This window comes from Balaenoptera acutorostrata, chromosome 17 (genome assembly GCF_949987535.1).
Source record: "Balaenoptera acutorostrata chromosome 17, mBalAcu1.1, whole genome shotgun sequence".
NCBI lineage: Eukaryota > Metazoa > Chordata > Mammalia > Artiodactyla > Balaenopteridae > Balaenoptera > Balaenoptera acutorostrata.
In genome coordinates, this window is record NC_080080.1 from 39973851 (window position 1) to 40118029 (window position 144179).

The window sequence follows — 144179 nt, forward strand, 5'->3', positions numbered from 1 at the left end:
CCCAAAGCAGGGAGAGGGGAAAGAACGCTGGCTTTTCCATTCCTCCTGACCTTCAGTGTTCTGCCAGTACCTTCCATTGGCCAGATTTTCCCAGGAGCCAGTTGGCAGGGAAGCTTGGGAAATGTAGTTTGCATGGGTCACCCCCACCCGAACTTCAATCCAGAGCAGAGCAGGGAAGAGAGGGAAACGAATCAGAGTGCCAACAGGCAATGATGGACACTATTCCCAAATTAACATCTCCAGCTCAGACCTCTTCTCTGAGCTGCAGATTCTTACATTCAGTTGTTCACCTGACACCTCCACTTGGGTGTCTAATAGTTCTAACTTAACAAGCTTCAAAAGGAACTTGTTTTACCAGCCAACTCCCCCCGATATTCTCCTTCTCAGAATGAGGATCACCCAGCTCAGCCAGAAATATGGGTGATCTTTGATTCCTTTCTTTCCTTACTCCCTATTCCTTCCAACTTTTTAGCAAGACCCACTGATTCCATCTCCCAAACAGTACCTCTCCAGTCTTCTGTGCCTTCACTATTACCACCTTAGGCCAAGCCACCATCATTTCTCTGACAGGGAACAATAATGACATCCTAACTGGCCATGGTACTCCACTCCCCACCCCGTCTCCTTACAACGCATTGTCCAGGGGTCAGTTCCTGAAGGCCTGGGGGGCAAGTGTAAGGAGTCAGGACTTTATTCTAAGTGCTTTAGGAGCCACTGAAGGGAATGACATAAATAATTTTTATCATAAAGAGATCAGCTTAGCTTCTTTGTGGGAAATAAAATGTAAGGGCCAAAAAGTGGAAGAAGGAAGACTAATTAGGAGGCAGTTACACTTCTCAGCCCTCTTACCCCAGCTCTTCCACACCTATTCACTTGCCCGGCAGCCACTCCCCTTCTCCCTGTGCCTGCAACATGCCAAGCCCCTTCCCTCCTGAAGGCTGTCCACAGCCTGGAACGCTTGTCCTGATGTTAGCACAGCTGGCTCCACATCATTCAGTCCCTACCCTCTCAGAGAACTTTCCTGACCAGGCGGTAATAATCACAGCTGTTCGCAAACGTCCCATCTCTCTCCATAGGGGCACAAAGTAGGACTGCACTTCTCTGCGCCTGGGCAGTTAGTTGTAGCCACGTGACTTGCTTTGGCCAATGAAATGTGGGTGGAAGTGATATACGTCACCACTGGGTGGACGCCTATGAGCCACTGTGTGTTTCACCACGATTTTTCTTCAGCCACAGACTGGCAGCGTACCAGATAATGGCTCCTCCACTGGCCTGAGACCCAGACTTAGGATGACGATCGTTCAGGGCAGAACTCTCTGCCAACCTACGGACACGTGGCATGAGCAAGAAATCAATCTTCCCTGTTTTAAGTTGCTGAGGCTTTGAGATGGTGACCGCAGCATACCTAGCCCATCTGGGCTGAAAGAGTCCCTCAGTCCCTTACATCAGCCTGCTTCAGGGCCATCGTGGAAATACCACCAAGTGATCATTTCTACTTGCTGGTTTTATTCATTAATTTTGTTTCCCCTCTGCACCCCTCTCCAAACCCCACGAGAGCAGGGTCTCTGTTTACCTAGCTTCTGGAAGAGAGCCCAGTGCAAGTCACTAGGCAAGTATCTGTTGATTAAACCTCCAGTGCCTTGCACCTAGCATTTGTGGCTTATGTGCTAGTTTGCCAAGGCAACTGGAATGAATGGGTCTTGCACTCAGCACATCTGAAGCATCAAGGCCTAAAGCTTCACTCTGCTATTCACCGGTTAGGACAGTTGCTTGTGTTACACCTTTCCCAATTCACAGGAAACCAAGTTTCCCAAAGTCACCATGATTCCTTAGTCAGAAAAAGCTCTGCTAAAGACCACATGCAGCAGATAAACAAAAAGGAATGAAATCTTGGAACCATAAAATCATGAGAGTGAAGCCGCCCAGAGTTAGGAGACAGAGTGGAACAAAATTCATTTTGATACTATTTTACCAATGCTACTTGGCAGACAGTTGTTCTATCTTTTTTAAAGTTCGCTATGCCAGCTAAATCTAATTCCCCAGAAATGACCAAACCTCCAATTTCATCCTGGTCATAAAATACCGGCATGGAAAAAAACCTTAGTGATTTCTTAATTCAGACAGCTCCATTTATCAGCTGGCTTGATCCCCTTTATTTGGAAACCTCTTAGGGTCTCACTGTTGTCTGCCAGAGGCTCAGAACGTAAAAACTCAAGTTAGAGATTGTTTTGTTTAACGTCATTGCCTTTTTAAACCAAAGATATTTTAAAACATTTTTTCCTAGCATTCCATTATATAATTATAATAGAGCTGTAAAGATCCTGATTATAAAATTAACCCTGCAATATTTTTAGGTTTTATATTTTTTGCTCCTCACTTAAAATTTTTCCTTAAGATTTCAAAATGTCTGAGATATTGAAGAGATAAACTCTTAAACACTACAAAGTTATTACTGCATCTGTTCTTTCAGGAACTAGCACCCTTTGGTTCTTTAGGGCAGCCAGAAATTAATTATGTTCTACTTATTTAGCTTAGTCTCTTAGACCCTAGACAAACAGGCTGTATCCTCAGTAAGCAAGTGCATTTTGTTTAACTTGCCAAAAAAAAGAGCAAATATCAATTCAGTAAACATTTGATCTCAAACTATCAACTTTTAATGTTAATAGATGGCAATTTCTGCAATCTTTTCCAAACGAAATTCAATGTTATTAACCATGTCCTAATCCTGAAGTTCAGGTACTAGGCACTTGCAGGTGAAACTTTTAAAAAATGAGCTCATACCATTTCCCCCACATGCTGAAAATGGGATAGTTTGAATATTGCAAGTCTCTCAAACAAAGCCATATTCACATGCAGGAAATCATTTAGATGTGGTTAAGGAAACAGGAAATTTTCGCATTGGCTTTAATATTTATATTTTACCAAAATTTTCCTGAACTTGGTAATCATTACTAACACTTCTTATAGTACTATTTACTGCCTCTTAAAAATAAAATAACTAAGCAGAAAATGTACAGTTGAAGAAAACTGGATGTCAGTCTATACAGTGATTTTTTACTTTCAGCATGACAGACTTTATTTTGGCACTTTAACAAATATTTTGCTTTACAGCAGTGACAAAATATTTGCCAGAAATCTCCTTTTCCTGGCATGGATATTCCAAGCAGTTGTTATTCTACGAACTGAATTTCGCTATGCTTTGCACAGTTAGAGGTATACCCACTACATTCTTAACCTCCGTAACCGAGGGACATTGTGCAGCTTTAAGAAGGTGCTATCACTTCCTTTTAATCACTCCAAAGTGGACTGATTGTGCAAGTGACTGGACAGGAATTTGAGAACTAAGGCCATTAAGAATTGACGTAAACACTGTTCCAAGTGCTGCATTAAAAGTTTTTTTTTAAAATGAGTTCTGTGGCAATTCCGGGGAATGTTCTCTAAATGAAGGATTCATACTTCATTAAAGGTAAATTACATGTTGGAAAGGTTGCTGTTTTTGCTGTCTTCCTACTTTGGCCGCTCACAGTTTAAAACAAAATTGGTGGTAAAATAGAAAAAGGAAATGTTCAGTTAGAAGGCAGTCCCCAGACAGGGTACTCTCATATTTCCAGCTATTCCTCAGGCATCGCTGCTTTCCGGCAATTGCATTCCTAAGCAGTGAGGCCCTCCTTTTAATGCACAGAGCCTCCCTGCCCGACTCTTCTTCCCTACAGTGTGAACTATGGTATTCCATCTATGACCTCTTCGGTTAAGCTTCAGGAGAGATTTGGAGCACAGTTTCGAAGGTAAAACAATCTACAGGACTAAACCATAGATACCGATGTCAGGAAAGCCCCCTTTAGTCCTTGGGAATTTATAGTCCTAAAAGTTATTTGCAAGAGCAGGCATTCCTCTCAATATTGCCATCAGCTATCTCCATAAAGGTTGCAAAAGTCACAATTCCCTCTCTGGAGGCCTTTCGATATCTACATTCAAACAGACACAGGATGATACATTCAGATTTCCTCTGGCCAATTCAGAAGTGAATCTGGTAATAAACAGCCTTATCAATGAGCTCTTTGGTTTCTGATTTACAGACACTGTGGAACACTCAGAAATCAAACTCACAACATCCTTGAGAGCAGACGGTCGTTAGCAAAGGGGAGGTGTACATTTGATCGAAAATGTACAAAATTTATAACAGTGACATTTTCAATATTAGGCCACATGATTTATTCAGTAGTTTTTATGTTCCCAAATTACAATTTACGTCTATTCGTAAGACTACAAAAGTTACCATTAGAATCGTCTGTGCTTATAAAATACCAACTTTTTTTTTTAACTGTTATATATACTCATTAACACCAGTCTGCGACGAGTTACATAGAATCATAGGCACTTCAAAGGCTTAAAAAGATGTTTACAACTTAAATGCATTTTTAAGAACAAAAACTGATTTTTTTCCTTAAGTCCCTACTCGTACCTTCAAATTGCAAGAAATTAACAAATACAGTGGCCAAAGGAATCTGCAGCAACTTCTCAAAATACTGTTATCATCTTTGGGTTTGCTGAGGCTTGTCAGTAACTCAAATCCTCCCAAAAGAAGATCTGATTGATAGACATGACTAAACAGTTTTGTGGTGATAATCCAATTTTACACATTAATTTGCTGTTGCAAATCTGCCTGAAGCTACAGGTAATGAAAAACAAAGCAAGTGTAAAACGGATAGTCTGACACTTAAAAATTTATACAAAGTGGAGGTTAAAGTTTATATATTTGAAAATCACATATACACTAAATAACCATTATCTGAAATATCCAAAGACAAACTGCACCATAACAGCTACAAAAGGCATAGAGTTTTGTTTTGTTTTCAAGGGGACAAGAGGGGCGAGCAGAGGAGAGGGGGAACAACAGATAAATTAACGAAGTAAGACGAACTTGGTAAGGTCAATCTGAGACATGCAGACTCAAACGAAACAGCTTTCATCTTCAAACCGTAGGATAAAAACAATCTTTTCATATTTGCACATAAAAGTTTAAACCGATTCCATGAACATTGAGGGTTTTTATAACATAATATTTTGCCACTGCTATTCACAGAACACTGCAGATGTTAAATTTGAATTTTATGTTGTTCTAAAGAAATACATGAAAAGTTTTAAATACAATGGGATTTTATCATTAAAGTGCCAGAATGGCTCTTTAATGAAAAAAAACAAAAAAACAAAGATCTTCATTATTCTATGCCAAAGCTTTATTTTTAAAAGTTCAGTGATCTCATAAATAGAGACACTAAATGGGAGTTTTCACGCATAAAACTCCTTAGTAGGTGCCTTCTGATAAGCAGTACTGGATGGCTTGCGTTCTCCAAGGTCATAACTTCCTTCATCCTTCTTTCTCATGCGATACACCAACAGCAGGATAAGGAAAATTGCAAAGAGAAAGCCGATCACTCCGCCAGCAATGACAGCTGAAACACACCAGAAGGAAGATTACTCTTAGAAGAGTTTCAAGGGTGGCAGAAATTAGCTCTGTCAAGCCCAATCTATCTACACTTTCATAAAAAGCTTAATTTAAAAACCTCCAAACTGGATTCAATGAAGCAACCAGGTAATGATGCAAATCTGACATTCCTCAGGAGATATAATACTTTCTTTGATTGATATTAATAATATCCCCCAAAAGCCTCAATAAGAAAAATCTGGCTGTGACCTCAACTAAGTCCATACTTTAAAACTCTTGAGTCTTTTCGGTATTCACATTTTGTACTCTAATCTTCTAACTGCTTTTTTCAATGAAAACACAAAACATGATATAATCGACTTAAATTCTGTAAAGGAAAATAAATATGAAAAAAGCATGCAAATTTCCTTTCTAGTCTTGGATTTGGGACTATCCTCTTTCAGGGATCAAGTGTTGTACAGACATAGAGAACAGATTTGTGGTTGCCAAGGGGGGTGGGGAGTGGGGGAGGGATGGAGTGGGAGTTTGGGATTAGCAGGTGCCAACTATTATATATATGTATAACTGAATGACCTTGCTGTACATCAGAAACTAACACAACATTGTAAATCAAATATACTTCAATAAAATAAACTTTTTAAAAAATGATTAAGTGTTCTAAAATCTTGCAAATCTTCCCCTTTAAAATCATATGTTAATACTTTCATCAGTAAGTTACGATTAGAGACAACATCCTTTAATACCTTGGGCACTATATCAATGGCCCTCCCCATAAAGAACCTTTCCTTCTCTTAAATTTGTTTTGAAATCAGGATGAATGACTTGGATCAAGACTGATTGATTTTCATATTCTGCCACCCCCCGCCCCCCCCCCGACGCCCCATTGTTCTGGACCAACTCAGGCCTTAACTTTCTTCTTCTTGCCTCTCCCCACCCCGCCCAAAAGGCTGGCCAAGGGGTAGGCTGAGGGAGCTGACAGAAAATAAAGACAATATTTGCCTAACTCTTGCCTCTCACTCTGGAATGAGACAGGTGCTCAACATGGTCTTCAGTACTAAGGTAACATCCAGCAAGCTTTGCCAATACCTCTGAATATCACTTAGGCAAACACAGGCCTATTTAAGGACCTGCCACCTGAGCCCCACTGGGCTACTCACCTGCCAGGACTTCTGTTCGTTTAAACAGATTGTCTGAGTGCTTCTCAGTATACACATTTGTAGCCTCTTCAGCTGGGTCCATTTTCCTTTCTGAGTCAGAGAGGTGAACTTTTTCCTTATCAATTTCTTCAGGTGACTGGGGAAAAAAAAAAAAAGATTATGAAGATTTTCTTTTAATGTGCTGGAAAGAAGAAATAGTAGATAAACACATTCCCAAGTTCGTTCTTTTCAAACACTGAGTTTAGGAAAGACCTGCAATAATCGCTTTGTGTGATGTGCATACCAGTGGGTGAGTCCTATGGTGGACCCACGTTGTTCATGGTTTTATATAACACCCATCACATGTATAGGCAAAATGGATAGTTAGTGAGTTCATAATAATCCTAATGACAAGGGTAGGTTGTTTTAGTTGACATTTTGTAAGATCTCACCACCCTTCTGACTTTAGGCCACCATCCCCCTCTGGCTGCTCCAACCCAATAGCACTGCCCCAGTTCTCCTCACTCCTTTATCATCTTTTTGCTACACAGGGCACTGTGATGACAGCTTCCTTGTTGGCATTCTCTCCAAGTGTTCTCCCAGGGCTCTGCCTGCTACCACTCTGTGGGGAGCAGCCCCCAGGCTTCATCTGTAATGCTCCCCTCTATTTATTCACTCTTACAACGCCTTCACCAGACCCTGGATTACAAAGAACTTCAGGGGGCCTGGGTTCTGCAAGTAGCTCCTGTGTGGTCCTGATCAAGTCATACCACTTTTCTGGACTTCAATTTCTATATCTGTCCAATGAATGGCACGCTCAGGTTCCTGGGTATTCTGCAAGTCTAAAGTACACCCTTCTCATAGAAAGCCCATCGCTATTTGGATACCTGGTAGAAGGACAGACAACTTGACAGATGAGAGAATGAATTATCTGGGTTCTAATCTAGGAGCCTTTTCACTACGCATTAGCAGTCAGGGAAGGGTTAGGAAAGGGAAGAGAAAAATAGGTTAATACTCAGGTTTGTGACTAGGGAAAGAGGAAAGCAAGTTCTGGTGACGAATGAGGTGAGAATAAGTAGCTATTGTGACATTAGAGACTGAATTTAACTCATCCGTATCATCTCTGTCCCATTATTATGACAGATCACATGAGTCCCCTCAGGTGTTTTCAGTCCCTAAAATCATTTGAGAGCGTTGACATTCCCTCTGACTCGGCTTCTGATCTAGCAGCCAGGAAGGAGCTTGCGTTTCAGGGGGTCTGCGGGTGTGGGAACAGGAGGTCTCCACAGAACTGGGGCCACCACGTACTCACAGGAATGGTCCACCAGTGTACAAACTTCCAGGTGCTCTGGATGGAACAGTCACTCTTTAAATTTAAAAGTCTTATTGTATGAAAGTAAGAGTTCGACTAATAAGAATTCTTTCAATAGTATAGAACTAACCTGAAACACCTTAACTCCTGTATAGATGTACAAAGTGAAAGGACGAAAAGCCAGCAGAGATAATTAAATTAAGCCAATTAAAGATCCGTCACATCCATGTCTGCTTGTTTGGATGCCATGGAAATGTGATGGAAGTAAAAGATGACGAGCAATGCTCTGCTTGAACAAACAACCGTGTTCTTTTTATTCTGTCACATAAATTTATAACAAACTAGACAGAATATCTATAACAGTGACATTAATGCCACAGTGACGCCCATTCAAAAGCAAAGTCTACTTTAGTGGTATCCTAGAGGCAATGTTTAATTTAGCTATGCCATGTAACGACAAAATAGAAAATTTAATCACCAGTATTAATATTATTCATTATCAGTATTATCATGATAAGTACCTTGAAAAGTGTTTGACACAATGAGTAGCACTCAGTAAATCTCCCACAAATGGATGAATTTTTATTATTACTACATCGAACACAAATGATACCAGCAATACATTAAAAGATTTGGGGGTCCTTAATTTCTGAGCTCCTCTGTCAAACATCTATCTTCTTTATTTTAATCTGACACAATTACTTCCTTAAAACCAATTCTTAAAAACTTAAACCAATTTTCAATTCATTGTTGTCCACTGACCAGAGAGCTCTACGTCAAACTAGGTTTGGCTTAGGATAAACTCCACCATGAAAAGCCAAAACTGAATTTCTTGTCTCACGCTCGTGAGTCCTAATGGCTCCTAACGGTTCCTTGACTTCAAGGGATTCCGTTACGACAAGTGGTCAAATAAACAAAGCCAGATGCATCTTTCAGCAGCCACACTGGATGACCTACCCTCAGCTGCACCTGTTACTTTTCATCGCTCCTCTTCTCCCTTCTTCCTGTCACTCACTGAACTGAATCCACTTCTGGAGCAGCTACCGTGCACGGAGCCAGCTGTGTCTGCCTCGGTGCTCAGAACGTCTCCTTCCTTTCCTGTTGCCTGGCCCGTGAAGTCAGTCTACTGCCAACGGTAACGAACCCTTCTCCATCCGACAAACAGCACTCCAGTCCGGAGAGGGCTTTCCCGGCTGCCCCGCATCTGCAGAAACCCATCCAGCCCTGTCCCTCACCACCCCGTGCACACGCACTGGGAGGACAGCGGGCGAGGGGAAGAGCAACTGCACTCTGGGAAGGGGAGGAGAATCAATGGGCGGGAAGCCTGCGTGCGTTCCGGCCTGCAGAGGGGCTCTCCTTACTCGGGAGAAGGCCTGTCCCTACCTTCGTGACACAGCCTTCCACAGCCTGTCTGCTGCTAAAGCTTAGCAGCACCTCATTTCTAACCAGCAGACGGGTGAGCTCCAAAAGGGGGCACTTGTGTTTCCAAGTTCTCAGAAGCAGCATGCTACCCCCAGGCCGTCTGCAAAGTCTCCTGCTGCTGTCGCTTCACACGCTCACTTGGTGAACTGCCTCGGTCTCTCCTGCTCTAACCAAATTCAATGAAGGCTTACAAAATGCTTACTGGCTCTCAGGTGCCACGCTGCATGCCCTCACATTTAATCTTCTCAAGAACCCCATCAGGAATGGGCTCAGAGAAGCTAAGAAACTTGACCAGATCTAGGATTTGAAACCTAGGCCTTCTTCAGACTTTGATATGCATTTTCCAACTTAAATAGCTTACCTAGTAGTGGGTAGTCAGCTAGTTGCAGCAGCATGCTAATAAGGCCAAAATCACCGGTCTCATAGTTTCCATTAACTAATAGCTTTGCTCTGTTCTAAGGCCAAAGACCTTATTTCTTAGTAAGTCAGCTCTCAAAATGAATATAGGGATGTACCCGCATTCATCGTTATCATTGGAAGAGGTCAGAATTTACATACCACTGAAGGTGGGCCTGAAAAAACTCTGGGAAAACACTTATTGAGACTAGTACCTAGAATCTCCTTAGTCCATAACCTGTTTCAGCAGATGTAAAAGTTCACAATGGTTTTAACTCACAACAAATTCTTTACGAAATAAAAACAAATTTTCTTAGCATAAGCCAATAAACTGAAAAGGTTTTGCTTCTTAACTGGGCTATGAGTTCCTTAAGAAGGAGTACCCTGTAAAAAAGATTTGTTTATAAGCTACGCCTGGGTGATAAAAGCACTAGGTGGAATTAGCTACCAAGCCACGAACAGACGTGGAAGAACCGTAAATGCATGTTACTAAGTGAGAGAAGCCCATCTGAAAAGGCTACATACTGCATGATTCTAACTATGCAACATTTTGGAAAGGCATAACTATGAAGGCAGTAAAAAGGTGAGTGGTTTCTAGGGGCTGGGGCAGGAGGGATGAATATGTAGGGTATAGAGCATTGTAGGACAGTGAAACTATTCTGTAGGCTACAATAATGGTGGGTACGTGCCCATTATACATTTGTCAGAACTGACAGGATGTACATCACCGTGAGGGAACCCTAAGGTAAAACTCTGGACTCTGGGAGACTATGACCTGCCAGTGTAGGTGCATCAGTTGTAAGAAGCGAACCCCTCTGGCACAGGATGTTGATGGGAGGAGGCTTTGCCTGTGTGGGAGTCTGTGGGAACTCTCCGTACTTCCCGCTCAATTTCCTGTGAACCTAAACCTGCTCTGAAAAACAAAGTCTATCTAACAGCAACAACAAAAAAGCAAGTAGGTGGGTAAATGTCAAAATGATCATAAAGAGTAAGGAGGAGCCATTTACGATACAATGAAAAGACCATTTGTCCTTACACAGTTTTAAAGGGCACCGCTTAAAAGGCACAGTCTGTACAATTTTTTAAAAAGGCACATTTACAATAACCTGAGAACGCAATGGAAAACAAAACACACCTTTGTCTGAGCGGGGATCTTATTCTGTATCTTGTTCAGAGTCGTGGTTTCCACTCTCGGAGCAGCGCTAGTGAACGGAAGCTTTGGAAGGGGTCGAGACGTGGTCAGCTCTGGACTCTCTCCGTCCTCATCAGCTCCTGGCAAAATAAGCAAAGATGACCTAAGCACACGAATCAGGACACAGATTTCTACAGTATCAGACAACATTGTCTACGGCTGACGATGACAGAGCCATGTTCTTTCAAAATACCTGCTCCTCAAGAACTTAGCACAAACCTTCCTGCAGTCTTCATAGCAATGAAGAGTGATTTCAAGGTGGATCTGTGGAGAGCCCAGCATTTTTTTCTATATTATTATTATCCTGAATGCTCTCAAGAAGCCCCTCTTTTAACTTCCATGTTCAGTCTGTCCCACTCAAGAGATTTCTTCCCTTCTATGCTGAAAGGTGCTACATTTTCCATTTTAAAACATAACAACAACAAAAATGGAACACTGATCCTTTATCTGTGTGAGCTGCTGCCCTCTCTCCCCTTTTTACCACCAGATGTTTCTAATGGTGGTGTGCAGACTCACCGGCCTCTTCCCTCACCATCTACTCCGCTCTGTGCTCTACTCCCCCTAGTCAGGTATTCCCTGTCGCCACACTACTGGTACTGTTTTGTTAAGGTCACCATTCCCCTCCACGTTCCATATCCAGTGGCATTTTCCAGAGTCCTCATCTAATTGAACCTCCTAGCGCCATTGGACGCTTGTCAACTCTCACCTCCTTCTTGATATACTACCTTTGGGTTTCTATGGCTTTGACTTCCTGGCTTTCTCCCCTCACCTCTCTGGCTATTTCTAAGTCTCCTTTGCAGGCTCACTCTCTTCTACCTGGACACAAAATATGAAGAGCTCCTTAAGGTTGAGCCCTAGGCTGCTTCTTACTCCACACTTTCTCCATGGCTTCAATCACCATCTAAAGACAAATGAAACCTAAGTTGACATCATTAGCTTCTACCACTCCTCTGAAATGTAGACCTACATATCCACTGGCCTACTTGGCATTTTCACTTGAATGACTCAAAGGTGCTATATACATCTCTATCATGTTCAAAATACAACTCACGGAACAGACTTGTGGTTGCCAAGGGACGGGGGGGATGGGGAGGGAAGGATTGGGAGTTTGGGATTAGCAGATGCAAACTATTATATAGAGAATGGATAAACAACAAGGTCCTACTGTATAGCACACAGAACTATATTCAATATCTTGTGATAAACTATAATGGAAAAGAATATTGAAAAAGCATGTATGTGTGTGTGTGTATATCTAATTATATACTGAATCACTTTGCTGTACAGCAGAAATTAACACCACATTGTAAATCAACTATACTTCAATAAAGTTAAAAAAAAAAATAGAACTCATGATCTCCTTGCCTCTCCCCTCTACAAACCTGGTCTTCTCCCCATATTATCTTGCAGTGAATGGAACCCTCCATTCCTATAAATCACAGCTCTGGCCCCCTCCCCTCTTCCTTATCACCACATTGAATCCATCACCCAGTTCCGTGGATTTTACCTTTTTATCATGTCTCCACTCTTACACCTTTCTATCGTTCCAGGGCCACCGCCCTCATCCAAACCACTGTAATCTTCCTATCAATCACTGTACCTACCTTCTTCCTAACAGCTCCCTTTCAGTCCTCTGTCCACAAACTGGCTGTGACCCCACCATCCTCCTGTTTAAAGCTATTACAATGGCATTCCACAGATTTCAAGATGAATATAAAATGCCTCAACCTAGCCTTGTGTGGTCCAGCCCTGGCCTACCTTTCCAGCTTCCTACAGCATCATTTTCCCTGCTGTCCCCTGTGCTCCAGCTGTGGTCCCCGATCTTCAGCCAGAAGCCTTTGCTTAGTTAATTCCTCTCTCACCTCCAGACCTCAGCACAAATGTCATTCCTTGGAGAAGGCCTCCCTTCCATATTAGATTAGAGTCTTCGTTAAATGGTTTTTTAACACCACCTTTCTTACCCTAAGGTTGCATATATCAAAAGTTTGTAATGATGCATTTGTTTGTGTAATGATTGACTGAAGTTTCCCCTACAAGACTGAAGCTCCATATGGCCAAGGGATTGTTCGCCAAGTGCCTAACAGAGTCCCAACACCTCCAGACTCTGACCCAGTATTTCTGCAGTAAGGACTGACCACTGACTGCCAGCTGGGCACTATGTTTTTTTGTTTGTTTGTTTTGCTTTTTTATCAGAAGAATCTGAGTATTTCTCACATTCAAATATAACATTCTTTTTTTTTTAACATCTTTATTGGAGTATAATTGCTTTACAATGGTGTGTTAGTTTCTGCTGTATAACAAGGTGAATCAGCTATACATATACATATATCCCCATATCCCCTCCCTCCTGCGTCTCCCTCCCACCCTCCCTATCCCACCCCTCTAGGTGGTCACAAAGCACCGAGCTGATCTCCCTGTGCTATGCGGCTGCTTCCCACTAGCTATCTATTTTACATTTGGTAGTGTATATATGTCCATGCCACTCTCTCACTTCATCCCAGCTTCCCCTTCCCCCTCCCTGTGTCCTCAAGTCCATCCCCTACGTCTGCATCTTTATTCCTGTCCTGCCCCTAGGCAATCTTGAGAAAGAAACACAGAGCTGGAGGAATCAGCCTCCTGGACTTCAGACTATAACATTCTTTTTAAGCTGACCATTCGTCAAATTTGTAACAACTGAAAAAAAACTCCAAGTCTGTAACTCAAACTAACCTGCTTCCTCGGACAGGAACAAATGATGAATAGCCCCAAATTCCTCACAGAAGCATGTTACAATAACAAGCGGTTCAAAAAGCAAGAGGTAAGATACCGGGAGTAGTGCAAAGCTATGAATAAGGCTCATTTAAAAAATATTTTAATATATCGACTGCCTCTGGCACGTACACTCATTATACAGAGAAGAAATGGTGAGGGTCTATTGGAATAAATATTGGATTTGGCATTAAACAAACTTAGTACTGATTCTGGCATTTATTATCTCTGTGACCTTGGGCAAATAACGCTTGAGTCAGTTTCTTCACCTGTAAAATGGGGATAACAACAACTAAGTCTCAGAGGTGCAAACATAATATGTATATTTGAAAGCATTCTGTATACATAAAATGTTACATAAATGTAAGTCATTAATAATGATGGCTCCAAATACACTGCTCTTTCATATCAGTCTCCCCGATTTTCCATCAAAGTTTTATACATAATATGATTGATTTGCTTCTTACAGAAAAAATTCAATGAGAAATGAAAAATTTTCAATTAAGGGCTTTCAAGACTCCCTTGGTTCACAAGAGTTACAAATACGAACTGCCAAATTAGGAGTGTGGAGAATTTGTTGTGAGGGAAGAGATTTTGTAAAGTAGAAAATTCCCTCAAGTTGGCACTTCTTAATTAGAGACAGGTGAGTGACCCACCTCAGGGGCTCTTCCACTGCATTTATTATCTTTATTAAAAAGATTGACCCTCTTGCCCAAACCAGAAATCTGGGGACCCCCTTTCAGCCCACTTTGGCTGAGACATCCTAGCCCAGAGCCCAAAGCTCGTTTCCACCTGGGAAACTCCTGCTTACACTTTTACGCCCAGAATCAGTGTCATCCTCTTTCCATCCATCGTGGAACTGTTTCTTTCTCTACGTTTCCACTGTTCACTCAGTCTCTTCTTTTTTGAAAAATAACATTTTCTTCTACTTATAAAAAGAATACATGTTTTTAAAAATACATTTTTCATGGATGATATTGGGAAACAGAAATACAGGAAGGAATAAATAAAATTACTCCACCACCAGAGAAAGCATCATTAGATTTTATTTACTGAAGTGTTCCTAGCACCTAGAATGGTGTCTGTTCCCCTGTGTTATGGGACATTATTAAATAGTTGTGGAATGAATTGAATAAATATCTGCATATCATCTCATCTCCTAATGAGTTTTTCATCTCTTAGATGACAGTTCCACCCTCCAAGGACTCTTCCACTCTCAGAATGGTCCTTTTTCAAAGTATCCTCTTCTTGTTTCAACATTAAAGACTCTTATCTCTCCAACTGTAATACGTTTTTCTGTAAGTTCTCTTCTCACTGTGAGTTTCTGTTCTCTTACCATTCGGGGGTGTGGGAAGGTCTCTATCTTTCAGAAGTTACAAGTTCTCCTGTAAATGTCTGGGGAGCCTTGGTTGTCTTCTTGTATTTAAGAAGGAAAGGCTGAGAAGCTGACTAGAAGCTCTGAGCACACAGGAGAGGTCTGTCAAATGTGAGCATCATCAGTTAGATAGACTTGTGTGTTTTGCTGGAGAAATTGCCAATGCCAGTATCTTGCAGTTGTCTCCTTTGAGTTGGTCCAATTTCCTAGAGAGGGTAAAGGCCAGCCCGTCAGTGTTCCAGGAACTGACTGGGAGAAGACAACTGGGAATATCTCCACATTAAATAACTCTTCATCTAAGAACTTGTATTTCCTGTTTTCAGTGTGGGGTCCCTTGCCCCATCTGTGCCTGGTACACTCCCAGTCCAAAGACCCTCTGTTTTATCTTCCCCAGATAATAAACCTCCAGTTTTCTCCTGAGGTTGGGAGCATCAGTCCCTTGGCTGCGTTATGGTGGGAAGGAATTAGGGAATCTGCCTGCATCTTGAACAGACTTTCAACCAATCATCCTGAGTTTAGTACCATTTTCACGCTCCATCTAGTGCCATGAATTCTGGGGCCCTACGGGGATTCTACTGTGTAAAGTGGTTGCCTCTTGGCTCTCCCCACCCCCACTACTGGCTAACTCAGCTTTCTCACGTCTGCCAAGTTTGTTACTACTAGCCCATCTGCTTCCCAGCTTTCAAAACATTGTGGCCTTTGTCTCCTGTACTGTTTTGTTTGTCCTTGTGAGTTTAGGCCCAATTCCTTTATTGTTGGTTTAGTTGCATATTGAAAGGTATGTGTGTTCAATCTGCCATCTTTAACCAGAACTCTGCATTTAACTCTTACATTTTTGTTGTACAGCACCTTCTTATGTTATATCACCCATGACATGGCATAACAATTATTTTTTTCTCATTTCTACATTTTTCTCATCAGACTCTTGGTTCCTTGAGGACAAGGACCTAGTTTTTCATCTGTGTCCCAAGAACATGGCCTAGTGTCTGGTCCACAGTGAATGCCCATGAATCATTTAAGTGAATGGTTGAAGTTTTCATGTCTGCCAATGCCCACCCCTGAGTGCACATATATGGTCTGGTACCATCTTCTCAGCTGGGAAGCACCCTCTAGGCCTTTGGCCATTTTCCTCCAGTCCCTTTGCTCTTCCACTGGATAGCATGACGGGAGTGAGGACAGAGGGAACAAAACCCTCTGGCCAAAACCCAGGGGATCCCAGTCTCCAGCTGGGACTGGGCATCAGCTAGGCAGGGTCTCCTCATTCTGGAGTAGAGTCTTAAGACACAAGGAGGCAGTAGAGCAAAGGAGTGAAAGAGAACACACTCTCAAGCCCAACTCCCTGGCCCCTATCCCAGCTCCACTTCTTTCCAACAGTGTGATCTGAGGCAAGTTATTCAATCCCCCTGAGCCTCAGGTTTTTTCATGTGAAAAACAGAGATAATACAATCTGTCTTTACAGAGCTGTTATAAGACTAGGAACAGTGCCTGACATGCAGTAAGGGCTTTACAAATTTTAGTTACAGCTTTTATTACCTTTAAGCTGAAAATCACCATCCCCAGTGCAATGCAAGGAGGTTTCCAAAATCCAGAATGATACGCTTCTTTTTTTTTTAAAATTAATTAATTTATTTTTTAAATTTATTTTATTTTTGGCTGCATTGGGTTTTCGTTGCTGCGCATGGGCTTTCTCTAGTTGCGGTGAGCGGGGGCTACTCTTCGTTGCGGTACGCGGGCTTCCCATTGCGATGGCTTCTGTTGCTGTGGAGCACAGGCTCTAGGCGCACGGGCTTCAGTAGTTGCAGCACACGGGCTTGGTAGTTGTGGCTCATGGGCTCTAGAACGCAGGCTCAGTAGTTGTGGCCCACGGGCTTAGTTGTTCCGCGGCATGTGGGATCTTCCCGGACCAGGGCTCGAACCCGTATCCCCTGCATTGGCAGGCGGATTCTTTTTTTTTTTTTTTTTTTTTAGCAATGGGTTTATAGCTACTTTATTTATTTTGGCTGTGTTGGGTCTTCGTTTCGTGCGAGGGCTTTCTCTAGTTGCGGCAAGCGGGGGCCACTCTTCATCGTGGTGCGGGGGGTCACTCTTCATCGCGGTGCGCGGGCCTTTCACTATCGCGGCCCCTCCCGTTGCGGGGCACAGGCTCCAGACGCGCAGGCTCAGTAGTTGTGGCTCACGGGCCCAGTTGCTCCACTGGCATGTGGGATCTTCCCAGACCAGGGCTCGAACCCATGTCCCCTGCATTAGCAGGCAGATTCTCAACCACTGCGCCACCAGAGAAGCCCGGCAGGCGGATTCTTAATCACTGTGCCAGCAGGGAAGCCCCAGAATGATACACTTCTTTGTAGCAATGATCTGCCTAAGGCTGGAGCCAAGGCAGAAGCAATGGGGGCCCACATTTAAGCCTCAGCTCAATCCGTCTGGTCAGTGGTTCAGCATTTCAAATGACCCACTCCAATCCCCTTTCACCTGGATGGGGGGAGTGGGGGAGGGGAGGTGCTGCCAGAGGAGCAGGACTGAACCTGTGTCCTTTATATTAAACTTAGGGACAATCTTGGCAGAAATCAGCAGAATGACTTGGACAACCTCCACAAATCTCTAACAACTCTTAGATTCTAAGATCTGTGAAATGGGGACCAAATTGTACCCATATTTATTATTTCCTGGGACATCTTGAAGAAGACAGTTACAAAGCACTGTTGAGGTGCTAACGAAAAAGAAGAGGTGCCATGAGTGAACGGTATTAATGGAGTTGTGGGCTATGGAGGACAACTTTTCACACTCATCCTGCGTGTGCGTTATATACCACTCTCCCCAGAATAACTAGGGCTATTTTTACACGAGGACGGCATTGTAAGCTCATTGTTACTAGGTCAGACACCACCTCTCTTGTCTTTCTCAGACTTGCTGTTTTCCAACCTAAAACGCTCACTCTTATGTAGCTAGAGCTCGCCCAAAGACACAACTGATTTTAATTTCCTCTGGGTCATTCTGAAGCCCAGGCCGATCTGATTGTGAGACATGTACAGTCAGTGTAACTTTTACCAAATGTTGAACATAAAATGAAAACTCAAATCAAGGAAGATCCTGGATAAGACTTGCCTAGCATGCTGCTGACCTCGAGCTCCTGACTGGATCATTAACATATGCACAAGCTCTTCTTCTTTCTCTGCTACCTGGGGACCAATCCGGGCACAGGTGAAACACTTCTCAGGTATGGTAGACTGCAAAATTGGCCAAATCCTTTATTCCCCCTTGTATCCACATCCTCTGCAATGTGGCCCTGCAGCTCTTTTCATTAAGAGGCAGACTCTGGCCTGGCCTTATAACTGGCTCTGACCCATCAAATATGGTAGTGAAATTGGGCCAGTTCTAAGCCTTGGCTTCAAAAGATTTTGCTCACTCCTGCTTGCTGTCTTGGGATCTCTGCCTCCTCCCTGTGGACAAATGGCTGGCCTTCTGGAGGATGAGAGACCGCATGACCAGAGCCAAGTCTGCCCCATTGCCCCAGAGATATGACACAACTCAGAAAGATCAGCAAAGCTGCAAACCCAACCTGCAACTGACCATTGACATGTGAGGGAGCCCAGCCAGGCCAGCCTAAATTGCCACCCTGCAGAGTAATGAGCTAAATAAAATGACTGTTGTTTTTAGCCACTACACTTCGGGGTGGTTTGTTACGAGTCACTACTGCGGTGATAGATAACTGATACACCACTGGAGTTGAGGATATCACTGTACAATCATTTTACCTGGCTACTACGTTCTCCCTCCTACGTTTGAGCAATACACTAGGAGTAAGAAAGTATAACTCTTCTTGGTATCACCTATAATCTTTAAGGTAGGGTTGGCAGCTGTATGAAACCAGTGTCTCAGGGATCTCTTTAAGGGTGGTTTCCATGACATCGCTCTGAAAGCCTTAATAATAAAATTAAAAGCTGATGTTGACAGAACACTGACTACATGCCAAGCAGCATACTCTAAGAGCTACAGATGTGTCAACCCCTTAAGCCTCACGACAAACCTATGTGGGAGGGACTATTATTACCTTCCAGTCTATAAATGAGGAAACTGAGGTTCAGCCAAGTTAAATACATTCCCAAGATCTCACAGCTCAAGTGGCGGGGAGCTAGAATTCACACCCAGATGCTGTGACCCCACAGAGCATACTCTTAACCATCGTGCATAACTGCCTGTCTCCTCGAAGTAAGTTCCAGTAGTGTGTGTGTGTGTGTGTGTGTGTGTGTGCACGCGCGCGCACGCGCACGTGCTTGCACAAGCACAGAACACAGAGGTGAGCGTGGACGTAGCCTGCCTTACCCGAGCCTGATGCAGAAGCATAATCATCGTCATCAATAGGATACACTCCTGAAGCTTCTTCAATGGAGCTGTTGTCAAGGTACATGTCTTTATCAGACGTCAGCTCTGCCCGCTGAGAAAGGAGAGAGAAGGGATTCAGGATGGTGAGAAATTAGGAAGTGAGCTTATTCAACTCACTGTGCAGGTTTACACCTCGGCGACTACCCGTCCCTCTCCCCTGTTCCTTGGAACCCACATTTCTGGCCCTACCCCTCCTTAGGACACCCTGACAACTCATATTACGTCAAGGGCTGACCACAGACAAATGCCCCCGAGGGAAGCCTACAGAACCTAACTCAGTAACATGAAGATGGCTCAGAGGCCGAAGCACCTATCACGGGCTTATCTCCTTACATCCCACTAAACCTGTCTGAGTTCCAGGGCCCCAGTGCTAGTTGGAACCATCTCAGGCATTCCTGTTGTCACAAAGTCACCGTGAGGCTCCTTTACTGGAAAAGCTACAAGACATTCAAATCATTTAAGACTTTCTTGGGGATGTATTAGGGTGCTTGGGCAAAATCACCACCCAGGGATCCGTCAAGGCCCCTTGGATGTTTGCAGGCCTGGCCACACTCAGAAGCTCGTGGTGGCGGGCAGGCTGTCACAGGGCTTCCTGCCGCAGCCCAGACGCATGCAGATGCCAGCACCACACCCCTCGAGGAGCAGGGCCTGCGAGGCTCATGGACCAGGGCGACAGCCCACCGTGAGCCGCGTCTGGGGCTCTCGGGCTTAGCAGAGCCTTAATGACAAATGCAGAGAAACCCACAGGAGCACATTCTTTTTATATTCCTGGCACTTGGTAACAGCAAATCACACACCGAATATGGAGAGGATCATTCACTAAGTCGACCAGTTCCACAGCTTCTTAGCTCTTCGGTAAGAATTTTAGTATTACAATTCAACCTAATCCTACCAAGAGAGCACCTCGCATGAATTGGAGGCCGAGTAGATGTATAATTTTTTCTTAAATGGTTTCAGTAAATTGATATTTTACCACCAGTATCTCATGAAAGCCCAGAAACAAATACAGCAATCTGTCAGCTTCTAAACAACATCTGTGTTTGGAAAAAGGCAACGCTCATTATTGTCCTATTTTTAAAAATCAAATGGAATGTCTCTTCCTAATAGGAATGACAAAAAAATGTTTCCCTCACTACAGAGGCTTTCATTAGATTTCCTTTAAAGCCTTCTGTTCCAGCTGTCACTGCGACTGGAACCTTCCTAGGAGGATGCTGGCCCCGCCCCCCCATCACAGCAACACCGTCTTCCCTGGCTGGAGAGGCTGAAGTGTCCTAAACCTGAGTCCGCGCTCTCCAGGCGTCAGGGACAACTGACGGGAAGGTGTGGGCGCCCACCCTGTGTGAGCGGTCACGTCGGCACATTCTGAGAACTGAGACTTCAATCAGGGACTGGTTTCCCAGTGGCCTGGCCTGCGGCGCTGAGTGATCACCCTGAGCCAAGAGTGTGCTGGAGCTTTCCTACTAGAACAGTCAGAGCTTAACTCCGCCCTCTGAGGCCATTCTGCGTGACACGGGTCTCCAAGGCTCTCCCCAGTCCAGGCCTCGGGTGTTTTCCCAAGCTTGTGAACCGACCGTATCAGGAGCCCTGGTTCCCACAGCCCTGCCATCAGCGTCACTGAGCCACAGTATGCAGTCAGCTCCTTTGAGGGCGAGGACAGCACCTCATACATCTTCAGTCCACCCCAACTCCCCACAATCATGTATCTGGCGTATAGTACATGCTCAGTAAACACTGCTTGGGCTGTTTCGTTTGTTGTCCTGCTTGTATTAAACTTTGTCCTGTGAACTTCATCTGCAGGACCCTGTCGTTCTTTCTCTCAAATCCTGTCTACAAAACAGGCTCTGACTTCCCCAGTCCTTCCATGGCCCCTCGTTCCAAACTACTATTTTGGATTTTGTAGCCTATGAACAGTTTAAGACAAACTCTCAGTGCTATTTATTTTTTTTATATATACATTTTTTAATTTTATTTATTTTATTTTTTGGGCTGCGTTGGGTGTTCGTTGCTGTGCGTGGGCTTTCTCTAGTTGTGGCGAGCGGGGGCTACTCTTCGTTGCGGTGCGCGGGCTTCTCATTGCGGTGGCTTCTCTTGTTGGGAGCAGGGGCTCTAGGCACGCGGGCTTCAGTAGTTGTGGCACGCGGGCTCAGTAGTTGTGGCGCACAGGCTCTAGAGGACAGGCTCAGTAGTTGCGGCTCACAGGTTTGGTTGCTCTGCGGCACGTGGGATCTTCCCGGACCAGGGCTTGAACCCATGTCCCCTGCATTGGCAGGCGGATTCTCAACCACTGCGCCACCAGGGAAGCCCTCAGTGTTATTTTAAATTGTTGCCCCTCAGCAGAGCACACTTGGAGAAGGCAGGGCCTCAATGCCCTGTGTGTGCTCCCCGGGCCTGTAAGACTGCATGGGGACTCAATAAATATTTGCCAATTGAAATTACCTAAAACAAATTGGCCTTTGACTCAGGCTTCAGAGATAACACATGTCACAAGACCCCTAAAGCTGAAATCTTTCCATCTGAAGCCTGGGAGATCACTGGCCCCAAACCTCCCACACACATGGCATGGCACCTGGCTTAAGTGACCTTGAGTCTTAACAGCAGAAACCCGTTTGCCTTTTCTTAACACTGAATGCCTTTTCCCTCCTGGCTCTGTCAAAGAAGTTTGAGGCGGCACCGGCCACACGAAGATATTTAATTCCTCCTTGTAAACTGAATTTCTATTCATTAGGTGACCCAGTTGTCGGACGGACATGTCTGTCACACTCACAGGCAGATGGGCCAATAACGACTCCCAGAGGATTCTGGCCACCGCACAGTTCAACCACACGGGGTGGCTTGACAAGCAACTCACTTCTCCAGGACAACTGGCTCCTTAGGAAGAAGCTGTCAGACCTGAATTACTATAAGACTTGGGGTCAGGATGCATGTACAGAAGCTGGCTTGCAGGGCTCCAGGGTGGTCCTGAGGCTGACGGGATGTTTAATGTGCTCAAAGGCAGCTAAAAGTATTTGTTCCTCCAGCATCCGGTGTGGTGCAAATAATGATGACCTCACACTAAAAGTCAACTCCTGCTCTGACATCAGGGGCACCAAGCACCTAAGAGGAATTACCAATATCCATCCTTCTATAGAGTCCAATTTAAGCAGATTCCTTTTCACTCGGTAGCAGATAATGCTCAAAGAAACACCTCCACTGTCTTTCCTTTTAAACAAAAAACACCTTTGCAAACATGACAATTCCTTTGGTGAAGCCTCCACAGTCTGTGGAAAGGATTGCTGCAGTTAACATGCCCGGAGAGGGAAATGAATTCTGCATTGACATTCCCTGGGGGCAAGATGTGCGTCTCTAGAAAGCCAAGAGAAGGGGTGACTCAAGACTACTGCTTCTACACCAGCCAACTGCGACGTGCCTCACTAAGCAGAAAACCCCAAGACACACTGAACGCTCTCGTGTTCGATGAGACAGAGCCACTGGATGAAAGGAACCAGGAGGAAATGGGCAGAGGCACAGCCCAGGGTGTGGAGATGCAGCCTGACGGTAGGATTTCCTAATGAATTTGTTTCATTTGGGACCAGCCATCTCCACGAGGCAGCGCCAATACTGTTGGCTAACAGGGCTCAGAGTACAAGTTGGAAGAAAAACAAAGCTGGTCTTTCAGACCCTTCCCCCCCTTGGCTGATGCAAGACATGCATGCAGGAGAGCAAAGGGAAGTTGTAGAGAGCAACTGGGTACAACGAGGAGGAAAACTGACTGCAGGACAAAATGGAGGTTCAACCATGGACACTGAGCAGTAAGTTGCCTTCATAGAGGAAGCAGCTCCCCCCGGAGGAGAAGGCCCACTGCCTGAGTGCTGGATCCCCACATGCCTGGAAGGCAGGCAAGATACACGTTTGTCTCCCAACTCCATCCCTTCTTTTCTAGCCTTCGAACTGCAGTAACCTCATCATGCTGGGTCCAGACCATTACAGAGGCCACCCCTCAAGACGTGGAACTTAGCCACCGCTCAAGACGTTGTCTTTGAATCCGCTGTCTGCTGAGGGACCATTCTTAAATATGACCACATTGCTCCCCTGCTGAAAAAAACCCTTTAGTGGTTCCCTATCACCTATAGGATGAAAGAAAAATGCCTTTTCCTTGAAAGATACCAAATGACCTCACCTGCATTTCCAGTGTCAGCTGCTGCCACTTCCTCCACCCAAACCCTGGGCTCCATGACAAAAAAACTCCACTCAGAGACCTGATGACACCAATTTCCTTTATACAAAACCCCTAAGAGGAAATAAACTCCTCTAAGCACAGAAAATTGAGGAAAACAGTGGTGATCTAGGCCTCACATACTTGAGAATGGTGAAAACTAATATTCTGACAAAACGGTTCGGCCCAAACATACGTGGTGTTTGTAATAAAAATGAACAGAGAAAATGCTGATCCAGTGCCTGGAAGACCACAAGTGCACTAATCTCGATTTTAGTAAGCAATAGCACAAACCTGCCCACGTTCTCAGCAAAGAAAATCGTGGGATGGCAACTGAACAAATGTACTTGCCGGTTTTTTCTTGTGAGGTAAAGCTGACATGGAACAAATATCATGTTTCAAACTGCCAGGGTGGAAATCTGTGATTTAGAAATTAGAGGTCTTCCTTGAAAGATACACTGCCTTATCTACTAGATGAATGTCCTCTAAATGCCTTAAACTAGTGCAACTGATAAACAGTGGTCAAGATAATTAAAGCTCAAAGCAGTCGGTGTTAAATTCACCTTATGGTGGAAACTTAGGTTGATAACAGAGTCAGAAGGTAGAAAACCTAACTATTTATGGATACCACTCCCAGACCCAAGCTTCAGAAAATTATCCTTCGGACATAAAAATTAAATATTCAGGTGGCCTGTTATGACATTCTAAATCACATCTTAGATAACAAACACCTGGATGGTGTCTCTTAGTTTTAGGATAAAGGCACATCCAGTCCTGACTTAGACTCAAATGTATATTAACTTTTATGGTGATTACAAAGCACCAAACTAGCTGTAACTTTAGCTTATTTTTCCAGAGGTGACTTAATAAACTATTTTATTACTAGCTAACACACACTGTAAAAGAAATAATAGTTAAAATTTTCTCCCACATAGTCCCACAGAGATGATACACTTGCCCTTAAGATGAACTTGCCAATTCTGGCTTAGGTAGAGCCCAAAGGAACATATAATCTTAGAGCTTGACTGGACACTACAGGTATCCAGATGACCTATTTATTTCAAAAGTGAAGACACAGAACACCACAGTGGCAAAGTCACTTAAAATCACCCAGTCTAGTTGGTGGCCAAACTAGAGCCCAAAATTTTGCCACCTAATTCTTACTATTGCACTGTAATGTCCTACAACATGAAGCTATCAGAGCCAGTCAGCCTGGGGTTCAAAAGGATTAGCTGTAGCTAATGGTTAAGTGTTTATTATGCGCCAGGCATTCTGTGCTAAGTGTTTTATAAGCACTGGCACATTTAATCATCTCAACAATCTCCACTGCCGACCAAGGAACTGAGGCTTGTCCAAAGACAGACAGCTCAGAAGTGGGGAGCAGGGGTTCACGTCCAAATCTGGGCTTCAAAGTGTGTGGTCATTGAGAGTGTTGGCCATGCTGTGCCTCCCCTCAGCCCCCCTTGTGATTCACACACAACAAAGGTCCTGAGAAGAATTGTAATAAAGAGTCCTGTTGAACTCTGCTTGATCCAGGACTTCCAAACTTTGGCCATGGAAATTCTCCAACCCCCCCCCCTCCCCGAAAATCTATTTAACATCTTTTAGAACTAGTATTCTTGGCATCATAGATGGGGAAAAAATCTGTGTGAAGAGTTAGAATTCTAGCTTAACAATTTCTTCTCTGCCTACTTTCTTGCAAACTGCCCATGTGAAGGATGCCAAATGCCATTCATTCATTTTTAGTAATACCTTCATCTCTATCAGATGTCCCATCCAAACCAAAGATGTAATGGAAGGAAAGAAACCTATGTTTATTGTTGGGAAAAGATACTGCTGTCCTTGAATATGTGAGATATGACTGCATTATATATTTCCAGGCAAATGCTATTGTGTTTACCAAGCACTTGTTTACAGAAAACTACCTGGTACCTAACAATGTCCTAGGCATATTCTACTATCCTGTATATAATTCCCACAAAAGCTGAGGTCAAAGGTGAGGTCACACATGAAAGCAAATTCTTAAATCATCACTTAAGAAATCCTTAAGAAAGATCTTTAGCTCAGACCTGTTTCAAACACCTCGTCTAGTCCTTAATTACTAGTCCTTTTAGCTTTTTGCTGAAGTCTCTAACTTTAAGAAACACTTGAGCATACCTTCCATAAAGTGGGGATTTAGTTTAAATTATTTACTGGTGCACATTAGGAAAATAAATCTAATTCTGAAAAGAAAAAAATCAGGTTTATGAAGGTAGAATCACATTTGGGTGTTAATGAGGCAAAAAGATGATCGGGCTGCTCATAAAAATGTCGCATCAAAAAATGAATTCTAGGGCTTCCCTGGTGGCGCAGTGGTTGAGAGTCTGCCTGCCAATGCAGGGGACACGGGTTCGAGCCCTGGTCCGGGAGGATCCCACATGCAGCGGAGCAACTAGGCCCGTGAGCCATAATTACTGAGCCTGCGCGTCTGGAGCCTGTGCTCCGCAACAAGAGAGGCCGCGACAGTGAGAGGCCCGCGCACCGCGATGAAGAGTGGCCCCCGCTTGCCGCAATTGGAGAAAGCCCTCGCGCAGAAACGAAGACGCAACGCAGCCATAAATAAATAAACAAATACTTAAAAAATAAATACATAAATAAATAAATAAATTCTAAAAAAGTCAAATCATCGGCAACCATGGAAAATTTCAACTAGTTCCATGAACCTTTTGAAACAAACCAAAGCACGACAGATGACAGAATTCCTACCGTATCTATTTACAATCCTTCAGGTCTGAACCACTCATTTGGAATTGACCAGTCATGGCGGATTTTCCTGCTGCACACTGCATACAGAGTGGGAATCTTATCTCACCACTTAGAATGTACGTTCCTTGAAAGAGGTCCAGGAACCAGGAGCAGGTCTGATGTTTTCTGTATCCCCTACTGCTTTAGAGCTAGCATACGGTAAAGGTTCAACAAAGAGTAGGAGAGGGCACATTCTTCTGAAAGGCTAAATCCAAGCTTTAAGCCATTTGGTGAAGGAAATAACCATGTATTTTAAATAAGTTAGCTGGTTACCTCACATCAAGGAAAACTCAACCGATGTACTCTTACTAGGTCTCTTTTTAAAAAGGGAGATCTGGAATTCAGCCTTTTACTGTGAGGAGGACTAACAGAAAGATAAGTATGACCTTAGAAGAATCCGCCAACTCATTAAGAATGCCTCCAATGAGCCGGGTACAACACTGGTCTCTGGAGAACATTTAAATGGCTGAAAAGTGTTTTAAAAAGTAACACTGAGTTAGTGTACTTCACAGTAGAAATTTTCCTGTTTGTTTAAAAAAAAGAACTGAATGTGGTTCAAAGCACTTAGATTTTCTAGCCAACAAAGCTCAAATAAAATCTTTCTCTAATAAAACGCTCAGTCCAATAATCAGCATGTTAAAAAAAACAACAGCAAAATAATCTTGCCAAAGGATTACTTGACTCATCTCAATTTATATTTATGATTCAATAGAATCCATATCATTTTCGCCAAACATGCCTCACTGTAGGTATATTGGTGTAGCTGGAGCTTCAAAATTATTTTTCTCCCTACAACCTTTGTCTGTTGAGTCTACAATACGGTACCTGGCTCAGTAAGTGGTTTGTTGGGTAAATTTCAACCAGCCTCTCAGATAGGAGGACCCAGAAAATCCCGTATGCTTATTTAGCTGAATGATGCAACCCTCCTCTGTCCCCAAGCATTACGACACACAGAACAGGTAGGATGCAGGTCCCCAGTCCCATTTCTCTTTAATCTAGACCTTGGTAACAATGAACAACCCTGATTACACAGACTCGTTGAGAATATGCTCATCTACCAATAGTCATACCACTGGCATATCACTCTACAAACCCCCATGTTCCAAAGCCCTCAGTTTCTATAAGCCACCATTTCATGAAGAAAAACCCTCAACTAAATAAACCAAGCAGAAAGAAATCTAAACCTTGCACCCAAATTCTTGACATACTTTATGCTTTGTCACCTAGAGAAACTACAGGGACAACTAATTAAATGCAAAATCTCTCACCTGGAGAGAGTTTTCACTTTACGTCCATTCATAACTTTTGAATTTCGAAACATCTATACTACAAAATTCAATCAATATGTTGTTTTTTTTTTTTAAATCCTCTTCCTGAGATTGGTTTACTGCTAACAGTAAACAAAAACCAGTCTTCCTCTTCGGGAGCAAGGAAGTCAACCGGGAGGTAGGGGGTTAGGGGTAGGTAGTGGGGGACAAAAGCAGAACACACCAAAACTTCTTACTTCTGTTTATGGTAAGGCATTCGGATTCTTGATCCAGAGAGAGAAGGGAAGCCACCTTTGTCTTGAGTTAAATTTGTCGGCTACAAAAATAGGGCTCTATGAAGCAATGTATATTAAAGCAACGCCTGGGATGCAGAGTGGGATTATGTTGAATATGCATGACACACAAAAGGAAAATGTTCATGACTTACAGATGTGTTCCAAGTTGTGCTTTCTTCCTTTTTTGGAATATCAAACAGAGGGAAGCAAGAGGTTTGCAGCCATGTTATTATAAGCACTGCTGCCTCTCCCCCTCCCAAACTAGAATATTCCAGTATTTATTTTGCCATCCATATGACCACAGTTTAGACTAGGGTAAAAATAGAAGCCGTGTGGGCCTAACCTGAAAACTCCCAAGTGCTGGAGAGGGTCAGTATTAATATATTCAAACTGAAATAACGAGATTCTGTTTTCTGGTGGCGTTTGGCAGGAGAGGGGGGAAAAAGAGATTTGGAATTTATTTCTCATTCAGAAGTGTTTTGTAAAAACTACCATAATGGAACAGATTCCAAATCAAGCACAGGAAGCCAACAGGCTCTGGTTTAGATTTAATAATTCACTCTAAAGGCTTTTCATCTGCTACAATTTTAGGCCCCAAGGCACAACCACATATATTCTCCACCCTATACGGGAGCCGACAGACTGCCACAGGACACCTACGGGACAGGAAAATGGGAAAGACCGGTCCAAAGGGCATACCACGCCCTTCCAGGCTCCAACTGATGCTGGAGAATGAACCTGCGCTTGGCAGAGAGCAGCAGCTGGTGGATGGAATTTCCAACTGAGCCTGTGTTTCAGGTCTAAGCTAGCACTGAGTTTGAACGTTGATAGGAATATGGGAGGCTTTACTGCGGGCCTGTCAAGAGAAGCTCTATTTAAAATATGCCAACTAACAGAAATGGGCACAAGCCCTTCGGGAAGCACACTGGCAATGTGTTTTAAGAAGATATGAAATCTTTCTTAGCATCTGACCAGATGTTTCTACTCTCAGGAATTATCCTAAGGAAATATTCTAAAAAGAAGGAGAGGTGGGGTGTTTACTACTGCATTAAAGCAAACTCACTGAGACGACCTAAATGCAACCCTAGAGGGGTAGCTATGTCAATTGTGTATGATACGTTAATTTCTCAACACAGCCGTTAAAAATCATATACCACAGAACAATGAGGAAAAAGTTTAGACAACACACTCTATTTAAAAAGCATATATTGCTTTAATATATTCTAATATTACAACTCTTAAAATTTCATATCATTTGGTTAAGCACTGAAAGGGGAGTGGAAAAATGAAGAGAGTTAATTGGTGAGGGTGGTGGCTTGTGAATGATTTCACTCCTAATTGATATTTTTGTTATATTTTCCAACATATATATGCTGCTAAAGGCACAGAAAGCACAAGATCAATGGAAAGGGCCAGGGACCAGCTTCCAAACATCAACAGTAACTTTTAACAGTTAATGCATTCAAACAGACAGGTACATACACATATAAAGAACCTAAAGAAAGCATCATGGAAGTATATGGGTGTATAAGTGACCAACAACAACAAAAAAAGTGCACACTTCAGAAAAGTGCCACAGAATCATACCACAGTGCTTGGGCCACTTCCGACCCAGTTTAACTGAAGCCATAAAGGCAAAAGGTATAGTAAAATGGATTTTTAACTACAAGATTCTAGGTTCTAAAATGTCCGGGGTCTAATTACCCATCTCATTAGCTACTCTTTGCTCTTGAGTTATTTAAAGCAAGGAAGACACTCCACATCAAGGTGAGGCTGCCGGTGCCCCAGTCAACAAGCTCCCTTCCAGCTTAGTCCCCACCTGCAGGGGCCACTACCTGACCTGGGAGCACGGTGCCCCCGACACACCTCCAGGGCCGATGTCCCAGTGAGCCCCCGAGATGTTTCGCGTTGTTCCTGGTTTTCAGGGTCCATCCTATTACACTGATCTCGTCTGTCTGCAAGGGGAGCCTCTTGTTCTAGCTCTCCTTCTGCTGATTCCAGACAGCCTTGGATTCGGCACAGTGACTACCTGATCTAGGAGACTTTTTCAATGAAGAAAATGACATGCGGCTACTTCCTTACACTGGAAGATTGAGAATGTGTCAGCACTTATCTAAATAAAAGGAACAAAGCTACGCAGAAAGGGATACATCCAAAGGGGATGAGAACACGGATTTCAAAAGTGGAGTCAAGCTGTTCTGAATGCGGGCTTTTTCTAAATTTTTTATTTTATATTGGAGTAGAGTTGATTAACAATGTTGTGTTAGCTTCAGGTGTACAGCAAAGTGATTCAGCTATACATATACATGTATCTATTCTTTTGCAAATTCTTTTCCCATGTAGGTTATTAAAGAACATTGAGCAGAGTTCCCTGTGCTATACAGTAGGTCCTTGTTGTCTATTTTAAATATAGCAAGGTGTACATGAACAGTGGGCTTTTAATACCTAGTGCCAAGTCACAGCGGCGGCTGCACCGTGTGCCGAAGGATTATTCACATTCTTGATTATCTACTGAAAAAACACTCTGATTCTGCCCAAGGCACATAGCCCCTGGCCCTGTATTTCTTCTTGTTATATAAAGGAACTGTTCTTGACCGAACTTTCCAACCAGTAAACAATGAAGGCCAAGCAGCTTTTAAAGAAATGATTTCCTTGATAGAGGAAGCGGGGGAAAAAGTTTAAAGGTATTAGAGTCCCATCATGAAATCCACTGTGGACCCTGCATGGAATTTCCCAAGAAATGAAGCCTGAGCTCCCAGACAAAAGAACCTGTTTCACAAGGACTGTTTACAGTCACGTGACCTGTGCCATCTCTCAAGCGAACGCATTTTAGAAAGCGCACCTGTTGGTGTTCTCAAGTGTTGTTTATGAGTTATTTATCTGAAGATAACATTTACAGTCTTGCCATAGAAAGAGGAAAGGAGATGTGTGGATAGTCATATTTTTTTCCAAAAACCATAAACACTTTATTGGCTGTTCAAACTAACATGTGGGCAAAGCCTTCAAAAATCCAAAAGGTAACCTAATCCACCCCAGAGTTGCCTGTCTTTCTGATCTACCTCCATCAGAATCTACTATGAAGACATTCTGACATTCTGCTGATGGAATCCTAACTCTTATTCTTAAAATACGAGAATGTCAAAGATGAAGGGAAAAACAGAGCCTGCAAGATGGTAAAATTACATACTCAGTTAAAAAATAATATTTAAGAAGCTCTTTAGAGAATATATTGAAAAGAGTGTGTCATTATTTTTTGCACCCAAATGAGGCCAATTCATGGTAATTTGCTAGTGATAATTAAAAGTCTCAGCTGGAACACACATTCGTAAGTACCATTTCATAGGAGACATAGCACTTAGTTTTCTAAAAATATGGGAGATAAGGAAAAGCAAGTAGTTAGGAGTCAAAAACATATCAGGGGCTTCCCTGGTGGCGCAGTGGTTGAGAATCTGCCTGCCGATGCAGGGGACACGGGTTCGAGCCCTGGTCCGGGAAGATCCCACATGCCATGGAGCAACTGGGCCCGTGAGCCACAACTACTGAGCCTGCGCATCTGGAGCCTGTGCTCCGCAACAAGAGAGGCCGCGATAGTGAGAGGCCCGCGCACCGCGATGAAGAGCGGCCCCCACTTGCCACAACTAGAGAAAGCCCTCGCACAGAAACGAAGACCCAACACAGCCAAAAATAAATAAATAAATAAATTAATTAAAAAAAAACATCAGATCATCGCAAGGAATTTTTTTTTTCTCCAGGTGAATCCAGTAATAAAAGCAGCTTACTAGCTGATTCCATCAGTTCTGAAGCAAGCCATACCAAAAGCCTCTGGGGAGATTTAGCACCCAAGTGTGCTAAATTATTTTCTAAAAATTCCCATATTCCCCAGGATCTTTCCTTCTTCCCAAATTAATGGGCCACCCCGTGCCTGCAAATGCCTTCTGCAAAGCAACCAATAGCAAGATCTATGTAAAAAGCCCCGCCTTTTAGGATGACAGCCGCCTGGAGCTACTTGTTACGTCTTCATTTCCTAGAGAGCACAGGGTCTTACTGAGAATTAAAGCCCGGGGAGCCCAGCCCACATTCATGGTCTCTCACTTGGGTCCTGTCACAGCCTTTTGAGATGGGACCGGTTTCGAATAGATGTAACTGCTCCGGGCACCCCGCTGCCACACAGCGCCTCTGCCCACAGAGTAGAGTTTATTATTTAATTGGTACAAGATCAGCAGGCAGCCAGAGAAGAACTCTCTCCTGGGGCTCAAGAGTAAGAGACCCAAGGAAGATGCGTCCACTCCTCACCGGCCTCCAGGCCACAGCTGAGGATGTGGAAGCTCGGGGGCTATCAGTTTCTATCCTTCCTAACTTGGACTGGACCTGCCTGCCTTTGGCCAATGCTCTGGAACAGAGATATATGGATACTTCCATCTCTCTCTTCCAGCCGCTTACACACCGCTGGTAGAAAAACCACTTGCTTCTTGCCCCTCCTGCTTTGGGAGGTTGAGGAATTTGGCTGACTGATGGCAGCTGCCAGGGTAACCTCTTTGGCATGCAGGCCAACAACCCCTCACCTAATAGCCTTTCCCCGTCTGGCTGCCCTGGCGCGCTGGTGCGGCCACAAGCCCCTTCATTCAAGTGGTCACACGGCAGCGCAGCCCCCGTGGAAACCCGCTTGGAACTGTTCCAGCTCATACCAAAGAAGGAGGCTTTTAATACAGATTGTTCTTTTAAAATCCTTTACAAAAACAGCTGTAATCTATCGTGCTGGGGGGCTCTGTAAAAAGCTGCCGCTCGGAAAGCCCTAATATTGATTCTTTCCCCTTGCATGGCTTTTAAGAAAACAATCCCATGCGAAGAAACCATAATCAATTTCTTGAGACTTTGCTAACACAAAACAGTGTCTAAATTAAAATATACTTTTTAAAATTAAAGGAAAACCATAGTAAATATAAGAAATCCATCCGTTATCCTGCCTTTTATTCAAGGGCCAACGTGTTTGTTTTCAAAGAAAAGTCAGTTGAACAAATGCAATAATTATTAAATACTGATTAAATCTCAGCAACTCTTCTAAGAGTTGTTTAGCAGGTAACCCTAGCCGAAAGATTAAAGGGAAATCTGTCTTCATTTGAGGTCTGGAATTTCCAATTCTTCATTTGCAAGATAATATACTATTTTCTCTGTGCCTATTCTTAGAGAAAACTATCAATTCTAAGCCTGTGTTTACAGACAGTCATGATTCCAAGTGGTAACATCCTGAATGGACGTCCAAATACCAGAATATTTTAAGTCTTTTCATAGGAATTCTGGTAGATATATTATCCTGTCAAATTTGCCTTTCCACATGCGGCCCTCTTAGAAACCCAAGCATGTCAAAAGATGAAAAGTCAATATTTAAAGCTACAATGTGCAAACAGAGCAATTTGGTGTTTTCAGTTGAAAATTATATTAAAAACCCTCACCAACATCAACAGCCAATTTCCAGATTAAGCATTAAGGAAAAGCGCAATTTCATATAATGTCTGTTATCTGTACTTCTATTTAGAAGAAAAAAACCTGAAGACTTTATTAAAATGCCATACATAAAATGCATACAGAATTGAAATCTAAGTAGACTGAAAAAACCCATAACACTTTGTGTCAGCATGGCACTTACCACGTGAATGAAATTAGATCTGACCACATCCAAAGAGCTGGCAAAAAAGAAAAAAACCAAGGAAACAACTGTCATTTGCTTTGCTCCCAAATAAGAGTAATCTCAATTTCAAGGGAATGAGCAACAATTTCTGTGGCAAATATCTGATATTTGTTCAGGTTTCACATTCCTGGCATCCAAGGACCATAGGCGTTTACTCAGGGGTGGGTGTACAATTTGCAGATTTATTAGTTGAGAAGTTTAACTCCCTCTCCACACCCACCCCAACCCCTCAAATTAGAGAAGGCTCCTGCTTTTTCACCGAACTAAATAAGTAAGAACTCAGAGTTCTGTAAAACTCCGCAACACTAGCTGATCAAGGGACTAAACCTTTGGCAAGCTAGGCCTCCTGGGGTTGTCACACAAGGAGGATTTCACAGCTTCACTGGGCTGGGCAGCCTTTTTATCCCAAGTTATTTTAAGCAACTTTTCTCCAGCAAACAAATCTCTGGACTTCCTCTCTTCCATTGTAAAACTGTTACAGCTCAGAAACAGCTAAGCATTAAGGAGAAAGCAGAATTGGCCTGGTCAACTCATTTCAATCCCCTCCTTCTATTTGAATGCTCTAGATCAGGGCTGTCCGATACAATTGTCTGTGATGATTACGATGTTCTAGGCATGCCTTGTCCAAAATGGGAGCCACTAGTCACATATAGCTATCCAGCAATTGAAATGTGGCTGGTGCAACAGAGGCACTGAATTTTTTATTGTATTTACTTTTAATCAATTGAAATTGAAATAGCCACACGTGGCTAGTGGCTAGTGGCTACTATATTGGACAGCGCAGTGCTAGGGAGAATGTTTAAACTGTTGTTGGAAGCCTGGGCATATCAAAGCTGTCTGCAGCTGCTGGGCTAAGCCGCTGTGGGGTTAAATGCTCTCTCCTTAAACAATAACTGCATATTAGCAGAAATCAATGCCTAACACAGAATTGCCTTTTCCATCACAACACTCCCTTTGTACTACACACCTGTCAGAAAAAGTAAGGATTCAATCTAACTAAGTCATTTAATAACTATTGATTTACCAAACACCTACTATGTGCCGAAATGTTCTATCATCTATTTAAAAATAACGACGACCTAGAGGGGTGGGATAGGGAGGGTGGGAGGGAGGCTTAAGAGGGAGGGGATATGGGGATATATGTATGCATATGGCTGATTCACTTTGCTGTACAACACAAACTAACACAGCATTGTGAAGCAATTATACTCCAATAAAGATGTATTTTAAAAAATAAATAAATAAAACGGTAAGCTTTGTGGATAAGCAAAGTGTGGTAGAGCCAAACAGTGGAATAGTATTCAGCAATAAGATAAAATGAGCTATCAAGCCAGTAAAAGACAAGGAGGAAACTTACATGCATATTACTAAGTGAAAGAAGCCAGTCTGAAAAGGCTACACACTGTACGATTTCAACTATATGACATTCTGGAAGAGGCAAAACTATGGAGACAGTAAAACATCAGCTGTTCGGGGGAAGGAGGGACAGATGAACAGATGGAAAGTGAGATTTTTTTAGGGCAGTGAAACTATCCTGTGTGAAACTGTAATGGTAGATACATGACATTAAGCATTTGTCAAAACCAACAGAATGTACAACACGAAGTGTGAACCTTAATGTACACCGTGGACTATAGCTAATGATAATGTACCAATATTGGTGCATTAATTGTAACCAATGTATGCAATAATAAGGGAAATGGGTAGGGGCCTGGGGGATATATAAAACTATATACTATCTGTTCAATTATTCTGTAAATCTTAACAGGTACTCCCCCAAAATAAAGTCTATTAACTATCATGATGTCCAAATCTCTGGTGAATTCCTAAGGCCTGCCCATGTACCTGTACTGAGCTATGCTCCTTTCTAGAATAAAAACACACGTTTTTTGGCAAACCAGCACACACGAGGTGGTTCCTGGGTACTAACAACGTGTGTATGTGGCTGCCGCACACCGATGACAATTAGGTTCATGAAAGAAATGAGACCTTCCAGACTTCTAGGAGTGACAAGTGGCCCATTCACAGTGGTGATGGGTGCCTGCATTCATGCTTATTCATTCACTTTTGCCTACACTTGCTGCATCAAGCAAGTAAGGAAACTGCCAACGACAGACAGGCAAATGCAGTCTTCTCCTGGGGAACTGTCTACACGATTAACAATGTCTGCACCACTGTTCTATCCACTGAGCCATCACAATCATCCAGATAGTCTCTGATGCATTAATAAACTACCAGGAATAAAAACTCTAGTATACTCTGTTGTTTTTTTTTTTAAGTGTAAAAGGCATTCTTAGGACAACTGGGGAAAACTGAATGTGGGGCTTCCCTGGTGGCGTAGTGGTTGAGAATCCGCCTGCCAATGCAGGGGACACGGGTTCGAGCCCTGGTCTGGGAAGATCCCACATGCCGCGGAGCGACTAGGCCCGTGAGCCACAATCGCTGAGCCTGCGCGTCTGGAGCCTGTGCTCCGCAACAAGAGAGGCCGCGACAGTGAAAGGCCCGCGCACCGCGATGAAGAGTGGCCCCCGCTCGCCACAACTAGAGAAAGCCCTCGCACAGAAACGAAGACCCAACACAGCCAAAAATAAATAAATAAATAAATAAATTTAAAAAAAAAAAACTGAATGTGGACTGGATATTAGAAAATATTATGGAGTATTAGTTCATCAATAACGGGCCAAGAAAGTGCTGTTTTCCTAACAAGTGGGAAGAGTGAACTGCACTTGACTGAAAATAACACCAGCCTGTGTTAGGTTGGCTTCAACTAAGTGGACCCACAGAAGATGGCATGGGAGGAGGGGAGGTGATCAGACAAATCTTCTAGAAGAAAAGAAGGCCATGAACTTGAGAGATAAACTACAGCCCTAAAGACAGAAAAGGGGAAGACATAGGGGTAAGAGAGGCATCGTCATAAGGGGGGGAAATCCAATCTAGGTAAGGAACTCCCTTATCAGAACCACGTGTGCAGATAAACTCTTTGGGGTCCTTTCTTCGGACAAACAAGTAGGATGGGAGCAGGCCACCTTTATATATGGGGGCTTCACTGGAATTCATCTGTGTATTCAAAAGACTAAAGCAACAGAACTGGAGACAAAAGTTACAGGCTGCGAGCACCAGGAAACAAAACTTGGCCTTCTTGAGCATGTGAGTAACGGGGAGGTTATTAAACAGCTGTGTCAAGAGAATGGAATTCAGAGCTTCATTCCCATCTCCATCCTCACCGACCCCTTCATTTAATTCAATGAGAAATTGGTGGTGGCACCAAATCCTATTAATCATTATATATTAATATATGAAAAGGGCAACTTGCAAATTCAAGCTGTGCACTTCTGATTTGTGTCCTTTTCTGATGACGTTATACTTCAGTAAAAAGTTGACTGAAACACACCAGCATAAAGAGAGCAACCTATGTCTTAGAGAATAAATCCTTTTCCCTGGTCACAGCCTTCTCTTTCAGACAAGTCTGCATTTCCAAGATCCATAGCAGGTGGATCGTGGGGTCCTTTTTCAGGCACTTCTGTATATCTGAGCACAAAACTCAGAGATGTCAACACTTGCTTGGGAACATATTTAGCATGTTTTGCATCTTTTTTTGGGGGGGAGGACAAAGCAAATCCCCATAGTTCTCATGAAGGAGAGAGGCTTGGATTTCTAGTGGTTTCAAACATACATGTAATGCAATAAGTTTTCCACGCTTCTTGAGTTTTCCAGAGCATAACATACGGAGGGAAGCATTAAATGTCCTTCTCACAAAACAATAAGACTAGACTAACGCCTCACAACCTTCTGTGGAAAGCTGTCAGATGACTCTGGACAAGTGTGATTCCAGCCACAACAGGGTAAGCGCCTATGGCCTTCAGGGCCAGCAGGCCTGGCTTTGTCACTTTTCGGCTGATGGAGATGGTAGGCCTGGTAACCATGGATAATCACCCTCAGCTGGTTGTTGAAGGGGTGGGGGTGGGGGAAGGATGGCTGCTTCTGAAGGGAATATTTAGGGACAATTATGATGTAAATTCTGAACAGTCAAATGGCAACTCTGGATAAATTCCTGGTGGGACAGCCGCTGCTGTATATACTTGAACCTCAGGTAGGCTTTCTTGCTGTGATGAAGTGGATGAATTGTGGTGACAGTGACCCCATTTCTCTTCATCCCAAGTTCCCTGGGGCAGACTCCAGGCCTCCTGGTGGCTCAGCTACCAACCCAGGGTCTTCCCCTGAAGATCCAGTCTGCGTCCAGCCTTGCCAGCCCCCGAGAGACGCTGGAGACGTGAGAGGACTCTGGGCTAAACATGCTGGCCACGCAGTATCCACTGAAGCCAAGAGTTAATTCGTTCACTTCTTGAGCACCTACTGTGTGCAGGATTCTATGTGAGGTGCTGAGACCACGAAGCTGAAGGTGGGTTGACACCAGCTAGGCATGGCAGCAGGGGGGGTCTGAGGGGCAGGAGGGAAGAGGGGAAACTGGGGACAGAGAACCAAGACATTTAGGGGACCCAGACAGGATGGGGAATTACTCAGAGGAGCCCCAGTTCTACACGGTGGAGGGTAGCGTGTGTGTCCAGGAACAGGAATGACAGTGAGATGAGGCTATGAAAAGGGTCAGGTCATGAAGGGCCTTTGGGGAGAAACTAAAGAATTTATATTTATTCTGTAAGCAAATGAAGGACTGCAAGGAGAAGTTCAAATTTGTGCTTTTGGAAATATGAGGCTGGATATAGTGCAGATGATGGATTAGAGGGGCTGGACTGGAGACATGGTTGATGAGTCAAATTATGGCAGCAATTATGTAAGAAGTCTAAGGCAGAGAGATTGGAAAGGACGGAGTCGATGGTATTAATGTGGGTAGAATCTGCAGGACCTGCCAATTGACTGAATGAGGGGAAAGAGGCTATAATGATATTTTTTAAATGACAACAGTAGCTGCTATCCTTGTTGAGCATTTGTGTGCCAAATGTAAATGACCCCAAATACTCCCAACACCCAATAAGACAGGTATTAGCCCCATTTTACAGCTGTGGAACCCTGAGCCCTAGCGATCACATGGTGTGTCCACCATTACCCATCATAGAATCCTAACACCCAGGTTTCGTCACATGAGGGGTAGAATCCTTCACTGACTCAGAAATACAGGAAGAAGCAGGCATGTGGTTCACACAGCAAGGTGGTTTGAGACATGATGAGTTTGGTGACCAAGCAAGCGGGACGCGCCAGTGGGAGTTACTAGACAGAGAATCAGAAATACTTGATGGATGATGGGTTCCTCCCCTTATGTTGAATGACCAGATTCTTATAGACCACTGGGCCACGTGCCAGAAAGTTAGGCAACATGTGACTTAGAAGGGGCTGAAGAGAATCCAACCTGAAGTCAGCGCACCTGGACAGAAACTTGGAGTCTGAGCCTCCTTACCTGTAAGATGAGAAAATAACAATGCCCGCCTCCCAGGTTTCATGGGAAGATTAAAGAGAGGCAATGTATGAAACAGCTACTGTAAACTGTAAAGTAAAAACCCAATGCATGATTATTTATAATTGTGTAGACACATTTGCTCTTTTAGGCAGATCCGGTACCCTGGTAAAAAAAAGTGACTGTTCTTCAAACTCAAGCCACTCTGGGGAATGATACAGCTTTCTTAGTCTGTGTCATAATGAAGCCTGGGGGTCACAATGATCTGGCTAACTTTGACATAAAACAAACCAAATGAAGCTGATCAGGACTGAAGAATAAAGGCTCTGTTACTACCCTAAACCCAACTCCACCTTCATATAAACTATCCACATAAGGAGTTCCTCACGTGGTTACAAAGTGGTCAATGAATGTAGTTCATGACTTCTATTAGTTGGCCATTTGATGGTAAACAAAGATGACACCACAGTGACCCCACAGAAACAGATCACAATATGCAGAGCTGAGAGATCTTCTAGGAATTATGGGACAGATTTTTGCTTTGTGGCTCAGATATCAATAATTACATAACATGCCTCTACTGTGTTTAGAAAATTAGCTTGCACAGCACCTAGGCTACCAGGAAAAGATGTCTAGTCATCCCAGAGGAGCACAACGCATCCAGTCAACTTTTAAAACTCCACATAGCCTGAGGAATCCGCGCTCACCTCTTCCCCTCACACCACCTGAGATGCCCAGAGCCACTTAGAAGCGTTTGGTTGGGGAGTTCAAACAGCACCCAGACCACTTCCACAAAAGACCAGAGCCCAAGGCGGTAATCATTATTGCTGGCTGGACCCACTGGTCCCCAGCAGGTGGCCAGAGAGGTTTCAAAGCCCAGAGAATGTTTTCACCAAATGAAAGATTTTAGGTATTAACCACCTCCCCCTCTAATATGAGCAAACATTTTCCACCAGGGGCTCTGGTATCAAAGACTATTAAGAAAAAGATTTGTCCCGCAGCACCTCCCATGAGGTCTCCTCTCATTGTCCCAGGCCCCCTGCTCCGGGAAAGGTGATAATAACATATAACGAGGCCACCAAGGTGGGTGCGGGATGCAGAGCACGGCCGCGAGATGACCTGAGCCAGCACCGACGGCCTTAATACATGGATAAACCACCCCAACTTGCCTTCCTAACAACCCTCCCCTACGGGGAAGGCCAACCCTTCAATTTTCTTATCCTGAGTCAAGACCTTTCCAGAAGGAAAAGTCTCCCTGTGCAATAATAATAAACGCCCCCAATGACTTGATAGAGACAAGAGATCCAAAGGTGCTAATGATACTATTATCTTTCCCTCCAGGTTCCAAAAGCCACAAAGGTGACAAAGACAAAGGTTTATAAAACGGGAAACATTCAAGAGACTGCCTTCAGAATTTTTTATGATTTGTGACAGTGTCAGTTTGTGGCCAGCTAGGTTTTCTTCCATTTCAACACAGATTTGCTATCAGGCATAGTGCTCTGCAAGCTCTCAGAGGACAGGGTGCTGTCCTCTGAGGCGCCCATCAAAGAACAAGCAATTAGAAACAATGAAGTGCGTTCTTTGCTCGCAGAAAGGGCATAACAAATCCCAATATTAGGTTCAATCAGATGAAACTGCCATTTTGTAGGTCAGAAGTATTAGCAATTTTGTATGGCTTCCTCTATACACACTTTGCATTTTTTTATTGCTTTGTTTCTCATCTCAAGTTGAGCAGAAGTAGTATCTGAACTCTTCACTATGGCTCATAAGACTCTGCATGACTTGGGACCCCCACTTCCATCCTCATCTCACCCGCCTCCCCAAGCATTCAAACTTGTTCCCACCCCAGGACCTTGGCACCAGCTCTTCCTCTGACTGAAGCTCTTCCCTCATGCTTCTGTGTGGTCAATTCCTTCTCATTTCAGAGGACTCATCTTTTTTTTTTTGAAGATCTCCTCAAAAAAGCCTTTCCTGATCATCTTACCCACCACTCTCTATCCCAACATAGTCCAATAAGAATACAATGTGAACCACACATGTAATTTTAAATTTTTAGTAGTCAGTGGCATTAAGTACATTCATATTGTCAAGTAACTATCACTACCATCCATCTCCAGACTTTTTTCATCATCCCAAACTGAAACTCTGTACCCATCAAACAATAATTCCTCATTTCTTGCCCCTCCAGCCCCTGGCAACCATCATTCTACTTTCTATCTCTAGGAATCCAATTATTCCTCATATAAGTGGAATATACAATATTTGTCCTTTGGGGCCTATTGTATTTCACCTGTCATTTATTTAGTATATTTTATTTAATCTAATACATAAACAATTTATTTTAAGATGTAGTCAATGTAAAAATTGAGATATTGATAATTTTATTTTCATATTAAGTCTCTAAACTGCAGTGTGTATCTTACACAGCCCTTCACAGTGTGGACTGGCCACCTTTCTAGTGCTCAATGGGCACGTGGCGAGCGGCTGCCGTAGTGGATAGTATAGGTCTATCACATCACCTTTTTAACTTTTTTCACTTACTTTTCTCTAGCCAAAATTATTTTTTTCTTTATATGTCTATGTGCTTTTTTTGTCTCCCCTCAGCATAATGTAAGTTCCTCAAGGCAGGGCCTGTGTCTTCTGTTTTTTGTTTTGTTTTGTTTTCTGCTCTAAGCCAAGCATATATTAAATAGAACAGAATCATTTAAATATTTCTAGACTAATGTCTTCAGAGCAGATGCTTTTACAAATGGAAGAATCCATCTCCAAAATATCACCGAGATCCTCTACTATCTGGAATAGGAGCAGCCCTGGAGACCACCAGTAATCAAACGTTCCCTTTTACAGGAAGACTCAGGGCAGCACGGGTAGTGGTTAAGAGCCTGGACTCAGCCTTGTCTGGCCCTGCCACTTACCATCTATGGGTCCTCCCTGAAGCACAGGTTCCTCATCTATAAAGTGGGGATGATCGTAACAGTGCCGACCCCGTAGGGTTGCTATGAACATGAAATCAGTTGATATTTGTAAAGCACTTTGAACAGTGCCTGGCACATAGGAAGCGCTCCGCCTGTTTGTTAAGTCAATAAATCACGCTGATATGTCTTGCCAGTGCCGTGTCAGGGATGACTGCCTTGCTCCAGGCATCTCCCTCCTTTGCACACTCCATCTACACAACAGTGCCAGGATCACTTTACACGGGCACACACTCTCCTGCTTAGAGCACTAAGAGCCTCCACTGGCTCCGGGAGCTCGTCTAAACTCCGAAGCAGGGCAAGCAGGGAGCAAAGTGGGTGAGGGCAAGACTCTGGATCCAAAAGACTAGGGTTGCGCCAGGCTCTGCACTTATAAGCAACCTGTGAGGACCGATTCAACTTCTGTGCCTCAGGTTCTCCATCTGTAAAACAAATAGTACCTACTTTCTGGGTTGTTGAACAATTAGAGGCATTAATACATACCAAGTCCTTTTATAGTGCCTGGCACATAATAAGCATTCAGTAAATATCTATTATTATTACAGGACCCTCCCCAGCTGAAGTCCAACCTTTATAGCTTCATTTAGCAAATATTTAAGCACCTACGAGGTGCGGGGCCCTGTGTCTACATGGCCCTTTCTCTCACGGGAGCTTACAGTCAGGTAAGAGTCACTTATAATCCAGGGGGTAGATGTCTGCTATGGGTGGTAAACTGTACTCTAGGACCCCACAACAAGGGAATCTAACCCAGTCCTGGGATGGGGGGGTCAGGGAAAGGCCTTCATGGAGGAAAGGATGCTAGGCTGAGAAAATGAGAAGGAAAAAGGGGGATTGAGAATGAAAGAACATTCTACCTAAGCACCAGCCACATGTAAGTCCTCATCTTTCCCTGGTCACATAATGACTTTTCATTACTCCTTATGACTTTTACTTATATTACACTCTGATTTATGTCTGCCTACCTCAACAGATGAAGAGTTCCCCTCGTCACCTGCTTCCCTACTAAGCACAGAAAACATTCAGTAAATGTTTATTGAATGAATTCACTTCTCCCCTATTTTTCCTTATGAGTAAAGACCCACTTTTCCAAAATGGCAGCCTGAGCTATGGTCCCAGGGCTACACCAACCAGCTCCTGGCTTCAGCAGACCCGTGCTCAGTTTACAGTATCAAACCAGTTCACATTCTACAAACCTGCAGATACAAGAAAAGATGGCTCTAACTCAATGCCGGTGGTATTTATTTCTCACCTACGAATCAAGAACACCAAGTGAGAGTTCCACCTCCAGGTTTTCCCTCAGGCAAGTCATTGAACCTCTCTGACCCAGATCCATCACCCCCTCCAGCCATGTTGCTTGTCTAGCTAATATAGACAGAGCTTCAGGGCTCTATCACTGTGTACTAATCCAACCGTTTTAGCAACTGGACGATTGTTTAGTATCTTCAACAAGTTTTGATTACGTTTTAAAGGTATATTATGAAAAACAAATTCGTTCGAGGTGCTTCCCCCCCTTTGGTTTAAACCAACTTGTTGGACTGGCGAACAATTTTATTCATTATAGTTACCATTTCATTTTTCACCCCCGCAAGACGTATTCTTTCACTATAAGATGTGCCAAATGTAATTAAGAACTTCTGAGGAAGAGAGGAAAAACCCACAGGCTTCGTTGCAGACAGAGGGTTTACCTGACCCCTAACTCATATGACTTTTAAGACAAAGCAAAGAAAACTGAGACGATTCTCCTTTAAGTGTAGAATAAGCTTTACTGGCATATTAGATAAAGAGTTGGCAATTTATGTCTCTACAAGGAAACAGTGGGAAAAATACGGACATTCAGTGTGCAGGAGACCTACGTTTGAATGACAGCAAGAGTTCACAGGAGTTTCCCCCGCTAAAAAGTGAAGATTATACCCCTACAATGGTAAAATGACACCTGCACATAAAGTGTCTAACAGTGCCTGGCACATAGTAGGTACTCATGAGATGTTACTCCCGCTCCACTTCTCAGAATACAGTTGGGAAATGAGGCTTTTATGGCAAAAAATAAGTTTAGGAAAAAATATCTATGACAACTAAATTATCCTTGTGAACACTCAATCAGATTAAAGATGGCAGAACGTGCCAAAACTTAAGACTTTCATAACAGGACACCATTTTCTCTTCAAACTGCAATTGAGAAATGAGAATTCTTCCCTATCTTTTTGCTACTAGAATTCTTGAAGTCAGCCTTTGATGACATTTGTGTCATCAAATGTGTGTGTGAACATACACACACAAACACATATACAGACTCCCTCCCTAAATATAAATGCTTACAAAGGGATTAAAGTATGAGAATAATGCCCATGCTTCTCAAATTGCAAGGTCAGAATGACTTTAAAACAAAAATAAAACAAACCTCTAACATCTTAGGGAAAGTAAGATCAGCAAAAATATTTTCTGGTATGTTATATATGCTTATTAATTGTCTTTCACATAAAACTAATAAGTACAATAGTTATTATAAAGGCTTCTTTAGACATGTAAAATATGCCCAGATAAACTCTATTATGGTTCACGTTTCATTATTTTCCCAGAAATGTTGTGAGTAGAATGATTGAAAACCCTGTCACAATATTCCTTATCATTCTAATGAATTAGCTGTAGCCTTTGCTTTCAGAGCCATAATAATATTAATGGTTTTATAACTCCAAAGCATTAGGATGAATTAAATGCTCTTAAATAATCAAGAAATAATTAAAGGCCAGGAAAGAGTTTAAGTGTTTAAGTTCATGAATTTGCCAAAGTCAACTCCGATGCTCTTACATGAAATGTGCTTTTAAATTAAAATCCCATATTTCTTTAAGAGAAAGCATCTAAGAAACCCACAATAAAGTCAGCCAACATAATAAACATATAATATAACCGTGATAATTATCATGATAAACACCAGACATTTCATTTGGCTGCTTTACATCTATGCCACACTTTCACGTCATCCAGGGAGCTGCTCCCCACACCCAGGTGAGGTGGTCAATGCTCCCAGCACCCAGATGAGGCAGGCCAGGCAGTGGGCGTCATCGACATCAAAAAGGATGCTCTCTCTTTTTCTCCACCATCCTGGTGTGTGCAGTAGAATCTGTTCCTCACCAGGTCTACTTACAAGATTTTCAGGATCAAGCGATTCCTAGCCAAGAAACAAAACAGAATTGTCCCAATTCCCCAATGGATTTGGATGAAAACTCGTAATAAAATCAAGTACAACTCCAAGAGGAGACACTGGAGAAGAACCAAGCTGGGTCTATAAGGAGTTGCACATAAGCTGGCACACATATTTACACTGTTACCAAGGTCACTTGTATCTTAACGTATCACTCTGAAAACATTGCTACTATCTGGACAGCCGATGTGCTTTATTGGGAAAATGATTTTTCTCTTTGTTTCAATGTTTCTGCACTAGTGGGCTGGCTTGGTAATAAATACGTAAGACCTTTTGTTTGGGAAAAAAAAAAAAAGAATATGAGTCTACAGAGTCCTACTCAAGATCGCACAGCTACTAAGTGACATAAGGGGTGGGAAAGAAGGCAAACTCAAGCCCAGGTCTTCAGGGCACCATGCCCATGGTATTCTTCACTCACAGTATGAGTCTTCTGGGGGTAACAACTCAGATATTTCAACTGGCTGCAGAACTTCAACTCCACAACTTCTAGGTCATTGATTCCTCAATCTTCCACCCCTGGACCCTTCACCTCCCACCCCCAGGGGAAACATCATTACATTCTAAATGTCTCCAATTTCTTCACGGCAGTTATCTATGAGGCCTTTTTGATCAGACACACTTAGGGTTTGTGGAAGGAAATGCAGTTTTCCCCAGTCTTTGTGTGATGTGGGTGTGATGGATGTCAGGGAAAACTGAGACACAGCCACAAGGTGACACTCTCAACACTACAGTCATAGGAGCAGCTCCTGCTGGTGTCACAGATGTTCACTTCTGACTCCCCTTCTCCCACCGCCGCCCACCCTGTCCTCACCCTAATGGACAAGACCACATAAGAACACAGTGTTAGGGGCTTCCCTGGTGCGGCAGTGGTTGAGAATCCACCTGCCAATGCAGGGGACACGAGTTCGATCCCTGGTCTGGGAAGATCCCACATGCCGTGAAGCAACTGAGCCCATGCGCCACAACTACTGAGCCTGTGCTCTAGAGCCCGTGAGCCACAACTACTGAGCCCGTGTGCCGCAACTACTGAAGCGTGCGCCTAGAGCCTGTGCTCCGCAACAAGAGAAGCGACCGCAATGAGAAGCCCGCGCACCACAATGAAGAGTAGCCCCCACTCACCGCAACTAGAGAAAGCCTGTGCACAGCAACGAACACCCAACACAGCCAAAAATAAATAAATTTATTTAAAAAAAAAAAAAGAACAGTGTTAGGATTTACGTATGTTACACTCTATTTATCCAAAACCCTACTAAACTAAGACTCAACCTAAGTTCATTTCTTCTGCATAGAGAAACAAGGAAGATTTTTTTCAGTATGATGATCCCATAGGACCTGAGATATCTTCTGAATAAAAGATCAAGTCAGATTCAGGGTGGTTTCAGCAATCAGTGTGATTTATCAGGACCTCACTGCACTTAACTATAAAATGAGAGACTGAGCATCTCTAATAAAACTTTCACCTCTAGAAAAAAATTCTGACAATTTAAAAAAATTGATAACTTACAAAGAGCAAATGTACCCACTTAGCCAGACTATTACTGAACAAAAATCTCATTTCTAAAACAAACTTCAGAAATAAGATCTTAGTGTATTAATGCATACTATTCTTTCATATAATAATTCATTCATATAATATTCATTCATAAAAAACTGTAACTAAAATACTTGATACGTTTTATGCCTTCACTGTAATGCTTAATGCACTGTAATTTTCCTAAAAACTACTTTCCTTTCCTTAATGTACAATTTTTAAAAAATAAATAAATACACCTGGGCAGAAAAAGATACCTACCTACCCGTTGATAAGCTTGCTAACTTATCAAAGTTTATGAAGTAGAGTGAAGAATGGACAGAGAAAGACTAAAATGCAACAGAAGACAAGTCAGTTTTCCAAAGGATCACAAAGTTCAACTCCCAAAGCAATGGGCAAGGCGCTTTCCCAAAGCACTGGCAGGGCTGACCTCGTCACTTACGGGAAACAATAAAACTTGTAAGATGAACCACAGAAAAAAATCTAGAATCTGATGGCATTTCCTTGGGATGTTTTATTTTGGGTTAGATATCAAAAGTCCAGAGGTGTGTAAGGGAAGCATCTCAGGTACGTTCATCCAACAGCAAGCACTCTTCAGGCTTTCCCTTTAGAATCCTTCACAAATGAAGCCCCATTAAATGAGAGGTCCTTTACCTCTCTGTGTGAAGCCAGGCCACAGGCAAGCAACGTTTACGGGACTGCAGGCTAGACCTGCATAATGTAACTGCAATGAGAAGAGGAGTGAAATCTATGAGGTATTGATGACCTTTTCAGGAGTTCCAAACACCCTCCTCAAACTGCATTCACCCTTGGACCTGCCCTTGCAAAGTTAAAAGCATGAAAGTGCCTGTTAACAGGTTGCAGGCCACACTGCTTTCCCACCCCTCTCTTTTCCCACCCCCACTGATGGTACAGGCGGCTTACACAACCATTTTAAATGGGACAAGGACAGATCCCTACATTTAAAAACAAGACTAAAATGTAAAACCTTCCTACTAGGACAGATGAGGACACCTGAGTCTTTAACAGGGTGTAATTACCAAGCCACCAAGCTACAAGATTATGCCTAGACCTGGTAACAGAAAGAACAACCAAGATGCTGGCAAAGCTTTCAATATACAGGCCTGTAGTTTGGTAATTGGCAGTTGACTGGCTGTAGAGCCTGTTGGTCTGTAATGACAGAGCGAGGTCATCGGTGGCCTGAGAGTAAAGATGACAAGTGTCCTCATCCAGTATGTAGAGAGGAAACAGAAGTATAACCCTCAATTCAACAGTGCTTTTACAGGCAAAGGGCCTGTCAGATGGCACAGAGTAAGAGCTTAAATTATACATTTTTTAAAGTTCAAAACTCAATCTTAGCACTGTTGTAAACAAACTCCAGTGCACAGATCTGAATAACTGACAACCTTCTTAACAGTTAAATTTACCTTTTAACCCAAATGTATTAAACATGGACTGTAATACTTCCACATCAGCTTTGAAAATTGCTTAGAAGAGCGGTTCTCAAGGTATAAGGTGGAGTTCTGTACCACCAGCATTGGCATCACCTGGATACTTGTTAGAACTATAAATTCTCAGACCCCACCCCAGACCTACTGAAACAGAAACTCCAGGGTGGGACGCAGTGATCTGTGCTGTAACCAGCCTATCAGGTGGGTCTGATGCCCACTGAAGTTTGAGGACCACTAGCTTAAAAGAGAATGAAGACACAAAAGTGAAAAAGTATAAGATATTTATAGGAAACAGGGGTACGGAAAGAACACTCAGCTTAGTTAGGTAGCAAACAGCATGAGGGAATGTACTAGAAATAAAACTGAAAGTTAGGTAGAAAAGCCAGGAAATTCAAGTTGGTTGAGTGCCAGCCTAGGAAGCCCAAACTCTAGCTGGGAATTGTGAGCTCTTGAAGGTTTGGGGGCAGGAAGTGAGATCATGAGAAGGGTGGGTTAGAAAGAGCTAGGAAGACTGATTCTAGAGCAAGGTAATGAAATATGGACAAGGGAGGGATTAATAAGGCGTCAGGACTGGAAGTTTCAGTAAGACTTGGCAATAGAGACATCTCACTGACACCATTTATAGAAAAAGCAATGAAAAAGATAAGTTTGGGAGAAGACCAGCCAATGTCGCTTTTGGTGTTTGAGGTACCAACAGAGTGTCCGAGGAAAATGTCTATCAGGTGATTAGAACAGTGAAAGAGAAAAGAGCATAGAGCCAGAAAAACAAATTAGGGATGAGGCATGCATGTGAAAATGATGATGTGAAGCCACAGAGTTAAGTGATATTGGAGGGGGAAATGTAAAGAGAAAAAAAAAAGAATGGAACTCTACAGTGAACTGGCCCCTCTCTTACATTAACTAACCTATCACCAAATTAACCTTGACCTCCGTGGGAGAACCTTCCAAGTCCCCAAATAGGAAATCTGGAATTTAGATCAGCCTGCAGATACAGAGAGAGAAGTGGGGTAATTTAAGCACAAAAGCTCTGCTTGAAAACAAGCCTAATTTTATTTTAGGTTTCACTAGAATGAAGAATTGAAGGTGAGGACTACCAATTATATCTGTATCAATGGAATCCCTGGTTCTAGTAGTTACTCATTCTCACTGAGAATTATCTTACCAGTGAGGATGAGTGTGCTTTGAACGGGGAGCCTGCAGAAGAGAAGGAAATGAGGCTTGGACTCATTGTTATTCTACTGACGCAGAGCCTCTGGTAACAATCAGTCCTTTCCTCAGAAACTCCCAGAGCTCCCAAGACCCACAGGGAGTGTCCTCCGTGCCAGCCCCCTGCCATCCCGACTCCCCCATGAACCACTGCCTTCAGAAGGCCTGCCAAGAACAAGCAAGGGAGGCAAGGCAGCTCCGGCAAACATACCACCTCTGTCACTTACCTTTAAGTCACTGAAAGGTTGTGGCCCAGAAACAGACTGGCAGAAACACAGCTGACCCTTGAACAACGCAGGGGTTAGGGGCGACAACCCTCCTCACAGTTGAAAAATCCACCTGTAACTTGCAGTTGGCCCTCTGTATCCCTGGCCCCCCATATCCATGGTTGACAGTATCCTCTGCATCTGCCTGTCACGCCAACGATTCAACCTACCACGGATCATGCAGTAGTGTAGTATTATATTTTACTACTGAAAAAAATCCATGTAGAAGTGAACCCGCACAATTCAAACCCAAGTTGTTTAAGGGTCAACTGTATAGTCAGTTGATTTTTAACAAAGAGGCAAAGGCAGTACAATGGAGAAAAAAACATCTTTTTGACAAATGGTGCTAGAACAGCTGGACATCCATCTGCCCCCCAAAAAAAAAAAAAAGTCTAGACACAGACCTTACATCCTTCACAAAAATTAACTCAAAATGGATTATAGACCTAAATGTAAAACACAAAACTATAAAACTCCTAGAAGATAACATAGGAGAAAATCTAAACGACTTTGTGTATGAGAATGACTTTTTAGAGACAACACCAAAAGCACAGTCCATGGAGGAAATAATTGATAATAATTCATTAAAATTTAAAACTTCCGCCCTGTAAAAGACACTGCCAAGAAAATGAGAAGACTAGCCACAGACTGGGAGAAAATATTTACAGAAGATATATCTGATAAAGGACTATGATCCAAAGTTTGTGCAGCAAGTGGTCTTCTTATTTGACAGGGGCCACCTGGCCATTCTATGTTTACTAGTATTGATTCGCTTTCTGCTCATTTTTTTCTCCCCATCGCGACCCTCTGGGCTTTGTTCTCAGTCAGATCCTTTTACTGCCGGTACCCAAATATTTTCCCACAATAATAAACATTTCCAACTAAGGGAAGGAACTGGGAAAATAGATATGATAAGGAAAAAATTTGCTTTTTTGATATGGTAAGAACTTTGTTCAATCTACTAAGGGATGCCACACCATGGGGCCATGGAACCAAGATGAAATAAACAACAGTGGAGCAATATCAAGCAGCTCGTGAGTAGCAGCTACCTGGAGAATAAACTCAATCAAGGCCATCCCACTCACCTTGCACAGTAAGGCTGTTGTGAATTCCCACTTCCCCACAGTCCTTTGGGAATCCAGTGCTTGTTTATACAAGGGTTCTAAAATGGGCAGGACCGGGGTGGGTGGTGCTTACAATATGACAGATGCTCTGGTTGTTTTTTCTTTTTCTCACCAGCTCTCTCTTTCAAGGACACTACCCTTCATTTCTTCTCTGTGTGAAATGTGTGTACATTTCTATACCTAGAAGAAAATCTACGTTGCTTGGTCAAACACATACTGGGCACACTTTGACACGGATACTAAAACTTGGAGGGTAAATAAACACACTTCAAACTGATGGCTGTGTTTTCCTGCCAATGTGTGGGACTGTTCACTCCAGCTTTGAAGAGCTATTTTATCTGTCTTTTAAAAGACTAAGGGCTCTTAATCTAGTACGCAGGGAGTATATGGATGGTTTTAAGGGATCCATCAGCCTCCTGATTTTTAAAAAAATAAAATCAAGTGTATGTGTACAGCTTTCATCAAATTCTCAAAGGCGTTTGTGATCCAAAAATAGCCCAAGTACCACTACACTAGGTTCTGCAGGGAAATCCAGAAACACTTCTTCCATCTTAAAAGTCAAACCCTAAAGTCACATAAATAATAAAACTATAGCCTTAAAAACATAAACTCTGTCCTTTTATATGCAAACATTTGTTATGCATCTATTATGTTCCACCAGCTATTTTAAAGGATCAATATTTGAGACCCTTTAGTAATTCAGTTACACACCTCCTGTGGAACAATGAACACATAAATCACTTAACACTTTTATATAAACATCCTTTAATCTTCACAAAAAGCTGTGAAGTAGATATTATTCATGTTTCAAAAGTATGAAAACAGACTTACAAAGTTAAAGTTTTTTCTCAAGGTCATAGTACTAGTAAGCTGGGGTTTGAACCTAGGTCTTCTGATGCCAAAATCTGTGGTAACATTCTGTAAAATACTAGTTTAAAAAATATCAATTGGACTATAGAGACTGAAATTTGATTAGTGGTTGCCTAGAGTTGAGGAAGGGGGAGATGGAGAGAAGAGGTGAGAACTGCTGGGAGGTGAGGGGAGTGACTGCTAATGAATACAGGTTTTTTTTCAGGGGCCTGATGAAAAAGTTCTCAAATTAGAGTGTGGTGATGGTTGTACCCGAGCTGTGTACTTTTTAAATGGATGAACTATACGGCATGTGAATTACATCTCAGTAAAGTTGTTAAAAAATCAATTGAAAACTAAGGGAAGGAATCAATTTTCAATATTTTGTCAGCTTTAAGATCAAAGTAAATACAACTCAAAAACTCACGGAGGTACTTTGTTTCCCCAAGTATTTACAATTCATTTCACATTAGGAAGTTCAGTAGTAACTGGAAGAGAAAAGATGGCTTACTATTCCTGGATTAATTCCAGCTTGGTTAGAATTCAGCTGCAGAACTCCTGAGTTTCCTTTACCTCCCCTCCTGTAGAGTGGGGACTGAACTACTTATTCACACTCTAACTTAGAGAGGCATAAAAATGGAGACAAAAGCCTAATACTCAGAAAGCTTTAATCCCTAAATCATTACTGTTCATTAGGGGTATAGAAACAGCAAGTTATACTAATGTCATGAGAAGTACTCATGAACATAGCAAATCAAGCTTATCTTTAAACCACAGTTTCATTCTTCCACTTCTCTTTTCAGAATTGTTCAATGGTCTCTTATTATTTATCTTATTAAATCCCATATCCTCTGCCTGGTCTCACACCCCACCTCATTTCCCACCTATTACAATAGACTCAAGGTCGGTCATCCTCCTCAGTCTCACACTCAACTCCATCTCCAAATTAGTGTAGATTCCCTAGCAATCCCTTTCTTTCTCTCCTCTAGCCTTCAAACTCCTAAATCTTTTAAGCCCCACCTCAAATCTCACCTCCTTCTTGCCTATTCAGCCTTGACTCTCCTCTCTCACATCATTACATCCTATCTAGTCACCACCAGACCTTGTACCAAATACGGCAACCTTGTTTCCACCATCATTCTTTGGGGAGGAGATCCCACATGACAACCACCTAGACCAGAACTGAGTATAAGGTAGAAAACTTAGTCATTAAATTACCATGAGTAGACTTATTCCCCAACTCCAGTAAGTCATGCAAAACAGTCTAAAATATTTTAGACCAGTTCCTCTACTAGCAATCCATGAAATAATCTGGAAATTATAAGTGACATTTAAGATAATGTGTGATTTAAGAGTTTTCTATTGAGGTGCTTTACTCATATATATCACTTAGTTTATTACAAAGTAATAAAAAAATTCATATGATTTATGGAAATGCTTCAAAAACGGATATTTGATTTATATGGACTTATCCCATTTAAAAATCACATCCGTTCTTCCATTCAATAAATATTTCAGAGCACCCACTAGGTGTCAGGAACTTAATCATCAGAATTCAAGCCAATTTCAAGAGGTAAAATTCAGAAATGCAGCATTGTTACATTCACTTTGAAAAGATTTCCCCCATACACATCAAGGATGCAGTTGAAGACAACAACCAACACAGGCGCCGACACAGGCAACATCCCTACCAATGAAGGCCCATCAGCTTCCTGCCACAATGCCACCATCCGCCATCTCTTTTGCTTGAGCATTGTTCCTGGTTACCCAAACCTTGAGCCTGAATCACAAATCCTCTTCTCTCCCAAGAACCAGGGCAAATCCAGTTACTTTCCTCTCACCCCATCTCCACCCACCAGAAAAGCAGCATGTCTGAACCCTAGCAAACCATTTCTAAATGACACACATCTCTACCCTACACTTATAATCTCCTCAACTGCCAAGAACAGAATGGATCCTTCTCAGACGGGTTTCATGCAATTAGAACTGCTAACTACTCATGCATATGGGCTTTATTTACAAAGTACACTGAGTGTAGACACGGTTTAGACATGCCCTGGCATCTATCCTCAGTATCGGCTTAATGTACTTATGTTCCTCTTGTACTTGTGTATCTTCTTTAAAAAAAATCCCAACCTGGCATTCTAGCACCTTTCCACTATACAACACAGCTGTTTTGTTTTTGGGCTTGGGGCAAGTATCAAAGAGACAAAAATATTGTTTAGCAAGAAACAACACATATCTTTACATATGGAGAAACAACACTCCATATATAAAGATATGGAGGGATCACACATATGACAAAATATTCAGTTGATCCAATCTTAAAATTGGTTAAAAGTTAAAAATCCATGGCGTGAGAGCAGTATTGTGGCTAAAGAGGAGGAATAATTTCCATGTTTAGTTTCTTTTTCTTTTAAACATAATAAAATTTCTTAAAGCTGGCTTACATGTAGTTAACCTCTCAAATGATCAGCCCCAGAGAGGGAAACATAATGGTGAAAAATCTGAACTAACATTACAAAAATAATCCAAATCATAAATTTTCTAATTCAAGTTGGACTTCCAAGTATGTCACTCAATCACATTCGAATATATGTGTATGTGTGATATTCTGAGAATTCACTCCAAACAAACTATGTTTTAACAACCAAGCTCAAGAGGAAGTTGAGAGGTCCAGCTTTCACTAAGTTTAACAATTTATTACGGCTCAAGCTGGATATATACTATTCTTAGACCATGAGAAAATTTATACTATCTCAAACCTCTGCAACAGGCAAATAAGTTAAGCATGTGGATTTGTATGGATGCCTCAATTTGCAGGGTCAGTAAAGGGAGTTTGAGAGATGAACAAAGGAAGCACATTGGTGCAGAAAATGCTATTAAATTGGAAGAGTAAGTGTTGTCAGGAGTAACTGAGAAGTGGCCTCATTTTCTGAAAACTTCCAAGACCATGAAGAATTATACACCAAAGAGAAAAATTTTTAATCTAGCCCACTTTATCAAATTCCACATTTGCGTTTAAATGTTTACACAGCTCCCTTAAATAAATACTAGTATTTATTAGCTGCACAGTTTTACCTGGTGGCTTCCATCAGCTACTTGAATCATTCTCATTGCTCTATAAACGTGAGTAAATGCTAAGATGGAGACATCAAAAAGACAACAGAGCTACAACACTTCACACCCTGTCTCATACTCAATAGATATTGGTTAACTGATTGGAGTTGGAACTAAACAAAACATTTCTAATTTGTTCAAATCTGGCCAAGTGCCATACCAGTTAGTTACTCTTTTTTTGGGGGGGGGGCACGGGGGGCTCGCTGCATGGCTTTCAGATCAGGGACTGAACCCGGCCCACCGCAGTGAAATAGCCTTGTCCTAACTACTGGACGCCAGGGAATTCCCATACCAGATACTCTTAATGGATGCTTACTGAATCCCATGAGCTCCCCATGATTCTAATGGCCTAAGAAAGGAGACAAAACAAGTCTGCGTCATCCATCCATCCATCTACCCATCCAGGTATGTGAAACCTCTTATGTGCTGGGCACCAAGATAATGGCTGAGAATATAATGTGTGTATAGTAAATTTTTCCAACTTCTTATTTTTCTTATGCCTCAGCATCCCCCAAATAGGCTGCCAACACCTTGTCCAGGCGACCAGTTGGACCACTACAATATAGCTGGTCTTACCACAAGTTCCCCTTCCTGCCCTTCCCTGACTGCGAGCTAGTGACATTCAGACATACCAAGGAACTCACCTCACGTCCTATACTTGTGTACTCCATCTGAGCCCAATAAAGGCACCTGCCCGTGGGTCCTCTCTCTCCCTGGGCCCCCCACCTGCCTGGCTGAGTGTGTTCCCAGGAGCTCCTCTCACACGGTCCCCTGAGTGGCACGCGGGGCCTCCCTCTTCTGGGACCTGTGAGTGTAGTAACTCCTTTAATTTCATATGCCTCTCCAGGGGTAACTTCTGTGGCCATTTGTGATGATCCTTAAAGACCCCACAAGGAGGCCATACTCCCCCGTTGATAACACAGGGTGCAAAATTGGACAAAATCCCCATCCTCTGGAGCTTGGTCTAATGAGAGACAATCAAGCACCATGAAAATAAATTGTAGAAAAAAGTGCTTCCAAGGAGAGGTGAGCAGAGCTGTGAAAGTGTGTACGGTTTGGCTTTTTGGGGGGGGGGGGGTCAAAGAAGACTTGCCCTGAGGCCTGAAGGATGCTAGGTCTTTACTAAGGCAAGAAGGAAGAAAAGGAAGAGGAAACAGGGAAGAAGGTTTCAAGCAGAAATAGCAGTTAATGCGAAAGTCCCTGGAGGAAGGAAGCAGCCCACAGGAGAAGCTGAAAGCTGCCCACACCGCTGACTGACAGGAAGGCAGGCAATACGGGTCGAGAGGGCAGAGAAGTAGGCAGAGGCCAGACCTGCAGCATCTAGTTAAGGACGTATCTTTATCTTAACATAAAAAAAGAGGAAAGACAAAACCCCCCAAAAGTTTCATGTAGCACAGGAGAAAGTGTACTGGATCCCAAATCAGACAAGTGATCCCCAGTCCCAAGTTCCAGATCAAAATCAGGTGGGCACCGACCTCTGCCCGACTCAGTGCGTCAAACGAAGATATCAAAACCTATCTCAGAGCACCTTGTGAGGAATGAATTAGGTGAAGGATGTGAAATTGCTTTGTAAAGTGTTTGGCAAATTAATAGCATTATAAGAGTATAGATTATTTTTAATTAAATGCTGGAAAAGAAACCAGGATTTGCATAAAATCTACTTTCTCCTTTTAAAATCACAAATTAGGAAAATGTGCCCAAAGATACAATCATTTTAAGAGTAATACTCTCATACTTGTGCTTCACTGAAGGAAATGATATTTACAAAACTCAAGACCTTATTAAATTTCGGATGTTAACCTGTTCTATGACCCCTTACAGATGGATGGCCGGCTGTCCGGATATTCATTTATTATCTTTCAATGCACCAGAATCTTATATCTTAAATAATCACCATGTAAACCTCTCTAGAAAAAATATCCCTGGTATAAATCCAGAATTGTATGTCATCAATCAATTATCTTATTACACAGAGAGCTTGGAGCCAAACTAGACAGAGAGCTTACCTATTCCTGTATACAATTAAACATAAATAAGTTGAAGTACAAGTGGCTCTCATGGTCTGAAGGCAATATCCTGAAGTAGAGCAATAAAGCAGAAAGAAAAGAATACATCTGTGGTTCTTTACAATGGATAAATAGCTGTATCATCTACTCTTTTTGGTGGGTGAAGTTCTTGCTGCCAAAAGAGAGCAAGCAAGACAAAAAAAGCAAGGTGCTCTAAACTGATGTTGGTATAAGGTTAGCTTATCTCTACAGCTTCCCATTACCCTTATCTCTTCCTAAAAGGAAAACATTAAAGCAATCAAACTTTAGCAAGAGGAATGACTCAGTAGACACACACACACACACACACACACACACACACACACACACACACACAGCCCTCAACTGTTTAGGCTACTTGCATATTAAACAGTGTAAACTTCTAGGTCCTTTACAGTTACAACTGCTGTAGGTAACTTCAAAAAATTATTTTAAAAAATCAAAATAATAAAACAGTATAAAATTTTATAAAAGTGCATTCTCATACAACTCATGTGTACAGTATTCTTATAGATTTGTTACCAAAATTGAATGCCTGTAATTACTATTTTCTGAAATTAATACTGGTTTACAGGGGTTAAGTCTATTTAAAAAGTGTGCCTCATAAAACACATTTTTCTTACAAATATTTATCAAATGAAACTTATTTTATGCCTTTTAGCAATTTCTCCCTCAGTGTAGAAGAGCATTTTGTAAAATAAGCGTGTCAGATTTTTGCATCATTTTAAAAATATCAACATTGCATTACATATTAACTCCAAGCCTAAAACTGCTTTTTTTTCTTTCATCAGTCTGATTATAAAATAGCTATTCTGGAATTCCTGAAATACCTACAAGACTTTTTCATTCAATACCAGAAAACTCTTATAAGCTTAATGAATTGGAGAAGCATTACCCGCTAACAAAGGCAAGAAGCTTCAAGACTCCACAGGAATTCCATCATTCAGTTTTCCAACGTGGGATGGGGGAGGGGAGACCACACTCTAGGAAAAGTTAACTAAATACACTGAAGGATTGTAAAGTATCCCTTCTACAGAAAAACAGAACCACAAAACAAAATAGAGAGGCTTCAAAACAGTATAAAAATACTTTTAATTATACGTTAAAAGTTAGTGACAAAAGCCTAAAAACTCCTTTGTCCCTTTTAGCCTTGAAAGCAGAGGAAGACTGCCTATAGGTAGGACTATTAGAAAATTGTGTCCTAAGTAAAATTTAGGACTTTACAATGACATTGAATCAGAATAAACTCTTAGATACGGCAAACACCAAATGGATTGAGTGAATCAATCCAAATTGCAAACTGATTTTATGTCAAAAGACAGTGGCTGGATAGACTTCCTTCCTTTTAGATGTTGGATAGAATTGAAACAAATGCATGGTAACGACACGGAACCATTTACCTCTCTCAATTTTGAAACCTCCATTTGCCAGGATCAATAACATGGAATATAATTCAAGAACTTTAATATATCAAAACAAAAGAGGGAAAGAAGGTCCTCGGGGCCTCTGGATAGAACAGAGTCCCAAGATGGAGCTCAGAGTAAAAACGAGTTAGAGTTTTATATTAGATATTAGAATCTGTATTTCATTCCTCATTTCACCTGGAAGCTGAGACATTCACTGGAACAAGGTCTGGGTGAAGCAGGGGTTTTGGCCAAGCCTCGCTGGAGAAGAGCGCCATCAAATCAGAGGCAAGCCAAATACATACCAATGTGTCGCAGCTTCTGTTGAAGAATGTTGAAGTTGGTTACTTTCCCCAAATCAGGACACATCAAGCCCTCCAAGGAGGCAGCAAGAACTGGCCCCTCGCACTGCCAATCAAGTCCCTGACTCATGGGGCACATACCCTGCCCCCCCAGAGTGAACACAGGCTGATCTTGTTCAAGAAAAAGGAAGGAGGAAGAGAAGAAAAGATCTGAAGGAAATGGAGATATCCAAGAAAACCTATTCCAAGAAAAAGGAAATGGGCACAAGAGGAACAGGCACCCGAGTTCACAGGGGTTGGAATCAGAGCGGAAGGAGAGAAGTCTCAGAGCACGGGGCCTGCCAAACTCGCTGAGCTGGTCAAGAACTCTTTCTGTTACTGGCTTCTTTCTTGATATCTCTCCTCCGTAGATTCTCAAAACGACCTGCCTACTCTCAGAAATAATCAAACTCAATCACCTGAAAAGTCCATTAGAATCCAAAATTAACCACCCTAAAACTAGCTTGCACTTGATGACGAGCAGTGCAAGAGCTTAAGAGCCTTGGAGCTAGATAGGCTGGGTTAATTCCTGGTTCTACCAGCCCAGTGACTTTGGGCAAGTGACTTACCTGCCCCGGGTCTCTCTGGTTAACTCACCTGTAACCTGGGGTGGATAACAGTATACCTGCCTCACACAATGGCAGTGAGGATTCCAGACACAGACTGCTTAGGAGAGCTGCTTGGCACCTAAGTAAGCAGTGCATAGCATTAGTTACTAGTAATTATTTACTGACGAAGTCGTCAGTTTTCTACTGTCCTATGAAGAACAGATGGGTTTGATAAGGAAAATTTTAACCACAGGCAGATTTTCTCTCTTAATCCCATTTGGTGGGTGAGAGGTGAATTTCTTGGGGCTTGTAGGAGGAATATGATTACAACCCACAACAAGCACGTGACAGGTGTCTTCTCTGCACCTACACCACCTGCCTGGGCTAGGTGTGGGCCAAAGAAAGCCTCCCCCGGGGAATGGGCTAACGCGCTCAATGGCTAGAACCAAGCGGGAGCTTCCCAGGGACAGTCACCTACTTTTCCAGTAGCCCTGCTTGCGGGTGGAACTTGGGTGAGCGAGCTGATCACCGGTTGGGCAGGAGGCAAGTTCCGAGTCCTCCTCAGCAGTAACCTGCGAGCTGTGTGCAACCCAGGGACCTCGTCAGACCGATGATCACGGAGACCGTGGGTAGCAACCAAGAGCTGATGATATTATTACTAGAAAAATGATCAGGGCACCCATCAACAGGAAGTAATTTGACTCCTGTAACTCCAGAAGCGAGACCCGCCCGGGGGGCTGCTGGGGGCTCCTGGGGGCTCCAGACACCAATGAGGAATAATCACAGAAGGGCAGTGGACTGTTACGATTGGCCAGTTTAAATAAGAATCACTGTAATATACTTCAATGGAACACTTTATTCTTTAATAAAACGTGCCTAGAGAAGGGAGGTCAGGGGACTTGATTTGGGCTGTCTAAGTTATTTCCCCAGGGTTCTAGGGCTCTGTGTGTTGGGTGGGAATCAGGCCAAGTCAATGCACTTGTTACACACGCACAGTGGGGAGTATCAAAACTCCTTCCTCACCAGCACCACTGACACAAGTGCGGTGCCAATAATGACAGTATTATTGGCCATTAAGCCTTCTTTTTCAGTAGAATTTGTCTCTCTCTGGGAATGACTGTTAGCATTCTCCATCAACTGCTTGAATTATCACTAGATTCTATCAAAAATCCTACAGTGAGACTGGGGCAACCATCCCGTCCTCCATTTTGATTTCAATTTTTATATTTTACATTATACACACTTGTAAACATGAGGTCGTTGACAAGCTTTTAAGGTTCAAATGTTCATGTGAGCAGAGAGGTCCCAGCCTATCTAAGCTGCCCATATTTGGAGGGACTATACACTACTAGGGAAACCCCAAAAGCCCAAGTGTAAAATTTCAAACCGAAAAGACAGAGAGCAGTCTCAAAAGTGAGCTGGATTTCAAAACTGATGAATCAGAAAAGTTCTTCTAACTCTATTATTTTAGCTAAAGGACTACTAATCACTACAACAGTTTCTAGGCTCTGGTTCAACCTAAGGAAATAGATGTTATTTGTTTTAAACACTGCTCATTAAATTTAAAAAAATCAAATTCAGTAATATTTGAGTAATTATTTGAGTAATATTCAGTACTTATTGAGCCCCTATACAAAGGCATTTCCGGGTATGCAAACATATGGGAGTTATTACTATAGCCCTCAGAAGAGAAACTGATATTAGGGCTTTTAAAACCATATTGTGCCTGATAGGAGGCACCAAGATAACAGCCTGATGAAGATACTCCAGACAAGGAGAAACAAAGGGCCAATTAATAAACATTCCCCAAATTACTGGCTCCAAAGGGCCTACTCGTGAAGGACAACTGGGTCTATCTACGAGCTGTGTTAAAGCTTCCTAGTGTTGCTGTCAGGTTTGAACTTCCCCTTTCCCAACAACTCGTAAGCCACTCATTTCTAAAAAGGCTGCTCAGTTCACAGCAGGTGCTGGACAGCTCTGAGAGATAAAGACTTCAGTCCCATTTTCAGGGTTACCTACAGATAAGCGTTTTGTTATTCACTTATACCACACCCTTCAGGAGAGCCTCAAGCCACCCAGCTGTTCAGGGGGATTGTGGTTCAAGAGCAGGAAACATCCAGAAAACATTGGGAAAAACATTTTCGTTTGTTTTTTCCCCATGTCAAGGCCATTGCTTGGGAGGAAAATGAATGCAAAGGAGAAAAAGAGGGGGAAAGTTTAGAAATGCATCAAATTGGTTTCAAATAACGCTCTTCCCTAAGTTTTCTGGAAGAACTAAGGATCTCAATTTCAGTATAAAGTGTTCTGTTAAACACTCCATTTTTAGATTCCTATACTATGACTACCCAAGAAATGTTTGAGTAGAATCTCATAGAATTTGAGATCCAAGAGATAAAAGGTACACAGGCACATGTGAGTTCAATTTGCTAGAACAGTGATAAGAAGGAATTTTACACAACACACAATATGCTGCAGAAACCCATTAAATGATGTCTACTCGGTGTGCGCACCGATGTCTAGGACGCTCTAAAGTTGGGAATCAGAGCTTTTTTGTTGCTGTGGTCCTACTTACCACCAAAACCGACATCAAGACAGTAAACTGCATGCCCTCAAAGCTGCAAATTCCCTGTTTTGTGTTCATTGCAAAGCAGATTCTCACCGTTAAAACTGGCAGTTTAAACAGAAGGTTCAGACCAGGAATTTCATTGGTCCATTTCTGGTCATAGCTACTTCCAGTAGCTCCTCACCTTTCATGAATATTCCTGTCACTTCAAAAAGAAAAAAAAGGAAGCACTGAAATGATGGGGTAAAATATAGGTTAAAAAACAGTGAAAGGATGGCAGCTCGCTCCCTGCAGGGAAGATTGCCTGAAGGTGAGAAGAATCCCTCTATCAAGATGGATCACGTTGTACGTCTGTCTGCAGCAAAAAGCATCTGTGGGGCTTCCCTGGTGGCGCAGTGGTTGGGAATCTGCCTGCTAATGCAGGAGACACGGGTTCGAGCCCTGGTCTGGGAGGATCCCACATGCCGCGGAGCAGCTGGGCCCGTGAGCCACAGCTGCTGAGCCTGCGCGTCTGGAGCCTGTGCCCCGCAACGGGAGGGGCCGCGATAGTGAGAGGCCCGCGCACCGCGATGAAGAGCGGTCCCCGCACCGCGATGAAGAGTGGCCCCCACTTGCCGCAGCTGGAGAAAGCCCTCGCACGAACCGAAGACCCAGCACAGCCAAAAATAAATAAATAAATAAATAAATAAAATAAAAAAAAAAAAAAAAAAAAAAAAAAAAAGCATCTGTGATTCTTAGAACTTTCTTCCTCCTTGACCTTTCATGTTTGAGGAAAGACAAATAGTGGATATCTCAACTGCCTCTATTATTGTTGTTGCTGCTATTGTTAGTAATAAACATCCATGAAAGCTGCAGTGTAATTTGCATAAAAAGTCAAACCAGGACCCGCTCAAGTCAGGCCAGATATCAAGACAGACAAAGCATCCTTTAAATCCAGACCCCACAGTTTTGTGTAAGAGCCACTTTGATATCCTCGGTCAGCAGGCAAAAAAAAATAATAATAATACAAAAATAACTTTACCCAGGTACACCCTGACACCACGTATTACCATGTGCAAACCTTATGAAGAGCCCAGACTGGCCTCAAGATTGAATACTGGGATGCGGCGAATGAATATAGACCCTGACAATCGCCGGTGGCTTCTTCTCTAAATAGTGGGTGGAGAGCGCTGGTGGGGAGGTGGTCTCCAAGTTTACGGGTGAGCTTGAGTCATAATTAGACCTTCTAGATCCATATTTACCAACTGTGTCTCACACTGTAAGTGGGGCTGCAAGAGTCTTTTATAGGATAAGCTACTGAACCAGATTTTTACATGTACATCCAAGGCATCTGATGGTAGTAGACCTTTCAACAGCAGGGGAACATCACTGCCTAAATGTCATCAACTCAAACCTTTGAGACACAGTAATAAATTGAAAATAGCCTGCGTTTTCCCCTCAACTCAGATATGAGACCATTCAATCTGACACCAAAAGGTTTTGCAAATCAATAGGCCATTTAGAAATGGCCCGTTTTCATTCTAGCACGGTGGCTTTTTAAAACTGGTCACACCCAATAGAGCAGGCTACAGGCTGCATGGAAAATGCCAGTTCAGAAAAGCTTTGCTCTTTGTGAAGGTCCCCATCAGCAGAGGGAATTCACAGCAGGATGCTCTGCTGGGCCCATTAATCAATATATGGAAATTCAAACAAAAGGCTTGTGGAAGCCCTCTTCCCAAAAACATTTTTTAATTCCACAAAGGAATCAGAGGCGAGACTCTAACTGGTTAGAGGGCTAACGTTCTGACAAATCTTTAATGAAACACTTGAGAAATCCATTCACACATAGTCCTGTTTCACACACCAGCTTTTTCCCTCAGTTCCAGACTTGATAGCAATAACTAGTAATTCACCTCCCTGTCGTTAAAATAGCCCTTTCTTTGTACTTCAGCTGAGGCCACTGAAATTGCTCCACGAGGAACAGAAAAATTCATCACACGTTCTACAAAAAGCTCCCCATTCCCCTTTTCCTCCAGTTTACTATGATGATGGCATTCCCATCACACAAAAGCAAAGGGATGGTCTTCTTTACGGAAGTCCACGGCTCCTCCATCACTCCATACTATGGACTGGAGTCTTCTGTGTTCTCTTGGCTAATTTTTTCACTAATAGGAACTTTGTTTCATATTTTAAGAGAGAAGACACAGAAAGCAAGCCAGCCAATCGGCCAAGTACTAAGTTATCTTACCCCAAATCCTAGTAAGGGCTCCTCTGAGAACATGAGGGAGACTACGGACCCTCTCCCCCCAAATTGTGTGTCCACACAAAATTCTACAGTTTTTGGCAGTTGATTCATGAAATCCTTAGGTCCGTCCAGGATTCATGGGTTCCTAGTCAAACCCCAAGACTGGACCACTCTCTGATCTTAGTCTATTTTGGATGTCTGTGAGGGACCACTGACAGACCCTTGGAGGGATGGATGAAAAGGTTTACCTTTCTAAAAAATTGCAACAGATTATGAAATGGAAAATTTCTCTGCAATTTCTGAGCAGTTTACAGCAGAGTAAACTCCTTTTTCAGCTAATATCTTCTTCCGAGTTAAACTTCTGCCCTTTAATTCCTGATTCTCCCCTCTCCCTGTCCCCTGCCTGCTTGTAACTCCTCACCAGGATTACTCAGCAGCCCTGGAACCGATCCCGCAGCCAGAGCTCTGGTCTCTCCACCTTAAACCCCAAAACCTCTTCCAAAAATGGAAGGGCTGCCAAAACGTAGTCCCTGCTATCCCGTCAGCTTATCCTCTTTACTCCACAGAGCAGGGGTTCCATCCACGGCAGGGAGTTCATGCTCATTTGGATGTTTGTCAGAAATGCAGATGCCCAGGCCACACCCTAAATCTCAGAACACCCCAAACTGACAGAATTTCAGAGTGGGGTGCAGGAATGTGCATGTTTACAGAGCTCGTAGACATTTCTCATGCACCCACAGTTTGTGGACCGTTGCTCACAAATCATCCACCATTGAAGCCTGGGTAAGATCCTCCTTGCCTGCCTCCCTCCTAATATTATGTACTCATTCTCACCTTAGACTTTTATTCTATTTCTTACCTCTACATGGAAATATTCTCCACCTACCTAAATCTTACGCATTTCAAAAGGTCTATCTCAAAGCCCCTCCTTCCCCCATACTGATCTATTCTGATCTCTCTCGAGGTGAATTTTTCTCTGACATCACACATCAGAATTACCTAGTCCTTAAAATACTCGTTATTAGTCCAGTCCTGGTGCTACAGAATTGGTGGAACATGGAGTGAAATGTAAATATGTAAACGTTAAAAAAAATGAAATAATAGATGAAAAACTGAAAAGAACTCTCAAAACCACCACAATCTTGTCTGTTAAATTTCTACTTTCCAAAAGTCCTCTAAAATACTTCTGAAACCAAGGCCAGGCAGAGAAGAGTTAAAGTCTTTAAACCTGCTCTCTCAGCTAATGCAGTAGATGCCAGCTACCAGAGAAAAGCTAGTCAGGTGGGGACAGCTGTGCCAGGGCTTAGCCTAACAGGATATACTGACAGCACAAAGAGCCAGCTCACTGAGCTTCTGGAAAAGACCTCAACTCTGCCCCTCCCCCCTCCTCACAGCAGTGTCTCAAAAACGCCTATGACATTTAATTAAACCACAGGCCCATAAAAAGTAGTGCAGACTTAAAACTGCACATGATGACCTGCTGCATAAAAATATACAATTATTTTTTTAAATGATGCACAAACCAGGTGATAATTATAGCGATAATAAGGTTCCCTAGAATATGCATGTGTTATAAAAAGCTTCAGTCCTCAAATCTTATGAGTGGGCATAACCATCGCTAAACCCATCCATTTATTAAAAAAAAATTAACAGCAAAGCTTCCTAAGGAATAAAGAAAAACAGTGCAAAGCAGTGTGTGATAAGTGCTATGAGAGAAAGTCAAGGTACTAGAGGAGAGAGGGAGTGATTATTAGAATAAATAGAGAAAACAGCACTGAGGCAGCAGCAGTTCACCTGGTTCTTGAGGTTAGAATTGAGAGGACAGTCAGCATGCAAGAAGGGCAAGAGCTTAAGAACACAGATGGGAGAATCCTTCTGCTAGGAACAGAATGGGATGGCAATTGAGGCAGAGTTGTCGACAGGATAATTGGACGGACGCTCCTTGGCCTCTCTTGGGTATACCCGTAGGATGGGGATGATTTTACAGCGGTCAAGTCACTTTGCTGATGGGTAAACCATGTCCAGTTAGCCTAAAGGCACCCAGGTTATTTCTTTCCTAACAATACCACAGCCCAACCTCAAATTAAGCCTCCATGGAAAGGAAACTGGGGAAAAAACGATATTCTGCAATAAACTAGGCGAGAAAAAAGTACCAGGGAGCATCATGGCTAGACCAATGGATGTAAAGTCAGAAGACTTGGGTTTGAGTTCAAGTTCATTTTGTCAGCTGTAACACTTGGAGGAGTAAGTCACTCACACTCTGTTTCTTTGCATGCAAAATACAAATGATAATTTCTCCACCCAGTAAGAGCGCTGTTCCAACAACATGGATGTGAATGAAGGTCCTCTGTAAAATTACAAAACTCTTTCAAAATGTAAGGCACTATTACTGGATAAGTTTTGAAAAGTTTTAAATTTTATTTTTAAGTACACATTGTCGTGATTAAAAAAAATAAAAATAAAGACCCTCAAATAACATGATGACTGTCCACAGCAAGGCGAGTGCTAGGCTCAGGCAGAAGCAGATACCAGAGGTGCCAGAGCAGAAAAATGGAAATAAACAGGATGGTGCTGAAATTGTTGGGCTGCTAGAAAACCAACCCTGAAAGCACCCTACAGCTAGTCTTTCCATTTACTTAGACAGAGACACCTCCTTAACAGAAAATTAGCTCAAACTTGTTTAAATTGAAACCTGTGACATAAAAAAATCCTAAATGATACTGGATTTAAAAAGAAAACACTTATTCTGTTCAGATTACATGATGTTCCCTCAATAACTAAAAAGATATTACTATGGTCCTACCTAATTTCCTTCATTATCATCTTCGCTTTTTTTAAAAGCTAGGGTCAATCAATAATGAATACCCAATATACAATTATCTAAGTTAAATACATACACATATAAAACAGAACTTTAAAAGATTGAAATTCATTTTCATAGTTAAAGAAACAGATGCAAGATATACACACCCACTCGTACATTACAGTGAACTCTTTTGCCATTAGCCATAAAAATGTTTGAAGCTCTAAGGAAATATATTAACCTGTTAACCTGCACTAAAGGACTCTATAGTGTGACTAATTAAAATAAATCTTCATTTGATGCCATGCAGCCCTCAAGACTTTCAAATTCTAACATATTAGACTAGCATGCTTATAATTTAAGAGCCAAATAATTTTTTCCATCCAAAGACTATCTAACGTGCCAGACTACACAGCTATTTCTCAAATTCCTCACCTCCTGAATCTCTAGCAGCCTAAATTTCCCTTCCTCGTTCTCCCCACCTTCCCTTAATAACTGATTTTCTTTACATGTTCCTCCTTTTACCACAGTAGCAACAAAATTTATCATCAACCAGGGCACTCTGGAGAGTGAAAGAGGGGAGCTATTAATAATTAAGCCAGAAAAACAGGTATGAAAAACAGGGACATACAGTAACCCTACCTACAGCTATTATTCTAGGTAGAGGGAAAAGTCTACTCAGGAAGAGGGAGAGAAGGAAATCTCTTATTTAATAGGCTGAACTAGCATGTAAATATTTGGACCCGGGAGTTTCCTGGTGGTCTACTGGTTAGGATTCAGTGCTGTCACTGCTGTGGCCCGGGTTCGATCCCTGGTCAGGGAACTGAGATCCCGCAAGCTGCACAGTGTGGCCAAAATAAATAAATAAATAAATAAATAAAAATTAAAAAAATAAAAAATAAAAGACTATCTTAAAAAAAAAATATTCGGATCCATCCCAGCCCTGATTTTCATCTTTGAACCACGCACAAGAAAGAAAGTTGCCCTGCTGCCCCATCTCTCCTCCTTTCTGGGATGCAAAGTCCAGGTCAGAATGTACCTGACTGCAAATTTTTTGGGACCACTGGCAAAAGCCTGAGGCCTTGTTTGTCCTCTGGTTTAAACAGAGGACTATCCTTCACTGTTAAAGAGGCATTAATAACCTTCAATTAAATAGGCATTAGCAGTGTTGTCTTCCAACTTCTGAGGCTCACCCTTATCCAAAACATTCATTAAGTGTAGTTTACTGTGCTGGATGCTGCACAGGTCAAAGGGCATAGCCCTCGTCCTCCCTGAATTTACAGTCCAAGAAGGAAAATGACATGGGCTATAAAATAAGAGATCCTCACACATCAAATAGGGGATACAAAAATGCAGGCCAAGGAGGAAGAGCAGAGCTGGATTTGGGAACAGAGCAGAAAGCAAACCAGTTTAAGGAGAAACTGGTTCAAATGATCCCCAGGGGGCTTCCCTGGTGGCGCAGTGGTTAAGAATCCGCCAGGGGACACAGGTTCGAGCCCTGGTCCGGGAAGATCCCTCATGCCACGGAGCATCTAAGCCCATGCGCCACAACTACTGAGCCTGCGCTCTAGAGCCCGCACGCCACAACTGCTGAAGCCCGCACGCCTAGAGCCTGTGCTCCGCAACAAGAGAAGCCACTGCAATGAGAAGCCTGCGCGCCACAACGAAGAGTAGCCCCTGCTCGCCACAACTAGAGAAACCCCACGTGCAGCAATGGAGACCCAACACAGCCAAAAAAAAAAAAAAAAAAAAGATCCCAAGGCACTGGCTTTGGAGATGCAGCAACAAGGCAGCACTACGTGTTGTTAGGGGAAGCTGGGCGGAAGTAGGAATCAGAGAACCACGTCTGGTCCTTTTTCATGGCTCGGTTCAGGTTCACCTGAGTTTAGAACCAAATCATCCTTAACCATGACGTGACTGTGCTCCTCATCCCAGCAGCATCTCACCCTCACCTCTCCCGTGAGCACCCTCAGACCTGGGGGCTTTTGTGTCAGTCACTGGAGCGTAATTGGCACCCAAAAAACAGATGTTCAATAAATACCTTTTTTTAAAAAAAAAACATAGTAAAATATGCAGAACATAAAGTGTATCACCTTAGCCATTTTCAAGTGTACAGTTCAGTAGTGTTTACATTCATTATGTTCTACAGCCATCACCGCCATCCACCTCCACAACTCTCTTCATCTTACAAAACTGAAACTCTGTACCCATTAAACAACTCCCCATTCCTCCTTCCCTCAGTCCTTGGCAACCACCCTTCTACTTTCTGTCTCTATAAATCTGACTGCCCTAGGTGCCTCATATGAAAGTGGAATCATACAATACTTATACTTGCCTTTTGTGACTGGCTTATTTCACTTAGCATAATCTCCTCAAGTTTCATCCATGCAGCGCGTGTCAGAATTTCCTCCCTTTTTAAGGCTGAATAATAACCCATTGTATGTATAGAGCGTGGACAGTTTTTCTATAAAAAATACTTTTTGAATCGAAGTAGGTGTACCTCAGAGACTAGAACACAGTCTCGCCACATGTGAGAGAGTTTTAAGTCTATTTCTTCTTTCTTTTTTTAAACTTTATTTTTGGCTGCGTTGGGTCTTCATTGCTGCGCGCGGGCTTTCTCTAGTTGCGGCGAGCGGGGCCTACTCTTTGTTGCGGTGCGTGGGCTTCTCATTGCGGTGGCTTCTCTTGTTGCAGAGCACGGGCTCTAGGTGTGCGGGCTTCAGCAGTTGTGGCACGCGGGCTCAGCAGTTGTGGCTCGCGGGCTCTAGAGCGCAGGCTCGGTAGTTGTGGCGCACGGGCTTAGTTGCTCCGCGGCACGTGGGATCTTCCCGGACCAGGGCTCGAACCTGTGTCCCCTGCACTGGCAGGCGGATTCTTAACCACTGCACCACCAGGGAAGCTCTAAGTCTCTTTCTTAGACCGGACTATTTGAAATTTCTTAGAGAAACAGAGATGAACTGGCAATTAAAAAAAAAAATCAGGTAAGAAAATGCTTCCCGGGCTTCCCTGGTGGCGCAGTGGATGAGAATCTGCCTGCCAATGCAGGGGACACGGGTTCGAGCCCTGGTCTGGGAAGATCCCACATGCCGCAGAGCAGCTGGGCCCGTGAGCCACAATTACTGAGCCTGCGCGTCTGGAGCCTGCGCTCCGCAACAAGAGAGGCCGTGATAGTGAGAGGCCCGCGCACCGCGATGAAGAGTGGCCCCCGCTTGCCACAACTAGAGAAAGCCCGCGCACAGAAACGAAGACTAAACACAGCCATAAAAATAAATAAATAAATTAAAAAAAAAAAAAAGAAATGCAGGATGTAGTGGGGTAAGCAGACTCTGGGGTGGGGGATGGGTAGGCTCGAGGGGAACAGAAAGAAGGGAGACTTGGAAGTTCCCAACGGGAAATAAAATTGGGAAAATAAAGAGTCGTTTAAATAAGATTTAAAAAAAAAAAAAAAAAAAAAAAAAAGAAAATGCTTCCCTTCCCGAGGCTCTCTTCTATTACCTACCACTCAAGGAGAAGGCGGGACTTAATAGCTCACTTGGCCTGTGTGAACTGAGATTTTTCTGGTAGACTGCCTTGCTTTTATCAGCTTATATTTTAATGCTTCTGTTTCATGGCAGGAGTAAAACCTATTTTCACGAAGGCCAAGAGGGTAGCCTCTTCATCTGGAAAGAGAAAGCCGCTACAGAATGAATAAACAATTGCTAAATCTTTTCAAATCCTGACTTCCACAAACCACAGAAGTTTTAAAAAAAAAGCTGTGTGTGGGGAGGGGCCTCTGGGCAGCCACTGTCTCCACAAGGGTGACCTCCCAAGGTGGGCAGGTGAGCACAGGGGGGCCTGCTGAAAGCTACTGTGTACAATTCTGAGTCATCAAGGCGTTTACTGCCGCCCCTGTAAGGGCTTCCCTCTTCCTTCCTCCCTCCATCTTGAGATTCTAAACAGACATCCGAAATGCGTAATCACAGATGCTGTTCATAATGAACCCGACACTTTTTCTTCCTACTCCTTGGAACTTCTTGGAAGCTTGATCTAATTATCTCAATGAAGCTAAATATAATGACTTGTTTTAGAAACATTTCTTCTGTCAAATCTTCCTGTCAATATGGCCTCATTTTCCCAACCATGTTAACTGGTCAGAACTGCTACTGTTCATTCCTCTAATATGATGTCCCAAAGGGTAGGAACGGGTTGAATTATACCTTGATCCAGAAAGGACACCTTAGAAAACTGTAAAACCTGAATAGGGGAGTGACCTATAAGACTAAGAATACCAGAAATGTTATCTAACACAAGCAAACTGAATGAATGAAAAAAATGGACGTAGAATGCACTGGTAGTGAAAACCTCATTAAACTCATGTCATATTGCTTTTTAATCTCTAATACGTGGTCAGGCGACTTCAAGGGAGTAGAGACCATTCCTCACGTCTCCTTTGGATCCCTGTGGTATAGTGCTAGGCAAATAACTACTGTTGATTAACACATGTTTATTTATAGATTGATGTTTACTTGACTATGAGCAATAATGCAAGATTGTTGGTTCTCTTCCTTTCTTAACATAATTCAGTTATTTTTTAAAAATAAAAATTCTACCAGAAAGTGAGAGTCAACATATCCATAAATTCTTAAGTAATTTACCATGTATACAACTCTACAAAGCACAAAATCTAGATGAGATGATCAGTAAGAAAAAATAAGTACCCCAAGATGTTTGAAGAAAATACTTTTATATCATCTCGTTCACACTTAGATGTGTTTCATCTTTGACAACATGGGAGATAAAAGATCTTCCTTTAATGTCATTTCTGCAGGAACTCCTACATGAAATTCTATGGTCAGTGCTGGTTATTACAAGTAGTGCCAGGCCCTGCTTTGTTTTCTTATTTAAAAGGAAAACCAACAAATGATTACAGCATAAATTTGTTCTCTTAGCCAAAATTTATGTTTTGCTTACTTTCTTGAGACACAAACACACACAGATTAAAGGAGAACATCCTAATGATGTTTGGGCAGCAAACCCCAAAGACAGCTCAACTTGCAACTGCCTCTCCTCTTAAAAGATCCTTACAGGGATAACAAAACTGAGGGCAATCAGACCCACAAAAGTCAATGCCTTGGTCAGTGAACTGGCCTGGCTGACACAGCTGGGGACAGCACACATCCAGCTAACTGCTCTAACTGTACTTAGGGCAAATGAATTTCTTTAGCAATTGCTCATCCTGAAAACTTGAATGAATTCTTAGTATTTCATTCACAGCTCAGCAAAGAAGATCCTTCTGAAATATCAGAGCATGGGTGGCTGCAGAAGTTGCCATGGCAACTGCCCCTCTTTCAACTTTCAGCAATTAAGAAACTTAGTGGCATTTCTAACAATGTTCATGTGCAACAGAATCTGAGGCAGACAACCCTATTATATAATACAATTTTAAGGTCCTTGAAGCAATGGAAAAAATACCTATATTTGCTTAAGGGAAATTCAAATAACAAGCTTCAATGAATCCAACCTAAGCAGAAAAATTCCCCAAAAGTAACATTTATTTACAGCAAAGCTTTTTTTTTTTAAACTATCTTTAGTATCTTTCATTTAAAATATTTAATGTTTGTTTTTTAAAAAGTGCATTTGTATTTTTGATATATTTTCATATCCATTTTGTTATTTTTAGTATTATAAAACCGACTGCCAGGAATGGAAGCCCAATACATCACATAAGCTTTACATTTAACACAGCCTACAGGAAATAAGAGTTTGTGTTATGGCCATGCCTCAAGACTAAACGTTCGGGAACCAATTAGGTCTAAAGTCAGGGGTCACTTGTAAATAAAAAGATTTTAAAGACATATTTTTAAGTGTATTAGCCCTTAAGGAATAGGAGAATGAACTTTTTCCCCCCTAAATTATCCTTAAAATTCATGGCTAGGTTATAGGCCCACTACAAAATACTAGGCTCATTAAAATAGCATTTGAAACCAGTACAAAATAAACAAAATATCCCAAAGCAAAAATCTTTCAGAAGAAAAGTTATTAGTTTCTTTTAACTTCCCTGAACACCTAAAACCAATGATTTCTATGCAGTCTTTTTGACATGATAACTACCAGATTTGCCTGATTTGCTATTTCCCCCCCGCAGAGAACCCTGCTAGCCCCAAAGAGTACTCCACTGCGTGCATCTATTCCTTAAGTATATTGTTTTCAGAATTTTTGGAGAACTTTGTGACATCTCTGAGGTACCTGGACACTGTGAGAACCTGTGAACTTCAGGCTGGGGATCTCAAGCAGCCCAAGAGGCTTCTAGAATACAGGCAAGAGTTCAAACTCCAAGGGGTTTAAAATAAGGCTTATTTTTTTCTCTTATCTTAAAAAAAATTTAGAAACTCCAGAACCACGAGCTTTCTCTGTTACTCTGTACCATTTATAAATTCTCTTGGTAAGGAAGAAAAACCTGTCACAGTACAATCTTTTTAGCCCCCTCAAATTTATCAAAATGTCATCAGAATTAATCAAGTTCCACCATTTTTCATAACAGTAGACCCCTACAAAAGTACTGCTAACGTACCAGTATTAGGAGGCATGCTATCTGACAAAAGATGGAGGGTTCCTTCATTAGTTTATGAAGATAGACGGACTGGCTGGTTGACTAGCTATTTTATTACAGCCTGCCACTGTCAGCTTGGACTGGCTACTGAAGATTCTGGTATAAAATTTCTCAACGAGGGACCTGAGGTTTGATGAGCTTCCCAAACAACAAACGCACAGACAGATTTCCAGTGCTCTGGCCAACAGCAGACTCTCTAATTGAACAGAGGGAAAGCACATAGGAACCAATCCTAATTAGGCTCCTGGAGACCAGGATTCCCTCCCAACCTCGTACATCTGTATTTCTCAAAGCGCCCACATTGATGGAGCACAAGGTCCATGTAGCTGGGACTGTGCCCATGTCACTCGCTGCTGCAACCCCAGCACCCACAGCCCTGCCAGACACACACAAGGCACTCAATAAATACGATGACCACCCACATCCAGCAGGTACTCAGGAAATATCACGGAGCCATCAGTGTAACCCCTATGTGGGAGCATTCTGGCCATAACCAACCTTCACATAATTATTCCTATCCATAGCTGTGGCAGCCCCTAGTTCTGTCTTTTGGGAGGGAAATGAAAGGAACAAACAAAAAGAAGAAAAAGAAGTTGGCATAAGCCATTCTATTTTCAAATTTCTCACCCATAAATCAGATTCCTTGCGGGGCAAGTCCATGTCATCTGATTACTTCTGTACTCCCCATGGACATTTCCATAAGTGTTCATAGTCGATGAACACAAAACATTCCTGTTTGGGTTTTCCCCTTCGACATCATGCCTTTGAGGTGCATGAAAAAGCCTTTTCTACGTTTCATAAAACTGCCTGATGTAACACTTAACTGCTGAACGACCATCTTTTTATAGTGTCAATCTCCCAAATCAAAGTAATAGATATGTATCTCATGCCCTGACATCACAGAGCCCCCTAACAACTGTCAGACTCTCCTCTTAACCTGTGGCCATTTTCCTTTCAAGGCAGTCAAACCAAGGCCTTGGGAGGTGCCTAGGAAGCCTCTCTTATTCCTGCTGATGCTCCTAAAGCCAAACGATGCCCCAGCAGGAGTAAGTTACAACAGTGTCACTGGTACAGGTATGCACAGGGTTGTCAGCCCTAAGAATAAGGGATGCTCAGTTAAATCTGAATTTCAAATAATGAATACTTTTTAGTATAAGTATGTCCCACTTAGTGCATAGGATGTACTCATGTTAAAAAAATTTGGTGTTTATCTGTAATTACATTTTAACTGAGAGTCCTGTATTTTATCCATCAACCCTATGGGTGAGGGGGTAGAACGGTTAGACAGCAAGAAGTGCAGTGAGGCTAGACACTGTGATGAAGGGACTAAGAACTTGGGTGACAAAACTAAAGGGGCTGAAATAACTTAGAAAGATGCTCAAAAAGTTTGTGGGGGAAGAGGACAGAGGACGAGGAGCCTGAGAACCATTCATTGAAAGCCACCATGGAAAGGCCACTGGAGTGAAACAGCCTCCCATGGGCCACCACACAAGACTGCCCAAAGGCAAAGGTAAAAAATGCATTCTGAGTTCATTGTTGCACTCTGGCAACAATGAACTCAGAAAAGAGAAGTCACATTCATGGCGTGCAGTCTACATTCCAGGCACCTGGCTAGTCTCTTACGCCATATCCCTGATGGCTCGCAACACCTGTAGCAGTTGGCTCCCACCTGGAGGACTGTCAGAGAAGGTAAAGGCACAGCCCAGGATGTACTCAGTCATATGTGGGCCAGAAGCCAAAGCCAGCTTGTCTGAATTCAACGCTCCAGCTCTTCCCCTCACACCCTCTGGGGGAGTGCATGACTCAAAAAGTACCAGCCGTCTAGATTATTGGTACTTGCAGTCTTCGGAAAGCCAAAAGTTGGGATCTTTATCCCTCCTTCTTTTTTTTGTTTGTTTTTTTTTGTTTTTTATAAATTTATTTACTTTATTTATATTTATTTTTGGCTGCATTGGGTCTTCGCTGCTGCATGCGGGCCCTCTCCAGTTGCAGCGAGCGGGGGCCACTCCTCATTGAGGTGCACGGGCTTTAGGCTTCTCTTGTCGCAGAGCACGGGCTTTAGGCGCGGGGGCTTCAGTAGTTGCAGCATGCAGGCTCAGTAGTTGTGGCACACGGGCCCAGCCGCTCCACGGCATGTGGGATTCTCCCCAGACCAGGGCTCAAACCCGTGTCCCCTGCACCGGCAGGTGGATTCCCAACCACTGCGCCACCAGGGAAGTCCTATCCCTCCTTCTTATTCCACGATATTCTGTAAAATAATGACTAGAATTTCATGTTAACTATGGGGAAAAATATATTTACCCATGTCCCGGGAGGTAGGCTTTCTTTTTTTCCCCCCAAAGAAGAAAGCCCAACAAAAAGGCCCCTCAAAAGGCAGCCAGTTGGTGCCTGGCAAGAGTCACACTCCTTGGGGTCCCAAGCACTCAGTCAGGTGACTACTATTTATATAAAAGGTGTAAGTCTGAGACTAACAAATTACAGTAGTTCTTAGCTTACACCTGAAGACCCCAACTGCTGCCTTCTCAATGACAATCGTGGCAAATAATAACAACAACTAACATTTATTGTGGGTTTACTATGTGCCAGATGTTATTCTTAAGTCTTTGCATTTATAAAAAGTATTTAATCTGTGCAACAAGCCCAGCAGACAGGTACTATTATCCCCCCACTGTATAGATGAGAAAAAGGAGTCAGAGAGAGATTAAGGAACTTCAAGGTCACATAGCTGTTAATGGTAGGTGATGCTAGTCCAAAGCTACACATCTACAGGTAATGATGGAACAACTCGATCTGATGTCACAACTCTAGCATGCCATAAACTGTCCTAAATTGGCACACAGACTTTGTAGTTCAGTCAAGGAACTGAAAATGAGATGCCGTGTTCCAGTGCCCATCTTGACTGGCACATACGTGGACGTACATAAGGCTGAACCAAGCCACGAATATACTAGAATCATTGAGTCATATTAAATAGTCGGTCAGTAAATATAAGGATGGAGGTGATGGCGGTTCATTATGATATTAACATTTTTCATCTCCTTTTCCATCTTACTTTTATCTCTTGAATTTCAAGAGCAAGATAACTCCCAAACTTACAGGTTTTAAATGTTGAGTACATTTTTGATTTGTGTAAATAAAATATTTTTAAATGGTTTGGTGGTTTTTACGTATACTGGACTGTTTTTAGTTTCATAACCTTCATTTTGCTGTTTTTTTAAACAACCTTTTATTCTTTGGATTGTTGAAAAGAAATATTCGTATAATTTCCTACTCTTAAGCATGTACTTATCTTTTATAATAGGGCAAAGAGATAATAAACCTTTTGGGAAAACATGCCCTATAAAAGGTCTTCATGGTCCTTAATGATCTTGAAAAAGACCATTCTATGTAAAAAAGAAGTCATTTCAGACTCCGAAATGCTCCAAATTCTATCTACTATAACAAACACATCACTAATTCATTGTATGACCTTGAACAACTATTTTACCTCTCTGGGTCTCAGTGTAAACACAGATGTCCCATTTGTAAAATGGGAGGGTTGGTTTAGATCACAGTTCCCCAACTGGGATGCACTGGCACAGCTGTGTCAGGATTCTGATGCCCCTGGGCCCTCAGGGCAGCTGGACGGAGCCCACACTGGAGGCCCCAGAACCATTACCTCCAGCCAAAAGCGGCCATTTGTTTCCCGGCAGTGGGCAGTGCAAACCTTTTCAACGTGTGTCATGATGTGAAAATGGCTGGGAAGCACTGGATAAGATGACCTCAAGGTCCATACTACCTCTGACATTTTGTAACTCTAAATTTTAAGTCTGAGCTACTGCCCGTGGCCAGCTACTAAGTGATTCTATCACCTGCAATGCAGAGCATGGTGCTGTATAATCAGGAAGCACTCAACAAATTCGTTACAATGGCTCAAACTGCAGTGGCATCGCTTAAGAAAACGACATTACTTTAAAAATTAAATATATAATTACAATGTTCTTTACTAGGGTTCTACCGACTGGAAATTTCTATTACTTAATACCTTAGTTCGCTATCTCTGCTCAGAATGTCAAAGCACCCTGTAAGACCCTAAAGTGTTATATAACAGAAAGTAATCTATATTTAGTATAGTTTTAATATAAACAATATGATAGTATTTTTTAACCTTTATAAGTAATTACTATATGCCACAGTAGCCTCACTATTAATCAATCTAAAATTTTGCTTAAGAATTATAATGGGGCTTCCCTGGTGGCGCAGTGGTTGAGAGTCTGCCTGCCAATGCAGGGGACACGGGTTCGAGCCCTGGTCTGGGAGGATCCCACATGCCGCGGAGCAGCTGGGCCCGTAAGCCACAGTTGCTGAGCCTGCGCGTCTGGAGCCTGTGCTCCGCAACAAGTGAGGCTGCGGTGGTGAGAGGCCCGCGCACCGCGATGAAGAGTGGCCCCCACTTGCCACAACTGGAGGAGGCCCTCGCGCAGAGACGAAGACCCAACACAGCTATAAATAAATAAATAAAATTAAAAAAAAAAAAAAAGAATTATAATGGCGCTTCTCATTTCCCATGGGTCCGCCACTCCCATCACTTAGACAAAGCAATTACATTTTTCAGAAAATTAAAATGTTTGGAGTCAATCAAAAGTACCCGTTTAAGAAGCCAGAGAAAATAGGGTTTAAACAGATTTAATGTCTATAATGTTTATCCTCAAAGTCAAGCAAAGCCAACAAAGGGTGAAAAAAAGCCCACGTTCCCCAATCTGATTTAAACTAATAGGTTGGAAAGTTCCAGGCAACTCACTACCAGAAAGACGTAAATAAGCAGGAGGGGGCTGGGAGAGGAAAAACAATAATGACTAAGGTACGAGAAGGGCTGCCATATAAAGGACAAGTTAACAGAATCTCCCATCACTTAGCTGAGCAGGCACAAGGGACATCTAACTATATCCACACCGGGAATCAAGAGGAACAAAGAAAGAAGGAATATTCAGTAATTCCAGGGAAGGAAAAAGAGAGAGAAGAGAGCATCTGGGGAGGAATATGGGGAAGAAGACTTTTCTGGTGAGCTACCCTTGAGTAAGGAGAAGGCTTCTAACTCCCTTAACAGACAGGTCTCCTGCTCAAAGATTACTTCTCACACCTTAAACCAGCCCGAGCAAGAAACCCTGGGATGAAAATGCCCAGGGATATTTACATAAAGAGAAATGGGTCCAGGTTTGGTGTTTTACTCTTGTTAGAATCTTAACACTGACAGCCACAAGCGGCCATCTGTACTTATGGAGTTTTGGAATATAAGGACGGCTACAGGGAGAATTTTTTTTTAAAGACTATTCTTATTTTAAACTTAACCCATTCCTAACACAGCAAGTTTAAAAGATATAGAACATTATAAATAAGAGAATAAAATTACCCACCACCAGAAACAATTCCTGATAACATTCTGATGTATTTTCCGCCATTCATTTTCTAACACGCTACTGAATATTGAGTGGAAAGGATGAGTGGTTTATTATGATATTTGAAATTATCTCCTTCTCCACCTAGCTTTCACCTCTTGAATTTAAGAATAGAACAACTTGCTTCACACAGGTTTGATGCATTAAGTGTGATTTGTGGTAGTATTTGCACGACCCACTGGGGGAAAGAAATGGCTGCTCTTGGCTGGAGGTGACGGACCTGTGGCCTCCACCACAGGCTCTGTCCAGCTGCCCTGAGGGCTCAGGGGCATCAGAATCTCAGCACAGCTGTGGCACGGCATCCCAGTTGGGAAACTGTGAGCTAATCCAACTCTCGCATTTTTACAGATGAGGATACTGAGACCCAGAGAGGTAAAGCAGCTTGTTCAAAGTCACCCCGTGGGGTTTCCCTGGTGGCGCAGCAGTTAAGACTCCGCCTGCCAATGCAGGGGACACGGGTTCGAGCTCTGGTCTGGGAAGATCCCACATGCCGCGGAGCAACTAAGTCCGTGAGCCACAACTACTGAGCCCATGTGCCACAACTACTGAAGCCCGTGCGCCTAGAGCCCATGCTCCGCAACAAGAGAAGCCACCGCAATAAGAAGCCTGCACACCGCAACGAAGAGTAGCCCCCACTCGCCGCAACTAGAGAAAGCCTGCGCACAGCAACAGAGACCCGACGCAGCCAAAAATAAATTAATTAAAGAAAGAAAGAAAGAAAGAAAGAAAAACAGGAAAAAGAAATGAAGAGTCATTTCACAGAAGAGGTAACATATATGGCCAATGCAAATCAAGACTGTGAGATGCCATTTTATACCCATTTAATTGGAAAAAATTAAGAAATCTGACAATACCAAATATTGGAAAGGATATGAATGAACAGGCTCACTTGTACATTGCAAGTAGGAGTGTAAATTGCTACATTCATTTTGGAAAACAGTTTGGCATCATCCTGTAAAGTCATGCCTCATGATCCAGCAATTCTACTCCTAGGCATATACTTGTGCATTACACAAACACTCATATTTTGGGGGATAGAAAAAAATGGATGTTCACACTAGCAGAATAGATAAATTATTCCGTGACATGTTCACTCAATAGAATGAGTGAACTACAACTACCCACAACTACATGGATGAATTTTAGTAACATAACATTGTATGAGAAAAGCAAGTCTGAGATATAAAATAAGCAAAACTGGGACTTCTCTGGTGGCACAGTGGTTAAGAATCCGCCTGCCAATGCAGGGTTCAAGCCCTGGTCCAGGAAGATCCCACATGCCGCGGAGCAACAAAGCGTGTGTGCCACAGCTACTGAGGCTGCGCTCTAGAGCCCGCGAGCCACAACTACTGAAGCCCACGCGCCCAGAGCCTGTGCTCCGCAATGAAGAGTAGCCCCCGCTCGCTGCAACTAGAGAAAACCCGCGCACAGCAACGAAGACCCAATGCAGCCAAATATAAATAAATTTAAAAAAAAAAACAAAAAACAAAGCCACCCTGCGACTAACAATGTGAACATTTCAGAAACTGGAGTCTAGTATGACTTGTTTTTTACATAGGATGCCTCATTATGGTCTTCTAGAATATTAAGGATCATAAATCCCCTTCATAAGGCATGTTTTCCCCGATGGTTTATCTCTTTGCCATATTTTATATGGAGAAGTAAATGATTAATAGAAGTAAATTATAGATATCTCTCTTTTGGACAATCCAAAGGCCAAAAGGCCTTTGTTATTTTAAAAAACAACAACAAAACTAAGATGAAAAACCAAGGTTATAAAACTAAAATTAGAGATTTTCATTTTTAAATAATTTACACTAGTTTTTAAATAGTAACATTCCCCCAGTATATGTAAAATCCAAACCACTTAAAAATATCTAGAATTTATTTTAAATTACATTTCTTTCTAGAAAGGATGTATCCTAATGAGTACTGGGTATTTGTATTTTCTAAAGCTTGTCTAATATATGATAGAACAATGAACACTTGTTTGGGTTTGTATTTTTTGGTACTAGTGAACATTATTGTCATTTGTAATTCCTCGGTAAAAGGAATAATTTTCTGTATTCAAGTTGAGCAATCACTAAGTTTCTTGCTTTCAGGCTTTAAAAGATATCCTTGTTCAGAGATCAAATATCCTTTTTTTTTTCTGTTTTATATAAAAATATATAACCCAAACCACATGAATATATTTTGGTGATAACCTGAGGCAAGGATCTAAATAGGTTGTGTGTGTTTTTTTTTAAACTATCCAATTTCACGACCTCCTTTACCACATAATCTGTACCTTCCCCCAAGGACTTATCGTGGAATTGCTATTCCACACTGAAAATTTCTGAGAGGTGCTATTCTGTTTGATTGTTTGTATATTTTTACTCCCACATCATCCTCTTTTATTATAGCTTTACAGTAAGTTTTACTCTCCAGTAGTACAAGTCTCCGTCTCATTCCTTTTCCAAAGTAAAATATATATATATGTGTGTGTATATATGCGTGTACCTATACAAACATATATATTCTTCCAGATAAACTATAGGATCAGTTGAAAAACACTTTTTATTGAATAGAGTTTTGAAGACTATATGCAAAGAACTCTTAACATCTCAATTTTCTCTGGTCACTTAACATGAATTATTGCACTCTTATTGCACTCCTGTTCCAAACATTCAATGACTTTTTTTTTTTAGTGTACTTTGCTGACTTGTCCCAAATATATTGATTCTCAGCTCATTTGGAGATCCAGCACATAGCAGGTTTTAAAACTCCCTGGTTTTAAACCCAGCAGATCTAATTCCACCTGTTTAGACCCAGCAGATCTAATTCGAGCCCCTCCCCCTCCTCCACCCACCAAATAGCCTGCAGGGCTGCCCAAGGAGGCCCTGGGGTATCACACAGCGGAGGCACCAAGGCCAGGTCAGAGGGCCCTGTGTCACGGCAGCAAGGAGTGCGGACTTCACTGGGGGAGATAGGAAGACGCTGAGGGCACTTAAGTAGTAAGGAAAGTGCCATGATCAGATTTCTCTTTTAGAAGGATAAAGATAGCCGTGAGAGTGGACAGCTAGCTTAGTGTAAAAGCATTCAACAGAGGCACAAGAACAGCTGGGAATCTCCCGCAGTACCTGTTCTAGACAAGCAGTGACCAGGACAATGGCAACGGAAAACAAAGAATGATTTTGGTGATATTTATGGCACTGCAGCATCGCCTCTATTGCTACGTAGGGTACATCTGAACACTCCAGAAGCAGAAATAATGAAGCTCGAAACTTGTCCCCAGGCATGGTCTCTCCCCACATGTCAGTAAGCACACTGTCCCTCTTCCCACTGGGGTACATTCGCTCAACCGGTATTCACTGAGCACCTACTATGGGTCAGGCGCCATGCTAGCTGTTGAAATAAATCCTGGATGGGTCAGTGCCAAAAATCAGCAGGAGTCACAAGAGAACGAAGAATATGACTCTGACATCCAAACACCAAGTGTTAGGAACTGGCGTCACCCAGGCATCAGGAAGACTGCTGCACGGAGACACCACCTTCCAGAGGACACCTGCCTCTCCCCTCCAGGCCCCCACCTCCCCCTGCAGATCCGGGAGCCCTGTGAGTGCCTTTCAAGCCTTCCTGGATGCGGTATCACCATCCCGGTTTTACGGATGGATCAACAGAGACAAGTGAAATCAGGCGCCCCGACCATGGCTACTTGCAGGGGGATCAAAACAGAACCCAGTTTTGGATTCCCCGGCTTGACCGTTTTGTCTTTGTGATGTATCCCAAGTACTTACGAAGGCCCTTAATTCTCATGAAGAAAAAGGAAGGGCTTTTCCCCACTTTTTGCTCACTGTTTAATCTCCTCCCCTTGATGGGGGTGTGGTTTCCACAGCTCTCTGGGCACAATCCACTCACTGTTAACAGGAGACCACCCTCTTGGCACTCCTGTCATCTAGAAAGAAGTTTCTCTATTTCCCCCATAGCACTGAAAACAGACTAGAGACATCTGCTCCACCTTTTTAACGTCAAGGAAGGGAGTGAAGAAATTTCTGCATTTACTGGTCATGTAAGGCATAACAAGAATCACATATTGTTATATAATAACAGGGTGGTTTTAGCAACTGCTTTAAGGAGATCAGCTCTGTACATCAAGCATGTAAACTTGTAACTTTTTTCTCTGGCTTATGTAAAATGATTTTTGATACTTCATTTTCTATAAGACTTAAAAGTCTGCATTCCCCTTAAAGATTCCTATGTTTAAAATCAGGAATCACAAATAATCAGTATGTATTCACTGAATTCTAACCTCCTTAGACCTAAAACAAAAATAGGTACAAAGCCACTTTGGGGAGGCTGCCAGGCCCAAAACATCAAGAAAGGCAAAACATGCCTCCCACTACCCATCATGTCCAAGAGCCAAGGCCATCTCTACCATTTGATGCTTCACAAACTTCAGACCCAATGCTCAGTTTTGCTAAGCCTGTCCTTCAACCTCGCGAGGAGACTGCTTTCCTCACCTGTGAAACAAGGTCAGTGACGCCCACCCCACAGGGTTACTCTGAGGAATGACCTTGGTAAGTGTGAGAAAAGCTCTGTAAATTATGAACAGCCATGAAAACATCCTAGATCCTTCCCTCTGGAGACACTGTGACTGCCCCCCTTTCAGTTACATGAGTTAGTTGTCTTATTCTGATTTTACTTATGGAGAAACTAAGGCCAGACAATGCTTTTTCCAGGGCAGGTGGGAATCTAACACATCAAGAGAAAGCCCCCAGAAATCAATGAAGACCGGGGAATCCAGTTTGTAGTAAGGTATGATCTTAGAAGAGTCTAACCCTTCCAAGTACCACGGTTTCATCTGTCTGAGTTCAACGAACCTGCCTGGAGGGTAGACCAGCAGAGGAAGATTTTATCACAAGAAAGCTTTAAGGAGAAGACAAAGACTCGAGGAATTGGGCCTGACTTCTAGCTCCCAGGGGAAGAACCTTGTCCCTGCTCCCTAAGCGGCCCACAGATAATGCAGTCCAACCAGGACAGCAGGGGCAGGAGGCGGTGCAGCCTCACTGTAACAGGAAGGGGGCTCTGTCGAGGAACCTGTCCAGTGACCTAAGTGGACCGCCCAGTGCTACAGGGAACGAGGCCGACCAGTATTAACCAAGCCCAGGTGGGAGGCTGAACATGGAGCTGCTGTGGAAAGAAGGCCGCGTCAACCCCAAGGAGGGCATCTTCCAAGGTGAGAGGCAGAAGCTTCTCTAGGATGACCAAGCTCAAGACGAGACCATCTCCTGCCTTAAGTGGCATCACACCCGAACCATAAGCCTCACCACCGCTTGCCTCCAGGTTGGCCAAAGATGAGACTGAGGATGCCGTGGGGAGAAGGAACGGGCAGCCAGGAACGCTTAGGAGCGCTTGGGCAGAGGGAAAAGCCATGTCTGGGATTTGCCTGAAGAAGGGAGAGCAGGCGTTCCAGCCACTTCTCTGGAGTAAGCTGAAGGACAAAGTCCAATTTTATATTATTGTGACCTAATTCCTCCGATATCCCCAAAGCGCGTATGGAAATTCGGATGACTTGTTAAATAATGGCCCAAGTCTTGTCTCCCGCAGATTCTGATCCCATAAAAGACTGTAATTATTGGAAAGTCCTCAGACCTCACAGCTTTTCAAGAGTGAGCAGTAAACCACACGAAAATAAGAACCACCCGCCACCCACTGAAGTGCACATGACACTCCATTAGGTCCCATTAAACAGCCCAGTGAAGTCGGAGGGATTTATTAGGTGTAACCACAGCCATGCTCTGACTCCTATTGGAAAGGAGGAGAGGGAGGAGGGATGGTTTCTAAATATTTCTCGAGCACGTTGATAACAAGCCTTGCAGCGCTGGCTCATTATTCCCAGCTGCGCTGCAATCATTAACCTGGGCAGCGGGTGGGGGGAGTGGGTCGGGGGGCGGGGGGAGAGAGGGAGCAACGGGGGCGGTGGGGGGAGGGGGAAGGGGGAGGGGGTCGGGAGGGGCGAAGAGGCGGGCGGTCAGACAAAGGCACCCAGTCCCCCCACCCAAGAAGCCTTCCTGATGCTGCCTCCAGCTGTGACTTGCAGAAAGCCCTGACGTCTACATCTGAAACGAGGAGAGCTGAGACCCTACACTGGAACAGCTAACTGAAATTAGTTCTGACTGGTTTTCATTAAATCTTTTTAGCCAATTGTCAGTGTGCTTCAGAGGGGAAAAAAAAAAAAAAAATATATATATATATATATATATATATATATATATATATACCCCACATGTTCAACAGATGTGGGCCGAATCAAAGCCGAGCTGAGCAGAGCAGCAGTGAGTTGCAACTCCCCCAAACAAAAGGTCAGCCACAGATAATGACATCCCCCGAGTGATATATGTGCACATTAGAAAGTTAAATTTCATGAAAAGAATGTCCAATAAAGCCATCCATTTTATTTTTGGTTCATCTGGCTTCAGTTTCTGCCTCCGGTCATTGGGCTCCAGGAAAACAGCCCCGGGCAGGCACCTGGATTCACTTGGGGCGGGGGCCCTGGTCCGTGAACTACGACATTCCACACATACTTTCCCAAAGCGAGCACTGAAAGGCCTGCTCCCTACTTCTTAGCTCACTGTCTGTACAACATTCCCTGCCCTTTGATGTGAAAGAAAAATACTCTGCTTTACAACATTCCCTTCGACTGGGCTTTTTCTGAAAGAAGCCAAAACATCTCCACCCTTGTGGCCACCCTGTCGGTGCCGACACCTTGGGAATGAATGGCTATCTGAATGTTACAAACACTTGGAACGAGTTTACATCCACTCCATCCTGTTACCCTGGTAATATTTAAGGGGAGAGAGATCATTAGCAGAATTCCCCACAATTTTCCTTGAAAAAAGCCCACCTCTTTTGGGGGGCGTGAGGTGGATTTTAATCCCACATAGTTAAGAATTCCTCCATCCTTCTTAAAGTGCCAGAGTAATTTGCTTTTAAATGCACATTTAAACCAACATTTTATAATGTTGCTGCTGTTTTCAATGAGTTTCCTCCCCTTCCTACCAGGCATTTTGGGCTAGAATAGCCGTCCCACAGTCACCTCCTACTGAATAATTATAATAGCGGGCCAATTAAACTAATCACCTTTCCATGTATTTTTATCCGGCTTACAGATGTAAATCTCCCCCAGAACGCCAAGAATGAAAGGCTCCTCTCTAACAGTACCTAGGACTCTTGAGTACCACTCCTGGAAGAGACCCAAGGCACCAGGGGCAAGCTGAACTCCCAGCCAAAATTAATAAGTCACATTTTCAAACATGGGACATTCATGTATATTCACCATACATTCCTCTTTCTTCTTCAAGGAAATCTAAAGGATCTCCTGTTATTATTCCTTCACTGCTTCTACACTTCAAAAGCCTGAACTTCATGTTAATGTGGTTTAGCTGAAGCAGCCAAACAACACTAAATCCTCTAAAAAGAGATTACAGACAATGACAGTGCGATGCAATGTGGGATTTTTAGTGGCTTGGAAATCCATTGTATACATTTTTGGAAGAAAAGAAAAAAAAAATTTTAAGAGACTTCAAATTCAGAGGTTTATCATTGCAGTGTGAGCTATTTGCTACGGAGCAACTGAATTAATAACTCCTCAGAGAAACTTCTCCTGATGAATTACACAGAATCTTCTGGCTCTGAAAGGGAGGACACATTTCCATTCAAAGGCCAAGTGACAAGCAGTGAAAGGGAAAAATTCCAACCCTAGGCAAAAAGCAGCAGGTGGCAAAGACACTTCATTTGTGTGAAACTAATCCAGAAATAGACATATATATCCCCTTCCCAGAGAAAGCTTCCACCTGAAGAAGGTTGCTTCTGGGCAAGGTGACAATTCGGAAGCAGTACATACACAAAATTCATCTTATGCTACACATCCTGAAACTGCCCATTTTGCTCAAAATATCCAATTAGAGAGACTAATAACTATCTCATATAAAGATCATAGATCCTTAAGTTACTTCCCCTCTCTTACGAGTCTAAATGGCTCTTCAAAAAGTTTTATAATATATCATAAGCTGGAATAATTGCCTTCAGAGAAAAATCACTTTAGTTGCCTCCTTTGATATCATTACAGCATTAGAATAGCGTTGAGAAAGTGTTTCTCAAAGGGACAAAGAGCCACTGCTATCAATTAAGGGAAACAAAGGAGGAAAGGATTCATTACCTTTTGATAACCTTCTCTTTCCAAAGTACCCCAAACTCTGCCTTTGGTGAAGAACAAGGAAAATAATATATAGCTTCTTCTTGTGCCCTAACTTTCCTCCAGTCAGAGGGGAAAAAAAAAAAATCAGGTAACCGCTTGAAAAATTCACTTGCAGGCAACAGGTACTTCAAAAGCTTGTCAATCAATAAACCGACTCAGGCATGTCCTAATTAAACCACTAAATAAAAGACATTCCCAAGGCATAGCTCTAAAAGAAGACTCTCACATTTGCCTGTTTGGTATATGCTCCAGACCTCCCGTCACCACTTTATTATCAGCTATAGATGTCACCAAAATCCTAGAAAGAGAATAAATGCAAAGAAAGACATTCCACTGTATCTCAGTAGGGTATGGTAAATGTAGTATTTTCTTTTAAGTCTTGCAGAAAGGATGGTGAGACATAGAAAAGGATGCTCAGCTCACAAGCAACATAACCTTTAAAAGTGAATAAAGTAATTAAAAACCCCACTATTAAAACGTATAAAAATAGGTTCCAGGGACCTTTCTGGTGGTGCAGTGGTTAAGAATCTGCCTGCCAATGTGGGGGACACGGGTTTGAGCCCTGGTCCGGGAAGATCCCACATGCCGCGGAGCAACTAAGCCTCTGCGCCACAACTACTGAGCCTGCGCTCTAGAGCCTGTGAGCCACAACTACTGAAGCCCGCGTGCCTAGAGCCCGTGCTCCGCAACAAGAGAAGCCACCGCAATGAGAAGCCCGTGCACCGCAACGAAGAGTAGCCCCCGTTCGCCGCAACTAGAGAAAGCCCGCGCTCAGCAACAGACCCAACGCAGCCAAAAATAAATAAATAAATTTATATTAAAAAAAAAAAAAAGGTTCCAAATCCACTTGGCATGTTAGTGAATAAGATCATCCTGATTTTTCTCTCTGGCTTAGTCAAAAACCCTTTTAGGTCAACAATGATACCCGGTTCCATTATACCAAACAAAACTCTACCAGTTCAATCCTTTAACTGTGCAAGAAGGGAAAGCATTCACATTTCAGTGACATCCTTGGATTTAATGTACTATTTCCTACAAGAAATTCGCTTCCCAACCTTTAAAAGGAAGAAAACTGGGGATCTTGTTTCAACTACAGAGCAGGGAAAATTCTCACTTCCCAACACAAATGTGAAACAAACAGCCACACATTACTCTCTAAGAACTCTAGACAGCCATCTTCTTTGACGAAGCCTTTTGTTACCTGGACACCATGAGGGTCAAGGACCCTACACACATTCTTCAGCACAGATAATGTGAGCCCACCTACTTTCTCCAGACTGGGGGCCATAAATCCTCCCAGGTGGCAGCCCTGCTCCAGACACCACCATTGTTGAACAAAAGAGTTCTTTACGTAAACATCCTTCCTAGTTTTCAGAACAGTCTTCCTAGACTCAAGTTTTCCCTCCCAACACCTCTCTAATATGCCTGTTCTGTCCTTAGGAATCATACACAGAATTTACTGGAATAATCTATATACTGGTCCACTTATTAGGATTTACACACTGAGGAAACACTACTGCTTTAAAGAAAAATCTGAATGTGGCTGGTTAGCTCATAACTCCAAATGCTTTTTTAAAGTCTCTTCTCTTTCGGCTCAATTTTCAAAAATATACAACGTGTTACGTATATTGATGTGAGAATCGTGTCATGTTAAGAATGTGGTGCTCTACAAAACAGCTGTAATCCGGGGGCGAGGAGACCTGGATTTCAGTCCTGACTAGTTCTCTTTGGGCAAGTCACTTAACTCCCCCACGCCTCTGCTCCTTCGTCTGTAAAATTAAAGGGTCTTAAAAGGCACAATGCAGTTCCGAACTTCTGCCATCAGTTTGCTTCCTAGATTGTTTTCTCAAATCCAATCTTCAAAAGCTCCACCTTCTTTTAACCTCCATATTGTTTTGGCTTTTGCCCTTGGGTGTCCAGGGGAAGAGTCTTTTATTTAAAAGACAGCCCTGACGTTCCCCAGGGGCCCAAGGGTTAAGGCAGGTCTCCCGGAGCAGGATGTGCATAATCAAACTCAGACAGCAGCTGCGGAGTTGGAGATAATCCTAAAAGGACTACTTCAGACCTCCTCTTTCTCTCACAGTGAAACCGCCTGGCACCAGGCCTGTTCCGGCTGTTTGGACCTTATGTTTTCGGCACATTGCAAACAACATCTTCTGTGGATTCAACTCTCAAAATGCCAATGGATTTTTCTGTTTTGCTTTTTCAAGCTGGCTCTCCAGAAGCAAATACTTAAAAGACATAAGCATGCACAGTGTCCACACGTTCATCATATATAAACAGCTCGGGATGAAAAAAAGAGAGTCTTTGAGGGGCAGGGCGGTAGGTCTCCTTATTTATTAAAGGGATTCTTACTGTCCCTCTGTTCACTTGGACAGACAATCTTTCATGAAATAGTAAAAGTGACTAAATCAACAAAAATCACCCATTTAGAAATTGCTAAATTTATGGATCTCACACTAATTCCTAATAGTGATCTAGTGTTTCCACAAAGTCAGAACCTCTCTCCACTTCACTTCCGTGGCCCTCTGAAGTAAAAACAATTCCAACTTGCTTCCCTGGAAATACAATGTGAACAACAGCTTAGCTTTGTAAAATGGGTTCTATTTGTAGATTCAAGAGAGCTTTTTACAATGTGTTCTTTTAAAAGCAGAAGGGTTGTCATTACAAAGTTTTCTTGGCAGGATTCTTATATCAGCTCTACCTGGCAAATGTTTTCTTGTTCCAGGAAGTCCTGTGGGAAAAGTGAAGAGGATGTGTTATGAGAATCACTTAGCTCCAGAACACAAGTGTGGACTGCCGCAGCCAAATTAGTGGTCTGTGTGAATTATAAGAAGCTATCAATTTGTTCATAAAATTAAAGTTCTACCACTAACTTCTAAAAGTAACATAAATTAGGATTTACATTTCTTTGACATGAAATGTAAATTTAAGATTTTTTTTTCTCCCCAAGGTATCCAAGGTAAAAGAGGTATCTTTTAACAATTTGATGTAATTATATGTTCTCATATGAAATCTATTTTGCCGTTGCTTTAAAGTTTCCCAGAATACGACTTCCATCCAAATCACTGTTCAAGAGTACACGTTTTTTAATACTTATTCTCTCTCTCTCTCTTTTTCTTCTTCTTTGTGGCCGCGCCTCATGGCATGTGGAGTCTTAGTTCCCTGACCAGGGATGTAACTGCGCCCCCTGCAGTGGAAACACAGAGAACCACTGTGTCCAATACTTATTCTCTAATAAATATTAATCACTTAGAAAAATTTCTCTAAGATGGAGCCATGGAGCATGAACTCCACCAATAAATTGTCTTAACACTTTGGAATTTGAAGACTTTACAAAAAGCAAGGTGGGAGGGGTAAATAACTTATAAAATCAGCTTTCTGATTTGGGTCTACTATCCAGGGAACAGGAAGAGTTTTTTTTGTTTTTTTGTTTTTTTTTTAAAGGCTGATTGTTATCTCCAGTCTAGTATTCTTTTTTTCATTCATTCATTCATTCATTCATTCATTTATGGCTGTGTTGGGTCTTCGTTTCTGTGCGAGGGCTTTCTCTAGTTGTGGCAAGCGGGGGCCACTCTTCATCACGGTGCGCGGGCCTCTCACTATCGCGGCCTCTCTTGTTGCGGAGCACAGGCTCCAGACGCGCAGGCTCAGTAATCGTGGCTCACGGGCCCAGTTGCTCCGCGGCATGTGGGATCCTCCCAGACCAGGGCGCGAACCCGTGTTCCCTGCATTGACAGGCAGATTCTCAACCACTGCACCACCAGGGAAGCCCTAGGAAGAGTTTTTTATCGCAAGGAAGTAATGAGCGCCAAAATGGGGTTCAGCCCCCATTCACAAGCGCTTAATTCAAGCTCACTTCCTCTCCTAACAAGACTCCCATCTCCATCAGGTAGGGTCCAACTGCAGGGGCCACGTCTGAGGCCGCAAGCTCCCCAGATATGCTTGATCCAGGCTCACGGTGCTCACTGCATCTGCTCAAGGGCTCTGTAGTGAGGACGTCTGGATGGATTTTGTTGAGTATGGGCTGGTTTTGTGTCTGTGCTTTTAAGTGGAAGACATTAAAATCAAACCATGGAAATCATTCTAACAAATTGGCAAGACAAGGCAGACACGCACACTTCCTGACTGAAAACTAGGACGGACCCCCTCCTAATGTTCCACTGGAAGACGCTCCTGGACTTCAGATCAAAAAAATTTAGTGGATTAAAACTAACAACTTAAGAGGTGAACCATATTGTTCCTAATTATTATTACCGCTATATTCATGCACCAGCTGTGAACAATTAAAAGCCTTTATTTCTAAAATTCCCACGAGCCCAAGAATAAAATTAAGACATTTCTGAAAGAAGTTTCAGCTATTTATCTGTAAGTTAACTGCTCTCAAGGTAACGCAGTCTCTCTAACTATATCCACAAGGCAGAAATACACAGTGTCACAGCAAAATTTTGTTTTTTCCTTTTTCTATGTCACGCATTTTATCGTTTAAAATTAAAATAGGGCTTCCCTGGTGGCGCAGTGGTTGAGAGTCTGCCTGCTAATGCAGGGGACACGGGTTCGAGCCCTGGTCTGGGAAGATCCCACATGCCACGGAGCATCTGGGCCCGTGAGCCACAACTACTGAGCCTGCGCGTCTGGAGCTTGTGCTCCGCAACAAGAGAGGCCGCGATAGTGAGAGGCCCGCGCACCGCGATGAAGAGTGGCCCCCACTTGCCACAACTAGAGAAAGCCCTCGCACAGAAACGAAGACCCAACACAGCCAAAAATAAATAAATTAATTAATTAATTTAAAAAAAAAAGTAGGCTTAAAAATTAAAATAACCAAGAAATATTATGAAAGCACATGACTAGGCTTTTTATACTATTAAACTAAGAGAACTGATCACTTCAATCCCATCATTTATGTGCTTCCCAGCCTCTTCTCACCAGAATCACCAATAAAATACGAGAACATTAGTAGGACACGTCTCTACTCTTCCAATTGTATGGGTAGGCGACAATGATTAAAACATACCATTTTTTAATGGGTGGCCAGGCACAAAAATCACACAATTTCCAGCTGACTTGGGGAGAAGCATCAGAATCTAGTCAAGCTCCTTCATTTCACAGCTGAAGAAACCCAGGCTCAGAAACTGTAGGCAGGGTAAGAGGCAGTCAGAGCTCAGGAAGGTCACTTAACCAAGTTTTTACTGGCAAGGCTAAGCCAGGGACCAGAGACCTAAAATGTGCTCCACTCCAAACATTCAGAAATGCATTCCATTTCAGAAGGGAGAAAAACAGAATAAAAACTAACAGCAATCCAACCACTCTGCTACCTACCCTTTGTATCTCTGGCAAGTGGGCTCAACGAGGCTTGAGGGACCTCATGGCCAAGTCTCCTGATATAGTTAATGTCTTACATTCCTACTTTTTAATTCACCCCATTTCCTAACCACCTAAATTAAAACCAAAGGAAAGACATCAATCACAACCAAGTTTGTTTGAAGATTCCCTTCCACAGGTGTGTCTATATAGAGAGACACACATACTTATGTACATAAGTATGTACGTATAGTACTTATAGATCATACAGATAAATGGAATAAAATCAAGAGTTCAAAAATAAACCCTTACATTTATGGTCAACTGATTTTTGACAACGGTGCCAAGACAATTCAATGGGGGAAAGAATAGTCTTTTTAATAAAATGTGTTGGGACAACTAGAAACCACATGCAAAAAAAAAAAAAAGTTGTACCCCTACTCCACAACACATGCAAAAATTAATAATTAACTCAAAATGGATTACAAACCTAAACGTAAGAGCTAGAAACATAAAACTATTAGAACACATAGGAATAAAGCTTTGCAACCTTCAGTGAGGAAACAGTTCCTTACATATGACACCAAAAGCAACAAATGAAAAATTAGATAAACAGGACTTAATAAAAATTAATACTTCTGTGGTTCAAAGTACACTACCAAGAGGATGAAAAGACAATCCACAGAATGGGAGAAAATATTTACAAACTGAATATCTGATAAAGGACTTGCATTAAGAACATATAAAGAACTCTCGAAACTCAGTAATAATAAGACAAATAACCCAATTTTTAAATGGGCAAAGGATTTAAACAGACATTACTCCAAAGAAGAAATACAAGTGGCTAATAGGAACACAAAAAGATGCTCGACATCATTAGTCATTAAATGCAAAACCACAGTGAGGTACCATGTCACCCCCACTAGAATGACTATGATCAAAAGGACAGACAATAACAAGTGTTAGCAAAGATGCAGAGAAGCCTTGTGCACCGCTGGTGGGAAGGTAAAATATTCCAGCCACTTTGGAAAACAGTTTGGCAGTTCCTCAAAATGTTCAACATAGAGTTACTATATGACCCAGCAATTCCACGCCTAGGTATACAGCCAAGGGAAACAAAACCACATGTCCACACACAAACCTATACACGAATTTTCAAAACAGCATTGTTCATAACTGCCCAAAAGTTGAAAGAACCCAAATGTCCATCAACTGATGAATGGGTAAACAAAATTTGGTACCTCCATACAACGGAATATTATTCAGCAATAAAAGAAATGCAGTACTCATCCAGACACCAATATGGATGAACCTTGAAAATTTTATGCTAAGTGAAAGAAATTGGTCACAAAAGACCACATATTATATGACTTCACTTACACAAAATGTCCAGAATAGACAAATCTATAGAGACAATCTATAAAGACAGAAGGTAGATTAATGGTTACCTAGGACTTGGTGGGGATGGAACGAGAGGTCACTATTGATGGGTAGAGGGTTTCCTTTGGAGGTGATGAAAATGTTCTAAAATCAAATTGGGGCACAGGTTGCACAACTGTGAAAATACTAAAATCACTAAACTGTACACGTTAAATGGGTGACGTTGTGGTATGTGAGTTATAGCTTAAGAAAGCTATTAAATTCTACGTATACATGTACATCAACTGCAAGGAGCATAAAAGAAAGACTGTTTGCCAGTGATCCTATTGCACAGCCAAATAAACTATTTTTTTAATAACTAAATAATTTCCCGACAATGCAAGGTATGTTTTGATCTTGAGCTCAGTGTCAAATTTTGCATTTTGTAGAGGACCTCAGACCAGAACTAAAAACACCAAAAAGGTTATTAGCATAGAGGTGGGGTCCACAGAAAGTCCTTCGAAGCTTTCTAGTTTTTCGGCCAAAAGCAGTTCATTCTGTAACTTCAGTGTGTTTATATATTAAAATGTAGAGTCAAGGGTGGGAACCAAGAACGTGCGTTTTTAACAAACCCCCCTTTCCCTCCCCCAAGATGATTCTAATCCAGGCAGTGTGAGGAGAGCACTTTAGGCAAGGAAAGCCATCCACCTGGAAAGCCTCCTCTGGGCAGTCCTGGAGCTAATGAGCTGTAAATCAGTGGGCCAGTCGTGATCACAGTTGGGCAGCATTTTTCATACTAATACTTGCCATCAATTTCATAGGCATTTGGGAGATAGTCAGATTTCAAAGTCTGTGGATAAATCATGCTGGGTGAAATGCTCGCCTTTAGAAGAGGAGGTTCAGTCACCCCTTGGGACCCCCAGAATACCATGCTTGAGCTACTCAAAGTCTCAGTATCTTTCTAGAGTGCATTTGCTTGCACAGTTTTTAACAGAACTATTAGATTCCGGGACAACAAAACTGTCTATCTAGTGCGTAATATTCAGACCCTAAAAATGAGGGAAAAAATCTGCTGGGAATTGCCATCCACAGAACAAGGACAGCTGGCCTTCACACCCCAGTTGTTTCCTGTCTCTAACAGGTGGAGAACATTCTCCCTACTGTGAGAACTTCACCTCCTACTCCAGCTTCTATTTCCCATACTCAGAAGCAACCTCCGTCCTCCTATCTGGGAGGAAGAAATCTGAACTATAACAGCTAGATGGAGTGGCATCCCTGAGAGGAAATGGTTAGTCATGAAAGATTATAGCATTCTAAATGACAACTGTAACCAATTTACTTGGCTGACAAAGGAGAAGAGAATAGAGCGAAATGTTAAAATGTGGACTGGAATTTTAAAAACTTCATTCCAAGGCAATAGGTAGAAAGGAGAAAAAATTATTTCCTTAAAAAAAAAAAAGAGTGCAGCCATTATAGAACTATAGCACATTTGGTGGCAGAGATCAGCGGGTTTTACAAATGGGAAAAATGAGACAAAAGAGGTTGAGTGATGTCCCAGAGGTCACTGCTGGTTACTGGCAGAGAAAGGCCAGCTTATAAGAACCCAAGTCTTCTGGCTACCTGGCCAGCATTCTCTTGCTTCATGCAGAATAAAGAAGTAAACATGAAGGGGGTGCTATTTGGACAAGAGTAAAGAGGTAGAGAAATGGTTCCTAACCTTGAGTCCTTCAGCCCATCATTTGTTTCAGTGGTGTTTTTCACAGTGGTTGCTTAAGCCTCATAAGGAAAGCTTTGTGCTATGACCCATGGGTCATGGGTGATCATGACACAGCATGACCATCTCACCCAGTCGAAGAAGAGGTACTTGGTGCATATCACTAAGTGATGGGGGAATGAATGCTTGGGAGGCTAAGCCTACCTTCCACATCCCTGACAGCCTGGGACAGTGGCCTCTTTGCCTGATACTCTTCATGCTGGCTTGGAGACCGACTACCTCTCCTCCTTTGAAGACTCTTCCGCTGCCCTCAAGTCCTGGCCCCTTGCTGTGACTTGAGTTTGCCTCATCTCCCAGGTCCACACCTCTCTGGCTCACATCAGACAGTCAAGCTGGCCATTCTGCCTGATTTAAGTACCTGTCAGGGTCACTTGAAGTTTGAGGCAATGGCAAATTTCAATAGTTACTTGTCCCCTCAAGTTGGCAAATAGACATCTTGCCAACAGTTTAACAGAAGATTGGCCCTAGAGTACCATACTCCTTCAACTAAGGCAACAAATGATGTCTAGTCTAAGACCAAGTTATCAGGAAATAAAATATATTTTAAGTTGTTCAGCATTTAACTTCAAAATATTATAAGAACAATAGAATCTAAAGTTAGAAGGAAGCTATACAGGTCAGCTCATCTCCCAGCCAGCTAATGCTTTGAATCTCCTCTAAAAATCCCAAAAGGCCATCCAAAGCGCATGCTTACTTACCTCCAGGCTGGGGCCCTCACTACTTCTGAAGTGGTCTATTCCATCCCTGCCTGCCTTTTAGAAAGGGCTTCCTTTTATTCAACCAAAATCTGTCTCTTTGGAAGCTACCACGCCTTTCATTCCTAATTGTCCAAAAGAATATAAGATCCAAGAAGGCAAAGGGTCAGATGTAAGTCATCACATTATATCTTCCTAGTGCTTGTTAGATAATGATGCTTTCCAGAAAATGTTTTTATTATTGTTTTGTAAATTTCCAGTAAAATAAATACAAGCTCTTGCACATGTAGATGCTAAAAGAAAGTAGTTTTATATGAAATAGAAAGATTAAAAGGCTTTCCTGAATGAATACTAAACACATCTGCGAATACTTTATGGTATGGAACTTGTTTGAATCTTCTAGGTTTTCTGTCTCTATTTATACCTCAAGGCACAAAACAACAAAAACAGTCTGGTAAAGACTCACAAGAGTAGTTAATGCCCAGGGAGAAAAATGGCAAACGCTAGGAGGCATCTCTCAATATTTATTAAACCAACAATAGTGTTTTGGGTAAATCTTATTAACTCAATACACAAAGTTCTGGGCAAACGAAATTTTAATTCATTTACATCAGATGTGCCTGCAATCCACATTTTTATTAAAAAGGACAATAATGCAATAAACAATAAGCATTCAGTTGAGAGGCTTGGAAATAGCGTGTTATTTTGAACATTATGCATTATTTTTCTATCATTTAACTGTTACAACTTTTTTTTTAACATGGTATTCTTTTAAAATGCTCCTGTTTCATATAATTCAACCACATATCATTTCTTCTAAAGTTTGTGGAAAAGTTTGCAGTCTTGGAAATCACCTCAAATCTTCTATGCAATGAGTAAGTTATTTAAAAAAAAAGAAATATATATATATATATATTAAAGTAAATAAAACCTTGAGAATGAAAGGTAAACACAGCACAATTCATCATTTTTATAATACTCCTCACTGTTTGATGATGGCCTCTATTTATACAATCTTTTGCAGTTAAAGATGCAATCCATTTCATTTAGAATATTTAAAAAAACCATTTACCAATCAGTCAAAGATAAACAAATTTATCTTTTCCTTTATCAATATTTACCAATCATTAAAATACGACATCAAAAGTACATTGCTGCAGTCTCCTATGTTTATTAAACTCATCAAAATATTTGTTTTTAAATGCCTTTTATCTAATGTGCCAATAATCTTCAAATATTCCATACACGACTAAGTTGACAGTAAATACTCCCCCACCCCTGGCTTTAGCACCCCCAAGTTCTCCACTTCCCTTTCTTGTCTAGGTCCAAATGCCAGTTAAAAGAGTAAGCTCACTATATACTATGCCTGCTATTTAATTTGTCACTAAATAGATGGATACTAGAGTTTTTACCTGGACGAACGGCAATGCCTGAACCCACATCCAAGTTACGACTTCCACTTCCAAGTTATGACCCCCTTCCCGGTTATGACCACCCCCCTTCCAAGATATGACCCCCCTTCCAAGATATGAACCTCCTTCCAAGATATGGTCATCAGGAGTGTAAGCCCCAAGGCAAACTGTTGTGTGTGTCAAATGTCTTATCCTGGCAAAATCAGGTAAGATGAAGGTCAGGCTTGAAAGAGGAGAGAAAAGTTACTGTAGTAAGAGCCAGAGCATAAGTGAAGGGAAAAAAAGGTGTCCCATTTTGACAGCATTCATTCTCCTCCCTCAGGTAACAGTCACTCCATTTTTATCTGGGGAGCCAATCCTTTCCTATCACGGTCCAAGGGGATTCAGGCTCTTCCTTCACTTGTAGTTCCAGGGATGATGCATATGACCCAGGCCAGAGGCAGTCAGGTCAAGCCAATCAAGAGTCAATGACGGGACTTCACTGGTGGTGCAGTGGTTGAGAATCTGCCTGCCAATGCAGGGGACACGGGTTCGAGCCCTGGTCCGGGAAGATCCCACATGCCACAGAGCAACTAAGCCCGTGTGCCACAACTGCTGAAGCCCGCGCGCCTAGAGCCCGTGCTCTGCAACAAGAGAAGCCACCGCCATGAGACGCCCGCACACCGCAACAAAGAGAGAAGCCCCCGCTTGCTGCAACTAGAGAAAGCCCGCGCACAGCAACGAAGACCCAACACAGCCAAATAAATAAAATAAATAAATAAATTTATATTAAAAAAAAAGAGTTAATGACAAGATATTTTCGGATTCCTACTAGAATAATTGGGAAAGAGAAGCTCTTTCTACTACAACTGCTGAGAAGACAGGCTGTTTGCTAACCTGAAGTTGCCATACCCCATCTTGCCACCACAAGGGGGAGTGGTTTCTCCTGGTTGTCATCAGTATCCAAAATCTTCCCTTTTTTAGTAATACGACCTCTCCAGATTCGTACTAGGCACGTGGTTGCCCATGCAGAGACATTTCCCAACCTGCACTGCATCTTGTGTAGCCGTATGACTACACTCTGACCAATGGGATGTAAGTGGAAGTGACGCTACACTTCCAGGCTGGGGCCTTAAGAGGAATGTGCGTGTCCACCCTTTGACTCTTCCTCCTGGCTGGGAGACAGTAAGGATGAAGCTGCCACCTTGGAGCCACAGATAAGAGCTGCATGTGAACCTGGTAAAACCATCCCACCAGCCCTGTCTTTGGACTGTTATGTCAAAGGGAAATAAAACAGCTATTTTAAGCCACTATATTTGGGGAAATCTCCTTTTAACAACAGCTGAGCTGTTACCTTAATTAGTATAAGTCCTGGGAGTAAACCTAAGAAAAGGAAAGTTGCACTGAAAGACACGTAAAACCCAAGACCTGATACTTAAGCCTCTTGATGCAGCCCAGCCTGAAGACAAAACTACTCCTGGACTTCTCCATTATCTTAGCCAAAAAGTTTCTTTTTATTTCTTATGCCAATCTGAGTTGGGAGCTTTGTTACTTGCACTTGGGAGTGTCTTAACTGCTTAAATGATGATGGCTTATGGGCTACTGTTACACCTAATGGTCCCAGGATCTCCTAAGCAGTAGCTATTGAGCCATCCCTTTCTTCCTCATCAGTGCCTGCTTCCCTGAGTCAACACCAGTCAGAAGCCAAAGCAGCTATTCTGCCTCCCCACAAAACTGTAAATTAAGGGCATTCTAGGGACTGACTTCTTTAAAGGAAACTCACTATTTCTATAAAGTAGTGTTTTACCAACTATAATGTGGCTATGAGTCACTGAGAGTCTTGTTAAAATGCAAATTAGAAGTCAGCAGTCTCAGATGGGGTTTGGGATTCTATATTTCTAATGAGCTCCCAGGTGATGCTCAGGTTGCTGGTCCAGCGCCCACATTTTGAGTAGTAACGCCCTAAAGCAGTGGTCTGCAACCTGCCTGCACAGTAGAATCACCAAGGCAGCTTTAAAACAAAAAACAAAAAAAAAACCCCACTGATATCTGGGCCCCACCACTAGGGGCCCTCCTTTAGTGGTGCCTGTACCGTCAGGGATGAGAACCATTTCTCAGTAGTTCTCAAACTCTAGCATGCCACAAAAATCACCCGAAGGGCTTTTAAAAACTCAGATTGCTGGGCCCCACCCCCAGATTTCTGATTTGGTTGGACTGGAGCTCAGCCCAGAACCCACATTTCTAACAAGATCCTAGGTGATACAGATGCCGCAATCCATCCACACTTTAAGAACCGCTGGTCAAAAGCTAGAGTTAATGACTCCTGCAACAGACCTCAATTTCCACTGAGAACAAATGTCTTTATCTGCCAATTTTATTCTATGAATGCTCCGGAACATCTATCAGGGGATGCACTGGGGGAGGGGAGTAGAATTCACATTTCCACTTCCTTGATTTCTAAGACTAGTCTCTGTGCACGCTTAATACTTTGTAAAGACAGATTTAACCCTATCGTCGCCAAAATAATAAACAGTAACGATAAATTTTCTTCTGGATATTACAGACTCATTGGGTTTAAAAGCCTATGAATCATAGCAAATGGCTCACTTTAACAGCTTGCTCAGAATAATACTTCTTCCATCTGTATTGTAGGACAGATACATGTTGAGTGGTAGTTTCTAAAGGGTCAGCATTTTAACGTTATCCTGCAGAGCTGTTTCTAAAAGCTTTGAGAACTCCAGAATTCTTAAACAAGGTTTTTTCCACTGAGTCAATTAAAGAGATCCCCTTTTATTCAAGGGATGGAAAATTGTGTTCAGAGTTGAGTGAGGGCAAACATGCTCCCAAATTAGATATCTGAACAAAGTAAACTATGAATAGATTAGATAATGGGCTGCTGCTTTTTTACTTAAGAAAGAACTAAAGACAACTCAGATGTCTTATTCACAGGACAGCCTAAAGCACTCTCTCTTCCCAACTCCAACCGGAAACAGTCTATTTCCATGGAATTAATTCGACTTGAACCAGGTTCAAGTAGCTGAAGTGCAGTTACAATAAGAGGGCCATCATTAAGACACGTGTGCTCGGCTTATACATGACCAGTACATTCAGACAAGCCCTAGAATACATTTTCAATCAGTAAAACACACCATCTCTCTGCTCAAAGCATGAACTCAGGCAAATCTAATAAGCTGACCAAACATGCTTTTCTGCAACCAGGCCAAGAGGACAGGCATCCTTTGTTCCACCAAGGAGAGTTTGCAAAAGGCAAGGGAAATATTGCAAATTTTTAAAGACATCCTTAGATAAATTTCATGTATACGTGTATAATCTTCTGTCCAAAGAGCTCTCAAATGGCATCCTAATCCACCGACATAATTATCAGAAGAGTATAACCCAAGAGAAAGAGGTGTTGAAGAGAAGGGTAGAAGAGGAAAAGCTCAGACGGAGCGAGCACTTCCCAATTCTACACAGCTTAGCCTGTGCCAGGCAGCAGAACTGTCCTGGGAAGCCACCGTATTCCACGTGGCTGGGTCACAGGCAGTGGAGAGCATGGTTTAAGAAGACAAAATCTTGCGTGCCCGACTTCCTTCGGAGCTGGAGGAGACCACAAAAGCATCCAGAACAGTTCTCTTCTCAAATCTTCTAGAAGTTAGAATCACCTGGGGAGCTTTCCAGCTGGCTGGGCCCCATCCCCAGAGATTCTGGTTTAATTGGTTCTGGGTGGGGCCCAGGCACAGAGAGCTTTGAAAAGCTCCCTGAATGAGTTTAATGTGCAGGAAAAGCTGAGAACCACTGACCTAGAACCTGCTCTTCCCTCTCCAGATGAGAACAAGAGCTGAAGAGGCAAAACACCACCTCTTTGCACCAAAAAAACAACAGCCACAAAAAAAAAAAAAAAAAAGAAAAGAAAAAAATTCAGCCTCTCCTTTTGTCTTTCCCATCTGGTCAGTGCCACCATCATTCTTCTCTGTCTCAGTTTCAAAACCTTAAAAGAGGATGCTTTCTTCTTTGATCAGCACACCTAATGAGACATCCATTTCAATTAGCTTCAACAGGAGGCTAGCAGCTATTCTACACCAGGCACTCTCCTAAATGCTTGACGTGCAGGAACACACGCATCTCCATGAGAGGCTACTGTCACTCACCTTCTTTTCACAGATGAGAAAACTGAGGCCCAGAGAGACTAAGTAACCTGCTGAAAGCCCTACAGCCAGACACCAGCAGATCTGGTATTTAAAGAGATTCCTATTCATTCTACACTCAGTTCCCCCATTCTCTCCACAGACAGAAGCTTGTGGAGAGAAGCCTTTGAGGTAAGGTGCTAAATGTTGGTAAAGAAATCAGGAAATGGGTGACCTAGAATATTAGCCCAACAATGCAAATGAAGGGTCTGACCCATCACTAATGGGGGCTGCACCCATCAGACTGCTTTAAAAAGTGATTATACATTTAAACACTCTCACTGCTCTCTTGAAAGATTACAGTATCAAGCCAGGGCTATTTAAAGCTAGAAAAACTGAGGATCTGACTTCTGCTCTGTCACCTAAAATACAGCCATGGCAAGTAATACCGCCTAGCAGTTGTGAGACAATTATAGGCAATAAATGGGAAATGCCTACCATAGTTCTAAGCACACAGTAGGAGATCACTGTAGTAATCTCTCATGTTATTGTCTTTTAACAAAATTCAATTCTTAAAAATATCATCCCACAGACTTATTTTCTGAAAAACTAGGACTCAAATATATTCATGTTATTACACTAAGATTTACAACATCAGTACTCAAGAGAAAAATGTTAGAAGATCATCCAGTGCTGGCAAAAAGTGCTTCTACCTGGGCCCTCAGTTCCACAGACGTTTTTCCCTGAAGGCTCTGACATAATTTTAGTATAAAAATCCAAAGAATGTTCTTCTCCCCTCAACCTACAACAGCAGTTTGCTACCTACATAAAATGTGGTAGTAATTCATGAGGATTTTGCTTCCAGTTTTGATTCTTATCTCCATGAAGTTTTTATCTCCTTTTTCTGCCTGCAAGTCTCCACAATCTTCCCAAGATTTACAAATCAACTTGACTTCAGTCTCTCTCTCTCTGGGTCTTCCAGACCCTAGTGCTCTCAGCCCTCCTCCCCTAATCAGCCAAAAGGTTCACAGACAATAAAGAAGTTAGCAGGAGCACATTTTTTGCTGGAAATTCTGAAATTATCTCAACATCACTTTAAATATTCATTTTGCACAAAACACACTGATGCAGAGTATATAACATATAATGTATGTTCCACTTGGAATTTCATGTATTTATCAAACATGTGGCAGAAGTAAGTGTATTAGGTGCTAATCATTAGTGTAGGGAATAAGGGAGAGGAAGGAGCCAAAAAGGGAATGTGTTATGGTAAGAATAAAACAGCAACAAATCAGATAGCCTGGGCCCAACTTATAACTCTACCACTAACTAACTATGTGATCTTGGACAAGTCAATTCTAGCTCCAAAACCCATTGTTACATACTGAAAAGGCAGAATCCAAAAGAACACAGTGAAAATCATCCCAACACTTGTATACCTCTTTCATTCATCAGCTAAGACTATTTGATCAACTGAACACATAGTATAAGGTCTAGCTCTCCCCTTTAAGAGTCCAAAGCTTATAAAGTATGGAGAATTAAACTGGATGAAATGTTAAGATTTCTTTCTCCCCTGATATAAATATCAATAGCCTATTCAGGTTCTAAACAATTTCTTGCTCTTTGTATCTTTTGTACATTTTAATATTCGGAAGTCTTTGCTTGCAGAGCAGATGGGGGAAAACTAAAAAGTATGAAAATCCAGTGTCTAATTCTGGTTTCTCTCTAACACACTGCGCCACTTCAGGGAAGGCTTTTTTCTAGGAAAGCAGTAACTTCTCTTCTACAAGGGGTTCTTCTTATCCTTCTCAACTGTAGTTCTTATGCAGTTTTGATTGCTAGATACGTCTAACTAGATTCAGACAAAAACAAACTGATCCATAGTTTACAAAGAATGCATATGTTAAATATGGGCTCAACCCAGGTGCAATTACCCTAAACAATCAAAAGGTAGATAATAGTTGCTTGAAGGTAGGTACCATGTCATTTCTTTTTAACCTGCAAGACAAGTAAGAGCTTTGCCCTTGGTTGATGTGCAGTAACATGAGTTAACTATTAACTGACTTACCAAATATAAAACTTCATCCAATAACTAATCAGGACAATTACAAAATCTAATCAACTCAAAAATAAACAAAATACTCAAACCAAAATACTCTGCACTCTTATCTAAATGAGTTCAGAGGTGAGACATAAATGAAGTTAAGATTTTAATTCATTAGTAAACCTAACAGATAAATCAGTGTTTATAAGACCTCCTTTAAGCATTTTACAATTATAATCCCAAGTACTATGTTAGATTTTTCAAATCTCAACTAAATTTCCAACCCGTATGCAAGTCTATTTTGAGCTTTACTTGAATGTAATCCAGGAAACGGATGATGCAGGAAAGAAAAAATATAATTCAGCATCACACCCTGCTTGGTGAAAAATAAACTGGTCATAAATGTGTGAAAATATATGTCCCTTGGTGCCAAGGGTCAGAATGCAAGCAAGAAACAAGAAACATGCATACATATTTGTGCATATATAATATACTCCAGAATCACGAAACTTAAAGCTGAAAGGAAAGAGGATCAAATGAGTTTATAACACCTACTTTGGGTCAGGTTTTTTGTTATAAGTTTTCAGTCATTATTGAGGCTAATCTTCAAAATTAACCCAAAAGCAAAATATTATAATTCCCAATTTTACACTGAGAAAAACGAGCTCAGAGATGATAAGAAACTTCCCCAAGGTCATGTGGCTTTTAGGTGGTAATACCAGAAACTGAACTACAGCATATCTGACTCATCATCATACCCTTCAATATCATCTCCTGTGTTATCTTAACTTGGGAGGGCACACAAGTGAAACCTGACAACGCTAGAACTACTACTTCATGTGAATTAGGATCTATATATGTTATGACCCATAATTTACTGCACTGTCACACACCTGTCATCCATGCAGAGACTGTTGCCTAACAACTCAGTACACAGTGGCTTTTTGGTTCCTAAACATGTCAAATGTATTGAGTCTTCAGCACAGATGTACTAACCCTAATACAGTAAGCTTTCAGTTAACCAGATATTAGACCTTTATATTAACATTTTTGTAAATTTTTATCAGATGCTTTTCTGAATCTGTTGAGATAACCATACTGTTATCTCCCTTAAACTGTTAATAACTGCATTGCTTTCTGATGCTGAAGCATTCCTTGGATAAACCCTACTTGAACTCATCATTATTCTTTTAATAAGCTGCTGTACTCGGTTTGATAACATTCTATTTAAAATTGTGGGATAGGGAGGGTGGGAGGGAGATGCAAGGGGGAGGAGATATGGGGATATATGTATATGTATAGCTGATTCACTTTGTTATAAAGCAGAAACTAACACATCACTGTAAAGCAATTATACTCCAATAAAGATGTTTAAAAAATAAATGAATAAAATAAAATTCTGGCATCTAGGATCACAAGTGAAACTGGTCTAAAGATTTGTTTTCTTGTGCTTTCCTTGTCTGGTTTTGACACAGAATAATGCCAACCTCCTGAAATCTTCTGTCGTTCCCTAAGCTTTGGAACAAGTATCTGTTCCTTGAAGGATCAGCAAAACTTATTTGTAAAACCATCTAGGTCTGGTGCCATTATGTTAAGGTTTTTTGTTTTTTTTTTTTTGATGTGGACCATTTTTTTAAAAGCCTTTATTGAATTTTTGTTACAATATTGTTTCTGTTTTATGTTTTGGCTTTTTTAGCCCTGAGGCATGTGGGATCTTAGCTCCCTGACCAGGGATCAAACCCGCACCCCCTGCATTGGAGGGCGAAGTCTCAACCACTGGACTGCCAGGGAAGTCCCCTGGTGCCTTTTTTTTAATGGTGTTTTTTGTTGAGATCATTGTTGATTCACATGCAGTTGTAAGAAGTAACACAGAGACTTCTCTCGTACCCTTTACCCGGTTTACCCCAATGGTAACATTTTATAAATATCAAAACAAGGATACTGACATGGATACAACTGACCAATCTTATTCAGATTTCCCCAGTTGTACCTGTACTCATTTGTGTTTGCATCTGTGTGTATTTAGCTCTATGCAATTTCATCAATGCACAGGTTTGTGGATACATAAATACATAGTATATACATATATGTGTAGATATATTTAAATTTATTCAATATAACCAGGGTTTTACTATACATAGTTTTTTTTATTAAAGTACAGTTGATTTACAATGTTGTCTATACATAGTTTTATATCTGACTTTTTTTCTATTATAAAAACAGTTTCCAAGTTATAAACATTCTTCCAATACATTTTTAATGGTTGTATGATATTTAATGTATAATTTAGAATCTTTTATTTAACCATTCCTCTAGTATCATACACGTAGGTTGTTGCCATTTTTTAAACTATTATAAGTAAGGCTTCAATAAATACATGTACCCAGCTACGATTATGTCCTTTGGAGAGATTTGTAGAGATAAAATTACTGGAGAAACTTTTCATGGGCCAGAAATAATCGATGACATATTCTCTCACATCACCCACATTTAGAGAAAAGGGTGAGTACAGGCATACTTTGTTTTATTGTGCTTCAAAGATATAGCATTTTTTAAAAATTAAAAGGTTTGCAGCAACCCTGTGTCTCGCAAGTCTATCGGCGCCAGTTTTCCACCAGCTTTTGCTCACTTCGTGTCTCTGTGTCACATTTTGGTAATTCTCACAATACTCAAACTTTTTCATTATTATTATATTTGTTATGGTGATCTGTGATCAGTGATCTTTGATGTTACTGTTTTAATTGTTTTGGGGACGAACCTCGGCCATATAAAACAACAAACTTAATAACTGTTGGATGTATTCTGACTGCTCCACGGAGCAGTTCCCCATCTCTCTCCCTCTCCTCGGGCCCCCCTATTCCCTGAGATATAACAATATAGAAATTAGGCCAATTAATAACCCTACAGTGGCCTCTACACGTTCAAGTGAAAGAAAGAGTCTCTCACTTTAAATCAAAGGCTAGACATGATTAAGCTTAGTGAGGAAGGCATCTCAAAAGCCGAGAGAGGCCGAAAGCTAGGCCTCTTGTGCCAAACAGTTAGCCAAGTTGTGAAAGCAAAGGAAAAGCTCTTAAAGGAAATGAAAGTGCTACTCAGGTGAACACACAAATGATAACAAAGCAAAACAGCCTTATTGCTGATATGGAGAAAGTTTAATGGTCTGGTTAGAAGATCAAACCAGACACAACATTCCCTTAAGCCAAAGCTTAATCCAGAGCAAGGTCCTGACTCTCTTCAAGTCTATGAAGGCTGAAAAAGGTGAGGAAGCCGCAGAAGAAAAGTTTGAAGCTGGCAGAGGTTGGTTCATGAGGTTTAAGAAAAGAAGCCATCTCCGTAACGTAAAAGTACAAGGTGAAGCAGCAAGTGCTGATGTAGAAGCTGCAGCAAGTTATCCAGAAGATCTAACTAAGATAATTCATGAAGGTGGCTACACTAAACAACAGATTTTCCATGTAGATGAAACAGCCTTCTATTGGAAGAAGATGCCATCTGGGACTCTCATAGCTACAGAGGAGAAGTCAATGCCTGGTTTCAAAGCTTCAAAGGATAGGCTGACTCCCTTGTTAGGGGTTAATGCAGCTGGTGACTTAAAGCTGAAGCCAATGCTCATCTACCATTCAGAAAATCCTACAGCCCTTAAGAATTATGTTAAATCTACTCTGCCTGTGCTCTGTAAATGGAATAACAAAGCCTGGATGACAGCACGTCTGTTCACAACATGGTTTACTTAATCTTAAGCCCACTGTTGAGACCTACTGCTCAGAAAAAAAAGATTCCTTTCAAAATATTACTGTTCATTGACAATGCACCTGGTCACCCAAGAACTCTGATGAAGATGTACAAAGAGAGTAATGTTGTTTTCATGCCTACAAGAACAACATCCATTTTGCAGCCCATGGATCATTTCAACTTTCACGTCTTACTATTTAAAAAACACATTTTGTAGGGCCATAGACAGTGATTCCTCTGACGTATCTGGACAAAGCAAATTGAAAACCTTCTGGAATGGATTCACCATTCTAGATGCCATTAAGAACATTTGTTAAAATATCAACATTCACAGGAGTTTGAAGAAGTTGATTCCAACCCTTTGAGGGGATGACTTTGAGGGGTTCAAGACTTGAGTGGAGGAAGTAATTGCAGATGTGGTGAAAATAGCAAGGGAACTAGAATTAGAAGTGGAACCTGACGACATGAATGAATTGCTGCACTTCCATGATAAAACGTGAATGGATGAGGAGTTGCTTCTTATGGACGAGCAAAGAAAGTGGTTTCTTGAGATAGAATCTACTCCTGGTGAAGATCGTTGAAATGACAACAAAGGATTTAGAATATGACATAAACCAAGTTGATACGGCAGCACCAGGGTATGACAGGATTGACTCCAGTTTTGAAAGAAGTTCTACTGTGGGTAAAATTATCATACAGCACCAAATACTACAGAGAAATCGTGAAAGGAAGAGTCAACCTATGCGGCAAACTTCACTGTTGTCTTATTTTAAGAAATTCCCACAGCCACCCCAGCCTTCAGTAACCACCACCCTGATCAGTCAGCAGCCATCAACATCCAGACAAGACACTCTGCCTGCAAAACGATTACAATTCGCTGAAGGCTCAGATGATGGTTAGCATTTTTAGCAATAAAATATTTTTTAATTATGATAATGTACATTGATTTTTTTTTAGACACAACACACTACACTTAACAGAATACAGTATAGTATAAATATACTTTTATATGCACTGGGAAACCAAAAAACTCATGTGCCTCGCTTTATTGTGATATTTGCTTTATTGCAATCTTTGCTTTTTTGTGGTGGTCTGGAACCAAGCCCACAGTATCTCCCAGTATACCTATACAAAAATGTCCCCAATATCTCGAGGTAGAGCTAGGCCTCCCCAAGTCAGGGAAAGAACCCCAGCTATGAAAACGCAGGCTCAATCATGTAGTTTCCGGGCCACCCTCTGGGCTGGAGCTTATCAGATGAGCCCATAGAGTGTCAAGCCCCCACTCTTCAGGGAAGCAGAAAACAGAATATCAGTAACTAACATGTGACACAGAGTGTGAAGATGCCACTGCGTTAAAAGCTCCAGTGTGTTCTGTCCCACGTAATCCTAAGAATCTATTTGACGATATTCCATTTTACAGATGAGAAAACTGAGCACAGAGAGGTTTAGAAACTTGCCCAAGTTTACACAGTAAGTGGATTCTAACCCAGGCAAGTCTTAACTCCAGTGCCCAGGCTCTGAGCCACTGTACCATACTGCCTGCTCATTTAGACTCTTGCTATGGTCTCTACAGCACTGACGCTGGGCTCCGGTGCTATAGAAAGGAACCAAAGGGAAGGCAGTTAAAGGCCCTTCTCTGGAAATGAAGGTCAAGGCCAGAAAGCAAATGAGAAGCCTGAGACCCTCAGTGGCTTATGCTTCAAAAGCCCTCCAGATTACATCAAGAAGTCATGTTGTCTTCTTTCTAGAATGAAAGTGAATTCCATCTCATCAACTGCCCTTGCTGCTACATTGGCTTATATCAGAAAATATATGGGAAAACACTAGATATTAGATCATGAATATTCAGAGCAATGTATATAATCCCAGTACATGATGAATAGTTAGCTCAAGTTAACTGATTACCACCAGCATTTTACCAGCAGCATTACATTTCTGTAATGTGAATAAATTCCTTGCTCCAGTAATAAAATAGTAAGTATTTGGCAGGAGCTTAATAATTACTTATTGATTAGGTTAACCTTAACATTGCTCCAATCATACCCTGAAGCATATAGAAAAAAATAAATATTAAAGACAGAAAGTTCTTCTAGTTCGTTTTATCATTTTATAGATGGGAAAGCTGAGGTCCCACAGGGATTAAGATTGTTAATTACATGTGTGCAAAGCCTCTCTTTTGCCTTCAATACTGTACATTTATTTTCACTGTCTTTATATTTAACAATACATTGTACAAAAATACATATTTAACTCTTACTCTTTTTTTGATAAGAACTTTAAAAAAATAATTTTCCTTTAATATTTGGATATCTTACTCCATGTATCATTCTTACTGTGAGACTAAACTATATTAATTGTACATATTCCTTAAACATCTGTACTATTTGTATTTAATATACCTGTATAAAGATAAGAAAACATCAAAATGCTTTGTAAAGGACACATTTTACTTCATCTTTGTGACATTTTTCACAGAACAGATTCAACAACAGAGGAGACAAATGTGAAAACATATCTTGTCTTTAATAATATTTTTCTATAGCGTGGAGTCCAACACCATGACCTGACTGTCACATCACCGACTGGGGTACCAGTTGGCCTCACTGCTGATTCAAATGGGAAATCTCCAATGACTTTCTCCTAGTCCCACCAATTCTTTGAGGCTTCTCCCCTTCTCCTAGTCCCACCAATTCTTTGAGGCTTCTCCCCTTCTCCTAGTCCCACCAATTCTTTGAGATACCCAAGAAAAACAGATGTACACAGTCTATTTCAACAGTGTCCTTTCCTACTCAGAGGCCATCACCCCTCTAGCCTTATTGCTAAAACTAATGTTGCCCTAGACACAGACTCATCAAAATGCAATGGAGATTTTTAATAGTAGGACCCACATCTCAAATTGCTAAGAGAAGAAATTCTTCCATGCATTTCTACTCTTAAAAAATAAAAATCCTCCCTATTGCTACTCAAAGCTCCCCAACATTCCCCGACCTCCCGTGCCACCTCATTCTAGACACCCAGTGGCACTTAAGCATGCGATGCCGCTGTAACTCTCTCCTTCCGACCTGCTAGAATCTCAACGCAGCCAAAGGACATGGACACGGGAGGGAGCAGGAATGTACACTGATGGGAGGCACTGGATTTGTCTTTTTATTCTTCAACACCACAGTGTTGATGAAACTGAGGTCGAGAGTCAAAACTTGCAAACTAACCCAGGTCCACCCCCAGGCTGGTAGATTCAGCTGACCCCAGACCACACTGTCTTCAGTGGCCAGAGCGAAAGGGAACTTCAGCAGGACCAACTGACCCTGACTGCCCCAGCCATGGGCACCTGCCCTTAAGTACGGAGCATCAACAGGTGTTTACTGCAGGGGTCAAAGGTATGGAAACAAGGACCTTCCCCTCAGATAGTGCCAATCTCCAAAACATCAGAGGGCTAAGGGGCCTCAAGAATATCATACATGGCTCTCTCATTTCATAGTCAAGAAAACAGCCCAAGAAAGAAGAAGGAAAAAAAAAACCCACTTATTTTCTGTGCCTCAGGTACCACTCCCATGCTCCCTCATTTTATCCTCACAACAATCCTGTTATAAAGGCATTCTCAGGTGCAATTTATATGCACACACACATATGTATTTTTTTAAGTGACTCAAAGTGTCAGTATCTTGTCCAAGTCCTAACACGGAGTAAGCGGCAAAGTACCAACATCTCCCCCACCCAAACCCTTTATCTCTACGCTGGTCCCTCAGGGTCACAAAGCTTCTTACCCCTGGGAGCCCCAGGACTAACACAAAATAGCACGTAGAAGAGGTAAAGTGTGTGACTAGACCAGTGGTTCCCAAATGTGGCTAATTCATTAGCATCATCTGAGATGCTTTATAAAAATACAGATCGCCCCACCCCCTTTAGGCTTCTGATTGTTAGAAGGCCCTGAAATCTCTATTTTTACATACTTACAGTGATTCTGATTGTCAGTCTGCCTTACTATTTACAGAAAGAGAAAAACAATGGCTAGATCAGTCATGAAAGGCTGTCTGGAGCTTGGATTTGAATCAACAGAATTTAAAAGGAGAAACACTGAAGAGGTGGCTATGTCCAGGGAGCGTTCACAAAAGTGAGATGAGTGGGCGAGGGCGGGGAGACATGATGGAGAGGGATGGGGGCAGGGGGGTGGGACTAACTAGGAAGGAGCAATATTCTGGAGCATCATATAAATCTGGCAGAGGTATTTAGGCTCCACACCATGATAACAAGGAAAACACAATCCAAGTGGTACAGGGTAAATCAAACAGCAGGTGAGCATCTGGGCCAGGAAGGGCAATGGCAAGGCTGTTGACATGGGGCACATGGTGGCAAGGTGCCAACAAAGAAAAACCTGAAGGGGAACACTTCCTGGCTGCCTGGTTTGATTACACCTTTATCCTGAGCACTTAGTACAATAGATGCTGAAGAAATATCATGGAATGAACAACATGTAGGTGCATATAGTGGCCAACTGGTCACGAAAGTCAACAAAGATGAACGGGTCAAGGACCTGACTTCAAGATTCAAATCCGATTCAAATCTAGAATTAAGATGATGGTACTGGCAGAGGTGACTAAAAAAGAGTAGCTTGTTTTCAGCAAAAGCTCTTCTTCATTACTTCTTGCTTTTCTCTAAAACTTTATTTTGGCTTCTGGTGCATGAAAGAATTAGGTGGTTTTGAAATACTGGAATGTACCTTCGACAGTGGCATGAACAGCAGGTCTTCTGTCTTGGGAAGAAGAAAACGATGGGCAAGATCTTTTGGTTTGATTTTTGGCAAACGAGGAGAGACAATCTCGTGAGAATCTAAACTCAGATGACATTCCTCACATGACCTAAGATCACTGCCAGCTGACATGCCGATAGCACTGTGGCGTTAAGCCACCGGACTCCCCGTAAACCTGAATGACAGAGCTGGCCGGGCTCTGTGTAGCTTGGTCAGCCTCAGGCTTTGCCAACCTGAGGAGACTCCGGGTCCCCTGAAGCTGGCCAGTCAGGTCTCTGGCGGCTTCTAGGAGACTTGAGAACTAGTTCTACCCAGGAAAAAAAACTAGATGATCTTTTGAAATCCTTTCCAAACTAATGATTATTCAAGGTGCCTTGTGTGTAATCATATTCCACAGTTCCTCAAATGGCAAGCACCATCAAAATTATACGTTCCAGGTCCCAGAAGCAGGAGTTGGAGGGTATACTCAAATTCCTCTGGATGCCCATCTTCCACAAGCCTGATCTTAATAAGATCTTTCCTTCTCAAGTGACATCTACCTACTGCTAATATCCAACTAACAGAGAAAGAGCCCTTATTTCTCTAAGATTCCCTAGCAAGTATGATTTTCTACATTACTAGAGCAGCCAAAATGTATTTTTTTAAAGAACTGCAAAAGGTTATATGGTTCCAATTTAATTTTTCCTTGAAATGCAAGCTTTCCAATGCCTGCCTTTCATAATACACTGAGACATAATGCATGGGTCCAAATGACTTGACAGTTTCTTTTAATTTACACACATCTAAGCATGTGCAAAAAATTCCACTAGTTCAAAACGCTTCCTTTTCTTAAACATACTTCCAGTTCAAATTACGTGTTTATGGCAGTCTGCAATGTATTATTTCTGAAGATAAACAGTCATGTAAAAAATTGATAGAAAAGCAGCAGCATATCACTACTGCCACACTCTGTCAGTCTTTCCTCTCGCATGCCGGTGGGAGGTACAAATGCATCGCCATAACCAGGCTTGCCCTGCTGCCTCCAGCGTCCAGAAAGGCAGGGCCACCAGTTCCTTTCCACAGACAGCTTTGAGCCTTGGTTGCTGAGAACCTCTTTCCCCGCCCCGCCCCCCCCCCCCTTGAACTTAGTATAAAACTCAAGAATGCACTAACTGCGGATGTTTTTCCTTTTAAAAATGAGAGGCTTTAAGCTCAGATGATCACTACTTCTAACTCCCAGAAAACAGTTGCAGTTTTCCAATTAAAATTCGAAGTACTGGAAATAATGTACTCTGATGACTAAATGTTGAAAAGTGAAGTCTTTCAACTTCGCATACATTTATGCTGCTACATGTGAAACAGAGGCTGAAAAGTAATTGAAATGGACTATTGGCTGTCCTGGGCCTTGAAAAAGCTTCTATTGAGAAAAATTGACTCACTGCCTAACAAAGACTCTCTGCTACAGTCTTCAAGTTGACATTTTAAAAATATCTAATCACCCTTTTGAATGATATTCCAATTACTGAAAACAGTATCTACCACAGTGAAACAGCTCACTTGGAAAGCATCCAATTCTGGTTGGAAATGAGAAATATTAGAACCCCAAAGGCACAGAGTTGGGGGTAGAGGTGTCACCAGAGAAGACAGGTATAGTTCAGCCAAAAAGCTTCCTTAAGAAGCACTGTCAGGGCTTCCCTGGTGGCGCAGTGGTTGAGAGTCTGCCTGCCAATGCAGGGGACACGGGTTCGAGCCCTGGTCTGGGAAAATCCCACATGCCGCGGAGCAACTGGGCTCGTGAGCCATAATTACTGAGCTTGCGCGTCTGGAGCCTGTGCTCCGCAACAAGAGAGGCCGCGATGAAGAGTGGCCCCCGCTTGCCGCAATTAGAGAAAGCCCTCGCACAGAAACGAAGACCCAACACAGCCATAAAAAAAAAAAAGCACTGTCAGAGGGAGATCAGCTCGGTGCTTTTTGACCACCTAGAGGGGTGGGATAGGGAGGGTGGGAGAGAGGCGCAGGAGAGAGGGAATATGGGGATATATGTATACATATAGCTGATTCACTTTGTTATACAGCAGAAATTAACACAACATTGTAAAGCAATTATACTCCAATAAAGATGTTAAAAAAAAAGCACTGTCAGATTTATGCAAAACTCCAAGGAGACATTATTCCTCTAGAATCCCCAAACATCAACACTTTCTAGCAAATTTATGAACAGGACTCAGCAAAAAAGGGACCTCCTTAACCCTGTACAGTTTTTTAGGCAGGCAGGCTTCTCCTGAAAATCTTTAGATGGAGTTCTCCCTTTGCCCTGTTTTGCAACAAGATGAGCAATAATGTTTTTCTGAAATAAACAGAGAATCTCTCCCTTTCGGTGTGCAAAGAGCCGAAGTTCATAACTGACTGGGAGATTACCAATCCCAAGGGATAAAACGATCATTTGCCAAAGAGAAATGCTGGTAAGTTTCGGAGTTCTATTCAACAGCCGGAGCACCCAAATTCTCATCTACTGTGTTCAGTTTACAATCCTACTTGCTCTCCAATCTCGCCTAACGTTTGGGCACCTGCTAGCACACACAGAGGCTCCCACCGATGAAAAATGCCCATCTGCTGCTCAGTGCCAAAGAGGTTTCCCAATCCTAAATCGCATCAACTCAAAAAAGGGGGCTGGGGTGGGGGAGAAGGGAGAAATAACACGCCAAAGGCAAGGGGGGAAAACTCACAAAACCACCTCTAAAGATGACATTATTTGTCTTCGAAGAGGCGGTTCAGTTTATTAGAAATGGACAAGTTATTCGGTGGCAAAGGGAGGAGATACGGGGAACTGGAAGGGACAGAAACAGCCGCACTCCCTAACCGAGGCCCCGGACCGCACTGAGGCTGCAGACGGGATCGCGGACAAAGCTCAGGGCGCCCAGGTAGGGGCCGCCAAGAACAAGTGAAAGCCCAGGAGGCAGTTCTCTTTAGAGGGCGCTCATTGGGCGTCTTAAGGAAACACGCTCCAACCCCCCGAAACGCGACCCAGAGGAGGAGAAACCAAGTTCCCACGGCCGAGGCCGGGGAGGGAGGCTGGGTGCCCGCAGCCGGCCCCGCCGGAGAAGAGACTCCTCCGGGCCTCGGGGTACTCCCGCCGGGTCCCACGAGGGCAAGCATGGCGGGATGGAAGCCTCGGTCTCCGAGCGGCCGGGCGACCCGAGGCCGATCGACCCGAGGCCGATCGCAGTGGCACAGTACCCCGCCTCGCCCGCTGCTGCACTCGAGTGCAGTCCATACTGAAATGCCCTCCTGTCCCTAAGGGCCCGCGAGCTGCCCCCCGCCCCGCAGGAAGCACGGGTCGCCGCACCACCGGGGAGTCCAGCGGCCCGCACCCCGGCATTTTCGGGCGCGTTCCGCTCACCCACCGCGGGACCGAGGACTGCGCCTCCGCCGGTAGCGTTTCCACGTAGTGTCTGCTCCCTCGCCCCAGCCAGAGGAACATCAAACAAAAGAACTTTTTGCAAACTTTCCTCTCCGGACACTCGCGGGTTTCTTAAAGCTGAGCCCCATCTCCCCAGAACCTGCATTCAATCGAGTAGGAAAGCTGGCGTGGGGGTTGGGGGGGGGATGGTGTGCAGGAGAAGGGACCCCAAAGTTTCCAGGGCGTCTCCGGGTCTCGGGGAGCGCGCGGAGGGGACCAGTTCCCTCGCAGCCCTATCCGGGCTTCCTCTCTCCGGCCACCCTTCCCCATCGGTCCTTCCCGGCCACGCAGCAAGACCCTCCGACTGCGAAGAAGTTGGGAGTGACTTCAGGGGCCTCTGCGGTTCGACAAACCTGCAATACTCTTGCCCTCATCCCGGGGGACCTCGGGACAACTCCAGCGAGAGGCGCTTTTCTGAGGGAAGCGAAGGGGGAGAGGAGTGGAGGAGCGAGCTCATTTGTCCCAGCAGATCCCCGGGGGCCGAGGGGCACGTCTGGGAGTGGGGGGCCTCCCCCAGGTGGTGCTCCCCGATTCCCCGCGGGCTCTGCGGACTCTGCTCGGTCTCTGCACCCTAAACGGCGCGCGCGTCCCCCGCCTGGCCCACTCACCGACTCCGCCGACACGCAGGCCACCAAGCCCAAGGTGAGCAGGATCCAAGCGCGCCGCATATTCCCCGGGGACCGGCTGCTCCCAGCCGCCGCTTTGCAACGAGGGAAAAACGAAGTCTCTCGCCCAGCGCCCGGCGCAGCCTGCGCAGAAGGACCGGAGCAGAGCAGCCGCAGCGACTGCGGCTCGGGCTCGGGAGCTCGGGCTCCGGGCTCTCGCTTCCTCCTGCTGCGCCTGCTCCCGCCGCCCGCGGCTGCGCCCCGGGAACGCGGCGCCTTCTCACTTGTTGGTTCCTACACAACCGATGCCTAGCTGTTGCGCCGGTGAGGCAGCTCTCTGGAGCTCTTCTTGCCCTGCTGTTGTTTTACTCCTCCGCGGACTCCTTCCCCGTGTCGCGGCTCCGTTTCTGATTTTTGAGGAATAAATTAGGTGGCTTGGAATGTAGCTGCAGCTGAAGTTTGGGTACAGAGCGGTGGGAGCGCCTGATTCGCGCGGCTGGAGCTCCCGGAGTATCTGGAGAGAAGCGCGTCGGAGCGGAGCTAGTGGCTCGGCGGCTGCGCCCCTCCTCCTCCCGCGCCGCCCCCTCCCTCCCAGGGTCCTCCTCCTCCTCCTCCTCCTCCTCCTCCTCCCTTCCTCCTCCTCCTCTTCTCCTCCCGCTCCCACCCTCCCTCCGGAGCCCGCTTCTCCGGGCTTCTCCGGGCGTCTCGAGGAGGGGAGGCGGCAGTGTGACTCCCAGCTAAACCCGGGAGAAATTCCTACAGGATTACGCCCGGATTGGCAGCTCCGGGGACCAGTGGCCACCAGCAGCTCCGCGCTGTGGCTGCTCTGGGTCTGCGCGTCCGCAGTCTGTGCTCCAGGGCTCTAGTATTCCTTCATTTTCTGACTCCCTTACCCCCCCCCCCACTCTCTCCCCCCTTTTTCTCTCTCCTCCTCCGTGCTCCTTTTTTCTCTATTTTCTTTTCTCTTCACTTTCACTTTTCTGGAGAAAGATCGGTGAAGCGACGAGAGACATATTTAGCTTTTCTGCCTGTGAGAATTAGACCAGTACGAAGAAACTGCTTTGAGAGTTGGAAAAACACACACACGAAGTTTACAGATGCCTTCAAGCAATGTGAAGTGTTCATAAAATGGCTAGTTCATGAAAATTGTATTTTAAAAGAGAAGACAATAAACATAGTAAACGTGTATTGAGTATTTCCCACCCTCCCTAACCCCACCCCCCCCAAAAAGGAAGTGAAAGAAGACTCCCATAAACCCAAAATGCAACACTTTCCATAGCTCATAATTTCATTAAGGGCTTAAATACCATTTTTGCCTCACACACAGTTTAAGCCCCTAACGCATTTTATAGGCTCCATTTCAGCAAAGAGGTGTTAACGTTTGGAAGCTACAAATAGGGCACTTTGATGAGAAATTGGATAGAGATCCTGAATAATAACAGATTTAAGAGAACTTCAAAGAAAAAAGGGATAAAGTAATTTCTAGTTTGAAGAAAATAATGAGCATGTATTTCCTGAATGGAAGTAATCGACCTGAAATATTTTGCTGTGAAATCTTTTTTTTCAATTCTGTGTCTACAGTAGACTACAGAATATGGCAAATGCATACTCCCTTCCAGTTTCTAGCACGATTTTTCCCTCTGACTTCTGAAGTAGATAATTCTATGGAACCATTCTGCTCCTAGAATGCCCGCTCTAGGAAACCAGGGATCTTTCTGTCTTGTTCACCACTGTATTCTCATTCCGACTGTATAAAGATACACAATAAATATTTCTTGGATAAACTTTCATCTAAAACTCAATCTATACTGCATAAGAGTTGTGAGTCTTTAAGAAACATAGATATAGATATATAGATACTAGACCTTGAGATTTTTTGAACTTAGAATAAAATACAGTCATATTCTAAGTGAGAATTACAATGTCTTAGTAACCTTTCATGTAAGAAATACCAGAGAAAGAAATTTAGAGAACTGGAGAGAACTTTAGAGAACACAACCTCTGAGACGTCTGCCTCTTTGGTTTTAAGTCCCAACTACCAGGCTCCCAAAGGGCAAATCTAAGTCATTGGCAGCCAAGAGGTAATTTGGAAAAATGGAAGAGTAGGCAAAAAAGAAAGAAAAGAAGAAAAAGATCAGGAGACTGGGCGTTGTAACATCAGGATGTTTCTGATTCCACAGAAACTGAGCTGGCACCTGGGTGGGTCAATGTGGGTCTGGCTTGGTTTTTGGAAGAATGAACTACGACTATATTTTTAAGATAGATTCTTTGTGGGTTGAACACAGCTGAACGTGGCCGTCCCTACTTCTGCAGGGCTGCCAAACTAGGGGCCACTGTCATCCTGTAACTTGGATGAAAGAATCTTAGCCCCTGCTGCAGAAAAGGGTCCAGCTACACACGCTAAGTCAGCAACGTCTAAGGAGGGAAACTGAACCCGGGTCTATGGGTTTCGGATCCTGTGGGTTCAGTAGAATTTATTTGTGGGTTGAAGAATGTCTTGAGATGGGGAGACTTCTGAAAGGAGTTTTCCAAAGGACAATGAACAATGAGAGAGAAATGCACAAAGCCATAAAATGTCACCTCTACTCCCAAAAGAGACCTAGTCCGCTCTCCAGGCTTTGGGCAAGGTCATACCCCTTTTCTCCCCAGCAGTTAAGAACCCATCAAATAAATTAGAATTCCAGTGAAAGGGGAAAATGCACTTCTCCACTGGCTTTCCCAGCTATTGCTGTTTATTGGGGCATCCACCTGACAAGAAACACGGTGGCTGCTCTCTGATTCAGCTTGGGCAGGCAGTGATAAAAATGAATTAGCAGATGCATCTGTTGAAGGAATGTAGCTGTGCACCTGAAGACATACCCCAAGGCTCTTGGTGTTTATGAGACTCTCAGTGACTGGGTATTTTTTATCAATGGTCATGTAGCATTGAGAGCTTATGTAATAAGGTGATGGTACTAGTTTGAGAATCACAGAATATCAGATATATGATAACAAATAAATATTCAAGATCTTGTGCTCAAATGCCTGAACAGTTGTGGCCAAAGGATAATCTGACTGTGTAAAAATCACGAACAGTGAAAGCACTTACACAAGAGCTGGCTACAAAAAAGTTACCCATGCTGAGTGGGAGTGGGCCTTGTCCCCCGGTGTTAGAAGCATGCTAAACTTGGAAATGATGAAGTTAATACATTTTACACTAAGAGTTTTCCTCAAGTCACAAGTCTGTGTCTTAGTCTGTTTGGGCTGCTATAAGAAAAATATCATAGACTGGGTGGCTTATAAACAACAAAAATTTATTTCTCACAGTTCTGGAGGCTGGGAAGTCCAAGACCAAGGCACTGGCAGATTCAGTGTCTGGTGAGAGCAGGCTTCTTGGTTCATCACAGACAGCTGTCTTTTCATTGTGTCCTCATGTGGTAAAAGAGGTGAGAGAGTTCTCTGGAGCCTCTTGTAAGGGTGCAAGTCCTATCCATGACGGCTATGCGCTCATGACGTAAACACCTCCCAAAAGGCCCCACCACCAAATACCATCACCTTGGAGATTAGGGTTTCAACATATGTACTTTGGGGGGGACACAGACATTCGGTCTATAGTCACCTATTTGTGTGTTTTGCTAACTGGAATTTTTTTTAAACTGATGAGGACTAAAATTCAGTAGAATTTCGCGGAGTGTATCTAATACACTAAGTGTAGCTTGTGACTAGAGCCAGAGGCTCCTCTCTAATATATGTTTTCAAGTCCTTCACTTGAGGACTGTGCTTTGAGGGGCACAGCAAATACAAAAGCAAAACTCATCACTTCCCAAATAGTGTCCCTGATTGCTAAAAAATAAAACACCATTCCTCAAGAATCTTAGAAGAAAATATAACAAATGGACAGAATATAGAGACTAAGATGCAGAAATGTAAAAAATAAGAAATAATGACAACCAGACAACATGAAATAATAAAAAGGAAAGCTACTAGAGACATATTTTTAAACCCAAGCTGACACATTGGATTCTATCATTATGGTATCTAAGGATAGCATATTATAACTGTGGACAAGCAGGTGTGTGTTCCAGGGTGATCTGTCACAACAGGAAACTGCAGAGGGACAAAGATGCCACTTGGTTGTTCTCGGTTGTTCTTCCACTCGCCATCCCCTGGAAAGTTCCCAGGGGTCCAGGCCAGAAATCCATTTATTAGCATCAGTCCTGATTAAATTCACTCGAATTATGATAGAACCTGAGACTAAGAGGAAATCCAGCTAGCCAGCTATGAATTACCTATGCTAATAATGGCAAGTGAGCGGAGACCATGATAAAAATCTACCAGCAATCCAAAAAATCTATTCTTAGCCTCAGTCTTTCCACTGTTCTCTCCATTCACCTCTGTCAACCCTTTGCCAAGGAAGTTGGCTGGTTTGAGTCTTATAATTTGATTCGGTGCTAATGTTGAACAAAATTGTCACGTTTTGGGCAGCAGGACACAGGCAGGAAAGTCAAAATTGTATAATACATAAATTGTCCCCTGAATAAAACAGGAGGCAAAACACTCTTATCAGTTTCCCTAACAGAGTGGCATGGTTCTTGAAAGACTGGCAAAACTTGACATTCACTCATTTGATAAACATACATGGATCACCTGGCACATGCCAGGTACCCATGGGGTAGGAACATGAATTTTCTTGAAATGTATTAGAGTTAATACATTTTACACTAAGAGTTTTCCTCAAGTCACAGGTCTGTGACTAAGGTCCAAGTCAAACTTCATCCTATGAAAATTGAAAGAAAGCATTATTTATGGACTACATCATTCTTGGGCATCAAACAACATTTTCCTAAGAGCCACACTTGGATATGTGAATTTAGAAAGGTTCCATAAAGGCATCTTGAAATTATTTGCATTGCATTTGTATATGTCCAGCTGGACAGGAATATCTAATCCTGGCTGATTTTATGTAAAATGTTACTCCTTTTGTTACTACTGTCTGTAGACTATTACTTTAATGGCAGCAAGCCCTACCCCCTTTACTATTCTTAGAGATCCATCCTCTCCAAGGCCCTGGAGGGGAGCCCTACATACTATATACTAAATGGTCCCACACTTCCTTGCTCACAATTATTCAGACCAGGGCTGGATGTGGGGGGAAGCAATTTATTAGTGGGCCAGCAGACCTTCAGATCATTTAAACCAGGGAACTCAGAGTGTAACTCAATTGTACATTGACCTGGGAGTCATCCAAAACTGGTAGGGGGTCCTTGTGTGCTGAAATAGAAGTGGCTGATCTGCAGTAGAAAGAATAAAACAGGTGAACAGAGAGAATCAGAAATAGAGAACACTTGACTCCAGAATAATGTAGGTTCCTGTTTTTTTTTCCAGTTCCTTTCCTAGCATCTTTGGAGATCCAAATCAACTTGATTCCTTCAGGATCTATGAGATACTCTGGTATCTTAAGGTAAATTCCTCATTTTTTCTTTAGCTAGTTTAAGAGGATTTCTGTTCCTGGTAAACAAGCGATCCCAAAGACAGAGCTGAAAATGAAGCAGTTTTGACTACCTTACCTTCACTTGGACTAGAATAGAATCCTTCTCATTTAGTGCTTTATACACATATATGAGTAAAGAACAGTTAATGAAGACAACCTACTATAAAAACTATTTAGATTTTCAGAAAAAAATTAGGAAAAAATGTGTTTAAATTACCTTAGGGAAAATATTTTCCCCACTCAGTAGAGTTAGGTATCTTAAAATTTCTAGAAGCAGAATAGAATACATAGATACTTCTCTGAATAGAATAGTATTAATACTGGGACCACCTGCAGGTTAATGCTGGAAATTGCTTCACTGAACATTTTTCTAAAAGATCTAGAAGGCAAGGTGCACAAACATCCAGGTGTTAAATGTTACAAAATTCTTTCAGGTAGTGACATGTGAAGAAGGTAGTATGGTCATGCCTGGGTGCGTTGTTAAGTAACCCAATACATTCAGGAGACAGAATGCAGCCTATTACACCAGCAGTTAGGGGAGGCTGTACACTATAGTGGGTAATAGCTCAGGCTTTGGCAACAGACAGACTGGAGTTTGAATCCCAATTCCACCCCTTACTGTGTGTGTGTGTGTGTGTGTGTGTGTGTGTGTGTGTGCGTTTCGTATTATTTATTCATTTATTTATTTTTGGCTGCGTTGGGTCTTCGTTGCTGCACGCAGGCTTTCTCTAGTCACGGCGAGCGGGGGCTACTCTTCGTTGTTCTCATTGCGGTGGCTTCCCTTGTTGTGGAGCACGGGCTCTAGGCGCACAGGCTCAGTAGTTGTGGCACACGGGCTTAGTTGCTCTGCGGCATGTGGGATCTTCCTGGACCAGGGCTCGAACCCGTGTCCCCTGCGTTGGCAGGCAGATTCTTAACCACTGTGCCACCAGGGAAGTCCCCTTACTGTGTTTTAAGAGGCCTTGACACCCGAGCAGGCCACTGAATCTAAGCCTCAGTTTCCTCATCTGTAGATTGGAAATACAGGGTTAATGTGTAGCATCTGTGAGCTGATGCATCAAAGAGGTTATCGAGTTACTTTGTACATAGTGAATTTCCAATAAATGCGGGTTGTCTCAATAAATGCCAGTTGTCATTATTAGTATTTCCTCTGCCTGGAATAACCTATCTGTTCTCCCAGTTCTCTGGCTAATTCCTACTTGCCCCTTCAGTGTCGGTTTAGAAGTGTCCTCACTGGCAAACATTTGAATGTCTATTATGTATCACACACCTCCTCCAGGTAACCTTTCCTGATCCACCTCAACTGAGTAAGAGACCTTTAAGACAATTAATTCTCGGGGCTTCCCTGGTGGCACAGTGGTTAAGAATCCACCTGCCAATGCAGGGAACACGGGTTTGTTTCCTGGTCCGGGAAGATCCCATATGCCATGGAGCCACTAAGCCCGTGCGCCACAACTACTGAGCTTGCGCTCTACAGCCCACAAGCCACAACTACGGAGCCCGTGTGCAGCAACTACTGAAGCCCGTGCGCTGAGATCCTGTGCTCCACAACAAGAGAGGCCACCGCAATGAGAAGCCTGTGCACCCAAACGAAGAGTAGCCCCCGCTCGCCGCAACTAGAGAAAGCCCATGTGCCGCAATGAAGAGCCAACGCAGCCAAAAATAAATAAAATAAAGAAAGCAATAGGAAAAAAGAAATTTTTTTAAAAGACAATTCTCACCTATTAATTATAACCTAGGATAGAATATTTGAGTATTAACAAAATTTGCTCATAGAAACATGTTCTGTTGTGGCTAAAAGTACAAACAAAAAACTGAATAGCATCAGTAAGGACATAGGAAACAAGAGTACCCATCAATCTACCTTTAAAAAAATGGGCACCATAACAAGTTTAAACCTGAATAAAAACCTAGGGAAAGAGTGTAAAAATCTAAAGTTGCAAATTCTGAAATAGAAGTAAAGAGAATTGAATTGTTAAAACAAACAAAACAATCTCACTCTTTTGAATTCAGATAGAAATAAGGAAAATGCTTCTGGGAAGGAAAAAAATACAATCTACCATAAAGTCAAAACTGAATATGTTTAATTTTTCCTCTTTTTTCTTGTAGCTGTTAGTGATTCATGCAGCAAAGGAAGGGAAGTTCTCTGCAGATTTCACTCCAGGGTTGCATTGTAAAAGCAGCTCTTCATGCTTGCCAACTCACCACACGTCAATACCCCAAGATGACCTATGTGAACAGCCCAGTCTGAATGTCTCCCTTTCCCTCCCTTCTCATGTAACCCTGTATGGATACACACACACATACATGACACACACATGAGATTTTTGTGTTTATTTTGTTCTTACTGTTTTACAAAATAGTATCCATTAAACACTTTTTCATCTTGTAGAAATTCCTTCAAGTCACTTGACAGAACTTTCATGCATTTTTTTTTTGATGGTTGCATATTTCCCTTTGGTGTGGGTATTTCCTACTCGATTCAGCCATTTCCCTATAATAGGCATTCATTCTGTTTCCAGTTGTTTCCTACAAACAATCTTACAGGAAATACCTTTTATATATTTCCTTAATTCATGGTGATTTTCTTTCTGAAGGCTAGATTCCCAAGAGTGGGATTGTTGGGTTGGAAAGTGTAAATACTTTTAATTTTATGAGATGTTGTTTGACAGTTTCACAACAACAAAAAGTTTTCACACTTCCACCAGTGATGCTTGAGATCATCCTTTTCCTTTCTCTATGTCGCAGCCCGCAATAGATGTTAGATGTCTTTTTAGCCGTTTGATGAGTATGAAGTGACAGCTCATTGCTAGTGTTACGTGCATTTTCCTGAGTACTAGTGCTTTAGAACACCTTTTTATGTATTTGTTATATTTGGAATTGGTCTTTTGTGAATTATCTGTTGATATCCTTTTCCCATTTTCTACATGGTAACATGCCTTTTTCTTATAAGAGCTCTTGCATGATTGCTATAAATATATCCATCTACAACTATGGTATTCATCCATCTTACCGGTATTTTTATATATACTACAATCTATTTCCAATTCTCTATTCTATCCACTGATCTATTTGTCTGTTTCTATGTCATACCATACTCACTTAATTACCTTGAAGATATAGTACCTTCTGAAATTTCCAAAACCATTATTGCTACTCTCCCTAACATCACATTGTTTTCTTTTCTTTTCCACACTTTTTTTTGGATATCTTTGGGTATTTTTTCATCCATATAAATTCAAAGAATATTTTAGACAACAAAATAAACCATTTTAGAGGGACGTTCAAGATGGCGGAGGAGTAAGACTTGGAGATCACCTTTCTCCCCATAAATACATCAAAAATGCTTCTACATGTGGAACAACTCTTACAGAACACCTACTAAACGCTGGCAGAAGACCTCAGACTTCCTAAAAGGCAGGAAAATCCCCACATACCTAGGTAGAGCAAAAGAAAAAAGAAAAAACAGGGACAAAAAATAGGGACGTGACCTGCACCTCCGGGAGGGAGCTGTAAAGGAGGAAAAGTTTCCACACACTAGGAAGCCCCTTCACTGGTGGGGACAGGGGGTGGACGGGGGGGAAGCTTCAGAGCCATGGAGGAGAGCACAGCAACAGGGGTGCGGAGGGCAAAGCGGAGAGATTCCCACACAAAGGATCGGTGCCGACCAACACTCACCAGCCTGAGACGCTTGTCTGCTCACCCTTCGGGGCCGGCGGGGGCTGGGAGCTTAGTCTTGGGCTTCGGAGGTCACACCCCAGGGAGAGGACTGGGGTTGGCTGCGTGAACACAGACTGAAGGAGGCTAGTGTGCCACAACTAGCTGGGAGGGAGTGGGGGAAAACGTCAGGACGTGCCGAAGAGGCCATTGTTTCCGGGTGTGCAAGAAGAGGGGATTCCTGCTCCGTGTGTGCACAGAAGGCAGAGCACTGCCTAAGTGAACTCCAGAGATGGGTGTGAGCCACAGCTATCAGCTTGGACAGCAGAGACAGGCATGAACTGCTAAGGCTGTTGCCGCTGCCACCAAGAATCCTGTGTGCAAGCACGGGTCACTACCCACACCCCCACCTGGAGCCTGTGCAGCCCACCACTGCCAAGGTCCCGTGATCCAGGGACAACATCCCCTGGAGAACACACAGCGCACCTCAGGCTGTTGCAATATCATGCTGCCTCTACCACCGTAGGCTCGCCCACATTCCAATTATGACTACTTACCCCTCCCTCCCCCTGGCCTGAGTGAGCAAGAGAGCCCTAATCAGCCACTGCTTTAACCCCCTCCTGTCTGGGTGGGAACAGATGCCTGAGGGTGGCCTACATGCAGAGACAGCACCAAAACCAAAGCTGAACCCCAGGAGCTGTGCGAAAAAAGAAGAGAAAGGGAAATTTCTCCGTGTAGCCTCAGGAGGAGCAGATTAAATCCACACAATCAACTCGATAAATGCTGCATCTGTGAAATACCTGAATAGACAACGAATGTTCCCAAAATTGACGCGGTGGACTGTGGGAGCAACTGTAGACTTGGGGTTTACTTTCTGTGTCTGATTTGTTTCTGGTTTTATGTTTATCTTAGTTTAGTTTTTAGTGCTTGTTATCATTGCTGAATTTGCTTATTGTTTTGGTTGCTCACTTCCTTTTTTTAATTTTTAATTTTTTATTCTTTTATTTATTTATTTTATTTAATCCTTTTTTCTCTTTTTGTGAGTATGTATGTGTATGTTTCTTTGTGTGATTTTGTTGGTTTAGTTTTGCTTTTCCCATTTGCTTTGGGATTCTATCTGTTCATTTTTTTCTTTTCTTTCTCATCCTTTTCTTTGGAGCAATGTGGCTGGCAGGGTCTTGGTACTCCAGCTAGCTGTCAGGCCTGAGCCTCCGAGGTGGGAGAGCCGAGTCCAGGACACTGGACCACCAGAGACCTCCTGGCCCCACATGATATCAATCAGCGAGAGCTCTCCCAGAGATCTCCATCTGAACACTAAGACCCAGCTCCACCCAATGGCTAGCAAGCTCCAGTGCTGGATGCCACATGCCAAACAACTAGCAAGACAGGAACACAACCCCATCTATTAGCAGAAAGGCTGCCTAAAGTCATACTAAGTTCTCAGACACCCAAAAACACACCACTGGACCTGGCCCTGCCCACCAGAAGGACAGGATCCAGCCCCACCCACCAGAACACAGGCACTAGTCCCCTACACCAGGAAGCCTACACAACCCACTGAAACAAACTTACCCACTGGGAGCAGACACCAAAAACAATGGGAACTGCGAACCTGCAGCCTGCAAAATGGAGACCCAAAACACAGTAAGTTAAGCAAAATGAGAAGACAGAGAAATACACAGCAGATGAAAAGGCAAGGTAAAAACCCACCAGACCAAACAAATGAAGATGAAATAGGCAGTCTACCTGAAAAAGAATTCAGGGTAATAACAGTAAAAATGATCCAAAATCTTGGAAATAGAATGGAAAAAATACAAGAAACGTTTAACAAGGACCTAGAAGAACTAAAGAGCAAACAAACAATGATGAACAACACAATAAATGAAATTAAAAATTTTCTAGAAGGAATCAATAGCAGAATAACTGAGAGAGAATGGATAAGTGACCTGGAAGATAAAATGGTGGAAATAACTACCACACAGCAAAATAAAGAAAAAAAGAATGAAAAGAATTGAGGACAACTCAGAGACCTCTGGGACAGCATTAAATGCATCAACATTCGAATTATAGGAGTCACAGAAGAAGAAGAGAAAAAAAAAAGGAACTGAGAAAATATTTGAAGAGATATAGTTGAAAACTTCCCTAATATGGGTAAGGAAATAGTCAATCAAGTCCAGGAGGACCAGAAAGTCCCATACAGGATAAATCCGAGGAGTAACACGCCAAGACACATAATAATCCAACTATCAAAAATTAAATACAAAAAAAAATTTTAAAGCAACAAGGGAAAAACAATACTTAACATACAAGGGAATACCCATAAGGTTAACAGCTGATCTTTCAGCAGAAACTCTGCAAGCCAGAAGGGAGTGGCAAGACATATTTAAAGTGATGAAAGGGAAAAACCTACAACCAAGATTGCTCTACCCAGCAAGGATCTCATTTAGATTTGGCAGAGAAATTAAAACCATTACATACAAGAAAAAGCTAAGAGAATCCAGCACCACCAAATCCATCTACAACAAATGCTAAAGGAAGTTCTCTAGGCAGGAAACACAAGAGAAGGAAATGACTTACAATAACAAACCCCAAACAATTAAGAGAATGGTAATAGGAACATACATATCGATAATTACCTTAAATGTAAATGGATTAAATGCTCCAACCAAAACATAGACTGTCTGTATGGATACAAAAACAAGACTCGTACATATGCTATCTACAAGAGACCCACTTCAGACCTAGGGACACATACAGACTGAAACTGAGGGGATGGAAAAAGATATTCCATACAAATGGACATCAAAAGAAAGCTGGAGTAGCAATTCTCATATCAGACAAAATAGACTTTAAAATAAAGACTATTACAAGAGACAAAGAAGGACACTACATAATGATCAAGGGATCGATCCAAGAAGAAGATATAACAATTGTAAATATTTATGCACCCAAGATAGGAGCACCTCAATACATAAGGCAAATGCTAACAGCCATAAAAGGGGAAATCAACAGTAACACAATCATAGTAGGGGAATTTAACACCCCACTTTCACCAATGGACAGATCATCCAAAATGAAAATAAATAAGGAAACACAAGCTTTAAATGATACATAAAACAATATAGACTTAATTGATATTTATAGGACATTGCATCCAAAACCAGCAGATTACACTTTCTTCTCAAGTGCTCATGGAACATTCTCCAGGACAGATCACATCTTGGGTCACAAATCAAGCCCTGGTAAATTTAAGAAAATTGAAATCATATCAAGTATCTTTTCTGACCACAATGTTATGAGACTAGATATGAAGTACAGGAAAATATCTGTAAAAAATACAAACACATGGAGGCTAAACAATACACTACTAAATAACCAAGAGATCACTGGAGAAATCAAACAAGAAATCAAAAAATACCTAGAAACAAATGACAATCAAAACACAACGACCCAAAACCTATAGGATGCAGCAAAAGCAGTTCTAAGAGGGAAGTTCATAGCAACACAGTCCTACCTCAAGAATCAAGAAACATCTCAAATAAACAACCTAACCTTACACCTAAAACAATTAGAGAAAGAAGAAGAAAAAACCCCAAAAGTTAGCAGAAGGAAAAAAATCATAAAGATCAGATCAGAAATAACTGAAAGAAGGTGGTTTTTCAGAGACACTAGTCTGCCACCTTCTCGGCTTGCCGAATAAAGTCATATTCCTTGCCCCCCCAAAAATAAAGAAAAGGTAAAAAAAGAAGTAAATGAAAAAGAAATGAAGGAAACGATAGCAAAGATCAATAAAACTAAAACCTGGTTCCTTCAGAAGATAAAAAAAAATTGATAAACCATTAGCCAGACTCATCAAGAAAAAAAAGGAAGAAGACTCAAATGAATAGAAATAGAAATGAAAATGGAGAAGTAACAACTGACACTGCAGAAATACAAAGGACCATGAGCGATTACTACAAGCAACTATATGCCAATAAAATGGACAACTTGGAAGAAATGGACAAATTCTTAGAAAAGCACAACCTTCTACGACTGAACCAGGAAGAAACAGAAAATATAAACAGACCAATCGCAAGCTCTGAAATTGAGACTGTGATTAAAAATCTTCCAACAAATAAAAGCCCAGGACCAGATGGCTTCACAGGTGAATTCTATCAAACCTTTACAGAAGAGCTAACACCTATCCTACTCAAACTCTTCCAAAATATAGCAGAGGGAGGAACACTGCCAAACTCATTCTACGAGGCCACCATCACCCTGATAACAAAACCAGACAAAGATGCCACAAAAAAAGAAAACTATAGGCCAATATCACTGATGAACATAGATGCAAAAATCCTCAACAAAATACTAGCAAACACAATCCAACAGCACATTAAAAGGATCATGCACCATGATCAAGTGGGGTTTATCCCAGGAATGCAAGGATTCTTCAATATATGCAAATTAATCAATGTGATAAACCATATTAATAATCTGAAGGAGAAAAACCATATGATCATCTCAATAGATGCAGAAAAAGCTTTCGACAAAATTCAACTCCCATTTATCATAAAAACTCCAGAAAGTAGGCATGGAGGGAACTTACCTCAACATAATAAAGGCCATATATGACAAACGCACAGCCAACATCGTCCTCAATGGTGAAAAACTGAAAACATTTCCACTAAGGTCAGGAACAAGACAAGGTTGCCCACTCTCACCACTATTATTCAACATAGTTTTGGAAGTTTTAGCCACAGCAATCAGAGAAGAAAAAAATATATAGTAATCCAAATCAGAAAAGAAGAAGTAAAGCTGTCACTGTTTGAAGATGACATGATACTATACATACAGAATCCTAAAGATGTTACCAGAAAACTACTAGAGCTAATCAATGAATTTGGTAAAGTAGCAGGATACAAAATTAATGCACAGAAATCTCTTGCATTCCTATACACCAATGATAAAAAATCTTAAAGAGAAATTAAGGAAACATTCCCATTTACCATTGAAACAAAAAAGAATAACATACCTAGGAATAAACCTACCTAAGGAGACAAAAGACCTGTACGCAGAAAACTATAAGACACTGATGAAAGAAATTAAAGATGATACAAACAGATGGAGAGATATTCCATGTTCTTGGATTGGAAGAATCGACATTGTGAAAATGACTCTACTACCCAAAGCAATCTACAGATTCAGTGCAATCCCTATCATACTACTGATGCCATTTTTCACAGAACTAGAACAAAAAATTTCACAATTTGTATGGAAACACAAAAGACCCTGAAGAGCCAAAGCAAGAAAAATGGAGCTGGAGGAATCAGCCTCCCTGACTTCAGACTATACCACAAAGCTGCAGTAATCAAGACAGTATGGTACTGGCACAAAAACAGAAATATAGACCAATGGAACAGGATAGAAAGCCCAGAGATAAACCCACACGCATGTGGTCACCTTATTTTTGATAAAGGAGGCAAGAATATACAATGCAGAAAAGACAGCCTCTTCAATAAGTGGTGCTGGGAAAAATGGACAGCTACATGTAAAAGTATGAAATTAGAACATTCTCTAACACCATGCACAAAAATAAACTCAAAATGGATGAAAGACCTAAATGTAAGACCAGAAACTATCAAACTCTTAGAGGAAAACATAGGCAGAACACTCTAAGACATAAATCACAGCAAGATTCTTTTTGACCCACCTCCTAGAGTAATGGAAATAGAAACAAAAATAAACAAATGGGACCTAATGAAACTTCAAAGCTTTTGCACAGCAAAGGAAACCATAAACAAGAAGAAAAGACAACCCTCAGAATGGGAGAAATTATTTGCAAACAAAGCAACTGACAAAGGATTAATCTCGAAAATATACAAGCAGCTCATGCAGCTGAATATCAAAAAACAAACAACCCAATCCAAAACTGGGCAGAAGACCTAAACAGACATTTCCCCAACGAAGATATAGAGATTGCCAACAAACACATGAAAGGATGCTCAACATCACTAATCATTAGAGAAATGCAAATCAAAACTACAATGAGATACCACCTCACACCGGTCAGAATGGCCATCATCAAAAAACCTACAAACAATCAATGCTGGAGAGGGTGAGGAGAAAAGGGAACCCTCTTGCACTGTTGGTAGGAATATAAATTGATACAGCCACTATGGAGAGCAGGATGGAGGTTCCTCAAAAGACTAAAAATAGAACTACCATACAACCCAGCAATCCCACTGCTGTGCATATACCCGGAGAAAACCATAGTTCAAAAAGTGTCATGTACCACAATGTTCATTTACAGCTCTATTTACAATAGCCAGGCATGGAAGCAACCTAAGTGTCCATTGACAGATAACTGGATAAAGAAGATGTGGCACATATATTCAATGGAATATTACTCAGCCATAAAAAGAAACGAAATTGAGTTATTTGTAGTGAAGTGGATGGGCCTAGAGACTGTCATACAGAGTGAAGTAAGTCAGAAAGAGATATACAAATATCGTATGCTAACACATATATAGGGAAGCTAAAAAAAAAAAAAGGTTCTGAAGAACCTAGGGGCAGGACAGGAATAAAGACGCAGACATAGAGAACGGACTTGAGGACACGGGGAGGGGAAAGGGTAAGCTGGGACGAAGTGAGAGAGTGGCATGGACATATATATACTACCAAATGTAAAATAGCTAGTGGGAAGCAGCCACATAGCACAGGGAGATCAGCTCGGTGCTTTGTGTCCACCTAGAGGGGTCGGATAGGGAGGGTGGGAGGGAGACGCAAGAAGGAGGAGATATGGGGATGTATGTATATGTATTGCTGATTCACTTTGTTATACAGAAGAAAGTTACACACCATTGTAAAGCAATTATACTTCAATAAAGATGTTAAAAAAAAGAGAGAGGACTCAAATCAATAAAATTAGAAAAGAGAAAGAAGTTACAACTGACACCATAGAATTACAAAGGATCATAAGAGACTACTATATGCAACCATATGCCAATAAAATGGACAACCTGGAAAAATGGACAAATTCTTAGAAAAGTACAACCTTCCAAAACTGAACCAGGAAGAAATAGAAAATATAAACAGGCCAATCACAAGTAATGAAATTGAAACTGTATTTAAAAATCTTCCAACAGGGCTTCCCTGGTGGCGCAACGGTTGAGAGTCCGCCTGCCAATGCAGGGGACACGGGTTCGAGCCCTGGCCTGGGAGGATCCCGCATGCCGCGGAGCAACTGAGCCCGTGCGCCACAACTGCTGAGCCTGCGCTCTAGAGCCCACGAGCCACAACTGTCGAGCCCGCGTGACACAACTACTGAAACCCATGCGCCTAGAGCCTGTGCTCCACGGCAAGAGAGGCCACCGCGATGGGAGGCCCGCACACCGCAACGAAGGGTAGCCCCCGCTCGCCGCAACTAGAGAAAGCCTGCACGCAGCAACGAAGACCCAACACAGCCAAAAATAAATAAATTAAATAAATAAAATTAAAAAAAAAAATCTTCCAACAACAAAAGTCCAGGGCCAGATGTCTTCACAGGCAAATTCTATCAAACATTTAGAGAACAGCTAACACCTATTCTTCTCAAACTCTTCCAAAAAATTGCAGAGGGAGGAACACTCCCAAACTCATTCTACAAGGCCACCATCACCCTGATACCAAAACCAGACAAAGATATCACAAAAAAAGAAAATTACAGACCAATATCACTGATGAACATACGTGCAAAAATCCTCAACAAAATGCTAGCAATTCAAATCCAACAGTACATTATAGAACTCATCAATGAATTTGGTAAAGTTGCAGGCTACAAAATACACAGAAATCTGTTGCATTTCTATATGCTAACAATGAAAGATCAGAAAGAGAAATTCAAGAAACAATCCCATTTACCATTGCATCAAAAAGAATAAAATACCTAGGAATAAACCTACCTCAGGAGACAGTACAACTGTATTCTGAAAACTATAGGACGCTGATGAAAGAAATCGAAGAAGACACAAACAGATGGAAAGATATACCATGTTCTTGGATTGGAAGAATCAATATTGTCAAAATGACTTTACTACCCAAGGCAATCTGCAGATTCAATGCAATTCCTATCAAATTACCAATGTCATTTTTTACAGAACTAGATTAAAAAATCTTTAAATTTGTATGGAGACACAAAAGACCCCTAATAGCCAAAGCAAACTTGAGAAAGAAAAATGCAGCTGGAAGAATTTACTGGCACAAAAATAGAACTATAGATCAATGGAACAGGATAGAAAGCCCAGAAGTAAACCCATGCACCTATGGTCACTTAATCTATGACAAAGGAGGCTGGACTATACAATGGTGGAAAGAAAGTCTCTTCAACAAATGGTGCTGGGAAAACTGGACAGCTAAATATAAAAGAATGAAATTACATCATTCTTTAACACGATACACAAAAATAAGCTCAAAATGGATTAAGGACCTAAATGTGAGACTGGATACTATAAAATTCCTAGATGAAAACATAGGCAGAACACTCTCTGACATAAATTGTAGCAATATCTTTTATCCATCTTCCAGAGTAATGGAAATAAAAACAAAAATAAACAAATGGGACATCATTAAACTCAACAGCTTTTGCACAGCAAAGGAAACCATAAACAAAATGCAAAGACAACCCACAGATTGGGAGAAAATATTTGCAAATGATGTGACTGACAAGGGATTAGTCTCCAAAATCTACAAAGAGCTCATGTGGCTTAATATCATCAAAACAAAAAACCCAATCAAAAAATGGGCAGAAGACCTAAATAGACATTTTTCCAAGGAAGACATACAGATGGCCAAGAGGCACATGAAAAGATGTTCAGCATCGCTAATGATTAGAGAAATGCAAATCAAAACTACAATGAGATATCACCTCATACCAGTCAAAATGGCTATCACCAAAAAATCCACAAACAATAAATGCTGGAAGAGGGTGTGGAGAGAAGGGAACCCTCCTACACTGTTGGTGGGAATGTAAATTGGTACAGCCACTATGGAGAACAGTATGGAGGTTCCTTAAAAAACTAAAAATAGAACTACCATGTGACCCCACTATCCCACTCCTGGGCATATATCTGGAGAAAAACATGGTCCGAAAGGACTCATGTACCCCAGTATTCATTGAAGCACTGTTTACAAAAGCCAAGACATGGAAGCAATCTAAATGTCCATTGACAGAGGAATGGATAAAGAAGCTGTGGAACATACATACAATGGAGTATTACTCAGCCATAAAAAAGAATGAAATAATGCCATTTGCAGCAACATAGATGGACCTAGAGATTGTCATACTGAATGAATTAAGTCAGACAGAGAAAGAGAAATATCATATGATATCACTTATATGCAGAATCTAAAAAGAAATGATACAAATGAATGTATTTACAAAACAGAAACGGACTCACAGACTTACAGAATGAACTTATGGTTACCAGTGGGGGAAGGGTGGAGGGAAAGGATAATTAAGGAGTTTGGGATTGACATGTACGGATAACCAACAAGGACCTACTGTATAGCACAGGGAAGTCTGCTCAATGTTAAGTGGCAGCCTGGATGGGAGGGGAGTCTGGGGGAGAATGGATACATGTATATGTATGGCCGAGTCAAACTATCACAACATTGTTAATCAGCTATACTCCAATATAAAATAAAAAGTTTATAAATTTTTTAAAATAAATAAAAAGACTTTTCATAATATTGAAGTGTCAATTAATCAGGAAAACATAATAATCCTGAATATTTATGCAACTAGTACCAGAGCTTCAAAAGACATGAAGCAAAACTGTCAGTACTAAAGGAAGACAATCATAGCTGGATATTTTAACACTCTTTTATCAGTAATTGATAGAAGAAATAGATTTTAAAAATCAGTAAGGAGGGAGAAAATATGAACAAAACTACCAATCAACTTAACCTAATTGACATTTACAGAACACTATACCCAACCACCGCAGAATATACATTCTTTTCAAGGGACATTCACCAAGGTACACCATAACCTTTGACATAAAGTAAGTATCCTTAAATTTCAGAAGTGATTTAAATCATGCAGAATATGTTTTCTGGCCACAGTAGAAACTACTCAGAAACTAATAACAAATTAAAAAGTAATAACAATCACATACTTAGAAAAGGCCCAAACTTTTGGAAATTAAACAGCATAATTTTAAACCAATAAGTCAAAGAAGAAATCATAAGATACATGAGAAAGATTTTTCAAGTGAATGAAAATTCTGTATTAAGGTTTGTGAAATATAACTAAAGCAGTGTTTAGAGAGAAATGTATAACTTTCAATACTTATATTAGAAACAAAGAAAGGTTTCAAATCAACTCCCTAAATTTCCAGCTTAAAAAGCAAAATGAACTCAAATGGGTAGAAAGAAGGAAAATAGTAAAGTCAGGAATAATAATATAGAAAATAGACAAACAGTAAAGAAAATTAACAAAGCAAAAAGTCAGTTCTTTGAAAACATTAGTGAAAGTATTAATCTCTGAAGCAAGATTGATTAAGAAAAAAAGTAGACCCATAAGCAAAAATGAAAAACTCAAAGAACTATGAAGTCATTGCTGCTAATTAGGGGAAGTGTGCACTGGTGTGCTGTTGGGTATAAAGCTAAAAGCCTAAGAAGTCATTTTTCTAGGCTCACCACTGTTTTTTGAGAAAAACATTGAAGTATTTTCTTTTCTGTCCATTTTCTCAACTGTAAGCCAAAAAGGAAGCACTAAGAAGAGATAAAGTGGGGAGAAGTGGGTAAACATACTGTTAAGTAGTATAGAATCTGTGAATGGAGATTTGTCAGATACTTTATAATACTTGAAATATCATAAAAGCACAAATAAACCAATTGTGAAAACACTTGTTTTATTTTTTATTTCTTTTGGATGCTTAGGGGGACCTTATATATACAAAACCGGGTTAATCATAATCCTTGGTTCACAAACACTGTCCTCTTTGGTCTGGGCATAACTATCTTTTCTTTTCAGTTATTTATGTCTTTAATTATTTAATGAAAACCTAAGAACCTGCCATGCAATCTAAGATCTACAATTATCCCTAAATTAAACATATCTATGTGCTATCTTCCTCAACTCTAGAAAAAACTATTATCCTGAATTTTGTTTATCATTTTTAAATATATGCTTAAACAATATGTTGTTTAGTTTTGCTTGTTTTAATTTTTTATAATTTTTATCATTGTGTTCTGAATTTGCAGCATTTAAAAAAAATTATTTATTTTTTATTTTAATTATTTTTGGCTGAGTTGGGTCTTCATTGTTGTGTGCGGGCTTTCTCTAGTTGCAGCAAGCCGGGGCTATTCGTTGCTGTGCACAGGCTTCTCATTGCAGTGGCTTCTCTTGTTGTGGAGCACGGGCTCTAGGCACGCGGGCTTCAGTAGTTGTGGCTCGCGGGCTCTAGAGCGCAGGGTCAGTAGCTGTGGCGCACAGGCTTTGTTGCCCCACGGCATGTGGGATCTTCCCAGACCAGGGATCAAACCCGTGTCCCCTGCATTGGCAGGCAGATTCTTAACCACTGTGCCACCAGGGAAGTCCCAGTTTTGCTTATTTTATATCTCAGACTTGCTTTTCTCATTCAATGTTATGTTACTAAAATTCATCCATGTAGTCGTGGGTAGTTGTAGTTCACTCATTCTGTTGAGTGAACATGTCACAGAATAATTTATCTATTCTTCTAGTGTGAACATCCATTTTTTTCTATCCCCCCAAAATATGAGTGTTTATGTAATGCACAAGTATATGCCTAGGAGTAGAATTGCTGTGTCGTGAGACATGACTTTACAAGATGATGCCAAAGTGTTTTCCAGAATGAATGTATCAATTTACACTCCTATTTGCAATGTACAAGTGATCCTGTTGATTCATATTCTTTCCAATATTTGGTATTGTCAGATTTCTTAATTTTTGCCGATTAAATTGGTATAAAATGGTATCTCACAGTCTTGATTTGCATTGGCCATTTATGTTACCTCTTCTGTGAAATGACTCATTTCTTTTTCCTGTTTTTCTATTGGATTATTTGTCTTTTTCTTATTAACTTGAAGGAGTTCTGTGTATATCTTAATAACAATATTGTCTGTTATATGTGTTCCAGATACCTTCCCTCAGTCTTATCTTTTCACTTTTGAAAGGTCTCTTTTGATGAGCCGAAGTTCTTTGTTTTAATGTAGTTGAATTGCTCAAGCTTTTATTTTATGGCAAGCACATTTTGATATATTTAAAAGATCTATGGTAAGAAAGATAATCACCTACAGAACTCTAAAAGTTTTGCATTTGACAAATAAATAATTCATATACTGATAAAATTGATTTTTGTGTTGGGCATGAGGGAGGGATCCGATTTTACTTTGCTTCCCTTTATAGGTAATTGAGTCTGTCTTCATTGTTTTCAGGTAGGGAGAGTGACAGAAAGTCTAAGAAGAAAATCTCGCAACCGATATTTTTCTCATTGGAGTCCAAGGGGAGAAGCCCATGTCACCCATTTGAAAGAACACAAATCTAATGTAATGTCCAGATTTATCATCAGATTGCAGGAATGGGAAGAGCCTTCAGAGTTATATAATTTATCACTCAGCCTCCAGAGATGCTTCAACTAAATCTCTCAGGACATATTAGTATCTGACTCACATTTTGAGATATCTCTGGGAAACTATTTCTCATTCTAACCCTTGACTGTTTTTCTTAGGAAACTTCTCCTCTGCCTAGTCATAGAATCATGCTCATTTCCTTTACACTAAACCCTACTGGAAAATAATTTATTGTAATAATAATTTGCACATGGATCACAAATCTCCCCAAAGATCATAAACTCAGATTAGTTTAAATTAGCATTGTAGATAAAGGTTTTGAATCCTTGTCCATTATAACTTTCACCGGCCTATAAAACATTTGCCTCTCTTTTGGACCAACAAAAGAGTCAGAGCACTGCTGTGGTGATGGCAGGGGTCATTAATAGCATAGAGAATATTGGTGGGGTTTTTTTCAATTGAAAAATATCACAACCATTTAATTTTATTTAAGTCCAACTCAATTTAGTTTTGCCTTCATAGAGGAGGGAATAAATACAAGAATAGAGTTAGAAATGGTAACTGTTTTACACGATAGCAACGGCAACAAAAACCGGAAGGTAAGTTGCAAATTATGAGTTTAAACGTAATTCTCAGGTTTTGGAACTTCTTTAGATAACAGGGAAACAAGGGGCAGAAGTAATTAAATAGGTTGTAGTTCCATTTTAGCCAATTACATGCTGAAAATAGTACAAGAAAGCCCTTCTGACAATTCAAATACTAGATCATACTCTTGGATAGATATTTTATCTAGTAATAAAAGTGATAATTGTCTTCATATTTGTAAAGAATTAAGATAAAAGTAAGCCAGGAAACCTACCCCAACCTGCTAATTCTGAGAAAACCATAAATTATTTCATCTCTTTCTATTATGTTCTAGTGCTCTTCTTCCCTGGTGAAGTTTTCTTTTTGGTACCTCTCAGTTTGCTTGCCTTTAACGTTCTCACTGCAGATACTTTGTCATTGGCTGACAAAGCATACTTTTTTTTTAAGGGCAGCGTTTGAGTTATGGTTTTCCTATGCAGCTTTAGTGCTCTCAAGATAGGTACCCAAGAAGTGAGTCATAAAGGCACACATCAGTTTTAGGTGGAAGTTGTTGATGATGGCTTTATTGCTTTTATGGACAATTGGAAACAGCAATGCACATTTAGGGGTGGGGATAGGGAGATGATATGTAAACATCTAATTTCCTTTTTTTTAAACATCTTTTTTGGAGTATAATTGCTTTACAGTGTTGTGTTAGTTTCTGCTGTATAACAAAGTGAATCAGCTATATGTATACATATATCCCCATATCCCCATATCCCCTCCCTCTTGTGTCTCCTTCCCACTGACCTCCCTATCCCAACCCTCTAGGTGGTCACAAAATCTCTTATACAGCAATGCTGCTAATAGCAATCTAAATGAAGCCTTAATTGAGGCTTGTACTAAAATCATTCAAATGCTGAAACAGACTTTAAAACTGGAGGCTGCATTCTCTGAGAATTAGTAAATGGACTAGAAGTTATATTTCTGTTTTTGTTTTATGTTCAAAGACGTATACTCACAACTCCACCCCCCCCCCCCATTATAGTGGAAGGTAAGCAAGCTCTTTTGGGTTCAGATCAAAGAGTTCTTGGTTTCTTGCTTTGCCTCTGCCATAATGTGATGAGTTTTGAACAAATCATTCTATTTTTCTTCTGTTTTTGTTACGATATTAAATGGAGATGACCAACATGTTTTACAAGGCTTTTGTTAGAAATAGAAATACTTCAGTATGTTTAACTACTACATGCTATGTTCACTAGCACGATTCCTCATTTGCCCTTGAAGTAATTTAGGAGGCATCTGGATTCTGGTGTATCTCCATTCTTGGTTTAGAACTAAAAAGAGTAAAGCAAATAATTATAAAAAAGACTATATGAAAGCCCAAAGCATATATTAATGTATATTTTTAAGAGAGAAATGAGAGGACGGAGTAAAAGCATCTTTTTTGTCATTTTCCTCCAAGTTTCAACTTTATACCCTAAGAAAGCAAAAATCAAAGAATTACACTGGGGACTCTCCATTTGAGCGTCAAAACATACATGCCAGTGTGTTTCTGAGTGAGAAGTAGACAGATAGAGGCAGGTGAGGAGTCCCTTCTAACTCCCCCTTTCATACGTAAGCACCTCTGGTCCAGGGTGGAAGACCTGCAGCCTTTCAGCCACGCTGGCAGCGCCAGGCTCTCCAGGTGATTACCCATCAGGGCTGGAGTGGCTGTGTTGTCACTGACTGAGTCAGTTTAGGGCCAGTTCCCACAATTCAGTTTGGTTTGTGTTTGGTTCCTGGCAACGGTCCAGGAAAGGTAAGGAGCTGGTAGATAAGAAGGAAGGGGATAAAGAAGCAGATGTGTAGTGGAGAGTCACTAATTACCATTTTTCTGTCCTATTCAGCGGCAAATGATTGGTCTTTGTTGGTTGTTCCTTTCAGTGAACACTTATGTGCTGGGGAAGACACTGCCTTTCAGATTCTTTAATTTTTTTTATTGAGTATAGTTGATTTACAATGTTGTATTAATTTCTGCTGTACAGCAAAGTGATTCAGTTATATATATGTATATATATATTATATATATATATAATATATATATACACACATTCTTTTTTTAAAATATTCTTTTCCATTATGGTTTATCATAGGATACTGAATATAGTTCTCTGTGCTATACGGTAGGACCTTGTCGTTCACTGTCCTTTAGATTTGTTATCTGCACCTCCAATGGAATATATAGTCAGTGTCTTTTTCAGTGGATTCATATGATATTCTTATGACTCCCAGAATAGCTTGCCAATGGCCATAGTTCTTTTGTTTAAAAATAGAAAATGTGTGTGTGGGAAGCATCTGTATGGATGGTGTGAGAGAAGAGTTTGAATGGGGGCAGGAGTTGTGTTGGGTAGCGGGGGATGTCAGGAAGAACAGAAGCATGTAAACCACAGAAAATGTAATGAATTCAAATTCTGAGACACAATGGCGATAAATGCTTACATATTAAGCAGTATATCACCTAAAGGGAAAATAAAACAAAAAGATCATAGTATGAATTGCTGAGATGTCTCAGAACTTAATGGTTTATTTTGTCTTTTTTTTTTTAAATCTATTCAGGAAAAACTACAAACCTAATTTTACTTGTCTTAGAAAGTTTTTATTTGGTTTCCAGGTGCAACAAAAATTTGAGCTTTTAAGTTTTACTTTTAACATTGAGGACCTAAGGGATAGAAGCATTATTGTTTTGAGGAAAAAAAAATGACTTTGTGGCAACTAAGGTTGAATTGAAAATAGTGTTACACATTCTGCATACATAGGACACAATGACTGCGTACATAGGACACAAGCCTGGTTTAAAAGGATGCTTTTTTGATTAGGTGCGTACAACTGTAATTTTGGCCCAGGTCAGTCTGTGATGCCTTCCCTGATCCTCCAGCCCAAATCTCTCCTTCTTCTGCAATCCCACAGCTTCTTATTATCATCTCCCAGGTCACCTATCATGTGCCCTAAACAGTCCCTACTAAGTGTCTTGAGAACTTAGGCCACATTTTAGATTAAGTTCCCTAGAAACAGAGCCAAAGACAGAATTTCATGTGCAAATGATACATTGAAGGAGTTCTCTCAGGAGGCATCTGTAGGGTAGTGAGGGCAGCGGGACAGGGAAGGGGAAGCATGTGGCTTCCATCAGATCCTCTCAAGCTTTGGAGCATAAGTTGTACTGTAGAGTCTGCCCTACCTTGAAACAAGAGAGCAAGACTTTTATACCCTTCCCTTGGGTTCCTGACCTTGGATGAGGGTATCTTAACTTTGGGCATGGTGGCTTCCATTGCCCAAGGGCAATCCTCTGGACAAGGTTGCAGGGGTGAGCCTTTAGCCAAAGCCACAGGAGAAGCTAGGGGGACAAGCGCATCAACCAGCAGGTAAAAGGGATTCCAAGGGATCTGGGTGAGGGTCTGATATCTGTTCAAATTGGTATGGGAATCAGCATCATGCTTCCAGAATGGCGGGAGCATTCTGGAGCAGAATTAACTGAAATACAGACAGACCTGGGTCTAGGGTTGAGGGCTCACTTGGCAGGAACCAACATAGACTAATCAAGGCCCAAGACCAGATGATAATAATAAGAGTAACCACAATAATAGCTAATAGTTATATCGTGTTTACTGCATGCCAGGCCCTGTTCTAAGCACTTTACTTAAATGAACATATTTATTCTTCACAATAACCCAAAGAAGTAGGCACTGATCTTATTCCCAATTTACAGATGAGAACATTAATTTACAGATGAGGAAGTAGCCACTCGTGGAGAGGTTCCACAACTTCACTAAGGTTACAAAGCCAACAGGTGACTGAGCTGAGTTTTGAATCCGGGCAGTTTCTACTCTGAGTCCCTATAGGTGCTCTATATCACCTCTCTGTATCACCTCTCTGTATCACCTCTCTGTATCGCCTCTCTCTATCACTGTTGCCTCCCCTTTCCAGAATTTAGTTACCATGCGAGCAAAGTGGGGAAGGCGTGTATTAGTTTCCTATTGCTGCTATAACAAATTATCACAAACTTAGTGGCTGAAAACAACACACACTTATGATTTTACAGTTCAGGAGATTGGAAGTATGAAATGGGGTTTCATCGGGCTAAACTCAAGGTATCAGCTCAGCAGGGTTCCTTCTGGAGGATTTAGGGGAGAATCTGTTTCCTTGCCTTTTCCAGCTTCTAGAAGTCTTCTACATTCCCTGGTTCATGGCCTCTTCTTCTTTCTTCAAAGCCATCAAAGTAGCATCAGCAAATCTCTCTCTCACTCTGACTCTCCAGCCTCCCTCTTTTAAATTATAAGAACCCTTAGTAATTACATTGGGCCACCCAGATAATCCAGGATAATCTTCCCATCGCAAGATCCTTAATCATATCTGCAAAGTTCCTTTTGCTAAGGAACTTCAGCATATTCATAGGTTCTGGGCATTAGGATGTGGACATCTTTGGGGGCCACTATTCTGCCCACCACAGAGTGGCAAGGAGCTGTCTCAGATTTAGTTTTGGCCACCTAGCCCAGCAGAAGGAAGGTTTAATATATTTTTTCATTTTAATTATGGAAGAATAAACTCACATTTCTTTCACATCTGAGTTTATAAACTGATATTCATACCTGGTACTATGGCTTGTATACACATCTTATAAACCACAATTATTCATTCATTCATTTAACAAACATTTATTTACCACCTGCCATAGACTGTTACATGAAAGAAATGATCTTCTATTATGTTTTAGCCACTTTCCATTTTGAGGTCAACTTGTTGGGGTCTAGGCTACTCCAACTAGTACAACTAAGTTTGAAATGCAACTTTAAATGTGAGCACTAGAGGGTAGGTTCCTCAAAGTCTAGCAGATGCCTTGTTATTTGGGTTAGATCATCTGTAATTTTTAAAAATTGTGATAAAACACACATAACATAAAATTTACCATCATAACCATTTTTAAGTGCGTGTACAGTTCAGTAGTGTTGAGTATATTCACATTGTTGTGAAAGAGATCTCCATAACTTTTTCATCTTGCAAAAGTGAAGTTCTATACCTATTAAACAATGGCTCTCTATTTCCTGCTCCCCACACCGCTGGCAACCACCATTCTACATTCTGATTCTATGAGTTTAACTACTCTAGATGCCTCATATAAGTGGAATCATACAGAATTTATCTTTTTGTGACTGGTTTATTTCAATTAACAAAATATCTTCTAGGTTCATCCATGTTTTAGCATGTGTCAGAATTTCCTTCCTTTTTAAGACTGAGTAATATTCCACTGTATGTATATCCTACATTTTGTTTACCCATTCATCTGTCGATGCACATTTGAGTTGCTTGTCTGTAACTCTTTCAGGGTCTAGGAGCCATCTCTACAGGAGGAGGACCCCACAGGCAACACTGGAGTTTGACTTTTTATTTCTTCACCTCCTACAGACTCTTGCCACTAAATGCATTCTTTTTTCTTTGCCTCATCTTTATTTTAAAAAAATTTTTATTTTTATACAGTTTTTAAAGTTACTTTCCATTTACAGTTATTACAAAATATTGACTATATTCCCCATTTTGTACAATACCTCCTTGAGCCTACCTACACCCAGTAGTTTATTCCTCTCACTCCCTCACCCCTACCAACTGCATTCTAATTCTGAAATGACAAATTCAGGGATTTAGGAATGGTAGTTGAATCAAAGTATGTACAGATGCAAAATATGTTTAAAAAAAAGTACTTGAGGAGTCACTAGTACATTTCTCCCTATATTTTGTTGTTCCATGTATAAAAAACAAATCTACAAAAA

The 144179-nt window shown here is 41.9% G+C and overlaps 1 protein-coding gene across 1 annotated transcript; it reads right to left on the bottom strand.

The window, feature by feature from the left end:
- Positions 1–4188: 4188 nt before the first annotated feature.
- On the bottom strand, positions 4189–116696 carry SDC2 (syndecan 2). Its single transcript, XM_007164947.3, has 5 exons — positions 116136–116696; positions 19348–19459; positions 10848–10984; positions 6604–6739; positions 4189–5453 (listed from the first exon to the last, which is right to left on the bottom strand). The coding sequence occupies exons 1-5, from the start codon at positions 116193–116195 to the stop codon at positions 5290–5292; spliced, it is 609 nt and encodes a 202-aa protein (XP_007165009.1). The 5' UTR covers positions 116196–116696; the 3' UTR covers positions 4189–5289.
- Between the last annotated feature and the right edge of the window lie 27483 nt (positions 116697–144179).

Coding starts and splice junctions, on each gene's coding strand:
- SDC2 (XM_007164947.3), bottom strand. CDS start 116,195: ATGCGGCGCGCTTGGATCCTGCTCACCTTGGGCTTGGTGGCCTGCGTG. Junction 19,460..116,135: donor CCTGCGTGTCGGCGGAGTCG/GTGAGTGGGCCA, acceptor CTCCTTTCTCAG/CGGGCAGAGCTGACGTCTGA. Junction 10,985..19,347: donor TGCTTCTGCATCAGGCTCGG/GTAAGGCAGGCT, acceptor TTATTTTGCCAG/GAGCTGATGAGGACGGAGAG.